The following is a 144,179-nucleotide window of genomic DNA, read 5'->3' as shown; positions in this document are numbered from 1 at the left end:
CACTACCTCAGAAGAAGGACTCACTGACACAGAGGGAAGCTTTGGAGCATCTGTGGGACAAAATGTGTAAAGACACATTAAATGAAAAAATATATATTGCTTTATGGAAAATCATTTGCATCATGAACAATGTAGAGCAGACGAGTGAGTACATACAGACATTTGGTTGCTACTGTGTGTTATATTTAGATCACTAAAGGCAGATTACTGTTAACCATACAGAGAAGCAACACCTCACACCGTCTGTTAACTAACAGAATGATGTGGCAAAGTTTGGTTCCTATTTGTGAACTCTTAATAGACAGACAGATTAACTGTTACATGACTGAATCCTTCAGATGAATCGCTAACATCTCCAGTTATACAGGTAATAAAAACTGCACTACTACTGTACAATGATACACACCAATTGAATGTTCTGGTAAAAGGGTGTGTGAAAAACATTAAAATGATGACAAATCATAGAGTAATTACTAAAAACGACATTTTCCTCATCCACTGCTGTTCAGTGACCTACAGCTGTCAATGTGAAGCAGATTGAGCCGAAAAAAAGCAGGAATGATCAGCAAAGTACGCCTAAAAATTCAGTCACTAGCTGAATGTTGCTTTTTAAAATGGAGCTGTTTTACTCACATTTCACATCAATAGAGATGGATCTAGATGTCCTCCTCCCCAACTCGTTCTCAACTTCACAGTAATACTCTCCAGAGTCAGAGGACTGGATGGAGCTGAAGACAATCTGTGTATTTTTATTGAGAGGTTTACCATTCTTGTACCAGGTATAAGTAGCTGCTGGGTTAGCATCACTGCTACAGGTCAGAGTCACTCTACTGTTCTCTCTGATATCCCCAGTGGGAGTCAGAGACAGGGTAACAACCTTTGGAGCATCTGGAGAAGATAATATGAAAACAAATTAACTTTAATCATAAATTGTGGTGTAACAAATGAGAAAATGTATAAAAACACATTTCATTAAAAACAATAAAAAGTCACTATACAGAAAATCATTTATATCATGAATAATACAGTGGGTCATCTGGTGAGGAGAACATGTACACGTGGTCTTGAGTTTCTCACATTAAAATCTATAGTTTTCTAACTTTGCTCTTTTATTAGTGACACTGGAGTAAACTCACACACTGGAGGAGAGCGGTAATCTTCATATCCTGTAACAGCACAGGAATAGCTGTTGTTATCTTCAACAGAGACTCTGAGAGAAGAAGATGTTTCTCCATCCATTTTCTGTCCATTACTGAACCAGACATATGAAGGATTATTACAGCTGCTGTGACACCTCAGCTCTCCCTGGGTCGATGATCTTGTCACCTGCACCTGGAGGTCTGGAAAGGTCAACAGAGAGCAGAAATGTCATTTCAAACTAAACCATTAAAGTACATGCATGCAAACAGACACACAAAAGATTCACAGGAAAACAATTGGAAACAAATATTCCAATAAAATATTACCAGTAACAGACAAAGTGACTCCAGGTGAACCAGTGAAACCTCCAAGTGTATGGTTAGTTGTGAACCTGAACTTATACTCAGCAGAGTCGCTCTCTCTCAGGTCTGTGATTCTCAGGGTGCAGTTCTTCTTATCACAGAGATACTGCACACGACCTGTGTAGTCTGAATCTGTTTTCAGATCCACAGGTTCCTTATTACTCCATTTAGTAAACCATATTCGTTCTCGAACTTCCGTAGTTTGATGACTTTCTGTGGATGGGTATCTGTAGGTGCACGGTATGTCCACGGTTGATCTCTTTAAGGCACAGATCGGAGTGGAAGGGTAAGTTACTCCCCAGTCACTCTGGCCCTGTATCACTGCAACACAGAGCACAGCGGGAAGCACAATCAGACTCAGAACATAAAAGTAAGGATGGAATTTTATTGAGGTTCTCCGATGTGGAAACTTGCTAGATGACAAACACTTGGACCAAAGCTACTTGGCTCTAGAATGTCTAACTGCATGTTCATAAGACAAATATGTCTTACATCAGCATTTTGGGGAAATATTTCTTTCATATGGAATCTTATGTTATTAATACTATGAGTTTAAAAGTCCATAAAAAAATGTCTGACTTTCATTATGTCATATCTGCATTAAGCCACAGTGAACACAGATGTGGGCAAGTCCAAAGGCAAAGTGTTGCTTAGTGATCAGCAAAACATTGAAGGTGTGAATCTTAATGCAGTTTTAAAGGAAATGAGAGGAAGAGATTATCTGACATGCTGTGGCATAAACCTCACACCTTCTGCGAGAAACAAAATGATGGGGAAGTTTGGTTTGTATTTTTGAACTCTTAATAGATGTTATCTTGTTCTCTTAAAAAAGGACATACATTTATAGCTTACCTTAAATGACTGAATCCTTCAGATGAACTGCTAACAGCTCCATTTATTCAGTTAATTAAAAAGCAGCACTACCATTACTGTGCAAAGATCCACAACCCTTAAATGTTCAGGTAAAAGGATACAGGGGGTTGTTGCATGCATATAAACATTTATGTAATCTGATGACAGTTGTTGTCACCACAAAAAAAGCCACTGAGTGCTAAAAGTGATGATACAGAAGAGTCTGAAACACATCATTACCTCCAACAAGATGCAACAAACAGAAGTGAATGTGCTTTACTGGTTTGCATCACATCACAAATGAAATCTAGAAAGGCAATGATTTAGGAATTGAATAAAAAAAAATTATAACTTTTTTAAAACTCTGAATAAGTGTACTAAATGCCCTACAGTGTAAATGTATGATGTGTAAATGAATGATGAACAAAATGAACAGTACCTGGCACAGAGAGAAGGAAGAAAACAAATCCCCTCGCTGCTGCAGTTAAACTCATAGCTGCTCCTCTCTTCTGCAGGACTTCAGAGAAAATAACAACACAAGTTATGAATTAAAGCTACAATAGTGTCTGTTTACAGCATGTAAAAGTGCTTAGCACACAGTTACTTTATGGAAAGAAAAAAAGTCAAAAATGCTGTATAAAATAAAAGATCTGACAATAAAAGATCCTCCTAATATTAAACTGACACCAAAAAAAACAAAACATAAAAAAGGTGATTAAAATAAAAAAAAGTCTGCAGTTTACACAATTACAACAAAACTACTATTTCTAGCTTTTCTGGGAAGTTTGCCTTTCACACAACTCCAATCCACTCATTTCCACATGTAACTTTAAGTCCCACATTTTCCCAGAATCCCTCTTTTAATGAATGAATGTAACTGTGACACAATAAAACACGTCAGCAGATAAAACAATGTACACAGGAGGTATGCAGTATCAATAAACTAATCAATACACTGTTTCTACTTACAATGAAGACGGACGTCGTCTTTAAAGATGCCTCTCCTCTGTTGTCAGTGAGCAGAAGACTGATATCAGGCTGTTGAAGACTACATTTCCTTCCTCTTTTTTTTTTAGATCAACTTTTTATTCTTTTTTTTTTTTGAACATACAGAACAAAAACCCTCACCCACCCCCCACCTTCTGCGGTCTCGAGGAAAAAAAAAATCACACCTTGCCTAGTCACTCTCCTCTACTACTTCTTGTGGCGCTGATGTCATTAGGTCTGATACTTGTGCTGCTGTGCTTTTCCATAGGTCTATAGTCGATGATTTGGCTTTGTTAATCCTTTGTTAATGTCTAGAAAATACGCCAACCACTGTTTTATACAAAGCGAGTGGGGGGGGGGAGGAGCCAGCGTTGAGCTATCATTCTCTTGGTTGCGGTTGAGCCTGCTAGCCAAACTTTCTTCTGTCTCTCAAGCAGATGTAATTTAGATTCGTCATTAAGTAACAAAATAATCGGTAAGTAGGAATTCAACATCCTATCACATCAGATATTATTGATGTTGTTTCATTCCAGAACTCATGCACCTGTTCACACTCTCAGACCATGTGCAGGAAAGTTCCAGTTTGTTCAGGTTGACAGAATGTAAAATAGGGAGTGGGAATGACTTTAGAAACGTCTCTCTTCTGAGGAGTCCAATATGTCCTATGACATATGTTGAAGTGGATCTGCTGGTGATTTGGGTTCTTGGAACAATGGAAAATGTTGTCCCAAACTGTCTCTCAATTAATTGCGCTCCCCTCAGGGCTCAGTTCTCGTTCCCATTTCCTTGCTATTGGGAGTTCTCCTATGGGTACTTGCATCAGTTTAGCATAGATCTTGGATGCTAATCCTCTCACAGGAAAATCAACAAACCATTTAATGACTAGGTGCGGCTCAAGACTGTTTCCCCATGGCACTCCATAACATTTTAGGGCTGATCTTAAGCGCATATACAAGAAGAAGTCCTGGGAAGCTCAAAACTAGCTCTTAGATCTTCAAAACTCAACATACCTTTCTCATTGAATAGCTGGTTTACAGTATAAATACCTCTGTCACTCCACTGCTTACAAGCAAAGGGTTTGTTACCAGACATTAAGTGTGTATTGTGCCAAATTGGGGTGTTCAAATGCCACTTGTTGTTGTAGCATAGTTGCTCCTCCATCTGTTTAAAGTTAGTCAATGTGTTGGTGACAATAGGGCCATAGGCTAGCATACACTTTTTGGACACACACCTGCAAAGGCAAGGTCTTGCAGTCTTAGACTTCCAGTGAGGTTTTGCTCTATTTCTCTCCATGGGACTGTAGATGAGGGGTCTATCCACACTCTGAGGGCCCGTAGCTGAAAGGCTCTGTAGTACACTTTAAGGTTGGGGAGGGCCAGGCCTCCCGTGTTTGAGGTATGTTGCAGGGTAGAGTATTTTAGCCTAGGTTGTTTATTATTCCAAATATATTGCCGAATTAAGATATCAAGTTTCTTCCACAAATTTATCGGTGGGGGTAAGGGGATCATTAAGAAATTCACACAAGGAACTATGTTCATTTTAACAACAGCAATCCTGGAGCGTAGTGATGCCGGTGGCGCAGACCAATTGGCCAGATCCCTTTGAACATTACTTAATATAGTTTCATAGTTGTCCTGGACAACTCGCTGTAGGGATGCGTGTATGGTGATTCCCAAATATGTAATTTTGCTTTGGGTTGGTATTGTAACACTAATGGCTGATGCCACATGCCTGTTGATATATTACAGATTTTATGTTGCCTTATGGCTTGGGCTAACGGTTCAAGAGAGACTGCAAATAGCATGGGGGAGAGCGGACATCCCTGTCGTGAGCCCCGCTAAATGGCTGAGAGTGCAATCCAATGGTTGAGACTAAAGCCGTGGGATTCGCATACCGGTATAAAGTACACACCATGTCAATGAATTTGGCCCCCAAACCAAGCCTCTCCATTACTTGCCACAAGTAGTTCCACTCTAGGGGGTCAAAAGCCTTTCCCGTGGCCACTGATAAAACTGCTGCCGTTGTTGGAAGGTTTTTGGCTTCTTCTATTACATGGAATAGTCTGCGTACATTGTCTGTAGCATGACGCTTGGGTATAAAACCTGATTGGTCGGGGTGGACTAGCTTCTCGATAAAGCGCTCTAAGCGGAGAGCCAGGATTTTGGAATAAAGCTTAATATCAGTCCCGATGAGGCTGATGGGACTGTAATTTGAGCAATCCATAGGATCTTTACCCTTCTTTGGCATAACAGAAATCAGCGCTGTGTTGGTTTGTTGGTGGAAAGTACCCTTCTCTATGGCTGAAGTTAAAGCTTGTAAAATGGTAGGTCCTAATATGTCAAAATACTGTAGAAGAAGTTCTGATGGAATTCCATCCAACCCTGGCGTTTTCCCTTTTTTTTTTTACTGTTTTTAATGCTGATTTAAGTTCCCTCAACGTTATAGGTTGACCCAGTTCTTCTGCCTCCTCTGGGTCAAGAAGAGGTAGGTTTAGTTCTTTAAGGAACTTCTGGCACTGTGTCAGATCTGGGTTGTAGGAGGACTCATACAACTTTGAGTAGAAGGATTGAAAAGTGGTGCCGATATCCTTAGGATTTGTTGAGATAGCTCTGTCTGTGCGGATGCTGTTGATAGTTGCTCTGGATTCGCTTTGTTTTAATTTCAGAACAAGCAATTTGCTTGGTTTACAGCCGTTAAAATAGTAATTTTGCCTCACTGTGTGCATTATGAACTTAGCTCTTCTTCTTAGCAGATCATTCAGCTCTGTTCGGCTTGTGACTAGAAGAGTATGTGTAGATTTAGAAAAACAAGTCTTAAGAGATTGCTCTAAGGATTTACAGTTACTGGTTAAGCGTGGGAGAAACCTTTCATTATATGTAGACGGTGCATATACCAAAACAAAGGCTATTTTCGTACTTCTTATTGTGGTACACATATAAGATATCCTGCCTGATAAGTCTTTACTGCTTTGTCTACGGTGAGTGCGCATTTCTGCGACGGCAACACAATGGAGCCCTTGGTTTTGGTATCGTCACTAGATGAGGCAGCAACCTTGAAGTATTTATTTTGTAGAAGATTTACATCTCTTTTACGTAAATGTGACTCCTGTATAAGCGCCACGTCTATGTTTTCCCTTCTTAAATAGTCCAGGAATTTAGCTTGTTTGATCGGCCCGTTTAGCCCCCTGATGTTGACTGAAAGGATTGAAAGCTCAGCCATCTTCAAAATTTACACGCATACATGTCTCGAGTACCCTACCGGATTTTGCTGACAACTCTGTGGCAAAGGGTGAACTGTTAGCTCTGAGCAAGGGGTGACAAAAACATAAAAAGTCAAATAAAGCCCCTAACCCTCAGAGACCGCAGACCCCCTCCCCTATCTGTAAGCTGCGTGACCACATCAAACGCTGTTCGCGCAAAACTCGAAACTGCACCTCCTGTCTTAAGTCACAGGTTAATTGAAACAGGTCTAGTGAATTCTTATGTTAAACATGAACAATGTTATAAACACCTTAGAACTAGGTCTCAACCAGCTATTAAGTACTGAAGTAGGCTATCTGAAAAACAATTTCTGGAATAAGCTGTGTGGAAAACACACCAATCTAGTCGGAGCAACAAGCAGACTATGAGCTGAACAGACCGCATCCCTCATGTTCTTTCAGTCTAGCTAAATGTTAACAAACATAGATTGTAAACTGACCAGCCAGTATTTATCATGTATTTTCAGTCTGGTTAAGTGTCCCTTTAAAGCTTGGCTCCAAAACTTACATACTGTGTCCTCAGGATTTATCATGGGTTTTTTTTTCAGCCCGGTTAAATGTCCACAAAAACATAGATAAGACCATAGACTGACATATAATACTGTAGACTGAGTAGTCAGCATTCATCATTTCTTACAGTCTGGTTAAATGTTCCTTCAAAGGTTGGTTCCAAAACCTACACACAGCGTCCTCCAATCAAACTCGGTTCAGAAGCCCAGATACCGTTAGTCCACCGGTGCTGAGTCCTCCAGTCGTGGCCCTGGCACCAAACGCAAAGTGCCACCGCCGCCCTCCGGTTCCTCTGTCGGCAACAGTCTGCGGGGCGGGCCATACGTGTGGCGCGCCTTCCTCCACTTCCAATTCCAGCCAGAAAATACCCGGCTCCGCGGCTGCAGCAAAGGCGAACTCTCTCCATCCGTGGATCGCTCCCAGGGCGGCCAGGGGAATAAACGAGTCTGAGTTGCGTTCAGTGTGTAGCTTGTGTTGTGTCCCTTCAGGTACCTGAAGCCGCTGGATCGTGAATGTGACGCAGTCAGATTGCTCCGGCTCACATACCATAATTTCCTGCATCTCAGATTCTGCCCCGATGTGTTGCTTAGAGGCATTCATTTCCACCAACGCTCCCTTCACTGCGTTGTAGATCACTGATTCAAGCACACTTAGCTGCTTCTCCAAGACCCGAGCGATTAAGTCCTCCATGTTAGAAAACGCGTTCACATCGGTTGCTCTGTTAGCTACCTCTCCATTAGCCGCCGCCATGCTAGCAACTTTCTCTGAACGAGTGGATAGTTTAGGCGACAACGAGACCTGCTTTTTCGTGCCTGCAGGCGTTTCACTGAGTCGCTGTGATAACAGACAAAATGGTTTGGCGTCGAAGAAAAAGTAACAGACCTGGTTATTTAATGAAATACGGAGGCGAGTGCAGGAGCTCTAGTCTCTTGCAACCATAGCGGGTGCTCCCATTTGCTTCCTCTTTTGATCATTAATATGCATGCTGGGCCGCATGTCAGTACATACCCACACACAACAAACTTATGTTGTTTTACAAACTATTAACTTAAAAAGGGAATAAGTCACGCAGTCTGCAGGTGTAGTGAACCAACAGAAATGTATTTGACCTGTGAACCAGGAGGCAGTTTCACTGAACAGGATGAAGCGCAGAGTATTAAGGGACCGTTCGGTATTTATGGAATGGACCACCGGAGAAAAATAGGGGAGGGTCATGTCTTTTTATTTTTTGCTGAGGGGAGGGTCATCCAACATTTTATATTCTGGGCGGGGGGGGGGTCACCCAACTTTTTTATTCATGAAAAGAGCAAAATTTCAAAGTGGCTTGTTTGATGGATATTTATCCATGTAGCTCTCAGTCTCAGCCCCCTAGCAGATGGGTCTGACCGCATACGTGGAGTTTGCTGTGGGGGCAGGAGGAGCACTGCCCCCCTGGTGGCTCAAACAGGTAATTGCATTGTTTAAAAAATGATTGGAATAATTACATCTGGCATGACCAGATATTTTATAAATATATTAAATAACACAAAACAACTAAATGGTGATAGGTAATACATCAGAGTTCATATACTGCTTTAGTAAAAAAAAATTATTACCTGGCTGACGATGGGAGCAGCAGGACGCAAAAAACGAAACTTACTGTTGCAGTAGTCTGGACATCTTGCCGTGCCAACCTTGCAATAAAGGTTTCCTAAATGCCATGTATATAAATGTGATGTCAGCTTACTAATTAATTGCGGGTTTTGTGTAGATTTGGACTTTTATACATTTATTCCACTTTGTTTAAACGGCGAAGTGGAGAGGCCTCGTTCACCTGTTTGGAGCTGGCTGGTGAATGTAACGCTCATATCGGCCTTGCTGGATACACCGTGTCATTTACCTTTTTGTGGATCTACTGATCGCTGTGGATTACTTTTTTTTCGTGTCATTGGATTACGGCAAAATACGGATCTTTTTTCTCAACGTGTCTTAACGTTTCATGGTGAGTTTGGAGAGGCATCTCAACAGACTGTAGGTCCAACACTGATTGTTCACTGTTACATTTTAGTTGAATTTAAGCGTCTGTCTATTGCGTTCCAAAACAGCCATGCTGCGATTGGATTTCATAAGGGCGAATTGTTAAATTGTTACAATGTAACTTAAAATCTGCTTTAAAAATAAACATATGTGTTTTGGAATATAATGTTCAGCTTCGGCAGCTTTACCTATGTGCTAAAATATACAATGACAAAGCCTAGTGACAAGTCCATATGGAGGAAATATTTATTCATAATTCAAATTGAAAGTCCAAAGAGAAAACGAAGCAAGATCAAATTAAAAATATTATTATTTTTTTAAATTTTCCATTGATCAAATTAAAAATATTATTTTTTTTCATTTGGCTTTTCCATTTGGATTTATATTTGGCTTTTGAATTTAAATTTAACATGGCTTTTATTTGATTTAATTTTAGCTTTTCGTTTCATTTAACATGGATTTTCATTTGGATTTAATATTTGGCTTTTGAATTTACATTTAACATTGGCTTTTCATTTGGACTTGACACATGTCAATGTAAATGAGGAGGCGTGGCCCAAAGGCTGGTGGGAGGGTCTGAAACGACAGGGGTGCAGAGGCACCTTATGAACAGCAGGGGGCGCTGACTGCTGGGGAGCACACTGTTGAGGAGCATCTGTCTGCAGCTTGGCCACCAGGCTGCCTTATCCTCTTATTTCACATGATAGAAACTGATGATGTAGGCTAAACACAAACCACATTTCATGCAACAACAGTGAAGTTTTCATGTACTTACTATAATTGGGCCCGTGTTAGTGAGGACTAGATTAGGACTGGATTTAAAGCTGATTCTGGTTTCCAACTTCGCCCCAGGTGTGTCTGTTTAAAACACGGACGGAGACAACTTCTCTCTTTTGATGTTTTATTTAATTAAGCAACAGTACAAACATGGGTATGGGTAGCTCTGCTACGTGTGTTTGTGCGTGGTCAGATCTCGAGGACACACACACACACACACACACACACACACACACACACACAATCTCAACCGGGTAGTCATCGTCCTAACTGCGACCTCTCCTTTTTCTTTCTCTCACTTTTTTCTCCGGGTGGTGCGCGCAGTGTGAGGTGCGTGTCCGCGCTATTCTCCGACACGTACTCACAACGATCACTCCTGATTGACGGCCTTTTGTACAGCCTGTGTACTTTTTCGTTCATTTGATTTCCGATTTTGAAACGATATCCAAATTTGAAAAATGGGTCATTTTAAACCTTGTTAATATTGATGACAATGTGTTCAAATGGAAAATGAGCCATATTTCAGGAAATAAACTTGTCCATGATTCTATTGAGAGACTTCCAGCTGACAGCGGTGTCTGTGAGCATCACTGGCCGGCCAGCAGGGAGGCGATCCCGGCCGCCACCAGCTGGCTGTCCCGTCAGACTGAAGCTTCTGACAACATCGGAGAAAATGTGCAGTTGGCCATCAATGTTTGTAAAACTGCCCATATTCAAACTCTACACAGTTAATTGCTCGCATAAAAAAGTCTCAATAGTGAATTTAGTGGTGAAATAGCAGACAAAAATTGTAAGAAGTTTCCAGTTGTTTGCTGCTGCTGCTACGGCAAACTCCCGATCTAGATTATAGAATCGATTGCTTTTTTATAATTTCCATCTGCTATTTCACACACGTTTTCCATATCTGCTCTGAGGTCGACTAGTGACAGTAGCACCTTGAGCAGCGCAGGTAGTGATGCTTGCTCTGTCGGTGGATATTAATGAAGGAGAGCTCGTAACATATACAGTTCCCTGCCCATCAACGGGCAGATTGACAACAGCAGGCTGGGTGTTAACAGGTGGAGTAGCAATAGCAAGAGTTACTGGTTGGGTAAAGGTGATGTTATCTGCAGCTGTAAGGCTCTCGCTAGCTGTTGTGACATGCCCACCGACTGCGTCATCGCCTCCCACATCTTCATCCTCTTCCTCCTCACCTCCGCCACCGTTGCCATTGTCATTTAGTTCTGTACTGTTCCTCCTCATAACCTCATTATCACTTCAGCATGTCCACTCATCCATCAGTTGCTCCTTGTCCTCTCTCAATGATAAAATAAGCATCCATTTGTCCTTTCCATGAGGCCGATAGTCTCTCCAAGTGTACACAGCCTCTCTGAGTTCATGGAGTTTCCTATCCAATTTACCACTTTCGACCCCTTGCTGCATCCATGGCACTACTTTACTTTTCCCAAGCACCTCAGCCCGATCAAAAGCAGACTCGAACTGTGTTACAAGAGCGTCTATGTCCGGCGCTGCATACTTGAACCACAGCATTTCCATGATCTTGCTCTCAGTTTCAAGGAACCTTTGCTCACTGGCGTCTCTCCTCGCCAGGGCGTCCCGCGACTCACTGTCATCACCTGTAGGGTCTATCTGGCTCTGTGCGTCGATATATTCATTACTGACATCGAGGAGTTTGTCATAATCATCCTTCAATCTCGCTAACTCTTCTGACAACTCAACTTCACGTAAACGGCCAGCACTGACATCAAGGCGGTTTATCCGAGTTGGACATTTGACCGTCTCCGCTTTAAGCTCTCTAGATCTGGCTTGTCATCTGCCATTTTGTCTTTTCTAGGTGAACAGAATCACTAGAATCACCTTTTAGCAAAATGACTCGTTCAAAAGATTCGTTCAAAATGAACGGCTCGTCCAAAACATTCGTTCGAGAGATTCGTACGAAACAAACGACTCGTCCGCGAACAACACAGACGTCTTTTTTCCGGCTGTTGTTTACAAAGTCACTTTATTAGCTCCGCAGCTGTTATATTATCCACACAGCCTTACTCACGGTTGTGGAAGTTATTCAGCCATTTAACGGCCCCGTTAGCTCTTGGCTTCAGCTCCTCCGTTGTAGTGGCGTTGTTGACGACCGCTTCCTTCCCAGACACCGGGCCTCCGGTCCATCAACGATGGCTATCCTCCGCTGGGGGTCCGTGTACTCTCTGGCACGGCTCCTACGGAGGTTTACAACTGTCCAGTTTTTACTAAGTTACCTGCTATAGCTCAATAAACTCCACACTGGAAGGGTTTCAGGACAAGTACAGCGGATACAACTCAAATCACTTTATGAACTTTTATTGCGCACACATACACAGTAAGCAGTGTTCGAATTATGATTTCATCTTTGTGGGGGTCTCTTTAAAAAAAAAAAGAATTTTGTGCATTAAACATTTCATTTCCTGCATTCAGGTGAATTTTTATGCACCTATTTACCTTTTTCTGAATCAATGTATGCTGGAAATATCTTTATGTAAAGGGAAACAGATTACAATCCAAATATAAAAACATAATGGAATATATTACAAAAGGCTGTCAGGCATTCTGTATTGCCTCGTCTTTTGTTGGGGAAGTAACCTCCTTAAATGTGCACATGACAATTATTCACCTCAATGATACATGAATTCATTTTAATTAATTAACAAACCCCCGGACTGTAATATTTCAGATATTTGAGCAAGATTTCTGCTCATGTTCAAAACTTTGTGCACATTTAAAATATAACTCATCTGTGCTCTCTGAGATTTGGAGGAGTCGTGATATTTTGAGAAAAATAAAGTTATAATAGGCTATTACAAGAATAAAGTCACTATATTTCTGAAAATAATCGACCTGCACCATAGTCTGCTGTGCAGTACGTGATTGCTCTGCTGATACGGTAGATCTCAGACCTCCTGACAGACTCAGAGCCCCGTTTGGGTCTCTGGTCTCTGAATGAGAGAAAGTTTAGGGAAGTGTTGGTACGCTGCTCTACATCGGGGGTGGGAAACCGAAACTACTGCAGAAATTCACGGAGCACAAATGCGACACATCTGCCGCAGCATGTCGACAGCAGAGCGCGTCCTTTATAAACCTGAAGCTGTACAGACCACGGACGGCGAGCTGCAGCAGCTCCGTGGTCTGAGCCGCTGCTCGTCTGTTTTTACAGCGAGAGTGGACACTAAGAGACGCACAGGTCTGCTTCAGAGCTCCGTGTGTTTGGGAAAAGTGCTTTATTTGTGATTTAAATAATGATGATTTTTATAGACCCCCACAGGTGTATGATTTTACTGCTTTCATGGGATCTCATCCTCTCTCTATGGGAGCTCATCCTCTCTCTATGGGAGCTCATCCTCTCTCTATAGGAGCTCATCCTCTCTCTATAGGAGCTCATCCTCTCTCTATAGGAGCTCATCCTCTCTCTATAGGAGCTCATCCTCTCTCTATGGGAGCTCAGCTCCCACTGGCTCCCACGTAATTTCGAACCCTGACAGTAAGCATCCACGCACTAGGTAGCCTGACTGCTACCGCTATGCTAGCCTGTCAGCTTGATAATTAGTGACGTTAGTAAGTTAGTTAGGTTGTAAACCTGCAACGAAAACACAAACACAAAACCCAGAATTAACCAATGAAATTACACAATCATGTGATATTAATTCTTGATTTGAATTAGGTTACTAGCAAACTGCTAGTTTATAGTCACTCACCGGCAAGGCGTACCAGTCCTGACCATCACCACTGAATGAAAATGAAACCTAAAGGCGAGCCGCTGCGCACTGTGACTAATTAAGTGGAATCACAGTCTGGTGACCAGGAATGATAATAAAACAAACCTGTAACCTGGTATGATTATAACATATATGAAATATAACATAAAATATGCCTGCATTTGGAATAAGGTGGTATATGTAGGCTACACACTAATACCCCAGAACATAATCATAACATCCATTAGGCTACTTAGAATTCCTCATGGGAGCAGTAATCCTCATATCCTCTGAAAGCACAGGAGATGCTGTCTCCTAGATGAAAGAATATTTTTCTCCATTGACAAACTCTCTGTTCTTGAACCAGACGTAGTAGAGATGGTCAGCTGACCTGGACTGCAGCTGCTGTGACACTTGTGCTCTCAGCATAGGCGGCGCTAGGCTGCTGAAGCACCCCTAAAAATCATCTCAGCACCCCTGAAAAATAAAGTCCTTATCATAGTGATTTTGTGAAATCGTTTAGTGCTCAAACGTTATTACTTCTGCAAACCTGATTTTAGCGATGGAGTAGGATAAATGACGACAGGCTCAGCTCAGTTGTAGCCTAAAGTCAACAGCCTATCTGCGATTCCCTGAACGAGCCGAGGGCGCCTCAGCATACTCTTCAGTCTACGCAGATAACTTTGGGGAATTTGGTCGTAAATCTAATCGAATGAACACGTTAAGTAGGCTACAGGTGTAGTATATGTGGAACCAATCTGTGATTCCCTGATCACAATGATGGCAATTATATCTGAATTAGCCTAGCGTATTCACCACAAAGTCCAATTTTGTTGTGCAACGTTAGACAAAATTGACCAGGAGTAGCCTATAACGACTTTTTAAAGTGTGCTATTAATAGCCTGCCGTAACGGCTTGAGCACCGCTACCTCCCTACCAGACACTTTATTTTTAACTGTCAATGCAAATGAAAAATAAATAATTCGATCTGACGGATCATCAGACTCATTCATGTCAGAACTGAAACACTGGAACAACAAACCCTGACTCACAGTCTGTTTCCCCATAGATGGATATACCTTTCTTTTTTTAAAGAAAACAGCCAGGTTCAGGTGATAAAGTATAAGATAAGCCTTAACATTATCCCACTGCACTGAACAGCAACCCCATATTCACATATGTTATAAATAGGTGAATGTATAACCTTTGGTAGCCTACACGATACATTCTCTGTTGATTAGTCGATTACATTTGCCTTCTGGTTGACAGCACAAAGGAGTGAGGAGAATAGAGAGGGAGAAGGGCAGAGAGAGCAAGTTGTTTTCTCTTTTATTTGATTATTTCCTAGTTGATTACAAAATATTTTGTATGTGATTGTCAGTGATATGACGGAGGGAGGAGGATAGAGGGAGAGAGCAGGATGGAGAGAGAGTGGACAAAGAGATGGACCTGGAAGAACCAGGTGAGAAAGTGGACATATATTGTATGGGCAAAAACATTTTTTTTTTTTTTTTTTAATTTAAATTCTTTATTTTCAATCAGCAAAGTAGAAATACAGTATACAAGTAGTAGTAGTATCTGTCCATTTGCTGTTTTTTTTTTTTTAACAGAACATATACATACTTTGAACAGTTAGGGAGAAAGAAAAAAAAACAAAAAAAAAAACTTGTGCATTACAAAATGTACAAATACCTACATTGTTTGGGACATAAAAGAGACGAGAAAAAAATAATAATAAATAAAAAGCACAGGATCCTTAATTCAGCACCTCTACAAAGTCTAATCTTAAGGGCTTTACATATTTGACCCATTTGGACCAAAGACTAACAAATTTACTTTTCTTTAGACGAATGGAAAAGGTAATTGCTTCCATTACATATATCCCGTTTACAATATCTATCCATTCTGAGACTGTGGGAGGGTCGGGAAGCAGCCAACGTCTTGTAAATGCTTTTTTGCAGGCAGATGTAAGAATGGCATATAAATACTTATCAGCAGTTCTAGCCAAGAACTCACAATTCCCCAAAAAAAGAGAGGAAAACTCTAAAGGTACTTTATTGTTGAGTATAGTATTTAAGATCTTGTGAAATTCTGTCCAAAATGGTTTAATCTTTGGGCATTCCCAAAACACATGCCAGTGATCAGCCTCCCAAGCGCCACACAGCCTCCAGCATTTAGCACCACCTGGGTCAAAATGTGCTTCTTGCTTCGGTGTTAAAAAAAAACGAATGAGACATTTCCAATTAAACTCGCGCCATGTATGAGAGTTTGTACATTTCCATTGAAACTCACATATATTTAACCAGTCATCTGTAGGTATCAGCACGTTGCTTTCCTTTTCCCATTTTTCTTTTATGTAGTCTGTGGAGTGTGTATTTTTCACCAGGATACCTTTGTAAAACTTAGAAATAATCCCCTTAACAGAAGCATTTTTGTATGCAACCAAAATTGTTTTTAATATTGGGTCATTAAGGTCTGTTTTAGGTTTAATACTATGTTCAAAATAATTGCGTACTTGCAGGTATCGGAAAAAATCTGAGTTTTCAAGATGGTATTCCTTTTTCAGACCCTCAAAATCCCTTAATTTTCCATTTTCTGTGAGTGAATAGAAAGTCGTTATACCTTTGGAAATCCATGATTTAAAACGATTATCCGTCAAATTTGGCCTGAAACCAGGGTCAAAAGCACACCATTGGATTATCTGTATTTTATCATTTAACTGATACTCTCCTTTTACTTTATATAATTGGGTTTTGATCCACGGATTTTGAGTATCCTTTATAAGCTTGTCTAGGTTCGTACAGGCCAGAAATGCGTGAATCGGAGGGTCTTTCATGATTGAGAGTTCAATATCCTTCCACCTGGCTTGAAAATTTGGAGAACATAGGTTAATAAAGGGTCTAATTTGGGCCGCGTAGTAATATCCTTTAAAATAAGGTAACCCCATTCCCCCCTCCCCCTTCAAGAGCTGCAATGTTTTAAATTTAACCCTAGGTTTCTTCCCTTGCCAAATAAACCGAGAAATGATTTTATCTATTTCTGAGAATTCTTTTAAGGAGATTTCTATAGGAAGGGTTTGAAATAAAAAAAGATATCGTGGAAGGATATTCATTTTCACACAATCAATTCTATGACTCAGACTAAGAAAGGAAACAGAGTTCCATCTCTTGATATCTTCTCTAATATTTATCAAGAGGGGGCCATAGTTCATCTCTGCAAGCCGTGAGACATTATTTGGTAGGGGTATACCTAAATATTTCAATGAACAGTTATCCCATCTTAGCTGAAATTTGTCAGTAAGACATTAATAAGTAATTAAAAGCCAACAATTGAGTCTTTTGTACATTCAATTTATAACCAGAATAACTACCAAATTTTTGTAAGAGGTTCATTAAATCAGGAAATGTATTAGAAGGGTCACTTAAATATATCAAGATATCATCTGCGTACAGAGCTACCTTATGATCCTCCCTTCTTATATTAACTCCCCTGATATTTCCTGTCTGTGTCAGCCATTGTGCGAGGGGTTCGATATAGAGAGCGAAGAGTAAAGGGGAGATGGGGCACCCTTGTCGCGAGCCTCGGTGTAATGTAATAGTGTTTGAAAGATTGCCATTAATTTTTATTTGAGCTGAAGATTTGTCATAGAGTGTCCGTATGACATTAGAAAAATTTGAATGAAAGCCAAATCGTTCAAGAACTTTGTGTAAGAAAGCCCAACTGACTGAGTCAAAGGCTTTTTCTGCGTCGAGGCTTACCAAAAGGGCTGTTAATTTATTCTGTTCTATATGATCCATAATATGCAAAGAGCGTTTACTATTATCATGCGTCTGTCTTGGTAAGATAAAACCGGCTTGATCAGTATGTATGAGCTGGGTTAGTATTTTTTTCTAATCTTTTAGCCAAAATAGCCGTAAATAACTTATAATCAACATTTAGCACTGAAATAGGTCTGTATGATCCACAGTCTGAAAGATCCTTTCCCTCTTTAGGAATAATAGAGATGACTGCTTCCCTCCAGGTGGGCGGCATCTTTGAATCTTTAAGAACCGTATTACAGGCCCCTAGAAGGCTGGGCAACAGCTCAGTTCGAAATGCTTTATACCAATCTGAAGGGAAGCCATCTGGCCCAGGTGATTTGTTTGCCTTCAACCTGCAGATAGCACCATTTAATTCGATTTCAGTTATTGCAGCAGTCAAAATTGTATTATGTTCTTCCGAGACAGTTGGTAAATTAAGAGATTTAAGAAAGGCTTCAATTTGTTGTTCATTCTCTAACGGCGGTTGTGAGTACAGAATTTTGTAGTATTTCTCAAATGAATTTTGTATCTCTTCTTGTTTATACTGTAAAATATTGGAAGCTGGATGCTTTATCTTGTATATGGTATTATCTGCTCTTTGTTTTTGTAACCTCCTTGCAAGAATTTTACCCGATCTAGGTCCGGATTCATAGTATTTTTGTTTAGCAAAAATCATCTTTTTTTCTATTTCTTGGGTATATAATAAGTCAATTTAATTTCTGATTTTCTTAATTTTGGTCAGCAAATTGGAGGTTGGTGCCCTTTTGTGTTGCACTTCAAGGCTTTTTAATTCTGTGTTAAGATCATTAAGTCTTAATTGTTTATTTTTCCTATTGTAAGCACACCAAGATATAATTTTCCCGCGAATAACTGCTTTCCAGTCATCCCACACTATTACCGCATCAACCTCTCCCTTATCGTTTTCCTCCAGAAATTGCTTTATTTCCTTTCTCATCTGAGCCACAAATGATGGATTGTTTAAAGCACTTGTGTTCAATCTCCACAATGTTTTACGTGGATTATCACTGATATGGACCCCACAAGAAACAGAGGCATGATCGGACAGGTCCGTAGAGCCAATATCACAAAAACTTATTTTAGAGCGATCTCTCTTAAACACAAAAAAAAAATCTATTCTAGAATATGTGTTATGAGGGAATGAATAAAAAGTGTAGTCACGTCTTAGTGGATAGAAGTCTCGCCAAAGGTCTAGTATGCCCAATTCCATCATGAGATTGTTAACTTTCTTATGTAGTGATGTAGTAGGTACCTTTTTGGATGCATCTAATTCAGGGTTAAGGCGAAGGTTCCAGTCACCCCCGCAGATTACAAGTCCTTTTGCTTTCACCATTAAATCGAACATGTTCCTATACAGACCAAAACTGCTTCCAGGAGGAACATAAACATTACATATTGTGATTATTGCATTATTTATCTTTCCAGTAACCATTATATATCTCCCTTCCTTATCGGATATCTCTGATATGTACTCAAAAGGTATTTTTTGTGAGATTAATATTATTACCCCTCTTCTTCGACCAGATTTATAGGAAGAATAATAAGCCCTTGTGTATCCCAATCTTCTCATTTTTTCATGTTCTGTTACAGAGAGATGTGTCTCCTGTAAGAGGACAATCTGAGCATTTTCCCGTTTCATTTTTGATAAAATTTTACTTCTCTTAACTGGGTTTGAAATGCCCTTCACATTAAGTGATACTATCTTAACGTCCTGTATATTCATACTTTTCTTATCTGGTGACCCTGTATAATGCCTACCCAAGTGCCATGTCCAGTTTTATAAAGCTTATGCACCAACAAAATCTCTCCCATAGAACATGTATTAGACGATAACAAACAATGTAAACAATGACAGCATTAACATGATGAAACCAAAATAAAACACGTGTTTCCAAGGTTGAGACTCGTATCAAGAGAGCCCTGCAAGGCCCTGAATAGTCTGGGTCCCAATAGGGAGATTTCCCACCTCGTTGCGGAGATGGGGCCCTATATATTGTCCACACACTAGCAAGATCTTGTGCTGAACAAAACATAAGCATACTCAAAATGTGGTTGTCCCGACCCTTCATTATATTAACTTAAGAAAAAAAAAGGGAAGTAGGAACCCTTTAATTGAATTAGCCTACCTCTAGTTAAAGTGATCCGACTTTATGAGGTGACCTTGAAGCATCAGTCCTCAGTATTAGGTGGTCTTCTGAATCCCTGGAGCTTTTCCTTGAATCGTGCGTGATGGCTTTTCTGTGTATTGTCCCCTGTTGCACCGAGCTCTTGGACGCCGCTCCGCACATGTCGTCGTTTTCTCGCCGTCTGCCACGAAGACAAGAGTTGAATCTCCTCATGATCCGGGACCGCTGCGGACGGTACGACGGCGACAGGGAATCCGCGAGCTGCCATATCTCTTGTTGCTTCTGTTGCGTCTTGGTAGAGACGAGTGCCATCCTCATAAAACACCCGCATCTTCGCTGGATATGGGGTCTGAAACCTGATACGTTCATCTTTCAGTATTTTTTTGGCACCCGCGTACTCGTTGCGTTTTTTAAGCACTTCAACTGGAAAGTCATGGTCAACAAAGAAACGCATTTCGTCACAGAATACTTCTTATTTCATCCATGCTTTCCGGAGAATCGCCTCTTTTGTGCGGTAGCTCCCAAACTTTACCACGATAGAGCGGGGCTTGCCCTGCGCACTGTCTGGCTTTTGAGTCAGTGCTCGATGTGCTCGTTCAATTCCCAAATCTCGGTCTTCAGAAAGGTCTAGCGCTTTTTTAAACAAATTATCCAGAAAATGAACCATGTCGGCCCCTTCCTTATTTTCAGGTATACCATAAATCCGCAGATTCTCCCTACGTGCATGACCCTCCTGGTTTATCAGCCTATCTTCCAACTTAGCTTGGCGTTGGGTTAGCCTCTTAATTTGCATTGATGCCGCTTGTAGCACCGTCTCTGTTTCCTCTATTCTACCCTCCGCTTCATCCAGTCTGTCGTTCACACCTTGTATTTCTTGTTTAATGTCCGCCAGCTGTACGTTATTATCTTTTCTGAATTCACGTAGTTCGTCCAGGATACGTTGCAGACTGGGCTCAGGTGTGTTGCCGCCCAGAGGGCTTATCTCTGGGGAGTTGCCTCGGTTACCATGGCTCGAAGTGGTCTCGTCCTCAACCAAATTTGCGGTTTTCCTACTTCTGGTAGAAACCCCCTTTTCCATCTTGACAAAAATTCCCAGGTATTAGCAAAAAGAGTAATTTAGGGGTATATTTTTAAGATACCGTCGGGAGCTAACTAATTAAGCAGCCATCCTCTCGCTAGCGGAACCGGAAACCGGGCAAAAACATTTAAAACACTTAAAATATTCCATTCACATTATATTTACATATGCATTTCATGGAGGACTAGGCTCTTAAGAAAAAGAGATGTTGGATTTCCCCCATCTGGTTCAGAGGCATTGTTAGATTAGATTATTCATCATTTAGCTGTATAACCATATCAGTTTCTATCAATGATGTAAATGAAAAAGTTGAAAATTAACAGCAGAAAAAAACATGAATAATCCTGTCTAAAAATATGTTAAGGCTTATTTTACCAGTTCAAGGTACTGTATGTGCAGGGGCGTAGCTCTAAATTCTGGGCCCTGTAGAAAGGCATTTTCTATGGGCCCCTCCCTGCATCCACAGCTATTCATTCTAGCATCTTATTGGGCCCTCCTCACATGAGGGCCCTGGGTACTCAGTCCCCTTTTTCCCCCCAGTCCGACGCCCCTGGGTATGTGCTGCAATAATCATGCTTTGTAGTTGCCATCTTTTTTCACAGCAGATGCCTTGAATCTGTTGATAGTTTGTCATAATTGCATGTCTCAATCTGTCTATTTATTTCCCCAAAACTCACAAGAAGTCATGATTTAAGGGTTTAAAAAAAAAATAGTCTTACGGGGGCACTCCCCTGTGGTGGAAGTTTTCTTTGCAGCAGGTGTAGAGGTTTTGGAAAGAAAATAGAATTGTGAAACAAAAATAAAGAAACAGTCGAAGACTAAACCAAGTTAGGTTTTTTGTATTTTATTAAGTATATTTACAAATATAGGAGGAACACATTTCACAGAAGGCACGCAGCACAGGTGTGGAAAGGCTCTTCGAAATAAGTGAACAGAAACACAGAGCTTATATACACAAGGTTAAGGGGAGTGATGGTCTGGCACATGGTCTTAGTTTAAGATCTAAGTCTGAACATTGCCTAGACAGCATATCTATAAGTCAGCACAACTAAATCACAAAATGACATTCTGGTGCCTCGGTGTCCCTGTCTTAGCCTTTACTATCACCTCTTGGGTCACATTCCCCGTACATCAGTGGACTGGTGAAAGCTAGACAGAGGAAGATGTTTCAGTTGACCTTGTACCCTTATCAGTTCACACAGAGGCCATCTATATTTCAGTAGACTCCCCGGTGTCAGCTCATTATAAAGAGAAGATTTAAAAGTCTACATGTGAGATCAGTCAGTGAAATAAACTCCCTTTACATCTGTGTCGGAAACATAAAAGAAATAAATCAGAAAAATATATAGAGAATCATGTTAAAAGAAATTTTTGCCACTACACCCCCGGACCCCCCTAGCTTAACTGCTATCAACTTTTCATTAGGGGCTGAGCCCCCCCCAAAGGTCAGATCCTAGAATCACCCCTCTACCTCAATAAAAGACTTCTGGACTAATACTTTGGTCCACTTTGGTCATAGATAAAATAGGTAAATAAATACTCTATTTGACAAAAAGTCTAAAAATATTGTCAACATTAACTACTGTAGAGGATGAATGACTAAACTGTGCATAATTCTTTTTAAGGCAAGACATTCTGCAAGCATGCATTTTTTTCATGCACTGGTCAAAGTTTGAATTTGACCAATCGGATTTGAGCACCCTCAATCAATTTTTTTTTTTTTTTTTTTTGTTATTCTGAAACGTGAATTTTTGGATTTGAATTTGTGACCTTTGGAGAAAAAAAAATTAGAATTTCATAATTTAATTTCAAAGAGGTGAATTCAGAACAAATACATTCAGATACATGGTTTTCAAAGTAAAATATTTCTAGTGGCTGATCAAAGTAAGCATGGACCTTTCCTGCCTCATCTCCACACATTACAGGGCAGGCCAATAGAACTAGTTCCCTCGTACAAATACCTGGGATTTACATTGGAGAAAGACATGTCTTTTAAATTGCATATTGAGCAGTTAGTCATTAAATCGAAATTAAAGTTGGGCTTTTACTTCAGAAACAGTTCCTGCTTCACACAGAAAGTCAAGAAAAAATTGGTTGAATCTACCTTCTTGCCAATGTTAGATTATGGAAATGTGTTTTATAGACACTCCACAATGTCCCTCTTAAAATCTTTGGATTCTGTGTATCACTCAGCATTGAGATTTATAACCCATGCCAAGTACTCTACCCATCATTGTGTATTGTATGAAATGGTAGGTTGGCCCTCACTCAACACAAGAAGGCTCAAACATTGGTTGACCTTTGTGTATACATCAATAACAGGACATACTCCTTCATATTTAACTACACTCTTAACATCTAGTAGATCAGAACATAATCTAAGATCAAGTAGATACATACTGTATGATGTTCCACAAACTAAAACAGAGTTTGGAAAAACTGCTTTTTGTTACAGTGCTCCAACTTCATGGAATGAGTTACAAAATCAGCTAAAATTGCAGGTTTTAATTTCACATACTGAATTCAAGTCCCGCCTACATCAACTATATCAACATGTTTGCGCTTGTTTTTAAAATGTGATTTTCTGTTTTTATTTTCTCATTTATTGTTGCTGTCCATCCCTGTCTGTCTGTTATTTATTGTATATTAAAGTGTATTTGTATGTGCTGCCTTCTTGGCCAGGGCTCACGTGTGAAAGAGATTTTAATCTCAATGTGATTTTTTTCCCTGGTAAAATAAAGGTTAAATAAAAAAAAATAAAAAAATTCAAATGCTTAGGCCTACTGTATGTTAGGATCAATTTTGAGACTTTGGGCTAATTTAACATGTTTTCTTACAGACTAGAAAAACATGCTTATTTTTCTTTACTTTGTCTATTTGCGTCTTTGGATTTCTCCTACATTCACCAAAAGTTAGCCTAAGTATGCCTAATTTGCATATTTAAACATAGAATTTCTGAAAACTTGTAATACAAAAATAATTGTCTTAAGTTTTAAGTTCAGTAATCAACTGGGGACGTTTCATGGTGATATCTATTAGCTAAAAAATGTTTACCTATTCACCTGTAGTGTCCCTAAGTTGGGAAAAAACATGAATTATCAGGTTAACAATAAAACAATTCTACATCTTATATGGACAAGTATTGTGAATGTGTTTGCATTAAATGTAATACAGTTTGGGTTGACTAGTACCTGGGACAGTCACCATTTAAAGGGTTGCGCTTTAATTTTGAAATGATACTCGGCCGAGTCGTTCTCTCTCAGGTCAATGATGCTCAGAGTGGCAAGTCCTCTCTCTGTAGCAACTGCCCCCGATACTCAAAAACTGAACATGACCTGCATACTGGGAGTCTTTAGTAATGTCCTCGGGCTGTGAGGGATGACTACATCCAGGCCTGAACCAGAATTTGTATGCAATATATAAGCCTGCCTCATTAGCAAAGTAAGAGCAAGAAATGTCCACGGAGTCGGACAAGCCCTTGAGGGAACAGATGCTTCTCTTTTTTTTAACATTATTTTCTGGGGCTTTTCCCTTTATTTTTTTGAAAGTGGATAGACATGAAAGGGGGAGAGAGATGGGGGATGACACTCAGCAAAGGGCAGCAGGTCGGATTCCAACCCTGCGCCGCTGCAGGACTCAGCCAACATGGGGCAAACACTCTTACTGGGTGAGCTAGAGGCTGCCCCACAGATGCTTCTCTTGGTGTAGGACATTTTGTTGCAGTATGTTGTATGGGCACCTGAAAAAAACGTTTTTAAACACAATTGCTGTAATTGCAAAGCAGTTATGGAAGTGAGATGAACAAATAGAGAAAGTAATCTTTTTAGATCAGAATCAGATTTCAGAATCAGAATCAGATTTATTGGCCAAGTATACTTACATACACAAGGAATTTGACTTTGGTAGGTGTTAACTCTGTATACATTCATCAAATAGACATGTAGTAGTAAACAGACAAATAGTAATATAGACACATACTGTACAATAGAGACAACAATATAGATATAAATATAGATACAGTAAAACAGATGTTGACAAGAGATTGAGATTGGGAAACATTTGAAGTTGGAAAAAAAGATAATAAATTGCAATATATTGCAGAATATTGCAATATGTTTAAAATCGCAATAATATTGTATCGTGACATAAGTATCCTGATGATATTGTATTGTGAGGCCTCTGATTCCCACCCCTATCTTCTGGTAACACTTGGGCCCGGTGTTTCCAGCCTATAACATCGAGGCTCTGTTGCTGATCTCTCTTCCTCCGTCCCTGCAGGCATCCAGCTGTTATGTGGCAGCATTAGTTCCACCTTTTTTCCACCTGTTTCCTTTATTTTATGCATTTTTCAACATTCAAACACCATCATGCCTTTTGATGTTTAGTTATATGGCCTATACAATTCAGTTACTTTTGTTAAATTATTGACTTTATCTATTCTTTGAAACAGTGTGTCTCCCACTTATTCATGGCCTTAAGAGCCAGGTTGTGACAAAAGGTTAAGACGTGTATGCAACTGAATTTTGTTCTGCAAAACATCCAGTCAAACTAAATCTTTCATATGGTTACTGACTCTCAAAACTGAGAGACAACTGTGTAACAAATGTAAAGATGATTTTTTTTTTTTTTTTTTTAAGAGAACTGATCATAGGACTGAGCCCGTCACTTCTAACTATTAGTAACAGACCAAGTTTTCTTAATGAAGCTCATGATGAAAAATGGTAAAAGTGTAAATGTGTGAGAAAGAGAGCCATTTAAGAGGGTTGCATTTATCATTGACAGAATGTATCATACTATTTTGTTCTCTGCTTGAAACCCATCCATTTAATAAACTTAAAATTGCTACATCTTGTCTTTAAATTAAGTCAGTTTTGTACTTTCTTTTATTCTGTTTTTTCTTTGTAGCTCTGCAACTTTGTAGTTTAACTTTGTAGTAACTTTCTCTACATTGGAATTGTACCACTGCTATATTTTGTCTACTCCATTTTCCTAGTCAAAGAGAGAGACATAATAAAGAACATGTAGCCAAGATATGTGTGAAATAAAAATTCAATTGAAATGCTGTGATGAAATGTGATTTTGCATTTTGTGCTGTTGAGTGTAATACACAGTATAATAGTGGTGAATTTATACTTCTTCCACCACTGTGTTATTGTTGTATACTTGCACAGAGCGCTTGATGTTGCTTACAGATGTTGTTTTCCTCTTGACAAAAGCTACTGAATTCAAACCGACCAATCACAGTAAGAGACATTGGCAAATCAGACACTTCATGTCACGCCCACGTTCGACAAACGACCAATGGTTGACATCGTGGGCGGGGCCTGAGGGATAACAGCGGAGGATTCAAACTGAACATGGCTGCGGGTAAAGATGTCGATGAAAACAAACAAAATAGAAGGTAAGAACGAATGGAGACTAACAATGATACATTTTAATCTTATTTACATTGACGCAGAGTTAGCGTTACTCTGTCTTAAGCTGAACTTGAGACATTTTAGACTGGTGAACATGCGTTTCGTCAGTGAGACTGATTGACAAGGGCTGTCACTTTAACGTTAGCCGTCAGCTCAAGCGAAGTAATGTTAATGCTGCTTTCAAAGATGAAAATTACGTTAGTGGGCTACAGATTGGTGGCCAGGCATTGCTGTTAACAATTGTAATGTATATTCGAAAATGAGTTAAGTTACGTTGGAATTCACAGCTTGCATTAGCTAACGTTAGCTAAGGGATCATGGGTTGACATAGCTAGCTAATGTTAGCTAAGTTTGGGCAAACTAACGTTAACGTTACACGAGCTAAATTCAATTTTGGTTAGCTAACGTTAGGTTATTTTAGCTGACGTTAGCTAGCTAGGTTAGTGGTGCAGTACTGTGATTATAACCCACTGTTCCTACGTTTCTTTACACGCATAACGTTAACGTTTGTAAAGGAAGGAACATAACATCAATAGCGCCTTTGTTTAGTTTTTAGGTTTGCTGAAATGGTCAGAAGTGTAGCTAGCTAGTTTCAAGTTTGTGGTCATTTGTGAGGTTTGTAGATTTTAATGGTTTTGTCAGAATTGGCTACACAGAAGGGGGTGAAGATGAGGTTTAAAGAGGCACTAAAACGATTTTACACATTAAGTTACATTTACTTGTTATTAGTACTGCAGCCTGTGAAAACAGTTGTTGACAAATGTCAGCTGTGGCTCTGGAGGGAGAAAATAAGCCTAACTATGTCATCAGGTAATATTAACTTAGGCTATTGAACATAGTCTGTATATCCTATGTATACACATTTTAATTTGTAATGCTGTTGCTTTTCAGCAGAGGCATACAACAAAGATCCCTAATTAATATTAATAAAGTCTACTACTTGTTAAAGCGTAAACAAATCCATCATGCAGCAGACTTAGGTGCCTGTGTTTTTTTACCTAATAATTAAGTGTGTATGATGTCCTCTCCCATGCTACTAGAAAAATATGTTTAAAATATTGGTGTCTCTCCCTAGCAGAGGTGCAGTGTGCAATATGGTGATGAATCATGAGGAATCACCGGGGGGGGCCCGTGCTGGCCGACCACAAGTCCTCTTCAGCCCGGACTTTTTTGTGGAGAAACTCCGCCATGAGAGCCCTGATGTTTTCCTGGAGCTGGTGCTTAGTAACATTACTCGCCTTATTGATTTACCCGGGACAGAGTTTGCACAGCTCCTTGGTGAGGAGGGCCCTAAGACCCCAACAGGTGGAAATGGAGGCTTCTTTCGCTCTTTCAACTTCCTCAAACGCAAAGGTCAGAGGTCAACCAGTTGACATCTACAAATTACCAAGAGCCAATTAACCACAGTGAATCTCCTTCTCTGTTTTTGTATACAGTTTGATATCAGGCAACATAGACATTAAGCCTGCATTCACACTGACTGCGTCATCACTGACTTTATCGCTGCCACAAAAAAAGTTTAGGGTTACGCTATGAGGGTAAAAAACAAAACACAAGCACTTATCTGCTTAGGAACATTCCCTCCGTCTGTTTTCTTTCCATCACTGTGAAATGCAGTTGCCTTCAAGTGTGGTCGGAAATGTCAAGATCCATAAATGATCTGACGGAAAACAATAATTGTGAAATATAAAGTCTACTTGTGCTACATTAGGGGGGGGTTAAATAACACAACAGCACGTCACACAAATGGGCCATTTAGGTGACACTCCCACTGCCGCACAAACCTGCGGCGACTCTCCGGATCACGTTTTCTAGTGTGAATGGGCCCTAAGGCAGCAATCAGATTGTTCCAGTGGATAACTGACTGTATGTGTAAGAAGTGCCAGCAAGTTTACTATAAGATGTATGAAAACATATGAGATAGAATCTCACCTAAAAACCCTCCCAACAGATATCCAGTTGTACATTTGTCATTGTAGGCTTTGTTGTTTTTGTTGCACACATTTTGTAGTCCAACAGCTGTTGTGGCAAACAAGTAAAATTATCGTCACTTCTTTGCGTGAGCTTTCAAGCCCTTTTTTATATAGTCTACGGCACAGATCTCAATAGAGGTGTAAGTCCCTCCCCAGTTTTTCTGACCCTGTATCACTGTAACACAGAGCACACCAGAGACCACAGTCTGATTCATACCTTAATCAACGGGGGACAGAGTTTGAGTTTGATTCTGCATGTTAACCCACTCTCTTGGCCTCCACATCAGATGCAAGGATACATGAATGAGCAACTTAAATGTTACATTACAACAGAAATAGTGCTTTAAGAAGTGCTAATTAAATCATATCTATTGCATGAATAATCACACAACTCTGTGACAGTACAAAACAATATAGTGGAAAAGTTTCCACCAAAATATGTATTTTACCACCGTTTCTGATATAGCTTAATCGCACAACATAAATTAGTAAGGTATAACTGAAGTAATCATAGTGAACCAAGACATAAGGCTACAGATGTTTGCAGTATGACTAACTATCTAATCCTGGGCTGAGCATACATGATGATGATGATGATGATCTGCACGGATCACTTCAGTGTTGAGGAAGTGAGGGATGTGTCGTGCTCTCAGTCTCTCACCGAAAAGACAGGATGCGTGCAAATGTAATTCGGAACAGTTCTGCAAGATCAGTGCTGATAGAGAGGGGGCTCTCCCTTCAGGTCCATTTCCTATTTTTAACAGTGGAATTTAACAGCTGACACTAAATAGACACAGGCCAACCTGCTTTTTTTTCCTAGCCTGTTTGATCTTATGTATAGGTTTTTCAGTGTGGCGTATGAGATGCCATCAGACTTGTTCTTTAGTGTTAGTGTCAGCTTTAAACCTGTAATGGGGCTGCCTGGTTTTAAGTCGCATGTTGTCGAAATTGAAGAGCTCTTTCAGTAACTTTTGATTATATCCATCACTCTCATTTCTAATACTTTCACAGATAAAGGCATTGTGTTTGGAACCACACTGACAGAGAGCTGCATTGCCCAGATCTACCAGCTCATTGAGTACCTCAGCAAAAGTGAGTCCTCTAAATAATAAAAGTTGTTTTTACTTCTGCATTCCAGAAACTTTGTAAAGCAACATCATTAACTGTTTGCTGGGAAAGAACAACATTATCTTTAACATAAAACCAATGATTTTGTTTTTATAACAATGAACAACCCTTTGCCTGCAATCAGTCCTACTGATGAATGTGGATAGTATTTTTCCTATTTGTTTTGGAGTAGTGTGCATGTCATGTTTTCTTCTTCAGCTAGAATAAAAAAGACAAATTCCAAGAATGAGTGAGCACACAAATAAATAGCCCATACTGGTTTAGAATTATCAGATGTCAGAAGTTTTTACTTGCTGGTTCCTACCTGCTCTTGTTCAGGACCCCCAGGAAGACTAGAGGCAAATACGTGTGCTTCTAATAAGGATACTTGAATAAACTAAACTCTACGCACTCAGATCTACACGTAGAGGGTCTGTTTCGGGTGCCGGGCAACAGTGTTCGCCAGCAGACCCTGAAAGAGCTCCTCAATAGCGGGGCCGAAGTCGACCTGGAGTCTGGGGACTTTCACCCCAATGACGTGGCCACGCTGCTCAAGACTTTCCTGGGAGAGCTGCCCGAGCCCCTTCTCACACACAGACACTTCCACGCACACCTCAAGATAGCTGGTAGGAATACACACACACACACACACACACACACACACACACACACACACATAGTAGAGCTTAGATCGGCCCAAAAAATCAAGCCCGAACCTGCCCGAGCACGTTGTGTCCAAGCCCGGTCCGGTAATGGATAAAAAAAAATAAAAAATAAAAATTGCTTGATCAAGGGTCTGGCCCAGGCGCGGTCCGGCCCGGCCCGAGGATGTGGCGGAAAATAACGGCCCGAGCCCGACCGGACCTCGGGTCGGGCTTGGGCCGAGAATCTAAACTCTAACACACAGTCACACATTTTGTTAAACTTTTAAAGATGCAGCAAATGATTGCTCCACATTAAACATAAAATGCTGCATATTTTAAAAAGCAGGACATCTGAAATGCATCTGTCAAGATGTCACAAATGCAGATGATCTGTTTTGAATTGTACTTCCTCCACCCGTGTTCCTCTCCCAGACATGACTCTGTTTGACGAACACGGCAACAAGACTGCGTTACCCAACAAGGAGCGTCAGATAGAGGCCCTGCAGCTCCTCTTCCTGCTGTTACCCCAGGCCAACCGCTCACTGTTGAAACTCCTGCTGGACCTGCTCTACCACACTGCCAAGCAGCAGGACAAGAACAAGATGTCCGCCTTTAACCTGGCCCTCATGTTTGCCCCGCATGTCCTTTGGCCCAGACATGTAAGATTTGTTTATAACTTTATATTATTTTTTATATATAATATATAAATATATAGTATATATATAATTAATATTATAACTACGGTTCAAGGAAGATCTAGACTATTTTGCTCAATTTGGGAGCACTATTGTTCACCACAATTATTCATTCACCCTAAAGAAAATTGCCTAAAAACTGCCATATATTTACACACTATCCTTAAAGCCACTCTGTGTAGAATTTGAAAATGTTCAATTTCGTCACCCCCACATGCTGTGCCAGACAGCAAGCATGCTGCTATCTTTTGTGAATATGGCAATAAAATGCCTTATAAAGCACAGAAAAGAAAACGAAAAACAGATACAACATATTTTTTGCTAGCTTTTGATGAAACTCACTTTAGTTGAGATTGTCTTTCTGCCCCATAGTGGTCAAAAATCTCTGAATGCAGCTTTAAGTGACAGAGTGTTGTCTGACTTCTGTTCCCTCTTGTTCCAGATGACAGCCAGTGACCTGAAAGACAATCTGAAGAAACTGAACAACAGCATGGCCTTCCTCATCAAACACTCACAGAAACTCTTCAGGGTGATTACTGTTGCTGTTATTATTAAATACTCTGAGAATGATGCACAATAACAAATTGTGCTCTAGGTACATAACATGTGACTGGTGTCTGCTGCGTGTTGTTCAGGCTCCAGTCTACCTGCGGGAATATGCCAAAGTGCACTTCACTGGCTCCAAGGCTCTGCAGACCAAGGTTAGTGGAGGGAGGTCACATCACGGCACCACCTTTCCAACATCAACACACCAGGCCATGTTAAGCACTTTGTCCTCACTTCCCCTGCTGTTAAAATAGCATTTAATTCATCGATTCTCTTCCCTGCTTTTAGAGAAGATGAACTTTGTGAAAACATTCTAAATGTCAAATCTAAAAAATTGAAAGTAGATCAGGGGTATTCATCTTAAAGTGCAAGAGGTCCAGTGAGTCAACCCTCCGCCCCCGCATAGGTCCGAAGAATTTGATACCTACAAATGTATACTATATACTAATAATACTAATCATAATACTAAAGGAATCAGTTTAGTCAACATTTTTAAACTCGAAGATGCAAAAATGCGCTGCCTATTTTGAACAAACGTATGATGAAATAAAAAGTGCCATAAATCCGTCATATCTAAATTTGCTTTGTAAATATTCCCTTTCAGTCCATAACAATAAGACCTCCTCAAAAGGAAAACTAAATAGTGTTTTTTATGGCTGATCTGCGCTTAATAATCACTTAAAGATAGAAGTTCAAGCTTCCTAGCTTAAAAAAGGCAAAAATACAGTGCCTATATTAAACAAGCATATGATGAATGGAAAAACAAACACGCATATGCCCGCTGCTGCGCTGTGAGAGAGTGAGACAGGACTCATATAGATCGCTCTTATTGGGCTTTGGGCACATTGCTTTTCAGTGTCCTGACCTCAGACTGCTGTGGCTAAGTTTTCTCCAAGTGTCTGTGTCTAGTTTCATATTTGCTTTTAATAATTCCACTTTTGACAATCGCAACAGACTCCGTGCAAATGAGGCACACCGGCCTCGTAGAACTCCTAGCAGGAAGATTAAACGCATACTTTTCTGTCCACTCACTCACCTCACTTTTCTATATTTTGATAATGCCATGTTCTTCTATCGTATTGTGTACCTCGGTCAGCTCGCATGTTTTTGCAACCTAGCAACAGTCGCAGGCGTTGGCATGACCCATACAGCTCTACAGAGCTGGCCTCGTTCTGCCTGTTAAAAATTCCTTTTTTGACAAGATAAATACCCATATATGGAAGCCTCCTGCGGTCTGGTTTTGGACCAGAGTCCGCCAGTTGGTGACCCCTGAAGTAGATAAATACCTCAAGTGTTGGTAAAGAGAGAAACAGCTTTTATTGTAAAAGGAGCGTGAAAAATATTTAGCAACAGTGATAGTATTCCATATATTTTGGGACAGTGAAGGAGAACGACCATTTCAAGTTTGGGTCGCTATGCTGCAAACAATGTGGTGATCAAAGCCAAATGCTGCGTTTTACTGTTTTTATCATAAACCGTCATTTTGCCTGCTCACACACGTGTAATAGATTCCATCTGAAGTTGACAGCCTTCTCCTCTCTCAGGATGAGCTGGAGCTGCTGGCAGCGAGCAGCTCTTCTGCTCAGCGGACAGTGTTGCCCCTGAAGAGGACGGCCGTTCAGGGCCCCAGCTCTCAGGAGCAGTTCCAGTCACCAGCTCAACAATACACAGAGGAGGCTCTGAAGGAGCTCTTCAGACACGTCAACCACAACATGCCAGACTCCGCCAAGAAGAAGAAACTCGTCCGACAGGTTCCCCTCAGGGTCTTTTTTTACAGTCCTAGATTTCAACTGGCTGATACATGTAGAAACTGAGCTTCTTCTGCTGTTGATCCTCCCGAATGCAATTCACTTTGTGTGTTAAAAGTCTTTTTAATATAAAATGGAAGTGTTTTTTTTCCCCCATGTGCAGTTAGTCAAGCAGACATCCAATCCATCAGAGACGCCTACTAAAGAGCAGCACCTGCTCCTCCCAGCTCCCAGCAAGAAACATCCGCGTTCCCGCTCCTTCGGTGGCCTCATCAAGGTACTAAACCATATGTGAAAGTCACAATGAGGAGCACCAGAGGAGGATGAGGAGTTTGCACAAAATCTATTTTTTTTTTTTTTTTTTTTTTTTTTAAAGCTGAAAGGCTGTTGGGGCCATATTTGTAATAGCAACCACTTTTTTTGTTTTTGGCTCGCAATTTAAATTAGTGCTCAAATAATTAGTCGGTATGCTTTAGTCACCAAATCAATGATGCCAGCTCAAACTTTATAATGAGTAGTTTACATTTCTTATCAAATATGTAGTAAACATTTGCTAGTTCTAGCCTCACAAATGCAACCATTTGCTTGCTCTTGTCATGTCAACACTTCTTCTGACAGCTGGTCAGACACTGTGAAGATCTGGTTGTTCTTTACAATGTGAAGAACAGCTAATTTGTCAGAATTATACTGCGTAGCTCTTCATGTTGAATATTTTCGCGGCTGGAAAGCGGATTGAGAAATCTTTTGCTATATAGAAATCCTGTGACGTCTTAGCGGTAAACCGCTCTACCACATGCACATTTTTGCCAACCTGCTCAAACTTACCATGACATATTTTCTGATTTAAACTTACCTTTTACAACTTGTTTTTCCCACCTGATGCTCCGATAAAAGCGCAAAGCTCGTGGTGAGCAGCTGACAGCAGAAAGGCGGCTCAAACACATCTCCCCTGATATTGTCACCAGGACAGAAAGAAAACCTGGTAAAGAGAACGCCATGTGGCAAGGGGTAAGCCTTTCTTTCATAGTTGTTTTTTTTTTATAAAGACAATATCCAATGTAAATATCTAATGCACTTTATTTTTGTTGTACTCTTTCTTCATGGTGATTACTCACTTTGTGTTATCGCCTTTTTTGGCTCTGACGTTGTGTTTGAATGATAGTTCTCTCTTTCTATTTTCGTCCATCTACAAAATTAGCAGATGACCCAACATTTTAATTATCTGTTGCTGTCATATCATAATGTTATGTTTTAGGTGAACAGCCCATTGAACGGTCCTGTGTTGGGGAAGGCGGGGCTGGTAGTGAAAAACCCAGACTTAACGTTCAAGAAGGACAAAGCGCTAAAGGTTCCCAAGGTATGGCACAGTTTTCCAACCAAAGGAAATCAAACTAATGCCTTTTCCCTTGCAGCATTCTTAGTTTTGTAAATTCACTCTTTCCAATAGAGCTAGGACATAAAAACAAAAATCACAGTGACTCACAAGTAGCTTCAAAATAAAATAAATTTGAGAATACATGAAGAAACAGCTGAACAGAGACACCACTCAAGACTTTTGTTTTTGTACAAGTTTTTATTTCTCAGATTTCTTTTTTGCACAGGACATAGACTCACATTGTCCTCCATAGTTCATTACTTAATACAAAAATACATTGAATGGTAGAATCTGTTGTGCTGACTTGATGACACTTTTTTTCTTATTTGATTAGATTTATTTTTTTGCCAGCGTTTAACTATAATTGTATGACTCCCCACCCATCCATCCATCCTTCCACCTCTCTTTCCTCCCTCCATTCGTCTCTCAGCAGGACTCTCCGCCTGTGACCAGGATCTGTTTCTCTCCTGCTCAGGAGATCTCACTGTAAAACCCCACACCTCTTCCTCATCGCGGACAGGACTTGGGCAGTATTAATTATTATTCCTCTTTTTTATCATCATGTTTTTTTTTTTATTATAGTACGTCTCTCTTTTAACTGTGACTAACATACAGAAGCGTTAGCCTTGGCCAGAAAAACCAGGAACTTACCGCTGGACATTCATCAAGACGGGAGTGAGTGTTACAAACCGGTACCAACAGTTGAATGAAATCCTCCACTGCTAGCTTTGCTCTTAGATGTAAAGTTGCGTAATGTGGATAACATGAATCTACTTTAAAATCATACAAAACCGTTCTGACTTTGATATGCGATGTCTGATAACATATGCTAAATGTTTTTGTTTTTTTTGTTTACTTCCAGAAATACTTGTAATTATTTTAGCATTCAGATGATAGAATTCATCCAGATCAACTATTTTTTGCATGATTCAGTTAAACACTATATATAAAAACATTGGATTATTGATCAGCCACAGTTTTGATTGAACTTAATTGGAGAATCTCTGGCGCTGGATAAAGTCTTTAAGTTTTTTAAAAACTCTTAACTTTTTTTGTTATTTTTTTTTGGTTTTATACCACACAATAGTCTGGTTTCAATAGTATTTTGGGATCTTACAAACATAAGAGTTTTGAAATTAAGCGATAAGTCAGCATTATATGATTTGCTAAAAGATCATGTTTTAAAAGGTGCTAAATTATTCACATAGAAACATTAACACTCATCATATTGCATAGAGATGGTCCGATACCATTTTTTGCTTCCCAATACCGATTCTGATACCTGATCTTGGGTATCGGCCGATACCGAGTACCGATCCGATACCAGCGTGTCCTACATTTTATTATGTTTTAACAACTGTGTACTACTATCCCTGAATGGATGTGATATGATTTCTATCTTTGTTGTCGGTCTGGCTCAGGTTAAACTCTTTGTGAAACATGAACAAACACAAACAATGAACGCCCCAGAACTTTCTTTTATTCTCCAGTTTGACAGTCAGTTATAACGGAAAAAGAACATTTACATTTACTTTAACGTAGATTTTCTTTAGGGCTTTATTACGTGGTATCGGATCACTGCATAAACTCCAGTACTGCCCGATACAGATACCAGCGTTTTAGGCAGTATCGGAGCCGATACCGGTATCGGAACATCTCTAATATTGCATGTTGCTCTGTTTTTGATTAAACGTTGTCTGAACTTTGGGGCTATTGCTTAGCTCTACCTTAATGTGAATAACTTAAATTAAACAGCGAGCATGGTCTTTGCTTTGGTTTGGCTTCGCTGGCTCACGCCTGCTTGTGCCAGTCATCACTTGAAACTGGTTTTGTTCGCTACCATCAGAATCTATGACCACTAGCAAGCCGAGTTTACAGTCTGCTGTAGAGTGTAGACTATGTATACATGTTGTACAGTCTGTGTGTGTGTGTTGTCTGTGTGTGTGCTTTTTAAGGTTTTAAACTTTGCTTTTCTTTGGGAACTGTGATGTTGGGTTTTTTTGTACGATGTGTTGTAACTCTTTGGTTACTTGATGATAATTGCTCGGTGTTGTGCTACTGAAAATTGAATCAGTGAGTTGGTCACTTTTATTTTTCAAATGTTTCATCCGGATATGGAAAACAGGATTTAATTGATAATCACCTTTTTACTACTCTCACAGACTTGTTTAATATGAAACCATTGAATGGGATCCCTGTTTGTGAGTCTGTGAAATGTTACATTCCCAGAATGTCTCATGCGACTTCAAATATTCATTTTTTTCCTTTTTTTTTTTTTTTTTTCTTCCCTTTTAGCTGGATGATGGAAGGGTCAAGTGGTTGAGAGATTTGTTATGTTGATTGTTTAAATGAAAGCATAAGGAGTGATTTTTGTATGAATTTACTCCGGTTGAAATGAGCAGTAATCTGTTACAGTCTGGTCCTCTCTTCTCAACATGGTGTGTATGTGAGGCGAACTGTGTTAAGAAGAGGCCACACACTTGTCAAGACATGAGTCTGAGTAAAGTAAGAAAGGAACTTCAAGTCACAGGTTGGATATTTTGAAGTGGGGTTGTATGAGCTACTTATCCATAGCCTGTGTATAACCTACAGTAGATGGCCGTCGGCACGCCCCCCAGTTTGGAGAAGCAGGCCGGAGTACCGACACGGGAGCCAAGCAATGTACTGCTGTGATCGGGGACAGCAGCTAAACATATTTTAGACACCTACAAAAACAATCTAAATCAGTTTAAGTGTATGCTATATTTTCACAGCCTTAACTTGCCTCCAGACAGCCCTGTTGAAGTTTACACGGAGGGAACTGAAGCCGTTCTATGCTCTCATCAAAGCCACCAGACTCAATTGCCAAAAACATGAATTTAACCTTGCAGAACACAGGAGTTGCTGGTCTACCGCTGCCTCGATCAGTTAGTTTGTTTTGTGACTATGATGTTTTTGAAAGGGTTACTTAACACTGTTGTTAGGGAACTAACAAACTAACCAATCAAGGCAGCAGTAGACCACCAACTCCTGTGTTGACTTTGACGAGAGAATAGATGACGACTATAGCCCCCCCCCATGTAAACTTAAACAGGGCTGTTTGAACTTGTACTTGATAGTTTACTGCAATTGCCAGTACGAAAAAAGTTTGGTCAGTTGAAAAAAAAATCAGGGACTAAAAAAATAAAAAAAAACACAGATGCATTGTTGTTTTTCAGTTGTGTTTGTAGAGTGTGGAAATATTACTTAATGCCCCCCTTTTAAATATTTGGCAGTGTGTAATTTTTTAATGCACAGTTCTCAGTTCCTTCAGCTTTACTCTTCATGGCTTGACTCAACTGACATCTGCCCATTTTGTCGTATAGCGAGTACGGATGCACCAGTACCAGTTTAAAAATTTCAGCACTAAGAATTGAATTTGTTTTCCCCCTCAACATAGCTGTTTTTCATGGGCTGTCCAACTCCTCCACAGGGAGGTCAGAGGTCAGCTTCCCTGATCAGCAACATTGGCTTTGATTTCATTGGTTTATGTAGAATCCAAAAATTATGCAGGAGAATTCTTAAAAGTTGTTAGTATTCTTTCCTCACTCTTGTGTTAGGAGTCTGTTATTGGTGCATCCTGTTTTGAAAGTGTTGTGGATGTTGTAACGATGGGATTGTAGAACGTGATTGAAGTGTATAACCTGACTGACATGTCATAATACTTTGCCTCCTTTTTTGTATCACAATATGTCATATTCTGATTGTCATTTTGTACAAAAGTACACACGCAAGCTTTTTTATTTTTGAAGGACGCTCACTGAATTCATCTCGGCAGCCTTTTGAAACTGAATTGGGATCTCTGCACGTCATCTTTTCCTCGTCTCATGACGTCTCCTTGTCCTTTTCAGTTCTCTGTAGACTGCAGGTTTACAATCCTGAGCACTAATTGGATTCTGTTGTATTTATTGCTGTTTGGGAAACAAATGTATTGCATGGATGAAATTCATTAACTAGATTTAAGGTACATTCATTTTTAAATTTTTTTATATATAAACTCTTTCCTTTTCTCTCTCGTTCTTTTAGTGGAAATGCTGTTTTATATTTGAAGCAATTTAAGTCTGTCTGTTTGCCCGTCGTTTTTTTTTTTTTTGTTTTTCTCTTTTTCTCTTTACCTAAATGTGAAACATTATAGTTACTGATCTCTACTTATTTTCTGTACATGCTCACTGGTGAGTTTTTCTATACACTGAGGACAACAGAATTACAGAAAGTTAAATATGACAAAAGTGGGTGGGATTTAAGTACTTGAACTTAAACTTTACCTGAATGGTTATTTGCACTTTATTTCCTTTTTTTAATTAGACGTGAAGAAACATCACTTTTACAAGGAGTTATTGGGTTATCGGCCTCCTCATTTGTCCAAGCACAATTCTTCCAGTGTCACAATGAACTCATCTGTGAGTGTTGTACCGCTTGGTTCAAACTGTGGTAACTTTTTTGTTTGTTTTCTGTATTTTAGTGTAAAATAAGTTAACCTTGTACAGTACATTGGATTCCTTGGCGAAACGAACGCTTCGGATTAAAACTTTTTGTTTCCTAAAAGTCTGTTGTAATGTTTCAATTGATTTTATAGTATTTTTTTAATTTCCCAGTGTTTACTCTACAGTATGTTGTCGGTATGAGAAAAAAATTGCCCATCAGAACCTTATACTGTAACAAAGAGTACCTAATGATAAGGATTTACATCAATGCGGTACTTCGGTTTCCCCACTAGAGGGTGATATCAGATAACTTAGAGGTGGAAGTCTGATTTTAAAAATATCACTAAGACATAATAGTTTCTTGTGTCCTAAAAGCCCTCACAAGCCAGACATACAGTATATTCCATCATTTATCATGTATTAAATCTTTGATTCATTTTGTTCTTGTAATAAGACCAAGCCATGTTCAGAGTTGCAGCTATGCTTTTGTTTTTATATTGGGAGTTTTAATTATCATTTACTCGTTTGCCCATCTTGACAGCTCCTATTTATCAATATTTAAACCTAATTATAATAATTGCAATATCATATTTTACATATTACCCATTGAGAAACACTCTTTCTCCCCCCTTAGGAAGGTCAGAGGTCAGACTCAACCAGTGAAGGGTCCCAGGAGCTGGTAGGAATTCAGCAGTGCAGTCAGGGTGATTCCTCTGGTTTACAGATAGTAGCCTCCTAAACCTCCGAACCTACTTCTACTTGTAATGTAGTAAATAAATACACATCTCTAGAAAACAAAGAACAATGCCAAAAAGCTAAAGCTTTTGTCATAACTTTTTTTTATATTAATGAACGTCAAATGAGTTGCTACAAAGCAAATTAAGACTATCGGCTCCACAAAACTCTCTATTTCTCAGTATGGCTATGTTTAGAAATTGGCGTCGTCCGGTGACTTTTGCGCGCAGAAGCTAAAGATTATTAAGGGACAATTCCGGCACAAAATTAACCTAGGGGTTAATAACGTTCGAACGTTCTCTGGGATATGTTTTCATGCTAATCGAATGTGTCTAGCTTTAAACAAGCTACCGCAAACGGGTGTTTAGCTGCTAACGCTACCTTTTCGGGGCAGATGGTAAATCGCTATTTTCTACCACTAACAAGGCTCAAAATAGCACCTCACTTCAACAGTAGCATAATGAGCGTCCCTACATGTAAACTGAAGCATTGAGAACTTTAAGTGTACAGACAGTTTATTAAAAAGAGAGATTATAAAGACAGTAGCGTTCATGTTTACATGCGGGCGCCATCTTGGAAAACAGTCATGAGCAGTCGAACGACGAACGCCGTGCAACCAGTAACATAGCTCAAACACAGCGTTCGTGATTTGACTGCACACGACTGTTTTATGTTATGGTATTATCCCCTAGGTTCACTTTGCGCCGGAATTGTCCTTTAATTACCTCTTCTGAAGAGTCCATGTTTTTTAATCCTCCGTGTCCTCCTTGGCTACTAGCAACTGCTTGGAGGAGGGGTGGGGGTGGTGCGCGATCACGGAAGGCTTGTGTCATGTGGATGCACCGACAGGATTGTTGTCATTACTTAGAATTCCTCATGGGGGTGACAGAAACTACGCACTATAGCTTTAAGTACAGTTATAGTATGAACTAAATATCTATATTAGGGTTGTCAGCATTAACGCGTTAATCGCGATGCGATTAAGGGCCGAGCATAATGCGTTAATTTTTTTTAATCGTATTAATCGCATGCTGCCATTTATAAATTTATTTTCACTTCACTCGGCTTTGCGTCGTGCCTAACAGGCTACTATTTTGCCGTACTTCCTCGTAACACATCCTGCTGCTGCAGGAATAGCAACACGGATTTCAGTGCCTCATTCTGGTGCCACTGATAAGTCTGCACTTCTCTCTGATGCTCTGAAACAGACGTTACAGGCAACAGAAACATTGCTGCACGTGACGCTAGTTAACACTATACTCGACAGCAGCTAACGTTAGCCTACCGCTAGCTAGTAGCTGGATTAAACACGGTTACAATGCTGACAGCTAACGCTAAACGGTGTAAAGTGTGACTGTATTTCACTGTAGAGGATTCCGACACCGGGATGTAACAATCTGCAGCTGCTGTTGTCGGAAAAACACAGACGGTGCGTTCAATGAAACTGGTAATTTACAGCCTCGTGGTGCATTCAAAATTGTTAAATGCTCTTTTCCCATCTGGTGGTTGTTTTTGTCATTCAACACCTATTTACTAGTGAAATAAGTTATTGTTATAGTGATTACATTATTATTAAACATTTAATTTTGACGATATGACCTTAGCAATAAACAAGCCATTCTTTAATGTCGCCAACTGTTTAGTACCCTTCTTTTTTTTTAACTTTCTTAAAAAGTATCGGTTCAGGCACCTTTAAGGCACCGGTACTGTTTTAAAAGTACCGCTTTAGCACCGGTATCCAAACCAAACAATACCCAACCCTAATATTGACTCTAGATTAAAATGTATAATAAACAAATACAAATCTTAAAATCAAGTTTATAAAGTTATTTTCTTTGCATTCATTTGATTCCCAATCAAGATACACTGGTAATAATTGCTTTCCATTGTTAATATGTACTTAAAAACAGTTCTGAAATGCAAAATAATAGAATTTTGATCATGTGATAAAACATGCGATTAATCGCGATTAACTATAGAAATTCAACGATTAATCGCGATTAAGAAAATGTAATCGTTTGACAGCCCTAATTTATATATATTTTTCTCACTATGTCTATATGCTTTGAAAGGTATTCTGGTTTGACATGTTCCTTTATTAGGACTGGGCACAGTAAAATCAATTCTGTTTCTTAATAAAACCTCTTCATGATTGAAGCAACAGTACTACAAAATTACCAGTGTAGTATACATTGTGGTGTAATGCTCAGCGCTGCATGAAAATATATTGTAGAGTAAGATTTTTTTATTTTTATTTTTTTTTTAAGATTATTTTCTGGGCTTTCTAGGCCTTCATTAATAGGACCGCTGAAGACATGAATGCGGAGAGAGAGGGAACGACGTGCAGCAAAGGGCCGCAGGTCGGAGCCGAACCCACGGCCGCTGCGTCGAGGAGTGAACCGCTACATACGGGCGCGTGCTCCACCAGGTTAGCAACACAGGCGCCCGAAAAGTAAGATTTTGATGTAGTTACACAGTAAAAGAACATTTCACTGAGATGTACATTGATGTGACATTACCAGCACACAACATTCTCCTTTTAGCTATTTAGGTTTTGTTGTCAGAACTAAACCCAACACCACAATATGATTGTTTTTTGTAGACTCGTAATTTCTGTGCTGAAGCTCATCTTGTTTTAGGCACTTTAGTGCAACTTAAAAATCAAATGCACACAAGTAGAACTCACCAGATCTTAATTTTTATGTCACCCATAAATTGATAATGAACACAAAACTTTAATCAGAATTTTGATTAGTACATTTCTTGTTTTGTCCGACCAACAGTCCAAAAACCAGTTGTGGAATGTAACTAATTACTGCACTTAAGTATAAATTTGAAGTTCTTGTGCTTTACTTGAGTCTTTTCTTTTCCTGCCACTTTCTACTTCTACTCCGCTACATTTCAGAGAGAAATATTGTACTTTTTACTCCACTACATTCATCTGACAGCTTCAGTTACTAGTTACTTTACAATTTAAAGCAGCCATATTATGCTCATTTCCAGGTTCATAATTGTATTTTAAGGTTGTACCAGAATAGGTTTACATGGTTTAATTTTCAAAAAACACCATATTTGTGTTGTACTGCACCGCTCTCTCTCACTGCTGCAGATCCTCTTTTCAGCTGGTCTCTGTTTTAGCTACAGAGTGAGACCTCTTTTCTTCTTCTTCTTCTGTACTATCTTTGATTGCACTCGCACATGCCCAGTAGCTCAGATGTAGATCATGTCAGCTAGCTAGCTCCATAGACAGTAAAAGAAAGGCTGTTTCTACAACTTTGGTCAGTTACAAGGCAGGATTAGCTGGGAGACTTCTAAATGAGGGCGCACATGGAAGTAGTTCTTTTGTAGATTATGGTGAACTTGTGTGTGTTGTAGCAGTGCTTTGCTATTGAGAACGAGGTAGCATGCTAACGCTATGAGCTAATGGTTGCGGTTAGCCTGCTTGTTTCGGCTTGTGACGTCACAAGCCGTGCCGATTTTGAACAGCTCACCCAGAGACTGAAGGCAGGACACATTCAGAAACCGTATCTCACTCTAAACAGCATGGATGGATTTTTTTCAAAGTTTGTATGTGTGTGGAAGCACCAGAGACACAACATAACACCCCAAATCCCAGAAAAAGTGATTTTTTCATAATATGGGCACTTTAAGATTTTTTTGCACACAAAATACATGTAGTTTATTCTATACAATGTTGTATTATAAATTAAACTACCCAACAATATATAGACCTACAAGGACAGCTGAAATGATCAGCCAATCATTTTTGTTGTTTGACAGAATTGTTTGGATCGTTTCCAGATTCTAAAATGAGAGGATTTTTTTGCTTTGAGTACTCTTAGTACTTTCCTGATGATACCTACATACTTTTACTTAAGTAACATTTTCAATGCAGTACTTTTACTTGTAACACAGTATTTTAAAGTGTTGCATTTGCTATTAATGGTACTTTTACTTAAGTAAAGGATCTAATTACTTGTTCCACCATATATTCAGTTTACTGTCACGTAAGACAGAATAAAGCAGGAAATCCTTAAAATTTGAGAATCTGAAACTAGTCAATGGTTGATATTTTTGCTGAAAAATTACTTTATCGCCATCAAAATAGTCAATACATTTCTCAATTAATCCACTGATTGTTTCCGCTCTAGAAATGTCTGCCAGCTGAATGAATTAAGGTGCCATGCCAGAACATTAAAGTGTTCATATTATGCTTTTTTCCACCCCAAAGGGACTTACCATCTCCAACAGAAAACACTGTTCACAAACTGCTCCAAACAGCTCTATTGTAGTCCAGCCTTTACTTCAGAGACAAACGTGGTCACTTTGTAACACATGTTATAATGCTCGCCTAGCTGCTAGTGTGGCACTCCCTTATACTCTGCTTCTGACCGGCTAGCAGTACTTACTGCGCATGTGCGACTCCCAACAAAGATGTTCCAGCAGTGAGAGGTCTCACTCTGTAGCTAAAACTGAGAGCTCAACACACAGGGTGAAAAGAGGAGCTGCAGCAATGTGCAGTACAACAAAAATATATTGTTTTTTGAAAATTAAACCATGTAAACCCATTCTGATATAACCTCTAAATACAATTATGAACCTGAAAATGAGCATAATATGAGCACTTTAAACAATATCTTAACATTATATTTTTCATTGCACCTGCACTCGACAACAGTGGGATGTGTGAATATTATCCTAAAAATTACCAGGAGGACATTTGGCATCTATTTTATCTGGTGTCTTAAGTGATCATATTAACCAAAATTATTTATTTATTATTATCGGCATTGCTAATTTGTCAATTGTTTTGGGCCAAATGATATTAAATGCAGGAAAATGATCTGAAGGTTTTGTGAATTGACGCGTTTGAGACCAAAGCATCTGGTCTGCCGTTCCAGAAATCAATTCAGACGCGTCTGGAGTAAAAGACCCCCCCGCCCCCTCCCCACCTCATCACCCACCCCTGCCTCAGAAGCTATTATGTCCCTAGAAATAAGGGGGTCCACCCCCACGGTGATGTCAACATCTCGTCCCTTCCTTTGTTGCTGATTATCGCCCGAATGAGTCATTCAATTCAGCTGCAGCAGGGGCCAATTTGTTTTCCATCACTTCTAAAAAGCGCCTGGTTAAATTAACCCGTCAGACTGAGTCTGCAGGGAGAAGACAAAGTGAGGCCACAAGCAATAATCACTCATGTATGGTGGTGAATAAAAAGCTTCGCAAACTGTGCCCTCCAGTTGTTGATAATCATCCTGCAAACAAACGCTGCATCAAATCTGTTTAGCGAAAAAATGTAATTACAGTGCACTGCACATATCCTCATTTTAAAGGTGTTTGGTGTTAAAGCCCCCAACAATCGTCTACCAGGCAGCGTTGCCTTGAAGGCACTAGGATTAGGCAATGGTTATGGTTAGGTGCCTTGAAGTCGACGTTGGGGGCTTAAAACACCATCGAGCCATTATAAATTGTACAAATCACTGATGATGTGACAAATCTGACAAGTGCTACAAACAAAAACATCAAAAAATAAAAGTTGGGCGGCTCACGCTGCTATCCTTCCAAACTATCATACAGTCTTTTTTGCGATGTAAGGTCAGTCGATTACTTGATCGATTGGCAGAGAGTCACAAGTCCAACGAGTTGCAGAGTTAAGCTTCGCAAATGTGATTATTTTCTGCTTTTCTACTGTTGTATATCGATGTAAATTCACTCAATGTCTTTTGAATTTTGGTTGGACAAAATAAGCAATTTGAAGGTATCACTTTGAGCTCTAGAAAATTGCGTACATTTTTACTACTCTGGCAATTTACGGCCCAAAAAGGTAGTAAACTCTTTTAGTGGTAGGCTCAGCTTTCAGTGGCTTTACCCTCCACCGCGCTCCTGGTGATTCCCATTTTTTTTCTTCTCCTCTCTTTTTCTTGGTAATATGGCTATCACAAAAGCTGAAGCCAGCGTTTCTGTGAAGATAAAAAAAAAAAAACTCAGCTACACTCCATTTGAATTTCAGAGCCTTGCCAGTGAATTCATAAAAGACTTCTGAGTAAGCTCTGTTGCAGCTTATGGCATTCCAGTTATGCCAGTCTCACAAGAAACCCCCCTCCCTTCCCAACCAACCCAAGTTCCTGCAGCCCCAGGGGGGGCTCTCTTGGCACTGAGCTGTGGCAAAAATAATGTTATCTCATTTAGCAGAAAAACTCCCTCCCTTGCTTCTTTAATTTCACATTTACATTTTTTTTTTTTTTCCCACAAATTGTTTCTCGATTTCTGTCCTCACATTTTCGCTGGGGCTTCCCGGTCGAATGCTTCAGTGTGATCACGATTTCCTCTCTCCCTTCCTCTCTCTCTCCTTCTCTCTTCTCATCATGTCCCTGCAGCCTTGGGCTCTTTTCTTTTCCAAGGGAAGAGAGCGCATGTGGGCGAGAGCGATAGACAAACACAGGGAGAGGGGAAGAGAGAGAGAGAGAAAAAAAAGGCTGCCGTCACTGGAGGTGGTGGCTCCCGCTAGTGCTGTCACTGAATAGATGTGAGTTCACTCTGGGTGCTGCTGCTGTGTGTGTGTGTGTGTGTGTGTGTGTGTGTGTGTGTGTGTGTACATGTGTGACTGGGGGGGGTGGTGGTGGCGTGGGAGGAGTCTCGGTGCTGTTATTTGTAAAAGCTTTTGATGGATGATTGCTCTGTGTGTGTGTGTGTGTGTGTGTGTGTGTGTGTGTGTGTGTGTGTGAGATAGAGGGAGTGAGGGAGTCCCCCCCTTTCCTTTTTTTTCTAGTGGCTCACTGTTCCGTGCACAATGACTCAATGAAAAGTGGAGGGGAGAGGCAAACACACTGTACTGCTGCACGAGAGAGAGAGAGCAGAGAACACAGGAGAGTAGAAGAAGAGACGCCAATTGGAAGGAGCTCTGAAGCCGGGGACAAGAAGAAGGAGAAGACGATATACTTGTCTTCCCCCCCCCCCCCCGTCTGTCTTTCTCTCTATGAAAGGCCACTTTGGCATCAAGTGGCAGCCGTGCAGTCCGAGCTAAACTTCACCTGACTGTGCTGCTGTTTGTCTCAGCCTCTTCAAACATTTTACTCATTGTACTTTAAGCATTTTCGTCCACTTTAGGAGGGGGTTGTACTCCTGGTGGTGCTGGTGGTCAGTCATCCCTGGGAGAAGGATGGTAAAGGAGGGGATAGGATCTGTCAGCTGGTTTCTGCAGTGTGCTGGAGTGCCGCAGGAGAGCAGGATGCCTCCCGGGAGAAGCGTGGATGGAGCTGGGTCAGGAGGCTGCGGGACGGCAGCGTTGGCAGCGGCCCCAGGTCGGGCTCTTCGGTCTGGGCTGCGGACGATGCTGGCGTGGGGCGTCCTGGCGCTGGTGGCAGGATGGGGAGGTGTGGAGGCTTGCCCAACTCCCTGCAGCTGCCTGGGGAATACGGTGGACTGCCATGGCCTGGGGATCCACTCCGTACCCAGAAACATCCCCAGAGGGACTGAGAGGCTGTGAGTACTCATACACTAACCACGTGTGTGTGTGTGTGTGTTCATATTTGTCTATACTGCTGGGGACCATATGATCACAGAGGGGAATCATTCAAAGTGACGGCATGTCAAAATCTGGGTCCACGGTCAAGATCCAGTTCAAGGTTTGATTTAGGGTGTGAAGGTCCTCACAAGTATCATAAAACATGCATATATCTGATGGCTGTGTCTGTAAAAAAACAGAGGAAGAGAAAGGAGGGGTTTCATGTTTGTTTGTGTAGGTGGAAATGAGTCTGTAGCTGTCAATTTAATTATCAGTGCGAGTCACCCTGTTTGCAGTAATTTCATACTATCCCTTGTGTGTATTTGTCTGTGTGTGCTTTATGTGTCATTCCTTGTTTGTTGCAGTGCCTCTTCTCTTCATGCTCCTTCCAGCTCTCTTTACCGGTAGTCTGTTTAACTATACTATATATCACATTCACACACACACACACACACACACACACACACACACACACACACTCTTTGACTCTCCACTTGACTCCCAGGATTTAGAGTGTGACATTATTTTGCAACATCATTGCGCTTTGCTGCAATTTTCTCTGAATCTCCATTTTTTTCATACTTCACATATCTCATGCACCTTGCAAATTCCTCATCACCTATTACTGAAAAATTCCAAGTATATTTTATTTTTCTCTCCCTCTGCTCTTTTCTTTTTCTTATTCCACTCTACAGTACGTAATAAAATTTCATTTTTATTTGTATATGTTGTTCCTCTTAAGTTGCTTTTCTTCCTTTTCAAGACAAGTCTAGTTTTCAAAGTAAAAGTGTGCTCCTTATAACTTAAAATTTCTTTAATTTTGTTAAGACTGTCAAATCACTGAAGGGCGAACCAAGCCCTCATTGGCAAAATTCAAGAGGGTTTCACTTACTGTAGTCTCGCTTTGCCAGACCTTCCTCCACAGCGCTGCGGATCGTGATATGACATAAGTGTTGTCTTTTCCTGGTTTTAAAGGCTGTCTGGATTTACCCTGCAGACATCTGAGGAGCAGTTAACCATAGTGCTCAGAAATCCACCGGAGTTTAAAATTCCAGCACAAAGAAAGCGGCAGGAAACGGACATCGGCAGAATTTCCTGCGGCACCTGAGCAATCCCAGAAGTGAAATGTTGTGGATATAGACTACACTTATTGTAGAAGTCAAAATATTGAGCTAGCTAACTACTGTATTCTCAGACATTGCGGATCCAATTTTCTCTCCACTTTGAGACATGACATTTCGCTTTAATCAAAAGTTACTATTTATGACTTAGAAAGATTGTTATTAGTGCCCTACTGATCTAATTTAGATGAAACCTTCAGGAATCATACACACCGAAACTAGCACTTGGAACATATTAGCACATATACCAGCTGCTCTGGCTCAGTAGGTGGTGTTCTAGGATTCCAATATAGCTGCCAGAAAAGCAGTGAGAATTTTTTTTTTCCAGTAAAAAAACAAAACGTGATGGTCATACCTCTTCTCTCTAACGTAACGTTGCTGTGCTGCATTCTTGTGTGCTGCTGCTGCTGTTGGTTTCTTAATTGGTCTCTCCAGTGCCTGTTCTGCAGAGGATGCGAAAGCTGGGTGCAAATCCAAATGACCCCCTGCTATTTGATTATGATGCACTGCCACTACTGTTAGCTGACTGAGATATTTTGATGTGACATCAGTTCTGGTATCTACCTTTTTTGACAATAATGTACAAAAAAAGGGAAAATGCACCCAATAAATGGCACAAATTACAAGGCATGTCACTGATATCTTATAATCTTGCATTGGAGATTTACCTTTAGAAACTCTTATCTTCTGACCTAAAAAAAAAAAACCTAATGAACATGGCCGCATTGACTGTGTGTACTGTACATAAAAAAGGAAACACTTTATCTGTTTCCGTCCCTCTCTTAAGTGTATGTGCTGTATGTTTAGGGTGAACATGTATGTGTTTATACGTTTTATGTGTGTGTGTTTATTTCAGGTTCCAGAGTGCCTGTGTGTGAATAATTGATGATTGTCAGGGGTGCCGGCAGAGACACATTATCCGTCCTCCTCTCTGGTTTACTGTAGCGTGGAGAATGTTTTTCCTTCTGAGGCTGATAGCTTTATGATCAGGGATGAGGGTCAAAGAGAAATGGCCCGGAAAAAACTCTGAGCCTGCAGACCCGCTTTCTCTATTGTCTTTTTTAATAATGCTGAGATGGTAACTGTTCCTATGCTAAAGGTTTTCTTGCCGTACAAAGTAATAGTAACTGACAGAGTGGAAAAACACCTGCTCTATATGATCCATATCAGCCTGATACTGGCCCGACCCAACAGGTGTGGGATCAGACCAGCATCAGGCAAAAAATGAACATCTGGCACAGCAATTTGTCACCTTATCCGCAAAACAACTGATTCTGCGTCAGGACGTATTTCGACTCCCACATGGAAAGAACTGTGTTGCCTTGTCTTGCCTGGTTTGACAACTGTAACTGCTCAGGCGCCGTGGTTGACCCCGGACGTCGGTCACTGGCCCCTGCTGGTTCACCTGTGCATATTAAATAGGGGTGCACGATTCAGAAAATGTTACGATTCGATTCAATATCGATTTTTAGGCTCAAGATTCGATTCAAAAACGATTCTCGATTTTAAAAAAACGATTCACAGTATGTAAATGTGGTTACTTTTTCCATGTGATTGCAGTACATATACAATAAAAAAAAATCCATTTTGAATCGGTAGAGCTTGAATCGCGATAAAAATGTGAATCGATTTTTTTTTTTTTTGCACACCCCTAATATTAAACATATCGTTAAAACATCCCGAGCTATACTGTAATTGGCCTTTTGTTCAGCGTGTAGTCTTTCATGTCTCTATCCCTGGCAGTAATCTAAGGCACTGTGATCAGATCAACTGACACAGTGTCCACAGTCAAGTACATACAGTATATGACAAATCCACCAAGGCATTATTAAGGGATCACGTGTGTAATTGGCCATTTTGGTCCATTTTGAGAGTGTTTTACTCAGTAAATTTTATAAAACATAAAATAGGATATTGTGAGGTTTTGTCCATATTTGAGTAACCTTACCAATGCCTTACCAGTGCCAGGATGCACCCTAAAACCCCAATGTGTTTTTTACATTTGTATTTCTGCACATTTTTAACCAAATGGCACAGCTTTCGGTGACACATTTTTTCCATTTTTAATCGAGCTAGGTTAGCAGTCCCCCCCCCACCTCCTCCGCTCCTGGTCCGCTCTAAGCTGACCTAACTCGTCCTATATCTTAACTTGATAAACAGCAGTGTAATTGATAATGTTCTGAATGGATGTATGGATGAATAATCTCAAGAAAAAAAAAATTCCAAACATCTTAGACTGTTTCTGTAAAGAAGTCTTCTTTGTTACAAATGCGATTTACACAAATGACAAAAAAGACGAGAAAAAAAATTCACATTATCTGTGGTATCTAGCCATTCAGGTATTTTTGGCTTTAGTTATCAAGGTTTTAACATTTCTGTCTCCGACAGTTCTGCCTCCACCCCAGTACAGTGGAGCTGAATTAAATTTTGTTTACTCGAAATATTGAAAACCCACTTAAATAAACACTGACCAGCAGCGTGTCTTTACAGACACAATATCTCTGATCCTCTGTAAAATCTACACAACATGCTGTTCAGCAGTTTTTCGAAGGGACTTATGTCTTCGGCAGAAAGTACTTCCAACGTAAACTCATAGTTCGATCTGTGAACTATCCAAAGTAACAGAGACATTGCTTCTAGAAAGTTTTTCAATGCTACCACAATTAAAATTCGATTCAACTCCATCGCGTCGACAGAAATTTCAGAGACCGTTATCTCTAAACCTTCATGTGCATTTTTGTGATTTGTGTGAACTTTAAAAAAGAACAAGACCTACACTAGAGAATGACCAATGACTCATGGTTACTCAGTGCATGTAAACAGCCAGTGTGACCTCCCAGAGCTCTAGCAGTCTACCACCCTGTAGACTCAGACGGGCTCTGCGCTGCGGTGGAGAGGAGCAACTCATTAAATAGCTATTTGTTAAAGGGCTTGTCGCCCCAATTAGCATGTAAAGTGATCTGAGTGTGTGTGTCAGCTGGACAGCTAGCCACAGGGGGAGAGAGAGTGAGGTGTGTGTGAGAGAGAGAGAATGACAGAGTGTGTGTACAGTATTCCCTGGGAGACAGGCAGCAATAAGAGGGTCATTTATCAAGGTGACTGCACCAGTCAAACTAAACACCCCCTCCTCTTTGGATTGTCATGGCAACGCTGAAAAATGGATGCCCCTTTGGGCCCTGATGAGCAGGGTTATTTGAGCCGAGAATGAAACGTGGAAAGTGTGTGAAAAAGAGAGAGAGAGCATCTCTGTGAAGCATGCTCATGAGTGTACTGGATTAAAAAGTCAAACCTGAAACAAAATGAGATAGATGTTATGTTTGCACATAACAGGAGAGAGTGTGAGAAAGTGCAGGTTGAGTTCTGTGTCGGACTCTTATGTTTAATCTTTCTGTATCTGAGAGAGAGGTGCGTGTGTGTGTGTGTGTGTGTGTGTGTGTGGTGTGTGCAACACACAGCAGTGTGTCACACGTTGCAATTTGGAAAAAACTGACTCAGACTGTTTTTGCTTATTTCTGTTTCTGGATTCCTCATTATATAAATTGGGCGTGATTCATTGAGAAAAATATTAGTCAAGCTACACGTGTGTGTGTTCCTAAGTATTTGTGTGTGTGTGTGTGTGTGTGTGTGTGTGTGTGTGTGTGTGTGTGCCATTATGTGTAGCTGCCAGTGAGGCAACTAATCGAGTGTGAGGAATATTAGCACAAAAACACACACAGAGACACAAAGCTAACTTGTTCACTTATGAGGACATTGCATTGACTTTACGTTATTTCCCTGGAGAGTTAACGTGACCTTAACCCTAAAATGTAACGGTCCCCATTATGTGGTTATTACAGTGCCAGTTTTTTGGAGAACGTGTTTAACTTGAATGTGTAGTTATTAGTGGTGTAACGGTACGCAAAAATCACGGTTCGGTACGTACCTCGGTTTTAAAGTCACGGTTCGGTTCATTTTCGCTACAGTAAGGGAAAGAAATGCAAACATTAAACTGCAGGTTGTTTATTACTATAAACTTTTTTTTTAACAATTTGTTTACACTTTTTAAAACACTTTTTTTAATAAAATATAATAAATAAAATATATATAAAATAAAAAAAGAATAAGAAAAATACTGCTGCAAAGTTCTCCACTAAATAAAATACTCTCAGTCTCAAACCAATATCACATAATAAAATATACTGAAAAATATAAATAAATAACTATGGATTACAGTGCAGCATTACCAATCCCAGCTTGTCAACAACCGAGTATGGTCGTAGATCAGCTGCTATAAAAACACCAGTTGCTTTCGTTATTGCGTTGGCCCGATCGGAATTACCAGCAAAGGTCTGTTTAAATGCCAACGGGAACTGCGTTTCAATTACGGTCGTTTTTTTCCTTGTAGTAGTGATGTTCACACTCGTGTGATGCCTTTTCAAGTGCGTTAACAAGTTTGAAGTGTTGCCAGAAACATACCCGATCATTACTGAGCAACGTCGGCACACTGCTTTCGTCTTATCGACTAGTCTTTGTCCGTTGGCGTATTTCACTGGGAAACTGAAGTGTTCCCAAACAGGAGACCTTAATGATATGGGTGGCTCTTCATGCTCTGGCTTGTCCGTACTGTCTATGGGCTTGTCTGCATTGGCCATGACGCTAGCTAGCGAGAGGCTGGGCTAAAGCGTGCCGTGTATGTTGTTGTACAGCGCGTGGTGTGTGATTTTTATTTTTTTCCCCAAACCACTTCAGCGGAAATCCCGCCATGCAGTCGATTTCATTGGTTTAGGTTACAGTGACGGCGGGTAGGTTTAGAGATCAGTGTTTGGTGTAGGCAATCTGTACAGTGATTGACATATTGACATGACCAATGAAAACTTTAGAATCAGCTGCAGGGCGGGATTTGCGCTGAACGCGGAGACTTCCGCCACTTAAAATGTTCGTGTGGAAACACGAAAATTGACCTATGTTCCGCACACAAAAGATTGCGTTCGGCCGTTCGGTGCACACGTGCACCGTACCGAACGCCCTGTACCGAAACGGTCCAGTACGAATACACGTACCGTTACACCCCTAGTAGTTATGTTCCTCTTTCTCTTTTAAATTCAAAGTTGAGAGTGAGAATAGGGCTGTGCAATTAATCGAAATGTAATCGTGATTATGATTTCGGCCCCCAATGATCACAAAAACAGAATAATCGAGAAAAACAATTATTTAGCTCATTACGTTTTGCAAGTAAACTCTTATTTTCCCTTGTGTTCTGAATGAAAAAATAAAGTTTAAATAGGCAAATTTCACAGTTGTATGTGTTTTTTTACTGTTGATTTGTTTAACTTTTTCCACAGTTTTTTTACGTTCAATAATTACAACATCTTTCCAGAAGTCCAGGAGTAATTGTGTTAAATTATCGTGATTTCAATATTGACGAAATAATCGTGATTATATTTTTTTCCATAATCGAGCAGCCCTAAGTGAGAACTTACAAATCAAACTCTACTCCAGTTATTACGTACTGTATCATTTTTATTTTGCGAAAGTGCAGAAGTGCAACTGAGCTCCTCAAATCTTTATTTTAGAGCTGCAAAGATTAATCGATTAATCGATTAGACAAAAGTAAAAATTCTTTGATTCCAGCTTGTTAAATGTGAATATTGTTCTAGTTTCTTCTCTCCTCTGTGACAGTAAACTGAATATATTTGAGTTGTGGACAAAACAAGACATTTGAGGATGTCATCTTGGGCTTTTGGGAAACACTGATCCACATTTTTAACCATTTTCTGACATTTTATAGACCAAACAACTAATCAACAGATTAATCGACTATGAAAATAATCGTTAGTTGCAGCCCTACTTCATTTAATTCAGAATGACTGTCAAGGACTGTGAATGGAGATTCATTTTTTAGTCTCACCGGTGATGACAGCAATGTACAAGCGGCAAAGACCTCACCTAGTTTTTAAATGCACACAGCATTTTTAAAGCCCAGTTTGAAAAACTCAGGAACATGACTTAACTCATGATGATCCACAGACCTCACTGTGAACATTTTTGATCAGAAACTTGGAAACTGTCCACAGTGAGCCCTGTGGTTTGTCCTGAGTAACCTGGACATTGTCTCTGGAAAGACATGCTGATGTTACATTTTCAAATAGTGCTGGTAGGAAGACAAACACCTCCATGTTTTGAGATAGTTTTAGTACCCTAAAAACTCAGTAATTTTAACCAAAACTTGCAGTGGTCCTAGATATCACTCATGTGTAACACTTGCATTAATAAATTAGAATCATTTCTCAAATTGTTTGTTGTTGTAAAGTAGCTGAATTAATTATTTTCTTTAAGTAGCTGCATTATTTTCTTCCGTTTCTTACCTATCCCTGTCTCTCACACACACACACACACACACACACACACACACACACGTGCACCTCGTTTCTCAGCTTCTCCCTCTGTCTCTTTCTCTGTCCGTCTCTTATAATCATCTTACCATTTCCCCCGCAGCCCCTCAGTGGGAAAGGTGCTGCTAATGAAGTGTTATTAGATGTGTGTGTGTGTGTGTGTGTGTGTGTGTGTGTGTGTTGTGTGTGGTCGCTAATATTAGTCACATCCACTGTGCTGCAACTGCGATGAGGAGAGTGAACAGCAGAAGGCAAAGAAAGGAGCAGGAGGAGGAACAGGGAGGAAGAGTTGTTTAAGGCTGTCAGGGGAAGAGGAAGAAGAGGGGAGGTGAACATGAAAGAGGAGAACTGGGGAGGTGAAAGTAGGAAGGATGATGACGTGAACGAAGTGTGATAGAGGGGAGGGGGAACAGTAAGGTGATGGTAAAAATTACGGCTGCTTTTACATCTGCAGTGCAGTCTTGTGTTGACTTGGTAATAATTCACGCAGCAGATTTCTGTAGTTTTCTTTCCTGGTCAGGAAATGACTGTTCAAAGCAGCAGAATATTTGCTGCCAGTCTTTGGCTCATTTACCAAGTGTCTGGGAGGGATATTGGTCATGGTCAGATCTTGGTCCAAATGGAGCACTCCAGGGCTGGTTGGAACGGTCCAGAGAAACCTCCCGCTCACTAACTTCTTATACTGATTGCTGTTCTCATGTGACCAAACAAAAGAAGAAACCACCCCAGGGTTGCACAGAATTGCTCTGAATAGGTATTACAAAGGGTTAGTGGGAAGTGTTTGGAGCAGTTACCATGGTCTTAATAGATTTCTGTCCTTTGGTTTGTCTGAGAATACTGCCGTTTTGATGCTGGTTTTCAGTAACCATGATCCTGACAATGTGATTAGGATCACGGATCTGTCCACTTTCACTAAAATGCAGTGTGGTTTGTCAGATCTGAATCCAAAACAACTACATAAACTTTTTTTCAGATCTGATACTCACAAAGTCACTCATTCACTGTCAGCAGCCCTCTCATTCATTTGAATGGAGACAGTCCGTCTGCGCAGTGGGGGTGCCAACGCAGGGGCTTGCGATTGTTGTGATGAAAGTGGGAACTAGACTTCCTGCATTGTATTTCATGTCTAACATGCTGTTTTTGGTCAGAATTCCTGCTTACAGCCACCCTTTCTTTCCTTTTTTTATTTGCTTTCAATTCAATTCAAGCAACTTTATTTATCCCAAAAGGGCAATTAAATTTTGCAGTCAACCATTCACATAAAAAGCAGACGACAATAAACACCATCGCAATCATTCAGTCGACCAACATGTCAGTAGCAGCAGGTCAACAAATGGGTAACCCAGGCAACAGCCTTCTTTCTTTCTTTCTTTCTTTCTTTCTTTCTTTTGTCTGTGCCGTTTTGAAGTAAAACTCATTACATTTTTAATTTCCAGTCCCACTGTACTGTCGTTAGGCAGATCACGGACATCTGATTGACTTTACTGCACCATAGTTAGCTAAGTGAAAGTAGGTCAAGTTGTAAAAAAACTGCCCCTACCAGCCCCCCCCGACAATGATATCATCGTCCATCGCCGTGTTTTACTGTGAGCATCGTCAACTGCCAATTTAGGGGACATCGCCCAACCCTAAGGCAGACAGGTAACCTCTGTGAGGCTGATTCAAGACCCCTCCGCTTTGTGTCGGGGTCCGGCATCACCCTGTCAGAGTTCTAATTCGCAATTCTGGCTCACTCTACATTGCTGAAAAAGTAGGTGTGAAATTGCCGGTGCTGCACCTCTGCATTCAAATGATAATCGCTGAGCTGCTTTGATGGTTTTTGACATCTGGTACCCAGTGGTTTAAACACATTAGCCCTTGGGCTACAATCTGGCACTTTTACGTGTACTTCTGTAGATGTTCATCAAATGTGCATTGTCCTGAAATAATAAATAAATAAAAAATAAACATGTGGACCAGAAATTATAAAACAAGCTAACACAAAATGGAAAAAGTCCTAAACTACACTTTCAATCTCTAAAGTGTGTTTATCAGTTCTTGGCCCATCTGCTGTAACCAGGCAGAGTGGACCTCGACAAAACCAATGCACACTGAATGAAGGTTTCTGTTTGAATTGGCTCGCTGGTGTAAATAGGTGATGGGGCAGAAACGTGTCGGGTTTGTATTTTGTGCAGACCAGTTGAGACTGCTCTGTAAACTATTGCTCTGTACTGTATTTGTGGTTTTGTGGGGGGGATGATTTTGTGTATGTGTGTGTATCTTGATATCCAGATGCTCAGATGATTAGCAGGATCACATTAGCTCAATGCACCCTTGTGCACTGTGTGTTTATGTTTGAGGAGCTTTAGAAGCGGTAGATGCATAAACTTTGTGCTGTTATTTGGTATCTTTATGTTTGACCACTTTCAAGACACGTATCATGTTTCCTCTTTTGTGTCTTTGATGTTGAATGGCTATACAGTCTTGGATATTGTTTACATTTGAATTTACCTACCGATTGATTTCTTTTTAAATTATTATTATTATGCGGAACCCATTGTACCCAACCTATTCTCCCATTGCTCCACAGCGCTGTGGAGATAGGTCTGGCTACATGAATCGACGTGTGTACTACGTCCACAGCAATCCCGCCAATCTGTCCCAAAACCTCCCAGTTAGATAGTAAATGCTGTAAACATATTATTTTTTAAACATTTACAATCATTCTCCGAATGAACCAAGCAGGCCTGCCTTATTGCACGATTCAAATTTTCTTCACAAGTCGCCATTTGCAGCGTGTAGCTTGCTGGCTCAAAGTGTGTTGTTGTTTCCCGAAGCGAAGGGATTTTGACAACGGCAACACACAGAGAGCCGAAGTGGCTCAGACGCCGGATGGCTTTATCCTGGAAATCTTCTTCCATCGATCCAGACTATACCCCAACCAGAATACAGGGATGTGGAAACACTGGGTTATACTGTATGTTCCATGTATACAAGGAAAAGATGGGATGAGGCTCATACCTGGTACACTACTGTGCATGTGCTAGGAGGATAGTGGTATTTAACTTTTTTGATGTACTGCTGTACTGAAGGGTCCAGGGTAGAGATTGATATTCAATTCAATTTCAATTCAGTTGTATTTTATTTATAGTATCAAATCATACCAAGAGTTATCTCGAGACACTTTACAGATAGAGTAGGTCTCGACCACACTAACAATTCTAGTAATTCCCCCAAGAGTAAGCGTTTAGTGCGACAGTGGCGAGGAAAAAATTCCTTTTAGGGAGAAACCTCGGCAGAGCCAGGCTCTTGGTAGGCGGTGTCTGACGGTGCCGGTTGGGGGTGTGATGAACAGTGGCAATAATAGTCACAATAGCAGTTGTAGTAGTTCATGGTGTAGCAGGGCACTGCAGGGCGTTACAGGGTGTAGCAGGACGTAGCAGGGCACTGCAGAGTGTAGCAGGGTGTAGCAGGGCATAGCAGGGCGCGGAGCAGTACCACGGCGACAGCTGCAACCATGATTTAGGTGACACCCTAATCCAAGGAAAAAAAACAAAAAAACATAAGGACTCCGGGGAATAAGCTCGCCAGAGCTAGGTTAGTAACAAGCATTTCTAGGACATGCATGCACACAGATGGAAAGAGAGAGGAGAGAGGAGCTCAGTGTGTCAAAGGAAGGAAGTCCCCCGGCAGTCTAAAACTATAACAGCATAACTAAGAGCTGGTACAAGGCAAACCTGAGCCACTTCTATAAAGGTTGGTAGATGAATTTGACGACTATGAAGAGAAGCAGAGAAGAGAAGGGGTGCCGTGTCTGCAGTTATTGTTCGAAACCAGTACTAGTGGCAATATGATGCCTGAGTTTTGTTACTGATACTTAAGTAATGTTGTTTTATACCTTAGGATTGGGATCAGTGCTTCTACTCACTGTATGTCTTTCATCTTTAATTCTTTCTCTTTAACCACACCACGTATCTCATTATCTCTCTCTCTCTCCCCCCCCCCACCCCCACCCCCACCTGCTCTCCCTCCGTGTCATATCTAACAGTGGAGAGCAGAGCTGAACAGATCAACTGCCTCACTGCCCACTGAGGCTGTGAGTGTGTGTGTGTGTGTGTGTGTGTGTGTGTGTGTGTGTGTGTGTGGGACGCGTTCTGCTATAATGAGCTATTGTTTGGCAGAGTCGCCACTCGAGGGGAGTCTGTCGCTCAGCTGACCCCTGACCCCGTCATGCTGCACAAAACTCGATTAACCACGCTGCATCAGGGCTGCATTTGTGTTCATCTCGTCCCCTCGTGTCTCTTTCCTTCTCTTCATTTCTCTTCATACAACAAACAGACTAATCTTATGAGATTTTAACAATTAGCGGGTTGATACTTCCGGACTTGGTGTTTTTCTGAGCATCTATAACATGCTCTTACAGCGTGTGGCGATATGGTCATCGCTCGCTGTACATCTCTCCTCCACCTCATGCTTGTTTTGCCTGTGCGGTCTAACTGTCAGGGTAATTTCACACACATCCAGGGAGTGATTCTGGACCCCCCGCCACGACCCGTCTACATCCATCCGTCCCTCCCTCTGTCCCAGCCAATCCCCTGCTACCTCCTCCTCCATTTTCAGACTGCAAAAATATTCTTTTTATTCCAGTGGGATCATATTCATTGTTTCACCTTAGCAACATTATCTCTACTCTCAAATGACATTATCTAGACTCTACTGCAGCATTCTGCTGTACAGGCTTCTGTGACATTGCACAGAAAAAGGCAATTGCCTTTAAAGAGTGAGGCTGTGCGTTCTTGCTGCTAGAGCCAAGGCAACACAAACTTCCATGATTTTCTACCATTATTTTTGGCCAAAAATTCAACTATATTGTAAGTTTATTAGATATGCTGGCCTCAATTACGTGCATCCAATGCTGATCCATTTTTGACAGGAGGCAGAAGTTTTACTGTAGAGAAGAGAGGAGAACTTATTTTTGTGCATCTCTGACTTCCTGTTGTTAAAGAAAGAAGGAAAACAAGGTGGAGAAGCCATGTTAAACAAAATGATATTGTGATTGTTTTCATTAGGGACATTTTTTTTTTTTTTATTGAAGTTAGTGTGCTGATTTCCCTGACATACTTAGTTTTAACGACATGTTCCCCTGCATATGCTGTGTATCATGCATTCATTCGGTGCACTGGTTGTTCTCATTCTCATAGAGAATTTAGCACTACTCATCTTCAAAATGCAGAGAAGTCCACTGAACAAACCACAACAACAGTGGCGGAAAGCTTTGAATAAAAACTAGTTGAACCTGTCGCTCTTGGGCTCCTGGAAATTACAATGAGATATTTCAGTGTTTTCCAACAATTTGTGAAAATAATTACAAATGAATTGATTGTGAAAATATTTTTTACTTGCAGCCCTAGCAAGGAGGACTTTCTGGTATCGGCACAGAGGATTTGGCCCAATTTTGCTGCTTCATAGACACACAGTGTGTGCAGATTCACCTGTCACACGCAAACCAAGTGGGGATTTGTCTTTTTAGCACAAAATTCCCTCTTGTGTTACTATCGCTTCACAGCATCTGTTCAAACCAGGAAAACTTTGTTCTAAAAAGCATATCACTGTAAGATAACCACTTGATTTATCTAACGCCGACTGCTAGAGCCTCAAGTTATCTTCAGCTGAATGTGTTTTTGCTCAGAAAGAAGACTGGATTTTGTCCCCCATCAGTAAAATCGCAGTTTAAATGCACTTAGTTTCAATGTACATATGTGTACATGATTATTGTATTAGGATGGACTTAAAAATGTGAAACTAGCCTTTAACTACAATTTATAGAAAACTCCTGAAAGAAGGGAAACTGCACTGGGGGAACGAAAAAAAAATGGAAAAATTAGGAAAAATAACTAAATTTGTTTTGTTTTTTTTGTGTGCAGTGCATGGCTCATTTTACTGTTATGGACATGTATTTTTTCTTTTTTTCTTCTTTGCCAGGTGTTTTCGTTGCATTTCCATTAGTCCAAGTATAGATCCGGTTCACACACCCAAACCTCAACATCAGCTATCTCCCCCCTTTTTTCTCTCCTTCTTTCTCTATTATACAGGACAAGGTCACACTCTGCTCCACCCTTTACAGTAGTACAGCAACATGACACTCCACACACACATACACATACACATACACACACATACAGGTACACGCACAGGGTTCAGTTTACCTCTCTGTCCACAAAGCCTCGTGGGAAGAGTGACATCATCCCCTCTCTTCTTCGCAGCTGTCGATCAAAGTAGACAATGAGGTCATAGGGTTAAACCCCTCCCGCTAGGAGCAGCCTCCACGGTTGTGTTGAAAAGAGTGCCTGCATAAGTACAATATCACATAACAAACACTGACAACAGTTTATACCTAAAGTGTGTGTACAAAATGGCTGGAAACTGTCTGAAGCTGCTGCCTTGAGTGACTTGGAATGAGTGCAACAGTAGTAAACCTTCACAGAGAGCAGTTGAAACGATGATTGGAGAGCACGTCAGTGTGGAGTGAAGGAGGTACATGATACTCTCGTCAAACAGTAGCAGTGTCATCCAGGAAGAAATGTCATACTGAACTTTTTTTGTCCTCAAAGTGAACTCCCAATGCAAAGACTTTCTTCTCTGCAAACTGAGGGAAAATAACTTCAAAGAGCAGAAACAATGCACTGTACAGTACAGAGGTATTTTGAAATGTAAATTCATAGAAAGGAAGGATCTTTTTTGGAGTAAAAAGTTGAAGATTTTGAAGAGTTTTTTTTTCTGTTAAAAGCGAATTCCAGTGGAGCTTAAAGGTGCACTATGAGTTCCTGCATGGTTTCAGTGCGATTTCATTTTTGTCTCAAATCGTAGGCATCTCTCATTGATCCACTCGCTGCCTGCCCCCTGAACACAGTGTGGAAAAGCCCGGTCTCAGGAGACAATACAGGGGTTGTAAACGTCACACAAACACTAGAGGCACAGGCTGTGCACCAAAATACAACAAACCACGTTCCAGCCAATCACAGACAAGATGGTTGGGGGAGGGGGTGGGGGTTAGTGCGCATGCCCATAATGGGGGACGGACGGACAGTGAGCAGAGTTGATTGAGTAGCGTGAGTTGTATCTGAGAGAAGCTGCTGGAACGTGGTTTGTTGTATTTTGGTGCCTATCCTGTGCCTCTAGTGTTTGTGTGTGCTTTTTCACGGTGTGTTCAGGGGACAGGCAGCTGATCAAGGAGAGATGCCTACGATTTGAGACAAAAATGAAATTGCGCTGGGACCATGCAGGAACTCATAGTGCACCTTTTAATCTGCTGCCTTTGTAACACTTATCAGGGCAGATGTTCACTTTTTGGCTACAGACCACAGCAACTGTTGATTAATCAATGCTTTAACATCATATTGAATTTTTCAGAATGAATTAGAGGTTAAGGATGATATCTGATCACCTGGCAAAATAGCTGCTAGAATCCCACTCACCAAATGAATACAAATCATACGCACGTTAAGTAGGAGGATACTGTGAAGTAGAACACACTGGATGGACAGTAGCTGGGATGTCCCACTCGCAGAAGCAAAGTGATAAGATTGCTGTTTGTTAAAGAGTTGGGTTTGGAAGTTCTGAGACTGGCGTGTTCTGATGATATGCTGTTGTGTTTGTCACCCTTAAGAACTTAACTCCTTAAGCAGCTCTAAAAGCTTCACAAAAAGGTTTAGACAAAGCTAAACTTGTGTGACTGTGTCTTGCAGTTTTGCATTTTTGTGTAATAGTGACAATTTTCTTCAAAGTTAACAGATTTGTTCAACTGTTTAGGATTTCAGTCCTCACACAGTTTAACCAATGTAGCATACTGGCTAACTATGTTTCTTCTTAAGATAGCAACTTTTCGGTCTTCTATTCTTATAAAAAAATATTAAAATCAATATTTTTCTCAACATATAAACATGTATGTAGTTGTGTGTCTGTGTTATTTATACGTCTTGTACTTTTTTAAGTAACCCCTGGCTGTATATGTTTATATTGATATGCACATGTCAGTATTGTATATATTTTGGATTTGCACATTATTTGTAATTTGTTATCTTAGACTTTTTATATTTGCACTCTTTCCACTTTGTATTGCAACCGCTACAAAGCACTTTTCCTTGGGATAAATCAAGTTAAATCTTATCTTTTTAACACTTCGCCGCTCCATCTTCCACAACTCTCAGATGTTATTGAGTACGTTAACATGCACACCAATATTGCACTATTATTCCGAATATGATAATATTCAGAATTTGATACAGGTCCTGTAAACAGCATATTCCGGTTGGATATTCTGAATAAGGCCTTTTTTTCCTCTTGAATGTAGCATTTTCTGATTAAGACATGTGGGGTATGCTGTTTTATTCGGGTTTTAGAGGCATTCTTTGGACATTTAGTATACAGCACATTCGGAATATGAGTCTCAATCGGGGGTTTTACCGCAGTTTACAGCCTCAAACATTATCAAAGACTTCAACAGGTTTTTAGCTATGCACAAACATCGCTTCGCCGACATTTTCAAGAAGCTGGTTAAAGGAATGAAAGAGGGACTCTGCGTTCGCACGGTCCAAGAAGTCCGCCACCGCTGGAAAACTTTGAAAAAATCGTGTTTTGCACGGCTACATGTAAACGGGAATATTGGTGGAATATTCACTTTCATTAGCCATGTAAAGTGCTTAGTCGGAATATCGTCTTTTTTCGGAATAAGGGCAAAAACCGGAATATTATGTGCATGTAAACGTAGTCATTGATTATTTTAATGTACTGCTCTAATGTCTTGCTTCATCAGTTTAGTTCCTGTTCTCTAATCTGCTGTTGTCCTGTTTGCTTTTTTTCAGTGATCTGAATGGAAACAACCTGACCATCGTCACCAAGACAGACTTCTCTGGTCTCAAACACCTCCGAGTCCTGTAAGTCACAGCCACATTTACTCCTTCACCTACTTGTACGTTTAAGGAAGCTACACACCGGGCCGCTAATCTGGCGAGGTCAGTGACTCGAGTCTGTTTGGTGTGTTCCGTGCCGTCGTCCATTGGAGGAGCTGTCGGCCTTCATTTTGGCCGACCTGACATGTTCAGTCGGAGACAGGGCAGTCGGGACTCAACTGGAAATGACAAGTGGGATGAGCGTGACTAAGCCTCTCAAAATCTGACGAAAATCTTTTAAACTGACCTTTGTCGATCTGAAATGAAGACAGATTCAGCAACTGCACGGCCTATTTCTTACTTAAAATGTTTTCAGAAACACGTTTCAGTGAACTATTTTAGTAAAATATGAGATCGTATTCTGAATGAGTCGCCATTAATGGCCGGTTGAAAAATCCAAATTCCGAAAGCAGCAGCCAGACCCACGTGACGCGTTTGTCCAATCAGCTGCCGGTTTTAATTTTTTGGGCGACAATACAGATTAGCGCCGCCTGCTGTTATGGAGACATATTACGTCTCGTCGCTTTGGTGTGTTCCGAGGTATTTTTTTGACCAACTCGGGGAGACTGATCAGTCCAACTGCCTTTTCTGCCAACGGTCGGCCGTCTGGTTGGTGTGTAACGGCCTTTATGTGTTAGTTTAGTGTCATTCAGCCGAACTCTCGTTCAGTGACATTCACACTAGTTTTGGCACCATTTCATTTTAGATATCCCTATGATCCAGAACATCTTTAAATTAGTGCGACAGTTTTCATTTAGAAATTACTTTTTTTTGCTGATGTTTTTTTTTTTTTCAGTTCATAAAACAAATGGATACATTTCTGGAAAATAAAGAGGCCTAACCTTCGCTCCCAGCTGTCAGACTCTTTGTTGATGGGGCAACAGCTTTTGTGTATTCAGCAGAGGCTCTTTCCCACATTTCTCTGCTCGGTTTAGGTCTCGTAGGAATGTGGGAACCACGGCTGTGGTGCCACCAAAAGCCAGAGGGAACAGAGCGATGCTTTAGCTCTGCACTGACACATGAGCTACGCAGAGGTGGCTTGTTTGGTGTCAGTGTCAGTCAAATTTACGACAGGGAGGGGTTTATCTGCGACCTTTTGACCTGGAAACCCAGTGCCCTCCGGGAGAGGCTGCACTGATGGTGGGTTCCTGTGTTTACCTGAGGACTGTGCTGCGTGCCAGTGATGGACGTGCGGTGTTAAAAAGATGGCATGCCAGAAACTAATGACATCTCCGGAGGCCTGCTCAGAACAGATTAGCAGCCTGCCGGGAGCCCGGGGCTCGTTGCTGTCAGGAGGGGATTGAGTGTTACACTAGGGGTTCATGATGTGAAAGTCTGTGGAATGTATTCATCAAGGGTACAGATCCCAGAGGCAGTTGTGTGGAGCAATAATGCGTGTTGAGGCTTTTCAATTTGATCGATGACAGTGTAAAAGATGTTAAATGTTGTCCTGGTTTCGGTTCTTTCAGAGACTCTGTTTATTATTGTGTGCACAGTGTTAAAATTCATGCAATTTGCTTATAATATCTCCACAAAATAATGAAGTGCTCTCGCTTGTGTTTTTTATTTATTTACTAAGTGGCAAATTGATGCCATAATTAGTATAATTTACTCGATGCACTGATCTTTGCTGCTATGAATACATCCTGATATTTTACTAAGGATGAACAGTACCTGCTTGAATAACGTTTCTGATGTGGTCTAATTGGAAAATAATACATTTTAAAAAATATATATATTTAAATATCACATTTTAATTTACGAACATAAAGCTATGAGGTAGAGCTGGGCGATATATTGATATTATATCGATATCGTGATGTGAGATTAGATATCGTCTTAGATTTTGGATATCGTAATATGGCATAAGTGTTGTCTCTTCCTGGTTTTAAAGGCTGCATTACAGTAAAGTGATGTCCTTTTCTGAACTTACCAGACTGTTGTAACTGTGCTATTATTTGCCTTTACCCACTTAGCCATTATATCCACATTACTGATGATTATTTATCAAAAATATCATTGTGTAAATATTTTGTGAAATCACCACTAGTCAACACTACAATATCGTTGCGGTATCGATATCGAGGTATTTGGTAAAACATATTGTGATATTTGATTTTCTCCATATCGGCGGCCAGCCCTACTATGAGGACATTTTGTTGCAACTGTACAGTATTTTTGATCAGCTGACAAACTGCTTTTTCCGTTTGCATGCTTGAAGACCATAATATTAAGACATTCCATATTGATCCCGCGAGGGGAAATTACATTAGTGATATGAATATGTCTCTGAATCAATAGTGATATATTTCAAATTGCATTCATGCTTATACATGTGTGTTGCAGTGTTTTCATTGATTTATCTTTTTTAATGGCAGTCACCTGATGGAGAACCAGATCAGTATCGTTGAGAGAGGAGCTTTTGATGAACTGAAGGAACTGGAGAGACTGTGAGAGCACACAAATATTCACTCAAATAAACATGCAAATAGAAAGAAGGTGACATTTCCACTCAATTGACTGTAACATTTACGCGGCAAGTTTTTTTAATCCAGCGTGTGTTTTTGTCCATCCAGTCGCCTCAACAAGAACCATCTCAGCCAACTTCCAGAGCTGCTGTTTCAGAAGAATGAAGGCCTGTCTCGACTGTGAGTCTCCAAAATATCTGCATGCTTTCTATCCTTTACTCTCCCCTCTCAATATCTAACTTTTGAACCTCTTTTGCCGCCCAAAACGATTGTGATTGGTTTAAAGAAATGCCAATAAACCAGAGCACGTTTTTCTCCCATCCCAGAATGCTGTGTGGACTAGCAAGACCCTCCTCCGCAGCGCTGTGGAGGAAGGTCTGGCAATGCGAAACTACTCTTTAACTGGTTCCCTCTGTCGTACCCTTTACAGTATTTTTGCACACACGCACGTCACTATTGGAATGATTATATATTTGAGTTGGCAGTCTGGGCCAGTTGTAAAATCATAGTGTGTGGTGATAAGGGATTCTCATCATTTCCCTTCTGATGAAGTTGCTGCATGTTATAATTTAAAATGTGTTTTGATTGTTACAACTCAAACCAGGACAAGAAACTGATTTAGAAAAAGACAATGAAATAGTGCAGCTTGCCATGACAGAGAGAGTATTTTATTATAATCCATATTTCAGTGTACAACCACAGTTTAGCTGAGGTTCACGTAGAGTTTACAGTCCTTACTTGTTTCTCCATACGCTATTTCATCTGTTTGTGTGCTTCTTTTGTGCAAACTGCAGCCTAAAATTTACAGTATTGGATTAAGGAGTTGTATATTTTGCTCCTTAAAGCCAAAACTGTGATGGTTCTGCCTTTGTGATGAATCGTATGTGTATGTTTGTTGTGTGAGTGGATTGGAGGAGACTAGTTTTTATTAAGGGACAATGGTTAATGGACACAGCTCCCTGAGATGAAAGTATAGTTTGCAAATTTGCATATAGTAGATAAAGACGTATTGAACTACTGATATTCGTTTGGTTTGAAGTAATAAACCGTCACATATACTGAAAAGTAACAGACATTTTTTGCTGCTTCAGACTGTGTGCTCGCCAGTTTTCAAATCAAAAATTGACCTATTTTTCTCACCTAGAAAACACTGCAAATAGTCTCCCTTCAGACAGCAGAAGCACCGCAAATCACTTCCCACAGTCCCACAGGAGTAGTATGCACAGTCGAGCTTTAATTTGACACACACACACACACACACACACACACACACAGAGGTTTTTTTTCTTGTTTAATAACCGAAAGCTTGGATGAAGTTGGTTACTATGCGGCTAAATGTGTCACACACACACACACACACAGACACACTGCTCTGAAGTCTTTGTTAAAATTGTGTTTGTAGTGTAGGATGGGGAATGTATCTCCTACTGCCTGGAGACGCCTGGATACGCACATACAAACACTGCTGCTGAGAGAGAAAGAAAAGCAAACACAACAGACCTCAATAATTAACTCTTCTCAATGATTGATCTGACAGTGGTGTGTTTTTGTACCTGTGTGAGTGTTTCTGTGTTTGATGAATTTAGCGGTTGACAAATAAAATGTGATCAGATATAAAGAGACACTCTTACTTTTCCTCTGAGCACAGAGGGGGAGGAGGTAAAGTGAAAAACAGCATTGAAAAATGCAAGTAATTACAGAGGGAATGTGGGACTGAACAAGTGGATGGGTGTGTGTGTGTGTGTGTGTGTGTGTATGTGTGTAAGAGAGAGTGAGAAAAAGAGAAAGTATGAGAGTGATAAATGGTAAAAAGACAGTTTGTGTATGTCAGTCTGTTTGTTGATGTGTGTGTCTGACCTGGTTATTTGCCGTTTGCCTTTTTGGCAATTTCACACTCTGGCTCCCATCAGGGAATGCCGAAATGGACTTGGCATGTTCGATCAATCAGCAGACACACACACACACACACACACACTTTGACATTCACACAAAGCAGCACACACTGCAGAGCCATTAGCACTTCCTCCAGCAGGAGTGATTTCTTTTCCTCCTGCTGTGTTGATGGACTCTATAAAGCCTGATGTCCCTTGGAAACACACACACACACACACACACACACACACACACACAGAGTTGCTTTTTGCTTGTGTGCATTATTCTCTCTCTGGGCAAATTACCTACCGTACTTCAGTTACTCTCATTCTACATTTTTCTCTCCACATCTCTCACCTCCCCTAAATCTTTTCTTTTGTTTGTCTTTGTTAGTCAAGGTTTGTGGTTTTATAGATTTTTTTTCAAAAGAGGAGACTTTCACCCAGATTTCATGTTCCCACACATCTAACGTGCAGTTCACGGTTGCTGCATCCTGGTGGCCGCAAGGGTCCGTGTAATTTAAATTTTGCCCATATCCACGAAAGGTCCGTGCGGATCCCTACATACGCATGTCTATGGCCGCTGTAATTGAATACCTGATTACATGTTCAATTTCATCATACATTCACAAGTCAGGTTTTCACTGTTGGTGCAGGTTGTCATATCAACACCTTTTTTCGAAGCGTCCTGCGGTTGTTTTAAGTCAGATTAATCACCATAATTACAGCTTTCTCCTCTGCGTGAGTCTTTTCTCTACACCTCTTTCTTGTTGTTTCAACTCCTTCCTTTTCTTGATTTTGTAGACTCATTTCTCTCTCTCTCTCTCTCTCTCTCTCTCTCTCTCTCCCTCTCCAGTCTTTTGCTTGGCTCTTATTGTGTGAAGGGTTCACTCCACACCCAGTAATAGCCCTTTGTGTATTTTGATGGCAGAGGCTGCGTGTGTGTGTGTGTGTGTGTATGTGTGCCAGGGTGCCCCCCTCTCAGCACCTCCCTTTAGCCCAGGGGAACCCAAGAATTATGGGAGTGTAGCTCGATGTCTCACACACGCATACTCACCTTGACCTGCAGGTGAACTGTGTGGTTAGCCAGACGAAACAGAGCTTCAGCAGGTGTGCTTTTCACCGTGGATTGATGGGATTTACTCCTTCAAACAAACAAGTGCTACATCCTGTCAACTCTGGGCTTTATAAGGAGTAGGCATAGCGTTAATCTAGAAATATATATATATATAGCAAAAGTAAAAAACAAAATAAAGATGGACCAAGCCAAGCCCTGATCCAACATGTCAATGTTTATGACAAAAGTCTGCACGAATCTAAGTGTGATCCTGTTTAAGTTGGCGCATGTGTCAAACTCAAGGCCCGCGGGCCAAATCTGGCCCCACGCAGACTTTGATCCGGCCCGCATATCAATTTAGGATCCCAATACATTTTGGCCCACCTAGTTTTTGTTGCATTTTCAACTTTTTGCTGCTTTTTAAAAAGTTTTTGTCACTTTTGCCCACGTTTTTTTTTTTCGACGTGTTTGCCACATTTTTTCTGATGCTTTTGGCGCTTCTTTCGATGTTTTTGTGGCTTTGTTCGACCTTTTTTGGCGTTTTTTTTAATGACGGCTTCTTTGCTGACTTTTTTAGGAATTTATGTCGACCAAACTGTAATTGAGAAGACTTTATAAGACAGGCAATAATACAGTCAAAGATATTTGATTTTTTCTCTTAAATAAAAGCATGTCTAAAAGCATGTCAATAATAAACATGTCTGGCCCTTGACGTGATTCTTATTTTCCAGTGTGGCCCTTAGTGAAATTGAGTTTGATGCCCCTGCTCTAAGGTGTTGGGTTAAGTTTTGGGCGACTTCTAGCGCTATTGAGCAATGCTTTTATACTCCGTCAGAAGTGCTTGTCGGATGATCGAATAGCTTCGGAAACCCCCTCCCCCTAGCCTGACAAGCCAGACCCACATCCAGATGTTGGGTCTGGGAACTCACCATTGGCAGGGCTCAATCCGAGGGGCGGGATAAACGGTTGTCTTTCAAATTCCCTCTTCACGCAATAGGATAGCGCTACAACCAACCAGAGCAACGCTAGTTGATAGATTAAACTTTTGCCGTATCCGGTCGGCAAAACTCCGAACACATCTTCCTTTTTTAAGAATGACTTCAGTGCCGTTCTTTGTTCTTTTCTCAAAGAAAAGCTGAACTCCAAGTCTTCCAGAGTCGCGGCCAAAGCCGATTCCAAAGACCGCTATTCTCCAGCAGCAGCAGCCATCTTCTTTTTTTCAAGTAGCAATTCACGCGGAACCGTCGCAACTCTGCCGTCATTATGTTAAGCCCGCCCACCGACTCTATACACAATGTGTTTGGCCTGACTACAGTTTGTTTTTTCCAGCTTGCAAGCCAACAGAGAGTTGCTAGACGACCCTGGCTGCAAATTACATTTGCTGCTGCTAGGGTGCGTCTAGATTTCTATTCTAACCTCCCCCCACACCTCTTGAACATCGGATTGGGGGGTGTGTCTGTGTCCGACCATTTTTGTAACTTTCAGAAACTGACAATCCGACATTCACACCCACTGTACGCTGTGATTGGTCAGCTATGCAGGAGGTGAGAGCGGAGCCACAGTTTGAACTTCTCTCTCTAGCTCTCTTTTTTCATTCTTTACACTTAACTATTAATGTGAACTACCGAATGTAACACAATGAATTTCTTCCTGTAACGTACTGTCTGAAAATGTGCACCCTTATCCACATTTTCTCTCCAACATTTCCAATGTTGTCAGACAACGTTGGAAATGTTCGATCTGGTTCTGATAGAGTTTACCTCGGCGTTTACAGTGCCTTTTTGACAATCATGGTAATGATTGAAAATGTAAGGTGAATAAAGTCAAAAGCAGAAAGAGGGATGCACTAAATTAAAATATAGTAGGAAATTAAGTGTGTGTGCATGATTTAATGTGCGTCCTTTCGAGTGTGTCCTTGCGGTTACAGTAACTTTCCCCTCAGACATTCGGAGAGTTTCTCTCATTAGGCAGAAAGGCAGAGCTGTCCTCATTAGCGCAGCTGATTGGCATCTGAGTGTGGCTAATTAACAGCGTGAAGCTAACAGAGGTAGTGATAGCAGCTGCCAGGTTTCGCCTATTTAGAGGCTAACCGGAACGTGACTTTACTGTTTACCCGACTAACTTACTGAGAAGAGAACGCTGGAGTAGCGTGTGTGTGTGTGTGTGTGTGTGTGTGTGTTTGTGTGTGTGTGTGTGTGTGTGTGTGTAATAATTGCTTTCATTTGCATTTGTACAGTATAATTGACTTTCATGTGTGGGTGTCTGTGCGCTTGCATTTACACAAGTGCTAATTACACCGATTTGCATCTATAGCAGTCATGCGTGTTGTGTTATACTGTAGTGTGTGATTGGGTGACATAATTATGTATAGGTGTGTCTGCAGTGTGGGAGAGATTGAGAGAGAGAGAGAGAGAGAGAGAGAGAGAGAGAGAGAGAGAGAGAGAGAGAGAGCGAGTGGGAGAGAGAGAGAGTTTGTGTCTGCACATGCATTCATTAATTTTGTGTTTGCCTTTGGGATCATTTTGCATTCATGCAGTTTTTAATAATTGTCTGCTGTCTCACTGCATTGTGAGATAATTGGAAGTATGTGGATCTTTAGAAATGTGTGTCTGTGTGTGTCTGCATTTTCTTTACCGTGTTTGTGTGCACCCTCTGGTAATACCTGCAAAAAACTTTAGAAAATACTTTTGAAGCATAGGCACAAACTTCAATGTTTAAATTAGTTAATTTAATAGAAAAATAACTACCACAGACACTATTTTAGTGTTAAAGTGAGTCTATATAACTTTTAAATAAGGAACTAAATTTTCATATGCCCATTTTAAAACCCCTTGAGGCAAAACGTGATATGTAATGTAATCCTTCTAGTGCAATAAACATGATTATTTTGCACAAAAGGTAATTGTTAGGGTTATTGTCTAACCCTAACCCACTCCAATTTTCACTCACATAAGGCAGAGCCCTTCTAGATGCTTGACTTTCATTCCCTAGATGCTGGGTGTACAGTGGACTAATCAGAGTTTGTTTGTTAAAAAACAGTTACCTGGTGCAGCTGGAAACGATGTTGATGAAATTGCACAAACAGTAAATGTGCCATGAAACCAAATCAAAGAGCTAAAAGAGGCTAAAAAGCTCAGTGGAGCTGCAGAGTTGGAGATCATTTTCTGAGTAATCAGTGTGGTATAGTGTGGTATTATTAAAGTGTATTTACTTTATTCCTAATAGTGCTTTCCATGCTAAAACTTGACATACAAAACACACTCGTGCAAGTCGCTTTGGATAAAAAGTGTCCAGCCGACAGCAGATATGCCTGCGTGTGTTCAGTCCATCTGCACATGCATGCATTTCTATATTTATATTATCTACAGGGCTCAGATCCTTCATCGCAGAACACACAGGAGCAGGATTTTCCCAGAATTTTTGTTTTCTTAAAGCTGGGACCGCGGGACGCTCCCCGCTGTGTGTGGAAACAGCTTCACGCTGGATAACAGGATCTGTGGCGAGGACAGACACCATCACTCCCTTTACAAAAACCTGCTCAGCTGTTATTCTTTTGCCCAGAGTGTGTGTCTGCATGTGTGCGCGTGTGTGTGCGCGCGTGTGTGTGTGTGTCTGTGTGTGTGTGTGTGTGTGTGTGTGTGTGTGTGTGTGTGTGTGTGTGTTTGTGCGCGTGCGTGCATGAGCGTGTTTGTAGGAGGTCAGGCCAGGAACAGTGATTTCTCCTGTCATGTCTGTCCAAAGTAAAGCTGACTCAGGGCAGAGCATGATGGGAAAATAACACACACTAATCTCAGATTGACACTATTACAAATATTAGTGAGAGACAGAGGACAAACGCAGTCAACTCTCACATCTCTGTCTCCATTCTTTCATTTTCATTATCTACCGCTTTGGGTTTTTTTTTTTTTTGTGCTTCTTTCCTTTCTCGTTCATTTTATTTTCCCCCAATCACCTTTCCCTTATCTGCCTGTGGGGGTTTTCAATTAAGTGCTGTGCTCCCCTGTGGATGGATGGATGGATCGAGGGAGGGAGGGAGGGAAGAGAAATTAAGCTGGAAAGAAAAGAGGCAAGGGCAGAGGAAGGGAAGTAGAAAAAGATGGAGCCATGGACGAAGTTGAGATGGATTTGGCAGAGGCGAAAGAGAAGAAGGGAGGAAAGCAAAGAGAGAGTGAAGAATGGGTGTAATGAAGGAAAGAGCAATGGGAAGAAGAGACGGAGGTGACAAGAAGAACAAGAAACAAGGTTCATGAAAGAAGAGAGAGGCATAAAGGGATTCACTCGTTACTAGAAAAAAAGTAATACGTGAGAACATGTTACCCTCTATACCAGTGCTGCAACTAACGATTATTTTCATAGTCGATTAATCAGTTGAATATTTTCTTGATTAATCGATTAGTTGCTGGGTCTATAAAATGTCAGAAAATAATGAAAAATGTGGATCAGTGTTTCCCAAAGTCCAAGATGACGTCCTCAAATGTCTTGTTTTGTCCCCAACTCAAAGATATTCAGTTTACTGTCACAGAGGAGAGAAGAAACTAGAACATATTCACATTTCAGAAGCTAGAATCAGAGAATTTTTAACAAAATAGTTGGCTATTAATTTAATAGTGGATTAATCGTCGCAGCTCTAATCAGGACCCTCTGTTTTTGTTTCTTTAGAGCACTTTGTAACCTTGTTAAAAGGTGCTGTATAGATAAAGTTTGTCATTATTATCTCACTGATAATAATCATTATCTCACTTATTGCACGCTTGACCTAAAGCAAGAATGAAACTGAAGCAAGAGAGAGAGAGAAAACAAGAGAGGTAGAGAAGACATTTACAGTATTTGCTTCCAGAGTTTGGTCTGTTGCCGTGGTTACAGCCTCCTTCGTGCCATCAGGTCATGAACCTTCTCAGGGTGTGGGTCATGTAACCCGTGGATTCGTGTTTTTGTCTACTAATAACATGTTTGTCACGCATATGCTACAGTGTGTGTGTGTGTGTGTGTGTGTGTGTGTGTGTGGTTGCGTGTTGATGGTGTAATGTGCTCGCATTGTGTTGAATTAAGAGTCAGCCCTGTTTTCCCTGGATGTTGTGTGAGGCTAATATTTTGCATGTGTGTGTGGTGTGTTTGCGTGTTCATGCTTAGTGTGTGTGTGTGTGTGTGTGTGTGTGTGTGTGTGTGTGTTTGCCTTCCTTCATGCTGTGTTTTGTCTGTGTGAGCTCTCTGCCTGCAGCTCTGTGGTGCACACAAAGGCAGAAGGGAAATGAGAAAAATGAATGTTTGTGGGCTTCAGAAGAAAAACAAGAAGACTTTCCCTCACCCTATCCTTCTATATTTTCCTTTTTTAATGGCCTCTGCCATTCTTTTAAACTTTTATCCATAAAGTCACAATTTAGTAGCTGTAAAATTTGCAAAAAACATGTTTTTATAGCTGCACCGCTCCATCTGGATGTTTTGTGTATTGATATTTGGTATCTTTGGAAACTTTGGGACTCCCATTATAATTTAGAATGAACCTCAGTGGGTATGAACAATACTTGGCCACACAAAATGAGTTTGTTATGATCACATTTTCATATGAATATAAGCATGTGCATCTGTTTTGCTACTCTGTCGAAACATACACTGGGTAGTTTTGTGCTTCCCTCACAAAATACATTGTTCTGATAAAACACAATATTGTAGTAGCATACAATTAGAACTCAGAGAAGACGAAGTTGTTTAATCATCTGTTGTTCAAAGCTGTACCAAACTGGCTCTATGACGTTTGTGTTACATCATTTTACACAGAACAGGATAAGAGATGCTAAACACCCCATTAGAAATCTATCTCTTAAAGTAGAGATGTTCCGATACCGGGTATCGGCTCCGATACTGCCTAAAACGCTGGTATCTGTATCGGGCAGTACTGGAGTTTATGCACCGATCCGATACCACGTAATAAAGCCCTAAAGAAAATCTACGTTAAAAATAGTTTATTTATGTTCTTTTTCCGTTATAACTGACTGTCAAACTGGAGAATAAAAGAAAGTTCTACGGCATTCATTGTTTGTGTTTGTTCATGTTTCACAAAGAGATTAACCTGAGCCAGACCGACAACAAAGATAGAAATCATATCACATCCATACAGGGATAGTAGTACACAGTTGTTAAAACATAATAAAATATATGACACGCTGGTATCGGATCAGTACTCTGTATCGGCCAATTCTCAAGTTCAGGTATCAGAATCGGCATCGGGAAGCAAAAAAATGGTATCGGGCCATCTCTATCTTAAAGGTGCAGTAGGTAAGACTTATAAAACTAACTTTCTGTCATATTTGCTGAAACTGACCCTATGTTCCAGTAGAACTACATGAAGCAGGTAATTAAAAAAAAACAATCCAGCTCCTCTGGCACCACCTACAGCCTGTAGTGCGATCTGCACAAATCCAATCACCAATCAGGGCCAGTGGGGGTGTCTAACTGCGTGTCAATCACTGCTCATGCACACGCATTCATTCTCCCTTGTGGGGGGAGGGGCTTAAGAGACCATTTTTGGCTTTAGCGGAAAGGGGGGGAGGAGCTGAGAAGTTGTCGTTGTTCAAATTGTTTGGCTAAGTCTTGGATCTTCACAATCCTACCTACAGCACCTTTAAGTATCAGGTTGGATTTGAATCATGACCCAGAGTCAGTGCACACTGTATCAAAACCTGCTTAAAGCCCTCCTGCAGCATAATCCACTTCTCTGCAGTTGATCTGCATGTCAGAAGGTTATAACCACTCACCATTTTTCCACGACATGCACATCATGGCCAAAAGTAAGATACATCCAAATATTAAACACATATGTGATAGTTGAACATGTCATATTTCAGACTTTCCGCCAGATTTCGGAACCTGGCTGCATGGATTTGATCCGTCATGAGGTCCAACCACACCACAACAAACTTGGAAAACTATATATATATATATATATATATATATTTTTTTTTTTTCATGAATCTGGCTTTGTTTACTAGGAAAGAGCGTTTTGTAATCCACAAAGTTAGAAGCACAATACAGTATTGTCTAAGAAAATCTGTAACGTGTTGCAAAAAAGATTCCCTTCGTTCCCTTCACATTATATATTCATTTACAGATCAACAGTAGAAAGTGTATTATGCTGCAGATGTTTCTTTTTTCTTTTTAGTGTGATCTTACAAGTGTTTGATACTCAAAGAAATATTTTTTTAGCGGACTAGTCCTTTTATACAAAACCTTTGCTTAACCTTTGTTATTTTACTGGTTGCAAAGGTCTGTAAATGTCTTACATTTGGCTTTTGGAAACATGTACCTACTTGATTTCCTCTCTTCTCTCTCTCGCTCTAATTTAGCTTCCCTTCCGCTCTCTCTTCATTTTTCTGTGCACATCCCTCGGGATGTCTCGTACAATCAAGAGGGTGTGTTCCTGAGTGTCAGAATGAGGGAGACGTGTTTGTAGATGTGTGATCCTGTGGATCAAGTGTGATCAGCTCCCTCTTGTCTGATCCATTTCGACATCCTGGTTAATCGCTCATTATTTGTGCGTGTGTGTGTGTGTGTGTGTGTATGTGTGTGTGTGTGGTACTGTCAGGACTTTTTAGGGTCATCCTCTCTAACTGTGGTTTTCTGGTCGACCACAGTTGTCTGCATTCTGATGCAGCATCAGTTAAAGGTGCTCTAAGCGATGTCACACGTTTAATTTTTTTGTCACATACAGCATTCATCTCCTCACTATCCGCTAGCTGCTTGTCCCCTGAACACACTGTTAAAAAAAAAAAAAAAAAAAACGCGGTCTCTGTAGACCGTCCCAGGCTCTACAAACGCCAACAAAAACAAATTGCGCCAACCTGCACCACCAAACATAACAAACAGTCTTCCAGCGTTCCAGCTAATAACCGACAAGAAGGATTTGGGGGGTGGGAGTTTGGGGGGTTAGTGCACGGAAGGGAGGGGGAGGGAGGGGCGAGCTAGCCTCCGTTTAGTTTGAAAATACTTCGAACGTCAACAAGAAGTGCCGTCACCCAGCATCGCTTAGAGCACCTTTAACTTCAGATATTTATTGTTTTTTTTTGTGCTCCACATCTGGTTGTAACATGTGTTTCTCTCTTCAGTCTGTTGGGTCTCCTCTTTGTTTTATTTTGTCTTTGCTCTTCGTTCTTCGTTCTATCCGATACCTTCTCCTCTGTCTGTTTCTCAGTATCTTTCAGTTGCTTAGACGATAACTTATTTAAGTTGTTTATACTGTGTGTGTTTTTGTGTGTCAGGTTGAGGAGGAAACCAGACTATGAAAATAAAATATTAACTATGTTGTTGCTCTGACTCTGTCTGATGACCTGCCTGGATGGGGGTCACACAAGACAGTTTGTGTGTGTGTGTGTGTGTGTGTGTGTGTGTGTGTGTGTGTGTGTGCGTGCGTGCGTGCGTGTGAAGAAAGTGGTAGCTCATTGGAACCAGTAAAATGTGTTCTCAGTGCTATGTCATCTTTGAGATTCCTCAGCTGAGTTCAGATTTTGTTCTTGGTGCATCTTGGCTAAATGGATGCATTTACACTTTAAAAAAATTCTTGCTAGAATGCCCTTTGAACTTTTAAAGGTGATTTAAACAATTAGATTGCAACGCGTCTCTCGTGCTTTTTTGTTGAATTCACATCAGACTTGGCTTTTTTCTTATATCGGATAGTTTTCAAATCAGCCCAAAAAGCATCAAGTGCAAAGACAGTTGTAAATGGGCCGTAACTTAGACCACACTTTGAGTTGTGATGGGACATTTCTCTCTTTGTCCAACTTTTTGATAATCAGAGGATTTACCTAAAAGTTGTTAATATCGATAGCAAAGGAATATAAAAAAAACAACCCAAAAAAACGGGGAAGAACAGCACATGGCTAGACTGAAACTGACCCGTGTTTGACCCGTAGTCGGGGGAGACGGATGGACGGAGAGGTGACGAGTAGAAGACGCGCAGGGGATCGAGTGGGAAAGTTTACCTTTCTCACCCTCCGCTGTGAGCAGGGAGGGAGGGATGGGGGGATGAGGAGGATATTGAAACGACAGGAGAGACGGGCAGAACAATGAGAGGATGAAGAGGAGCGAGGAAGGGCAGAGGTGACGGAGGACACGGACACAACGGATGACGGAACGGATCAGAAAATGATTAGAGGAGGTAGCAGGAGAGAGATCAAATATTATGAGACTACCTACTGTCAACACACACACACACACACACACACACACACACACACACACACACGTCCAGCTGGGACCAGTCGCTGTTTCCCTCCAGTAAACATCATATCCAGCCTTCTGGTGTCCTGGCAACAGACATCCTGACAACCTGATGGGAAAGCATCTTTTGTGTGTGTGTGTGTGTGTGTGTGTGTGTGTGTGTGTGTGTGTGTGTGTGTGGACATGAGAGAGAGAGAGAGATGTCTTATGATACACTATACATGTGTGCTGTGGATGTAAAGTATTTATATGAGAATAAATCAAAGGTCTTCGTATACATACATACGTACATACATACATACATACGTACATACATACGTACGTACATACATACGTACATACATACGTACATACATACGTACATACATACATACGTACATACATACATACATACGTACATACATACGTACATACATACGTACATACATACATACGTACATACATACATACATACGTACATACATACATACGTACATACATACATACATACATACATACATACATACGTACGTACGTACATACGTGAACATTAGGGCTTCACAACAAATCGTTTTTTTAATCATCATCATGATATCAACCGTACTAAATAATAAACACATGGCGAAAGAGAGTATCAGCAGAAAAACAAATAAAACATTGTTCTGTTCAATGTTCAATTTGTTCATTAAAATAACGTTGGAAATAATTTCCTTTCAGTTTTTGTTATTCAAAAAGCAATGTGTTGTATTTAAACATTAAAAGCAGCAGAAAGGCAGGACTGAGTACATTTTTATATCTGTTTATTTATCACAAGTATTATCATTATCGCGATGATCAACAACCTTATCGCATATACTATATTTTCCTCATATCGTGCAGTCCTAATGTACTATTAGATTTTTTCATTTGACCTCTTACTGTTATCGATTATTCATTAATAATTTGTTTGGTAAAGACAGCCTAGATGTAGAGAGTAGAGTGTGCAGCTTCACCTTATTTATCTTGCATTTGGCACTTGGTTGATATAGTATTTAGTTCCCAACCATCTTACTTTGTTGTATTTGAATTTTACTTTGCAATAAGAGTTATTGTACATTTACTCAGCCTATACTTCTAAAATTCTGGCGATTTTGAACATTTTAGCTACTGTAATACCCTTCCTGTAAAATACCTTTATACTTATGCATTTCCCATAGTCGTTTATTATGCCTTACCCCATGGCACTTTTCTTTCATAGGCTCCTAATTTCTCATATAATAGGGTATATTAACATCTAGTTGTCAATGGATGGGATGTGTTATACTGGTTATATTTACTGTATCTCTATTCTTGTCATTGTGGGCTTGTTAGAGCCAATTAGGTCAGATGGCAGCAGGTCACAAGGTGATGCAACATGACATGCTTTATATTACTGTATGAAGCCTAAAGGGGTCTGTCTGGACACCATGAAAAAAAAGAAGCAAAAGGAATGGACACAAGTTTAGCTCAATGTTTAGCCTCTGCTCAGCCTATTCTCTGCTGTGCCTCATTATCCTGATATTGTCAGCTGACAGTATGATTCCCCCCGTGGGTGCTCACAATCAACCATGGGTGCCTGAGCCCTGGAGCACCCACAGAATTGGCACCCCTGAGTGTCTGTAGAAACATCTGCGGAAATACAGAATACAAAAATAAATACAAATTATGAAATAAAATCTGAGAGGAAAGGAAAGAAGGAAAAACACATTATAGATGTTGCTTTTATTTCGACTTTCCACTGAAACAGTTACACCACCGACTGGAAGCCGAATAGACTGCTTTCATTTGTCAAGCCATCTTATTTTTTGTGTGTGAACATTTGTCATGTTGTGCACTGGTCTTTGAGTATGTGTAGATGAATTTTAACACACAGATTTATTCTCCCTACTACTTTCAAAGGGAACTACTCTTATATTTGGGATATCCTACAATTCTGTTTTTAAAAGATGAAATTATTTAGCCTCGTGAGACCGTCCTGATCTCGCGAGCTCCAGTTTTCCACTCGCAGATCAGTCTGGCATCTTGAGACAGAGAAAATTTGGAGCCGTTCACCGAACGACCGACCAATCAGCGTTGGTTATGAGGCGGGTTTAGGTGTGACGCAACGAGAAGTGACTGTTCAGTCTAAACAACATGGCGGCTTCCACGGATGAGATGAGTGTAGCTATCGCGCAAGTTTGATCCGAATTAGAAAGTATTCCTTCATTGAAAGAAGAGCAAAAAACGGCACTGGAGGCTTTTCTCGGAGGAAAAGATGTTTTTGCAAGAGTTTGATATATATCGTTGATCTGATTGGTTGATTTGGCCCATCTATCACCAACATAGGTGGTGATAGCTAACCAGTATTTTCACCCCTTCCCAAAAGTTCTCCAACGGAAAGTTCCCAGATGGATATGCCGAGCAAATCCATCTGGCGGAGTCAGGTTAGAAATTACTTCCCAAGGGGAAAAAAAGCCTGTAATCATTTTCTGAGACTTGAAACTTGCTTGAGATGAGTAATCCATCACAGTTAACATAACATCTTATTTTACTTTTTCGCGCCCAAGTAGAACCTCTGTGTGGGAAACACTGCTCTTTCTATCAAGCCTCCTTCCCTCTCTTCTGCTCCAACTCTCCTCGTACTCTTGTCTCTCAGACTCTTAAACTGTCTCTTACTTTCTCTCCTTCCAACTCATTTTCATATCCCTGTTTTTTGCAAGTTTCCCTTTACATCTCTCGTTCCATCCACTTTCACTGCTCGTCTGGGTTTGGGGTGACAGAAAGCAAACTACCATCTACCTCAGGTATCCCAGGGTGCTTCCAGGCCACTTGTCAACTTGCTCCTGTCTCACATTTTTACTCTTTTAATTGATGCCCGTGTTTATCCCTGTATCACCATCCTTGTCCCGTAACACCTCGCACATGTTCACTGTGTCTATCCATTCATCTTGTGCTCCTTTTGACTCACTCCTCTTTCACTCTGTATATCCTTCATCACCTCCTTCACTGGTTGTTTCATGTCTCAGACACTGCTGAGCTTTAAGCTTCAACAGCACAGTGATACCTCTGCTTTCATCGCGGACCTCAGACGGTGTCAAGTTTAGTTTAATTTAGTTTATTTTGCTTCAAGATGTCTTGCTGCTTTTAGCCGCTGACCTCTCCATGCTTCTTCCTCTGGTTTACCACTGAACCTTTGACAGAGACTGAGCTCAGCTGTAACTGAGTGTGCAGATTGATTGGACACAGATTGGCTATAGAGGACGATGGACCTGCATACCGTTTACAGCCATGGTCGTAGCGTTAGGCTGTGTTCACATACAGTCAGGCGGTTGTCAGACAGTCGGGCAAAAATGCAAGGCTTCTCATTCATTTTGAATGTAGGTAGTACGTCTAGGCTGCGGTGGTGGGGGACGCACGGGGCAGCCGAAAACAAAAATCAGCAGCCTACGGCGAAAAGTTGAGAAGGATTAAACTTTTGGAGAAAAGCAACCCGACGTCACGTTGTCGTGGCCAATCACAACAGCGATCAGACTTGTCAGTGTGTGTTTTGAAGCGGTGTGAGAGTCCCGTAAAGGAAACAGGAAACATCACTGCCTCTATCGCTGCCGCGAGAAAGTTTTAAAACACTATGGGCCCTATCTTGCACCCGGCGCAGCGCAAAGCCCAACGCAAGTGTCTTTGCTAATCTAAGACCGACCCAGTTGTCAGTTTCCCGTCCAGCGCCCGCGTCGTTTAAATGGCAAATGCACCTGCGCCCGTCTGTGCGCCCATGGGCGTGCTGGTCTTACAGGGAGGTGTGTTCAGGTGCATTCTTGGCGTATTGCTATCTTAACGCATCAGAAAGTGATCGCGCCATTGACCGACAAAAACCTGGTCTAAAGTCAATGACGCAGCATTTCATTGTTATTTTAACAGCAAATTAGTAAAATGCGCCTAGCTTCGTGCACAGCGCGCGCACACTATGCTTGTTACACACACACAGGGACGCGCAGCAGCACACAAACATGCTAAAGATTAAAAATAAGAATAATACAATGTGAAATAGTATTATGATATGATCTGCTCGCACACTTTCACATCACACACGAGCAGATCAGTTTCTTTTCTCCTGAAAATCTCTCCTTCCTGCTCAGCAGATCCTCCATCATAATAGCAATGCGCCAAGGTACAAACGCGCCTGGCTTTTAAAGGGAATGGGAGATGACAGTCTGATTATGTATTAATTAAGCTACTAAGTACAACCTTTTTGAACCAATGCGCCCGGCGCACGGACCCTTTTTTCCTCCATTAAACTAGCAAAAGTGGATTCGTACACGCCCTAAAAGCACCTGCGCCAGACGCTTCACGCCGTGCGCTTAGATCGTTAAAATAGAGCCCTATAAGGGTAAAAAAAGAAACACCGTGAACTGTCCAGGAGTTTGTGTAACAGCTGACTGTTTCCTGCAAGCACTTGCTATGTCTCTTTTCTTCCTCTTGTTCTCTGTGAAATGGCGCTGCCTTCACCTGCGGTCGGAAATGTCAAGATCTTTAAAAAAAAAAAGTTTTTGAAAGTACACATGTTCCACCAAAACAAGTTCCTTCCCTAGGCTATTTTGCAGTGGCTCCATGCGGAGCTTAGCGCCGCCCAAGACGATTGTGATTGGTTTAAAGAAATGCCAAAACAACCAGAGCACGTTTTTCTTCCATCCCGGAATGCTGTGTGGACTAGCCAGATCCTCCTAGGCTGTGCTGTGGAGGAAGGTCTGGCAAAGCGAGACTAATATCATCACATAATATCATCACACTACTCTCAACAGACATCACGCTATCTGCCTCTGAAGACATTACAAACTAAGCCATTCTTTTTTTGGGCATTTTCAGCCTTTATTTTTACAGCACAGCGGAAGACATTATTAAAAGGGAACGGGGAAGAATGGGGAATGACATGCAGCAAAGGGACGCAGGTTAGAGTCAAACCCGGGCCCACTGCGTCGAGGAGTAAACCTCTATATATGGGCGCCTGCTCTACCAACTGAGCTAACCGGGCACCCACAAACTAAGCCATTTAACTGTTGCAATTAAATAAAGGCAGATGTTACGTTACTGGTTTGCTAGTTTCTTGACCGTCCTGTTCTGCAGAGAAAACAGTAATTCTTAGTTTCAGTGTTACATTGTGTTGTGTTAATTGAATCTGCTTCCACAGAGAGAGTGTTCTGTGGCAGGATGTCAAACAGTGTATGGTATCAGCAGTGTAGGTCTCAGTAAGTGGGTGTTTCCTCCTCTGTCAGGCTCTGTGGTTTGACCCTGACGTTAATGGAGTGTGTCTGAGATCCTACAGGGCAGCCAGTACATTCTCCTCTGCTGGCTATCTCTCTCTCACACACACACACACACACACACACACACACACACACACACACACACACACACAGGTTTGTGGCACTATCTTTGTGGGGACCCGCCATTGACATAATGCATTACCTAGCCCCTTACACTAACCTTAACCATCACAACTAAATGCCTAACCTTAACCCTTACCCTCACCCTAACCATAACCTAATTCTAACCCTAATCCTAAAACCAAGTCTTGACCTGAGCAATCTTTGTTGCTGCATGCCCCCCACCCCCAGATCCCCCTAGACTGGAGCAAAACAACATTAAGCTAAAGAGGAAGCAGTGTTTAGATTGGCATGAAACTAGCTGGTAATGGTGTGGGTCAGCCCTACTGATAGTGGGTGGCTGCAGGATGACCCAATGTTCACCGGAAACACTACTGGATATTAAGATCTAAAGCATTAGAATTGTGTCAATGCTGTAAATTCATATACATTATAAATGGGGTTTTTTTTCAGGCTGTTGTAATGTTTATTTTTTCTTCTTCTAGAAATGTATTTGCTTCCCACTAAGTCATCTGGCTTTCACAAATGGAGAAGAAGATATGAAGGCTTTAATGGCATCAGCAATACAACAACACAATATTGCCAAAGCGTCATTGAATAATCATATTACATAAATAAAATAAAATGAGTAAAAAGAAAACCGTAAGAAAAAAAGAAATCATGTATTTAGTCCTTCCCAAAGCTTGGGTTTTGGGGTGTGAGCTGTATGTCTCTCTCTCTCTCTCTCTCTCTCTCTCTCTCTCTCTCTCTCTCTTCTCAGATTTTCATTTCAAATATGACAGACTGGTAGGACCAAACATGTGCTACTGTACCAATGCATTTGCAAGGATTGCTTTTAGTGTGTTTATAAAAACTGTTGAATGTGCAACAATTAAAATCAGTCAACTAAGATGAACTAAAATTTGTATCTTTCAATTGCAAGTTTCTCTCTCTGTTCCTTGTTTTTTTCAGGGACCTGAGTGAAAATAGCATCCAGGCCATCCCAAGGAGGGCCTTCAGAGGGGCCACGGGTCTCAAAAACCTGTATGTGAAAGTACACACACACACACACACACACACACACACACAACTTTCAGTGTTATACACTAATTCAGAGCGCTTTCACCCTGTTATCTCTCCTGTTTCCTCTCCTCTTGCTTCCTCTCCTTTTTCCTCTCCTCTCTCTGCTTGTTTCCTCCTCTCTCACTTCCTCTCCTGTTTCCTCTCTCCTCTCCTGTTTCCTCTCCTTTTGCTTCCTCTCTGCTTCCCTCCTTTCTCCTGGTTTACTCTCCTCTTATTGATCATCCTCCCGTCTCTTCTTACACTTACATTTCATTTTCCTCACCTCTCCCTACCCACTTCTCACTCACGCACACCATACTAATACCACACACATAAAGCACAAATCAGAGAAAACAATTGACAACATCAAATACACAATCAAAATATGTCATATCCTGTTTGTACAGATAGATTTATGTAAGATGTACCAAAAGGATTGATCACTTGATTGATTGATTTGTTAGTTGGCTCAACTGATTGACTAAATACGTTATGTTACTAATACGTTCCTTTCATTACCAGTCAGCTGGATAAAAACCACATCAGCTGTATCGAGGAGGGGGCGTTTAGAGCTCTGCGATCTCTGGAAGTACTGTGAGTATTTTGAAAAGATTAAACCTGAAGGAGTTCAGATTTTTCGGCATCTCTCTGGGATAAGCGCAGTCAATGAACGTTTGTCTTTCTTTTCACAACAAAATGATGCTTTCGTGATTTCTAAATCCCGTTTCTGTAATTATTCTTTCCCTCATTTTCTCTCACTTTCACCTACTGTCAACGTTTTAAAATGTCTCTCCTTTTTGTCACACCCACCTTTTCTTATTTCTGTCTTGTCTTTTTGTCCTCACTCTCCTACGCTCTCTCCCTTCGTCTCTCTCACCCTTCTCGTCCATATGTCTCCTCATCTTCTCCTCCCTCACTCTTTCTTTCTCCTGTCCTCTCTCCTATCTTTTCTCACACCACTTTTTGCTGTTCTTTTTTATTCCTCTATGCCTCCTCTTCTCTCTCCCTTTCATTGTTTCTCTATTTCTGTATGTCTCTCTCTCCACAGCACTCTGAACAACAACAACATCAGCAGTATTCCAGTCTCCAGTTTCAACCACATGCCGAAGCTCCGCACGTTGTGAGTCCTTCACGTCAATGCACTATGTTACCCACAATGCCACATTTTGAAAACAGAACCACAATGATGGCAGATACTTACCAATACTTGTTTCTTATTTATCAATTACTTGTCTCCTTCCTTCCCCCTTTCATTCCGTTATTTCTCCCTCCTTATCATATCCTGGTTCATTTCCTCTCTTCTACACTACTTCCTTTCCTACTCCGTTATGTCCTCCCACCTATCCACTCCTCCTTTTACAATTTCCCTCTCTCCTTTGGCTTGTTTTTCCACACTCCTTCCTCATTTGCTCCTTCCTTTTTTCTTTTTTTTTTACCTTTCCCTTTAATTCCTACCTTCACCCCTTCCTCTTTTTCCATTCTCTTTCGCCCCACTCTTCCTTCCTTCCCTGTACACTTCCATTTTCTGCCCTCCTTCTTTTACATCATTCCCTCCTTACCACCTCCACTTTTTCCTCTCTCTTTTACTCCCATCTGTCCTTTTTCCCTCCCTTCCACTTCCTCCCCTGATCTTCTCTCTCTGTCCCTTCTTCTATATCCTCCCCCCTTCCCTCCCAGTCGTCTCCACTCCAACTCTCTGCGTTGTGACTGTCACCTGGCCTGGTTGTCTCCATGGCTGCGGCAGCGGGGGGCTTTAGGCCTCTACACTCAGTGCAGCTCTCCTCCCACGCTGAGGGGCCTCAACCTCGCCGAGCTGCGCAAGAGCGACTTCGCCTGCTCAGGTACGGCAACCAGACCATCCAGAAAAACGTGATTATGCGATCGCATAATTCAATGCATAATCAGCCAAAGTCCGCATATTTATGCGGGGATACATTTTTTCAAATACGCCACACTTTCGCCGCATAAATTGCCGATTTCTGCGCAAAATCTGCGGAGCTTGCATGATTTCATTTTTCATTGCAAAAAAGTCACATATATCTTAGCAGAAAGTTGAAAAATGTTGCGTTTACTTCACACAAGAGCAGCCATTTTCCCCTGTTGCCATGGAAACGTTCACATTGACACGTGAACATCATGGAAAAGCTGCAAACCCTGCGATGAAGCAGGATTTTTGCAAGTTCCCGCAATTTCATCGCATAAAATTGCATAAATATCCCGCATATTGCATCACATTTTTTTAAGAAAACGTGCCGCATAATCAAGGGTTTTTGCCCGCAACAATCACAAAAAAACTCAGCATTTTTCTGGAAGGACTGGGAAACCCAGACAGGGACACAGCACACTCAGGTCCGAGTGTGGCTGATGGAGGGGGAGTTGGATCAGTTTGTTTCTTGTTTGTTTGCAGGCCAGGGGGGCAGTGCCTTTGTTCAGCCGTGCAGCCTGGCGTCCGGCTCCTGTCCTCCGATGTGTTCCTGCAGCAACAACATCGTAGACTGTCGAGGGAGGGGCCTCACTGCCATCCCTGCCCACCTGCCTGAGGCCATGACTGAGATGTAAGTTTCCCAGGAGTAGGGCTGGCTGAAATGGCAAAAAAATCTTCTTTTCCGATATATAGGTCATTTTATATCTCGATAACGATATATATCACGATCAGTGTTGGGCAAGTTACTTCCAAAATGTAATACATTATTGATTACTAGTTACTTTCATTTGAGTGTAATTAGTTATATTACAATATTACTGTCTCTGAATTGTAATGCTTTACACTACTTTTGCGATACTTTTGTGTTACTTTCACCAAAATAAAAGCGGAAGAATGACTTGGCAGGTAGCTTGTGAATTTCACCACTGGATCAAAAAAGTCTCAACTTTATCCACTATATACATCATAATGTATTCATATTATTTAGTATTATTAATCTGAATCTGCAAAGTAACTAAAAGCTATAAAATAAACAGTTAAGTAAAACGTACAATAGCCTACTTGACTCTGAATTGTGGTGGACTAGAAGTAGCCTAATAAGTAGTAGAAAATAAAAATACTCAATTAAAAGCACCTTACAATTGAACCGAAGTAACCTACGGATTGCGTTATTTTGTAACGCGTTACTCCCAACACTGGTCACGATATAGCACGTTTTCTGGTAATTCAGTAAATTAATAGTCTATGAGAAATAACCACATGGTAAAGCTTTTTTGTATACTGCTGTTAAATAAATACTCGACAAATGAAAAGTACTAAGTATTTTCTCATTTTATTATGAACTTTGGTGCAAAATAGACATAACGTGCAAGAATCAGAAACGTAAAGAGTCGTCCAAATGATATAAAATCGCCCAGCAAAAATGGAAAAGGGACTTTATCTCAATATATCACGGTATCTGCTCACATATGTGAAATCATGGGTTATGTAATGCAGTTGATGTTGATCACATTAGACTGTGTGGTAATGTACAAATGTAAAGTTTAATTATAAAACCAAAACTACAATTTTCAAATATTCCCTCAGGTATGCCAGGGAAGATTTTCAGAGAAGTTTGAGTTTTTGTGCTCGTTATTTTTCAATTCAAACAACCTAATTGTGTATCTCGAAATCTCCATATGATTTTTTTTCATGATATCGATTTCATTGAAAGACGATAAATCATCATATTGAATTTTTGCCCAGCCCTACCCAGAAGTTTACATTTTAACTTTTGATCCAAACATTTTTGATCCCATGTTTTTTTTTTTTTTCCAATATGAGTAGTAGTACAATTGAACACACACTGGTTTTGAGATACTTAACTGCACTCTCTACATAAATCCTGCTGCACTTGAGCCCGGTGGCTGACGTTCAGTAGCCAGACGGGGCAGTTTATCACGGCGGGTGGTAAGAAAGTATCTAATAATAAATAGACCATACAGGCAGTAACATGTACTTTATGTATCAGCCAACGTGTAAAACGTTCTGATGTGTAATCCAGCATTAAAGGTTTGACGTGCTTGTCTCCACTGCAGCTTAGAGAAATAAAGTCATGTCTGCTGGCAGAGAGGGAAACCATTGTGAGGGCTGAGTGGTACCAGCAGACATGCACAAGACAAACCAGAACACACAGTACTGTAGATGGGATGTTGCCTCTCTGATTAAAGCTTCATGAATAGAAATCTCTGCCAACCACAGTTAGACTAATGTGCCTGTTGGCTGATATACAGGGCCATAAAAAGATACAATTGAAGAATAATTTTTCCACCAAAGGTTTAACAAATTTAAAGATTTCTTTTTAATATTTGTGAAATTTTTTTCGTAAGAAACCAGAACACAGACGCTTTTTGTCCTTTATTTTATTTAACTGGCCCAAAAATCTGCAGCACCTTGGTAAAAATATGAATGTTGATTTAAAATCGATGCGTAGGTGAAGCGCCATCTCATCTCAGAAGCTGCTGAAAACGTGATGACTCTAAATATTTAGGATGTAATGTCACAAAGGAAAACACCACCCACATTGTTCTAAATTCAAACTTTTATTTCTCACATTTCTTATAAGATATAAAGTATTTTTAGTTTCGCTTTGAATGAAAATCAAGCTGTAATAGTCAGAGCTGGAAGAAGTATTCAGATCCTTTACTTAAGTAAAAGTACCACACTGTAAGAAAACTCTGTTACAAGTAAAAGTCCTGCATTGAAAATGTTACTGAAGTAAAAGTATGTAAGTATCGTCAGGAAAAAAGTATTGAAAGTATTCAATGCAGAAAAACCCTCACATTTTAAAAACTGGATATGAAACAAGGGTCGATAGCAGCACAAAAAGCTTCAAAAGCATCAAAATAGCGTTAACTGGACTTGTAGGCCGTTATATTGTTAGGTAGTTGCATTTATTTAAGACATTGTATTTTATAAACGAATTCCACCTCTGGTAATAGTTAAAGGGGAGCAGCTTTGAATTAATATGCATGTGGAGTTTGAATGGAAACTGCAGACAGTCCATTTGATGGAAGTAACATCCAGCTGCCAGCTGTGCTGTGGTGTGCAACGACCTACAGGAGGCAAATTATTATATACTTATATGTCTCTCTCTCTCTCTCTCTCTCTCTCTCTCTCTCTCTCTCTCTCTCTCTCTCTCTCTCTCTCTCTCTCTCTCCAGACGTTTAGAGCAGAATGGCATCAAGTCAGTTCCTCCGGGTGCCTTCACCTCCTACAAGAAGCTTCGTCGAATGTGAGTTCTCTAAAGACATAGTCAGTCAGAAATGTTGAGGTTCGAAAAAACAACCCATTTTGGATTAATGTCACTGATTCTTCCACTTTTTGGACTTTTAAAGTGCTCATATTATGCTTTTTGGCTTTTTCCCTTTCCTTTATTGTGTTATATATCTTTTTTGTGCACGTTATAGGTTTACAAAGTGAAAAAGCCCAAAGTCCACCCCAAAGGGACTTACCATCTCCAACAGAAAACACTGTTCACAAACTGCTCCAAACAGCTCTATTGTAGTCCAGCCTTTACTTCAGAGACAAACGTGGTCACTTTGGAACACACGTTATAATGCTCGCCTAGCTGCTAGCATGGCACGCCCTCATACTCTGCTTCTGACTGGCTAGTAGTCCTTACCTAGGTACTGTCAGGGCACGCCCTCATACTCTGCTTCTGACTGGCTAGTAGTCCTTACCTAGCTACTGTCAGGGCACGCCGTGTAATTATGACTGTTATGACACCAATTGGTTAAATATACACTACCGGTCAAAAGTTTGGGATCACTTAGAAATTTCCATTCCACTCCATTACAGACAGAATACCAGCTGAGATCAGTTGCATTGTTTTTCTAACCAGGGCAGCAGTTTTCAGATTACATTATGTGTTTACATAATTGCAAAAGGGTTCTCCAGTGTTTTCTCAGTTAGACTTTTAAAATGATATCAGATTAGTAAACACAATGTGCCTTTGGAACATTGGATGAATGGTTGCTGATAATGGGGAATGTAGATATTGCATTAAAGATCAGCCACCCACTCAGATCAGCTGGTATTCTGTCTGTAATGGAGTGAAATGGAACTTTCTAAGTGACCCCAAACCTTTGACCAGTAGTGTATATGTTTCTTAACAGGAGGTAGTTTGAAAGTCAGCTAGACTAACACCATCTAGCCAGAGAAGCTGCTGTTTTATGGCTCCACCCCGTGAGTTGTATCCCTCTCAGCCAATGAGATTACAGTATATCTGCCCCCCAGAGGGCCGATGCCTCTGGGGAAATTGTCAGTGTTTTAAACTCTGATCTGCCAACTCGATCGCTCTCTGCTTCTTCTGTCTCCACTGTTCACCGAGCTGTGGTTTTCCTGCTCGACATAACGAACTGCCCCGGTGGATTTTCAGCATGGAGGAGCGCTTGATTTATGTCAGCCTGCAAAGCGATGCAGTCCCCATCAGAGGCCTTTTAAGGCTCTTGCATGATAAATCAAGCACATATCACTGTGATCCAGTGAATATGTTTAAAATGCACATTTGACCACAATAATAAATATATATATAGTATCGCTTTGTACCCTATTTTATTTTTCTTCTCTTTCTTTGTGGCTTTTGTTCTGTTCACTCTCACTGCTTCTTTCTTTCTCTTTTCCTTTGCCCATTTCCATCCTCAGACACTCTCTCTCCATCTTTGTCTCTCTGTGGTTTTCCTTTTCCTCTCAATCTTGTCCTTCTCTCCCCCCTCGTCCTCTTACGTCATCACTGTGAGATGAGATGAGACGGGGGTTGATTACATTACCAGGCTGGTTGAGGTGGTTTGTCTTAAAATGTATTATGACAGTTGAGCGACAGACAGGTGGCAGCAGAACAAGGATTTTATAATCTGACATGTTGTGTGGTTTGGCCCGGGCCAGACCAAATCAGAGATGTAAAAAAAAAAAACTTGAAGTTGGCCAGCAGAACGCTCACTCTCTAAGAGCCTGCCTTTCACATAAAGTGGCTTTCTCATTTTTATAAGTGATTTGATTTGAGGATCAGAAAAATGAACAATAAAACTAGGTCAGGTTTTTTTGCCCTCGAGTCCGAGTCAGAGTCATTTGATTTTAAGTATCTACCGATACCGAGTCCCGATCCGATACTTCTATAATATATAAAAAAAGAATAAAGAAGAGCGAAAAAACGGATCCAGGATGTTCCTTATTTTTTATTTAATTCAACTTATTTTAACATTCAACAACTCTGTTAACAAACAGAGCACTTCTGTTACATATCTCACAGTTTGCTATGGCAATGTTGTTGTCATCAGCTTTATAATACCTCCAGATCGCAGACATACTCGCGCTTTCCGCTTCAAGCTGCTTCCGTGTTCTACTTTGCCGGTGTGGTCATTGTTTACAGTCGTGTGTGTGTGTGTGTGTGTGTGTGTGTGTGTGTGTGTGTGTGTGTGTGTGTTATCTGTTTCCCAGAGACCTGAGTAACAACCAGATATCTGAGATCGCTCCTGATGCTTTCCACGGCCTGCGCGCTCTCAACTCCCTGTGAGTAACACAGAGTGTCTCAGTGTGTGTGTGTGTGTGTGTGTGTGTGTGTGTGAATAAACTGTTGGAGTGTTATGAGAGTGCCTTTACCAATATGTGTTTACATATGTCTGTATTATGCCTGTCTATACCTCCATATGTTTGCACCGCATGTGTGTGTTTGTGCGTCTGTTGGTATGAATAATTCAAAAGTGGCGCCTGCTCTCTATAAACAGAGATTCTCTATGAACTATCAGGGCTTACACAGAATCACAGCGGATGGCCTGCGGGTCTGCGTGTATATATGTGAGTGTGTCTGTGTGTGTACATATACCTATACATTATTTGCGTGTACTCTGGCATTAATCTGTTCCGTTTGTGGATTGTGTGTGAATGTGTTTTTTTGTGTGGAATATGTGCCGGGTTATGGTGGAGTATGAAGCCACCTAAATGTTTTTACCAATGCAATAAAAGTCTTACTGTTGTTTATGATGATGTAAATTGATAAAACATCATCGTAACTTGTTACACACTGAATGAATATATTTGAATATAAGTTTTAATAAAGGAAAAAAACATTTTTGTGTGCAGGGTTCTGTATGGAAATAAGATCACTGAGCTACCCAGCGGAGTGTTTGATGGCCTGGCCTCTCTGGAGCTGCTGTAAGCCCAAACCACAACATGCATATATATTAGTCTGAGCTGACATTTACACTGACTGCGTGTTACGCAAATTCATTTCAGGTGTCAAAAAGGCTCCAAAGAGTCCATCATTTGTTAGATTGTTGGATGGAAATGAATGTGTCTCGGTACAGTTTTTGCCAAAACAAGCTGATGTAAATCTGTTTCTCATAACTCTTTTTTTCGATAACACTGCCAAACAGTATCCTCTTTTGTACCACACAATGCATTTCACATGCGGAAGCTTCAGTTGTAGTAGTTGTGTCAGCAAGAATGAGGACCTTTTCCACAAATAGAGACAAGACGCAGCTGCAGAAATGTAGAAACAGAACCTTGATTTAAAACCGCTATGTAGAATAAAAAAACAAACAAACTGGGAGACAGCCGTGTAGGTAGCTCTTTTACAAGATTTAAGAGTTTTGTGAGAAAGCGAGTCAGCAACTAAACCGTTTGTTTATTAATCCAAATCTGGTCATGTTCAAACAATTTTCAGAAGAGGCTTTTTTTCCCCACCCTAGATATAAATCTTGTAATAAAAACCGCTTTTGTGAGATGTCATCAAGTTCATTATGCTAATGTTCTCTTGTGTTTATCAGGTTGCTGAATGCCAATAAGATCCACTGCATCAGAGCCTCGGTGTTCAAAGATCTGGAGAACTTGGCTCTGCTGTCGCTGTACGACAACAAAATCCAGAGTCTGGCAAAAGGCACCTTCAGCTCGCTGCACAGCATCCAGACACTGTGAGAAAAAAACGCACACACATGCTATTTTAAGTTCTGTTATGTTCTGTTCCACTCCATTCAGTCTGTTCTGACTGATGTCCTGCCCCCTGTGATTTCCCATCAGCCACCTGGCCCAGAACCCCTTCGTGTGTGACTGTAATGTGAAGTGGCTGGCCGACTTCCTGCGTTCAAACCCCATAGAGACCAGCGGAGCACGCTGCGCCAGCCCTCGCCGCCTCGCCAACAAACGCATCGCACAGATCAAGAGCAGCAAGTTCCGCTGCTCCGGTCAGTGCCTCTTTCTGTGTGTGTGTGTGTGTGTGTGTGTGTGTGTGTGTGTGTGTGTGTGTGTGTGTGTGTGTGAGTGAGAAAGACTGGAGTGTGAATTGAGACGGGTAGTGACAGTCTGGTTTTATAGCTGTAAGATGAACTGCAGCAAAGCTTCCCTCGAGAGATATATACAGTGTGTGTAAGAAATGCAAATCATTATCCTCCCAAAAGCCCTTTTGTCATATACATGTGCTATTAGCATATATATTAGTTAGTGACGTTCTGTCAGACACATTCCCTTCTCTGTTCACAGTCTAACATCCAGAGTGTTGCACAATGCTTCATCCAGAAAAAGCTGAACCAACAAGAACTTTCCGTCTCTTGTCTGTTTTCTTTGATACAAAACATCATCACAGGTCAGATAAGGTGTACTAGGTGATTATTCCAGTTCTAAAGATCTGTGATTGGGTACTGTTTATCCCCCTGTCTCAGACTCGTATCTATGGTGCTCCAACTACAAATGCTTGTCAAACATGTTTGAAGACTGCCGGAGCGTTTCGGCTAGCTTAGGCCGCCTGCACACTGCCTGCGTGGCGTGAGCGTGTCAGCTGCGTGACGTGTCCGTTTTTATTTCGGCTCCCGTGTTAACAGGTTGGAGCTTAAACACTGCCTGCATGACACGCACGTCTCTGGCGCTGAAAATGCGTGCATGCTAGAAATAGGACTGCCGCCTATTTTTCACGCAACACGCAAGCGTGTTGGAAGCGTTTCCAGGCAGAATAGAATAGGAAAAGATGTTTATATGTCATTTTGACATAAATACATTAAATAAATGACATGTTGATGTTTGAAAGTCTCTAGGTTTTGACATAAATGCAGATATAAATGTCATTTTAAAAAATAATAATGAATAATTATCGATTTTCAAATATTGCACCTGTCAATACAGAACGCAATATTCTGTAGCCTATTTTGCCGTCAATACTGCCGACGTCTTTGCTGTAATCAAATCAGTATATACTGTATTTATGTTTAACATGAAGTATACTACTGAGAAACATACATGTGTACAGACAAGGCTAGCAGCAGCGCCGCGTCACGCAACAGAAACGCCACGCAGGCAGCCTTACCAGTGTCAGACGCACCTGAGGTAGACAACTCAAGAGTATTTTTCTCAAATCTCAGAAATTTGAGAGTGCAAATTTATTTTTTAAATACTTTTTATTGATCCCCAGTGGGGAAGTTAGAAATCACTACACACACACATGCTCAGGACCTATTCATGCACAAATGGAGAGATGTCAGAGTTGAGTGGGCTGCCAGTGCTGGACAAGGGTACAGTGCCTTGCTCAAGAGCACCTTGGCAGTGCCCAGGAGGTGAACTGGCACCTCTCCAGCTATTAATCCACACTCCGTACTTTGGTCCGTACTGGGATTTGAACAAGCGACTCAATAATAGTGTCGCTGTCGGGCAGAAACCTTTTTTTTCTTTCATAAATTGATGCTGTTGGTCACCCTTTATGTCTGCCTGGGGGTTTTACAAATATTTAAACAGTGACAATGTGATTTTGTTTGACTTTGTCTGAGAAAAGTAGCTCAACAAAATGTTTTCAAATTAGCCTTTTTTCATTTCCTGAAAAGCAGCCGTTTTGGACATACAAGGTTTTCGCTCAACAGCGACGATATGTACTGTATGTTTTCTAAGAATAACAACATTATTTGAAAGCTGTTCATTTTGCATCATACTTCTGTGCTGTGGGGTGTAGTAACCACTGTAGCCTCTAGGGGTCCCTGGTAGGCTTAGACCAGGGGTCACCAACACGGTGCCCGTGGGCACCAGGTAGCCCCCAAGGACCACATGAGGAGCCCTCAGGCCTGTTCTAAAAATGAAAATTGAATATTGATATTATCTGTTTCCCACCTTGTTAAGTCATTGTTGATAATTATTGATAATAGGAAATGATTAACGTGATCAGTGTCTTCACATAGATGACTATCATTAATCATTAATAATCATATATAACTAAAGGCAAACTGAGCAAATTAGTTATTTCAGAAGAGTGTATCAAACTGGTAGCCCTTCGTATGACTCAGTACCCATGAAGTAGCTCTCAGTTTCTAAAAGGTTGGTGACCCCTGGCTTAGACTTTAATTCTTGTGAAATTAAGTGCAGGAAATGTTCAGGTTCCAACCGCAAAACAAACAGTACAACAAAAACAAGTTTAATGTTTTCATTATAGAGTTATATAATATAAATAATATCTTATTTTTGTTGTTTTAGACCTTAGAACCGTTATTATATACAGATCTCAAGTTCACCTCAAAAATGACAAAACAAATGCAGTTAACAGCTAGTTTAGTAACACAGTGAGAACCAGCTGATGAAAGGGAAAAGCGTGTGAAGTGTGGGATACAAAGAGACTGAAAGAAATAATGTGTGAAAGGATACAGTATTTGTTAGAAAGTGCCACAGAGTGCGTGACAACAAGATAAGACTGAAGCGAGTTAATCACATCGATTGTAACTGGATGCCTGTGACTAAAAGCTCCTGGTCATTTCCTCCACCAACACCATGCCAGGGTGTGAAGCCAGCCCCTGGCCGGTGAAACCATGGCAGGCTCTTTGATCATCACATAAACTGCTCCACGCTGCTTTAGTCCACTGCCAGGCCTGGAAAGCTGCACGCAGGCCGACGCATCGCTTCCAGAAAATGGCAAAACATGGATCTGGAGACAGATTGTTTTACGCCTTCTTTCATGTTTAAAAATGTTAACGTTTGCTGCTGCCAGTTTTACACAAGACATCCTCCAGGAGTCTGTGTGTGTGTGTGTGTGTGTGTGTGTGTGTGTGTGTGTGTGTGTGTGTGTGTGTGTGTGTGTGTGTGTGTGTGTGTGTGTGTGTCAAACCTTTTGACTGACATGGTTTTGTTTCTTTTTCTTTCACATAACAGCCAAGGAGCAGTACCACATCCCAGGTGATTATTTGTGTGTGCATCTTCTAGTATATACTTGACTGCCAAGCCTAAATGGTTCATGCCTGATCAATTAATGTAACCCAAACAGCTTGACAGGATTTAATAACACTAGTATGCCCCACTGCATAGTATTATATTGCCTATTATTACCAGAACAAGATGCAGCTTTTAAATCTGTAGTCTTGCTGTTTGTGAAACTTGTCAGTTCATTCTCTTCTGGATGGACAGGGACATTAAATGTCTTCAGAGGCAAGACCTGAACTTCTTTAACATCTACTATTCACACAACAGTGATTTGTAATCCTAGTCATCTACTTTGGCCTGTGATATCAAGTTGGACCTGGGTTAAATACAGGATTTGTTTTAGTTTGTGATAGCTCAAGTGAGCAGAATTACGACTATTTTTATTCCTGTTGTGTTTAAGTGAAAGGAACAATCTGTGATCCTAACTAAAGATCGCCCACTGCGAGAATTCAAAACAAGCTGTTAAGCATTGATTGAACTGATTGACTAATAACATACGTATTGTACGTAAATGTTTTTGTAGATATAAAATCAAAAATAGTTTGGCACCTCCATGTCTTGTTTTTAATCTCAAATGTATCTAGGAACTAATGTGGCCAGATTCAGTATCTTCTGCTTCCTGGAAACCTTTCAATCTTTCTAATCAAAAAAAAAAAATTGAAGCAAAGAGAGAGAGATTTGTGTGTTGGTGTGTACATCCAGTCAGGTTCATATTGATATCTGAATAAAGGAAAGAACTGTCAATCATTTAGAGACTACCACTACAAATGTATCCATGGCTCTGCCAGACCACTAAGAGAGAAATGAGATTGTTGACCCAGTTTGACCCACATGAGTCCTTTTTGTCTGTCCCCCTGTGTGTGTGTGTGTGTGTGTGTGTGTGTGTGTGTGTGTGTGTGTGTCTGTGTGTGTCTGTGTGTCCAGGTACTGAGGACAGACGTCTGAGCTATGAGTGTAACAGTAAGCCGGTGTGTCCTGCCAAGTGTCGCTGTGAGGCAAACGTGGTCGACTGCTCCAACCTCCGCCTCACCAAGTTCCCTGAACACCTGCCCTCCTCCACTGAAGAGCTGTGAGACACTTAAACACCCACACAGAGCACACATACAGCCTAATTAGAGTCTACGGTTAGCAGAAGGCTAAACTATTAGCAACATTTTCTCTCCATCTCTGAAACCTTTCGACAAAATCAACACACGTTTTATTGCGCTTATTGTCAGACTCTCATCTAGACTCTTTGAGAAGTCTGTCTTCCTTTTTTTGGGGTTGCTTTTTAATGTAGTGTGGAATCTTTGACCAATGAAGGAAAAAAAATAATTCTGCCTACCCCAGCTTTAATGCAATATACTGCACTGCAATTTCTTTTTGCTTATCTGATTCAGTTCAATTCAATTGTATTTATAGTATCAAATCATAACAAGAGTTATCTCAAGACACTTTACAAATAGAGTAGATCTAGACCACACTATATAATTTAAAAAGACCCAACAATTCTAGTAATTCCCCCAAGAGCAAGCGTTTAGTGTGACAGTGGCGAGGAACACTGATAACATACAGTGTATGGTGATACTGGTTAGGGCTGGCTCTAATGATTATTTCCATCATAAATCAATTAGTGTTGGGTGTTTGTTTGTTTGTTTAGTCTATAAAATGTCAGAAAATATTAATCTTGAGTTTAAGAAGACCTTAAATTGCTTGTTTGGTCAAATCAATGACCCAAAATGTTCAATTAAATGATTTCAAACAAAGAAAAACAGCAAGTGCTCTCTTTTGAGAAGCTGGAATCAGTAAATGTTTGAAGGTTGACTTAAATGTATGATTGAATTGAATTTTCCATCCAATTTTCTTTCTATCAATTGGTTAAGTGTTTCAGCACTAATGCCAATATATTTGTGATTAGGCTATATCAGCCTTATTTATATATCAGGCTGGCTGCAGTATACACAGTTATTAATATTCTATTGGGGGATACTTTTATTCAAAGAGCCAGTCCCAGCAGGGTCGACAGTGTTAAAGCCATACTCTGCAAGACACACACACACACACACACACACACACATACACATGATTACACTCCTATACATACCTCCTGTACATACACACACAGACTGTGTATTAATACACACACAGACACTTTATGGATATCCATGTTGACATGTTGTGTATGGACTCATACTGCATGGATGCACGCTCAGTGGACAAACACACACATTCCAAACCGACTCTTCTGCTAATGATGTTTTTGCTCCGTCCTCCTCATGTCTGCTCTCCGGGACCGTCCCAGGCGCCTCAACAACAACGACCTCTCCGTGCTGGAGGCCACCGGTGCCTTCAAGGGCCTGTCGCAGTTAAAGAAAATGTAGGTCACTCAGAAAACTTCCAACAATGACAAATACCCTTTCAATCATCAAAGGAAAGGCCCAGAAGATCTCATTGTCTAGCCCTCTGGTTCCCAAACTTTTTCACATCAAGGACCCTAAGCGTGACACAGATTAGATCACAGACCCCCATGTGACAAGATTTTGTCCCAGGGTCCCCCATCTGATAGGGTTAGAGTTAGCTTTGTTTGCTCTTAGATGTTTTATCACAGAAAGTGTATGAAACCCATGATCAAAACAGTCATACATTCTGTCATTGTATTACTTATGGTTGGAATTATAGTAATAGAATAGCCGGCTTTTTGCTGGGGAATCCCTGAAACCCCCTCAAGAACCCCACTTTGGGAATCACTGGTCTAGCCTTCACCATGACCATGAAAGTCAGAGTACAGTACTTCATTTCTAATGTTTTACTTGGACAAATTATATGGAGAAAGTACTACAGTAACAATTTATTTCACCACTGGCAAACGTATCTCCCAAAGTGCTGACAATTGGGCTGGCTGACTTCCACCACATGAGTAGACAGCTTGCTTCAGCAGAGTAGATTATCTTTTTGCTAAATGATCATATTCCATTGGATTCAGTGCATTGCCTTGAATCTTTACATTCCATACAGCCTCTTTTTTTCTAAATGTTGTTATATGTACTGTACATATTTGTTTCTGTATTTATTGTTTGTTTATTTCATTTTGAAGTTTAATATGTTGATACAGTATGCACTAGGGGTGTGAATCTTCACTGGTGTCACGATTCAAATCGATTCGATATCCCGATGCGTCACCTCCTCAACATTATTATATATTGCTACACATGGTTTTCATCGACAAATTCAAGCAGTCAGATATGTATGAGCTCCCCTTTTCATTGTATCTGCTCTTAAAAAAGAGGAGTCTGAACTAGAGCTGTAATTGGGCCTTAAAAGTTAAGCCTAACAAGTACATTTTGATTGACAGCTTTTTAAAAGCCTGAACCCGTTTACAGTCCGACATTATTCAAATGTGCGCGTGCACACAGCTCTTTTGCCTTTTGCCAAGAATCATTTTTTAACATCATTTATTCATGACTAACGTAGGCTCAGACTTTGCTTTCTTTGCCGGTGCAACCAAAACGTAATCGCCAGAGGCCAGCCTCCGTTTCACCTCCTCACCATCCATTTTCGCGCTAATCGAAATGCATCACCTGACCGCTCATTTACCACGCAACCCAGAGCGCGAGCGCAAGTCCGAGCCCATGTAAAATTATAGAAATTCTTCAGCTCTAGTCTGAACACCGCAGACAACAGACAAAAAGACAGAACCAAAAAAAGCAGCGACCGGAAAATCACCAAGTAACATCACTAGGCAATAGCCGATTATCATCCAGGTCCGCATCGTGATGCATCGATGCAACGATTAATTTCAACGCCCAACAACCAAGGCAAATTCCTTGTAAGTGTTACTTACTTGGCAATAATTCCTTAAGATTAAGAATGGAGCTTTGCGATACAGGGTGCAGACTGCAGAAAACGTTTACTTTTTTTTCTCCCTTCCTTTCAGTAACTTGAGCAACAACAAGATCTCAGAGATTGAGGACGGGGCGTTTGAAGGCGCGTCCTCGGTGGTGGAGCTTCACCTGACAGCCAATCATCTGGAATCTGTGAGAGGAAGCATGTTTAAAGGCATGGAGGGACTACGCATGCTGTGAGTTCACTTCATACTTCATACATATTCATCATCGGAGAGAGTAACGTATCAATGAGACCCCTGAAGACCTCTAACAGATGTAAGCGCAGAAGCAGGTTAAGAGTGATAGACAGTTCTAAAAAAGTTTAAAATTGGGGTTTAATGAGATGTAGGACTCCTAGGTTCAACTTTATTGCCATTCTTTCATATACAAGTATACATTTAATTGGGACCACAGTGCATAAAAAGTCATAACACGGACAACACAACAAGAGAGGAAAAACAATCAAACAATAGACTGGACATAGTGTAATAAATATTCGTTTAAGGCTTCATGTACTCAAATCTAAATCTGTGTGTGTGTGTGTGTGTGTGTGTGTGTGTGTGTGTGTGTGTGTGTGTGTGTGTGTGTGTGTAGGATGCTGAGGAACAACAAGATCAGCTGTATCCATAACGGCAGCTTCACAGGGCTGAGTAACGTCAGGCTGCTCTCCCTCTACGACAACCAGCTGAGCACCATCCTGCCTGGAGCCTTTGACACCCTGCCCAACCTGTCCACACTGTTAGTCACAGACACACACAGACACACACGGTCTCTGTTGTTCTTTGTTATCCTCTTTGTCTCCTACACTACATATCCTCTGTCCATCAGGAATCTTCTGGCCAATCCTTTTAACTGTGACTGCCGTCTGTCCTGGTTCGGGGCGTGGCTTCGGAGCCGTCGAATCGTGACTGGGAATCCTCGCTGCCAAAGTCCCGCCTTCCTCCGAGAGATCCCCCTGCAGGACGTAGCCGTGCCTGACTTCCGCTGCGAGGATGGTACGATACACACACTCCAACATAGGGGCGGCTGAGGCTCAGGAGGTAGAGCGGTCGCTTACTAATCGGTGGTTGGTCGACATGTCAAAGTGTCCTTGGGCATGATACTGAACCCAAATTGCTCCTGATGCTGCGCCATCGGTGTGTGAATGTACGTACATTTATATCTGATTAGCAGGTGTCACCTTATATGGCAGCCTCGGCCACCAGTGTATATGAATGTGTGTGTGAATGCGGTGCTTGTGTGTAAAGCACTTTGAGTAGTCGTTAAGACTAGAAAAGCGCTATATAAATGCAGTCCGTTTACCATATGAACATGAATATACTGGGACAGACAGGAATGTGATCAAAGGGCAGAACAGTTCAAAAGCCTTATCCCTGTAACATGAATCTATGTAGACAGAGATGAAAGAGAAAATGCAAGATGTTAGAGGTGGAGTTCTGTAGTTTTTACATGACTGCAGCAATATGATACCTTACAATGATTTTTTAATACCACATCATGTAGAATATCACCTCTTGACGTTAATGAACTGAGGCTTCCATGTTTTATAACGCTGTGTGTGCAATGTAACTGAAGTAAGCCGAGCCTTCACCCTCCTGGCCGTGCTGTCTGTTCAGGCTTGATTCCGGTGGACAGCAGCTGTGCCCCGGGGCCACAGTGTCCCAGCCAGTGTACCTGTATGGACACAGTGGTCCGCTGCAGCAACAAACACCTGCAGGCTCTGCCCAGAGGACTCCCCCGCAACGTCACCGAACTGTGAGTCTGACAGAACAACCACAGCAACGTTTTGACTCATTTCTTTTCACATCATGTTCAATAGAACAGCAAAAAATTATCGATTGATCGATTAGTTGTCAACTATAAACTTAATCGCCAACTGTTTACGTAATTGATTAATCGGTTTGAGTCATTTTTTATGAAAAGTCAATACAAATTCTCTGATTCCAGCCTCCTAAATGTCCCATAATGTCCTCCTAAATACCATCATTATAAAGGTAAAAGATAATTTGCATTAAGGCGTTTGCTGTTGCAGAGTAAGCCCTGAAATGTCAGGACATCAAGGTGTACATAGGAGATGTTGTATGACAACTTCATTAGGTAGAGTAAAAGATGTAACTAATAATCTTATCAGCGATGTTTATCTTCTGTGATATAAAGGTTGTAATTATGGGTTGCTGAGGTAGTTGGTACACATTGTAAGACTGACGGACGCATTTAAATTATATTTGAAACACATATCTATCAATGCTCAGATTATTTTTCTGCAGTAACTTTTATTAAGGTTTTCTTGTCACATAGTTCCACATGTTAATTTGATTTCATTTATTCAGCTGAACGTACATCAGGAACCTCTTGACTTTGTGCAGACATGATTGTGTGTGAAATGATTTCAAAAAATCTCCTGAATGGAGGAGGTGAATTGTTAATGCAAAGATGCACAACAAATGTCTCTCTCTCTCTTGTCCTCTCAGGTATCTGGATGGTAACCAGTTCACCAGCGTTCCTAAAGAGTTGGCGTCTTTCAAATACCTGCAGCTTGTGTAAGAGTCGACTAAACCCTACTAATCCTCTCACTCCCCTAACCCTCAGCCCCATCTGCAATCACTCTACTGACATTCTGTTACAACCTCTGACACTGTGAATAACAAGTCTTATTACACTTTTTTTGCTCTACTGCCTCTATGACCACATCTATATCCAGTAGAGTTCTTTAATTCACATGCAGTGCAGTTCTGCTGACACATTTTGTATTGTTTTGTCTTTACTCTTGCACATTGGAAATGAAGTAAAGCAAAGACCACAACGTTTAAGTACTGACTTTAAGCTTTAACAGTGAACAGTGTAGGACTTGTAGCTGATTTTATAGTTGTCCTACAGTAGTTTTAGGACAATGCAGCAAGGCAATCATACCACGCATGCTGATCATATGTTTCAAACAGATTGTCACAGGGAAGATATCACGAGTCTGCTGATGTCTGTGGGTCAGAGAGTCAGTACACCAAAATATTAAATACAATGTCTTTATTGAACTCTGTTCCCCTAAAACTGTGTGACCTTACAGTATATAAAAAGGGCTACAATTCCCACACAGCACATCTGACATGGAATTGAACACCCTCAATTTAAAGCTCAGAATCAGCACTTTAACCTCATAGTTACTCTTTCATTTTATAATCCTACATTTTGGCATGTTGGAAGAAAAGTGGATGCAAAAGAGCTGCATGTGCAGACGCATCCCATGGTAACTGTATTAATGAAGACATCCAGCAGGGGGGGCTGTGGACTGCGTAGTTAAATCTGATGGGAGAAGTCGAGATCACTCTAGATAGCTTCATGTATTTATATATTTGTCAGAAACACATGAACCACTTCATGTGATCAATTCAATTCAATAATCAGCAGCATTTGAAGATGTTCTAATAGGAAAATCTGTGTTTATCTTATGGGGAGAGATCGCAGTATGGGTTATTAGTTTTTGTGTGTGTGTGTGTGTGTGTGTGTGTGTGTGTGTGTGTGTGTGTGTGTGTGTGTGTGTGTGTGTGTGTGTGTGTGTGTGTGTGTGTGTGCGTGTGTGTGTGTGTGTGTGTGTGTGTGTGTGCGCGTATGCTTGTGCGTGCCTGTCTAATGGGACCCCTGCAGTGCATTTGTGTGTGTGAGTGAGTATTGATTGGAATTGACCTTTGTCTTTGCAGAGATCTGAGCAACAATAAAATCAGCTCCCTATCGGATGACTCCTTCTCCAACATGAGCCAGCTCACCACTCTGTGAGTCCACACTCACACGCGTGCGCACACACACACACACACACACACACACACACACACACACACGTTTTAAAGGAGAATTGAAATGCTGTGACAAATCTCTGACAAAAAACTACATTTATCTGCTTTAGATAAGATGTGATCAGTGTCTGTTAATTGAAATCAACATTTAAAGAAAGCGAAAATATTTGCCTTTGACAGGAGGCATCAGTTCTTTTGACACACAAAGTTCAGTGTGTCAGATACAGAAGGATTCAGCCTCAATGGTGAAGAATCTTTTTTCATTACAGATATTTATTCACCATAGCAAAGCGTAATTTAGCTTAAATTTAGTTTTCAGTCATGAGAGGACTGACAATTAAGTTCATAACTTTCCATCTTCAACTCACTGTACAATAACCTCTTAATTCATGTTAAAATGATTACAACATTATTCTTTGGACTATTACTTTTCTCCACAAACCTTGGAAATAGGTGAAGTATGTTAAGAGTCACACTTTATTCTTCTAATTCAAGATATAAATCACCATTGAGCAGGCATAGATTAATAGTTCAAGTCTCTATTTGTCATATGCACAGCAATTACAGGGAAGCAGTTGTTGGCAATGAAATTCTTGTTTTTAGGCTCCCTCCAACAATGCTTCTACAAAATGTAAAAAACAACAACATCCAAGACATAAAACAAAAAATAGAATACATATAAAGTAGAAAACTGTGGTAGACTGGTGTGCAGTAGTAGATACAATTAATCAACTGTAATAACGACAGGATTATATAAATGTGTATGTGTACTGTGATGTGTGCAGATATAAACAGGTAGTAATATATATATATATATATATATATATATATATATATATATATATATATATATATATATATATATATATATATTGCTGCAGTGCGGTACGACTAGGGAATGTAATTTATCTTTTTCAAAGATTGTTGTTACTTCAAAAACTGACAACCACCAAAGTCACAGTACTGTTATCTGTTTGTCTGTCTCATCCTGATCTCAGTCAACCTGTCCTCTTTTATACTTTTGTGGCATCAAAGGAAGTGATGCATCTTACTCCTTTGCTTTGCCAGCTAGCTTGCAGACCTGGGATCCCCTGGCCTGACATCGCCAGACCAAATCACAAATGCGAGTTAGTCTGGAACCTCAGTTCATTTTGGATTTCCATGGTGCATTAACAACGGCCATAGATCACGATGCATCTGCACGCAATTTAATCAAAAAGATAAATCTACAACCAATCAGAGCAACAGAACGTGACGTAGCACTGAGCGACAATCGTAAACACACTACAGCCTGCAGAGTTGAGCTGTGATGGTGTAGCATCAATATGTCTGTGAATGAGTGTCGCTGATATAGCCGTTAGAATTTGAAAATAGTAGGGCTGTCCTCGACTGAAGAAATTCGACTAACACTCATGATTTCATCGACTCATCGATTAGTTGATTGAAACTGAGTTTCTCCACAAAGAATCATGCAATAGCACCACTTTATCTTGTGTTTACCAGATATATGCTCATAAATTTAATGGAAATAAGTCAGCATGAAAAAGAATAGAAAATGACTAATCGACTAAAGAAATCTTAGTCGGCCAGGACCAAAACAACCGAATAGTCGACTACTCGACTAAAGGGAGGCTGCTCTAGGAAATAGTACTTCAACAGAAAGTTTCACATCAGCTGCGAAATGTTGCCATGTTGTTTCATTGCCAATTTTTAGACATTTTAACATAGATTATTTTGATATTTGTGGTATACATGGAAGTCTGGCCAATAATTGTTGATATAGTTACTAACATCCTTACAACCAACTGCTATCTGAGCATAAGCTGTAACAAATGTAAGGAGAAGGCCAGTGAAGTGTGTGAATACTAATTGTATCTTAGAGTTAAAGCTGCCATTGTGTTGTTTCCCCTCCTGCAGGATCCTCAGTTACAACTCTCTGCGCTGTATCCCTCCTCTGGCACTGGGTGGCCTGCGCTCTCTGAGACTGCTGTGAGCTCACACACACACGCACACACACACACACACACACACACACACACACACACACACTCCAAACCGTATCACTGTTGACCTCTTGCCTTATAACAACAACCCATTATCTGTTTTTCCTTTGTTGTTGAGCTTGATGAGACTCGCTGCCTGTCAGAGGGATTGTATACTGTGAGTTTTCAGTATGACCGTTTTTGACCCTCAGCTGTGTCCGTCTTTCAGCTCTCTCCATGGCAACGACATCTCCGAGCTGCAGCAGGGCATCTTCAGCGACGTGGCTTCCCTGTCTCACCTGTAAGCACTGAAATATACATGTAGTTCACACACACATGCACATGTGAAATGACAGCAGCAGCTGAGTGTAATCGACAGCAGGGTATGTCCTCTCTGACAGAATGAGGTCTGTGTGTGTGTGTGTGTGTGTGTGTGTGTGTGTGTGTGTGTGTGTGTGTGTGTGTGTGTGTGTGTGTGTGTGTGTGTGTGTGTGTTCTTGTTTAACTGCATTCGTGGGGTCCAAAAACCGGGAGTCCAGTATACTTGTGGGGTCCCGACAGCTTTGTGGGGCCAAAATGCTGGACCCCACAAGGTTAAAGGGCTGTTTGAGGGTTAAGACTTGGTTGTAGGATTAGGGTTAGAATTAGGTTATGGTTAGGGTGAGGGTAAGGGTTAAGGTTAGGCATTTAGTTGTGATGGTTAAGGTTAGGGTAAGGGGCTAGGGAATGCATTATGTCAATGACGGGTCCCCGCAAAGATAGTGCCACAAACCTGTGTGTGTGTGTGTGTGTGTGTGTGTGTGTGTGTGTGTGTGTGTGTGTGTGTGTGTGCGCGTGCGCGTGCGCGCGCCCTCTGCCTTTATGGTCAAGTTAGATAGAGTCCAGTTATCAGAGAGTGAGTGGTTTGAAGTGGCTGCTTGGTGGATTGAATTAGCTGGAGAGATCCTTAGTTTCCCATGGGTCTATTGATCTGAGGTGCGTGTGTGTGTGTGTGTGTGTGTGTGTGTGTGTGTGTGTGTGTGTGTGTGTGTGTGTATATACAGTATAACCATCATCAGTCAAGCATGACCCATGTGAGTCAATCAGAGGATCCACAATAAGTGCGGAGGGAGGAGACGAGAGATGGATGATGGAGGGGAGGTTGAAGATGAAAAGGAATAAGGAAGGGAAGAGAAGAAGAGGTGATGGAAGGCAGGAGGAGGAGGGAATAGGATGTCAGAAGGGAGGGAGTATTTTTATTTTTGTCGTCAGATGCGTAAAATCAATTCTGAATTAAAATACTGCCAGTAAGGATAATAAAATTGGACTGTAAGGTGATCTTTTGTGACTAAATCTAGCGTTAAGATTGTCTTTTTATTTTTGCTTAGAGGTCCCTGTCTTTTTATTTGTCCAGGGGACGTCTGATGGTGTATCGCCATGGAAATACATTTCATTTGTATTTGGTACCAATGGTAAAACCCGAATGTTTTTCCGTGTGCAAAATATAAATCTTACATACAGATTTCCCCTGCTCTGAAAGATCTTGTTTCTTTGATGATTAGATTTTACGATCGGAATTACAAGGAGGATACAGAAATTATTTTTCACATTCCTTAACATTGTGAGATTGAGCTGCATTTGTGCTGCATTCATGTGATGTCGAAATAGTCTGAAGAATGAGTTCCAGACTGGGGAAATTCACACAGCATTAACATTGTGAGATATGCCTTTGGCGAAGGTCTGCACTCTCCAAGTGCCCTTCTATTTTCCGATTATATATTTGCCAAATTAATTGGTAAAAACTGAACAGACTACACATGTTTTTCAACAAACACTCAGATTATCTAAAGTAAAACACTTATTTTGAGGTTTTACTGAAAGTATCTTCACCTGAAATGTTTGATATAATTCTAATCATTGAAAACAGAACAAACTGTGTGCACAAAGCTACGATAAGTACAGCAGAATAGGTCGAGATTTAACTCGGAAGTCAGTACACAAAATCTAATGGATGTTTATGATAGACAATGAAGAAAGTTAATAGTAATTTTGATATCGACCTCAATGTTCTCCTCCAAATATGTTTAGCGAAACAACCGCTGCGATCATGACTGTTCTAGTTTTAATCTCCATGCCCCCAGATCTCAGCAACACTCGTTTTGCCCATAAAATGTTATCAGAACCAATAGAAATGATGACTACTAGGACAATAAGCACTCATTTCCCTTTAAACCATGCCTTTGTTGATAAAGGCATGGTTTAATTTCATTTACAGCAGTCTAGTCTGACCCGAAGTGATCCACGTGTGGTCATGTGATATTCTGTGTGGGTCAGTGAAAGAATGGAAGTGTTTTCCTCCACATATCTTGTTCTTTGTGGAGTTTAATCGACTGTAAAGAATTGAATATCCTCTCATGTGACCTTGTTCTCTGTGTGTGTGTGTGTGTGTGTGTGTGTGTGTGTGTGTGTGTGTGTGTGTGTGTGTGTGTGTGTGTGCGCGTGTGTGTGCGCGCGTGTGCGCGTGCCTGAGCAGAGCAGTGAAGACTAAGTGCTCCACCATGTGGCTTAAAAAAAATTGTGCAAAAATGTGGATACATTAACTTCTCTTTCATTCTTTCTTTCCATCGGTCTTTTTTCTTTACTTTTTCCTACCATGTTTTTTTCCTCCTGTCTCTATTTTTTTTCTTTTTGTCTGTCTCTTTCTTTTTCTGTCTGCCTGTCTTTATTTTTTCCTATGTTGTTTCTTCACTGTTGTCTGCCGCTTCCGTTCTTTCTGTTTTCTTTGTCTGTCTTTCTTTCTTTCCATCCAGTTTCCAAACCTTCCTTCTGTCCTCCTTTTTCTTTCATTTTCTTTCCTTCCCCTTTTTCCCATCCTCTTTACATTTCTAATTTCATCTATTATCCTCCCCCCCATCTTTCCCATTACTTTCTCTTTCCCACTCCTCATCGTTCCTCACACACCATGTCTACTTTTTTAAACCTCCCACCTTTCTCTTCTTTTCTTTTACTTTTTATCCTTTCCCTTCTTCCTCTATTTTCCCTCTCCACCCCTTACTTCTTATCATTCTTTCCCCTTTCCTTTCTTTTCTTCCTTCATTTTACTATCTTCCTTTCCCTCTGCTTTCTTGTTCCCAACCTCTTTCCATCTCTCCCTTTCTTTCTATACCAGAAATCCTCCCCTCTGTCAGTGAGCTGACTCTTTGTCTGTTTATTTCTTTCTTTCTTTTTTGTCAGAGCGATTGGAGCCAACCCCCTGTACTGTGACTGCCGTCTGCTCTGGCTGTCAGATTGGGTGAAGAGTAGCTATAAGGAGCCCGGTATCGCCCGCTGTGCCGGTCCCCGTGGTATGGAGGGCAAGCTGCTGCTCACCACTCCCGCCGACAAGTTCCAGTGTCTGGGTAAGCTGGCAGGAAGCCGTCCCTGACTTAAAAAGACACGCGCTCACAAATGTACAAACTGCACATAAAAGAGAAGCTCTGCAGTAGTTTCATGTCAGGCACTTGTTTTGACACATACAAATATTTTATTTGGTCATTGAAAGTGATCTGACATGTAAAAGCTATTCACATGATGCTGATATCACCTGTGGTCTTTCAGTGATTTGGGATGAATACAAAGTTAATTGGCTATTTTGTTCCCGTGTGATTCTGTCATTTAATCAGTAAACTGATCTAAGAGAGCAAACACCCACATACTGTCGCTTCCCCATAGATGATAGTTAATGAAAAAAAAATATTTTTAGTCTGTGTGGCCTTCATTAGAAGTCGTCTGCTTTCACTCCTACACACCTGTCACAGCTGAAGATGCTGCACGCTATCTTTAACTCAGAGGTAAAAGTCTACAAGAAAAGACCGAAGACACATTTTCTGCCGTGTGAGTTGAATTCTAATTTTCCTGTATTTTGTTTAACATCCACTGGCCTCTCTTTTAAGAGTGCAATCATAAAGAACATGCAGTATGCACAATGCTGGTAATGTATGCAAGGCAAGAGAGAGGGGCGACGTCAACGTGATGTTTTCATTCATATGGATGCAATTGAACTATGGCTTCACTGAAATTAGTACAATACAAGTAAAGATAAAATAACTGGATTTGGCTGGTTGATGTAGTTTTTTTTTTAAATAAATTATTTGTTACGTTGCTTTCAGTTCAGATTTGGTCATTTAGATTTGCTATCCAGAGCGGCCTTTTTCTCTTCAACAGATTACTTATTATCTCCGCCAAGTACGTTATGTTTTGGGTTAGTTTGTTTGTTTTTTGGCAGGATGACAGAAAACCTACAGGCCCAATTTTCATGAAACTATGTTTAAGGGTGTAGCACAGGCCAAGGAAGCACCCATTACATTTTGGAGTGGATCCGAATCACGGAGCGGATACACAAAGTATTTTTCACTTTCATTAACATTGTGAGATAGGGTGTTTGTGCTGCATTCATGTGAGGGCCGGAAAAAAATGAGTTCCCGATCATATTTCGTGGATATTTGCTTTTCGGTGCCAGGCAAATAATGGAAACAGCTATCAACATGTTTAAATGCTCTGAGCAATAAAATATGACATGTTTTCTTTGTAGCTTCCCTGTTGTTTCCACATCAAGACTTAAAACTAAAGTCGGAAGGGCTTTGCTGAGGTCTGTACTCTCCAAGTGCCATTCTAATGCAATAATTCTCTTATTGCGTAACAGTCAATCTCCATGGTGCCTAAACGTTTCCTCGGGACCTCCCTTTGTCCTGTCATGTGAAGTGAACGATCTAGGTGCAGGCACATTCACATCTTTAAGCCCAAACAGATGTCATGTCAAAACTAAACTATAGACAAAAAAAATAACTCAGAAGGTTTTACTGTAGTGCAACATAAAGAAAAAAAGAGCGAAATATTGTGAAAACACGAATCATTGTTATATCTTTATGTTTTCAAGCTAAAATATTGTTATCTTTTTCATTCTGAAAACACAACTGTGTTTGGAGCTCTGTCTGTTGCCTTCCATACAGTATATTGAGCCCATTACTTCTTCTGCCGACCCCAGAAACTCTGCGAACAGCTTCTTTCTCCAGTTTAGTATTTTGTGACGGACAAGGTGAAAAGGCACTTCGAGGCCTGTGTGATCTGGCTTGTTGACAGTGATCAAAATAATGTCTTGATAATGGTCTTCATAACAATTAAACCTCTGTGTGTGTGTGTGTGTGTGTGTGTGTGTGTGTGTGTGTGTGTGTGTGTGTGTGTGTGTGTGTGTGTGTGTGTGTTTGTGTTTGTTGTCAGGTCCGGTAGAGGCGTCTGTTCAGGCCAAATGCAGCCCATGTGTCACGTCTCCCTGCCAGAACCAGGGTGTCTGTCAAGTCCACCACACAGAACTGTACACCTGTACCTGCAAGTCTGGCTTCACGGTATGACACTGTGTGTGTGTGTGTGTGTGTGTGTGTGTGTGAGGCTCGCGTGATATATATATATATATATATATATATATATAGCAAGTTTGCCTGTTTCATGAAACACCTTCATAACTATTAACTATAAAATGTTTCCCCCCCGTCGACACACAGCAATCCATTTACAAACCCAGTGCCCACATTTCTCTCTGATCATAATCCCATCAAATGACTCACTTGACCTGATCTGATGTTGTACTTAAAAAAAACAAAAAAAAACATGCTCTATAATTAATGTTTGTACGTGTGTGTTATTTCAGGGTAAACACTGTGAGACTCCACTCGATGCTTGTGTCAGTAATCCCTGCGCCAACGTTGGAATCTGTATCAGCGACGAACAGACGGGAGGCTTCAGGTAACAAGTCTAAAAACGTTTGTAGATGGGGATGGAAAGAAAGCAGAGAAACACCTACAAAACCCGCCTGCACGAAATCTGAGAATCCTTAAACCAAACAACAAAAGGAAACAAATTTAGGACATTGCATGGATATCCAGTGGTGTAGTCTACGTGATACGCAGGTATACGCAGTATACCCACTAAGAAATCTCCAGGATTTCCGTATACCCACCTAAAAATGTGCTATGATACGCAACAACATAGTTTTGTGACAGAACTTTCACTTCAGATATTTGTATTCACAAATACGGGGTCGGGTAATGTGACAGCAAACTAAACTAACACTGCTGACCATGCAGAGAGACTTAGGTCCCTGATGTGAAAGCCCCCTTACTGCTTTATATTACATTATATATTTGATATAATTTGAATGTCATCTGTGTTTTCCTTCTCATAGGCTAAATACAGGTATTCCCACCATAAATTGGCGCATTAAAGTGTATCAGAATGCAGGAAATGGAAGTCTGTGCTCCCTGGGGGAGGACACCCAGACCCCAGCTGTAGAAATAACATTTCAAGATATTGTCATACGCACAATTACAGAGCAGCAGTCGCAGGCAATGCATTTCTTAGATCACATGCTCCCTCCGACAATGCTCATTTAATATGTAGAATAAAAAATAAAAAATAGTGCAGAAGTTGAAATAAAGGGCTAAAATATGACATATATTAAAATAAAATAATATATATTTGTGGTAGACAGGTGTACAGTAATCGCAAACAGAAAAAAACTGCAATATAAACAAGAATGTAGTAAATGTATATACATGGATAGAACCGGAATCAGTAATAAATAAATATATACAGAGATGTAAACAGGTAGTAAAACAGTGAGTGAAAGTATATAAAGGTAAATGTCCCCTTCAGTTGGAAAATGAGATAAAAGCTAACATAGCATGCTAACATACAGAATACCAGCTATTTTAGTTAGAGGCTATTTTTTTTGTATTTCACCTTTATTTTTTCCAGGCAAATCATTAAGAAGGGGTTCCTATTTACAATGGCGGCCTGATCACAATGGCGGCTAGAGGATCTAAAGTCTGAAAACCGAGCCTAGAGGAGCTAGTTTTCTCTCAGACCACTTAAATTATAACATGCCGACGGACTATAATGGAATGTTTGCCCAACGACGCAAAAAATAAAGTCCCTGCCACAACAACGGCCGTCGTTTCACAGCGTTGAACACAAGGTCCCATTTCGTAAGCTATCATGCGAACCCGTCGATTAAAATACGTTGATTAATGTTGGTATGCTGATATATAAAATTAGCATACATAAATATAACGCAAACATACATATACATATAATTTATATATTATATGTATCTGTATGAATCTAACTACATATCAGAATCACAAAAGGATTTATTGTCAAGTACAGTAAGTAACACTTACAAGGAATTTGCCTTTGGTGGTTGGTGCGTACATAAACAAACATATTAAACATTAATATAAAAATAAACAATAAATACAGAAACAAATATGTACAAAATGAAAAAAGAGGATGAATGGTTTAGTGCAGAATGTGCAATGGGCAGGTGTATAGTCCAGAATGAAGGTTAATGCAAAGTGTATTGACTAGGGATTGGAGGAGGGGGGGTGGTACGAGTCAATGTCAGTGGGGGTGTGGGGCCTTGTTAATAAGACTGCAGAGGGGAAGAAACTGTTTTTGTGGACCCCAGCCTCCTGCCAGAGGGGAGGGGTTCAAAGAGTGTGTGTCTGGGGGTGAGTATATGAGTATTTCTGCTCAATTCTGAACCACTGTGAGCAGGGTCCAACATTAGCACCATCTACTAGCCAAATGCTGCTGAAATATGCAAGAGGCTGGTAGATTTGTGTCACTCACCAGCCCAAAAAACAATGGTAAGCGATGGCTGGTGGCTGGTAAAGTTTTAACATTCACTAGCCATTTGGCTGGTGGGGAAAAAAAAGTAAATTTTGGACCTGACTGTGAGGCATGTCAGGGACGTTCTGCTACACTGAGAATAAAAATAGGCAAGGTGAGTTAAAATAGTCTGGGAGAGAAGTGATAAATTCATGAGTTTTTACTGTCTCCAGCTTTCTAACACATTTTAATTAAAATAATATTTTGGGATTTTGCCTTTTGTGAGTTGGTAGAAGCGTGAGGGTTAGACTGCTGTCAGACACAACACCTAGGTCTGTGCTGCGTTTGACAACGTGAAGTGCTAAAAAGTTGGTTAACAGCTAATGAATTTGCATTTTGTACTGCAATGAATGACATTTGTACATGTTTATCCCCTAAGTTTAGTGAGTTAGTATTTCATATGCCTTTTAGCCGTGAATATAACAGTTTCTTTCTTTCTTTGTTTTTGTTCAGCTGTGCATGTGCATTTGGTTTCCATGGTACTTTCTGCGAGGTGAACGTGGACGACTGTCAGGACAACGGGTGTGAGAATGAAGCCACCTGTGTGGACGGAGTAGGCAACTACACCTGCTTGTGTCCTCCAAACTACACAGGTGTGACACCGACTTCTGCCTGGGATTGTCTCACTTCACCTCCTCCTTCCACTTAGCTATATTCATAAGAAACAATAAATATTAGGGCTGTCAGCGTTAACGCGTTAACGCGTTAATCGTGATGCGATTAAAGGCCGACGCGATGCGATACATTTTTTTTAATCGCATGCCGGCATTTATTAATTTATTTTACACTTCACTCTGCTTTGCGTCATGCCTAACAGGCTACTATTTTGACCCTTTGCAGCACCGTTACTTATCATCAAGCTGCCACTTCCTCGTATCACGTCCTGCTGCTGCAGGCTGCAGGCATGATGGAGAAAGACAGCAGCAATGAAATCCTGAATGGAGCTTTTTATTTTCCAAAACTCCCGGACGGCTCGTAGACAAGTCGAAAGCCATATGCACATTGTGTAAAGCCAAATTAAAATATCACCGAAGCACGTCAAGCTTGAGCTACCACCTACGGAGCTAAGCATAGTAGTACAGTTATTAACGTGATGCTACCCGCTAGCATGCTACCCACTCAGGCAAAGCAGTATTTTGGAGAGTGCTACTTGTTGACCTGTGGATGAAACCAAATCCCAAAAAATTACTACAGCTCTTGCGAAACGGGTGGCAATTAACTGCAGACCTGTCAGCATCGTAGAGGACTCGGGTCTTAAAGACGTACTACGGTTGGCATGTTCTGACCTGTCTGTTGCCGTCGAGAGGGACAGTAGTTTCACCATACACAGCCTGTATGATACGGAGAAAGCAGCCCAACTGGAACTGCTGCAAGGTGCTGCAAACTCTGTCTCATTAACCGGTGATCACTGGACGTCAGTGAGTAATCAACATTATTTAGGAGTTACTAAACACTAGATTGACTCTGGTAAGGATAGGGATTTTTTGTTTTTTAGTTAGGTACTTGGAGGAATTGTGCAATAATGACAGATTCACACATTTTTCTTTTGTTTACAGTAAATAAATAATTACAAATCTTAAAATCAAGTTCATAAAGTAACTTTCTTTGCATTCATTTGATTCCCAATCAAGATGCACTGGTAAAAATTGCTTTCAGTTGTTAATATGTATTTAAAAACTGTTCTGAAATGATAAAATATAAAATAAAATATGCGATTAATCGCGATTAACTATAGAAATTCAGCGATTAATCGCGATTAAAAAATTTTTTATCGTTTGACAGCCCTAATAAATATATAATTAGAAAAAAACAGAGTTGATCCATTCTAGGGCTGCACGATATGAAGAAAATATGCGATATGCAATAATGTTGTTGAATATTACTTGCCATAAATAAACAGATATTAAAGTGTACTCAGTTCTGCATTTCTGCTGTTTTCAGTATATATATATATATATAGCTACAATGCAACAAATTGCTTGTTGAATTTCAAACAAATGAAAGGAAATCATTTCCAACATTCTTTTATTGAACAAATTGAACATTGAATTAAATATAAAAGGCACCACTAAAAGAAGAATGACAGTTACATTTTAAAGTGCAGTCTTCTACTGATGTTTTCTTTCAACTAACACAAAAACTCTCTGTCTATCACGATATGTTGCAGCCTTTCTCAATGTGTTTATTGCACAAGTTGATATTGCAATGGCGATAAAATAAAACCGTATGTTGTGCGGCCCTAATCCATTCTGTTTAGAGGATAAATGATTTGGTCTAGTACAAACGTTTACGTGAATCCTCTCTTTCTCTGCTCTTGTTCTCAGGTCTTTTTTGTGAGGAAGAGGAGTATGCGTGTTCTCAAGGTAGAAACCCCTGTCAGCATCAGTCCACCTGCATCAGCACTCCTACTGGCCCCAGGTGACCACACACACACACACACACACACACACACACACACACAGAGACACACTTTTTCACTGCCAGACTCAGCAAAGTTTCAGATCCCTGATGAGATTAAATATATATACGTGCACAGACAAACCCATATGTGAATTATGCTGAGGTCTGTGTTGACGCCCCAAAATCCTACACCATGTGTCATGTATTGTGTGTGTGTGTGTGTGTGTGTGTGTGTGTGTGTGTGTGTGTGTGTGTGTGTGTGTGTGTGTGTGCGCGTGTGCGCGCACGCTGCAGGTGCGTGTGTATTCCAGGCTGGGTGGGGCCAGACTGCAGTATAGATTACAATGAATGTGTGGACCATCGCTGTCTGAACGGAGCTCAGTGTGTCGACCATCTGGACGGCTACAGCTGCGTCTGTTTACAGGGATACAGGTACCAGGAACACTAGGAAAACTGGGAATACTGGTGACACAGGCGGCACTGTAGATGCATCACCCCGGAAACTGAAGAACTCTGGAAATACTGCAAAATAGTTGCCATGTGTTAAGTGTACATTAAACTTGATTTCAAATCACATTTTTCCCAAATCACGCGTTTACATGCAATTTACTGAGCAAATCATTTAAAGTTACACAAAACTATAAGAAATCATCAGTTTGTTTTGACTTTTGTCATCTAAGTCCAACACCTGATCCACATTCATGACTGATTCTTATTTTTATATATATATTAACAAAGTTTGCACACACCTGAAAAGGATGTTGGCATATGCATGTTTCCACCACTAGTTAAAAGTAATTTGTAGTTACAGCCTCATGTTACCTTCCACATAAAAGAATGACCCAATCAGATTGACCGAGTGATGCATGGTACAGATTTTAAACAATAAAGAAAGATAAGGAAACATGTGAAGTACTTTCTGATATCCTCTCGGACTTCTTCTTTCCCTCCCCCCCCCCAGTGGTGAGTTTTGTGAGGTGGCCCTTCCTCCCGCGTCACTCTGCCAGCCGACTCCGTGTCAGAACGGCGCCCCCTGTGTGGAGAAGACGGGGACTGCGGCCTGTCAGTGTCTGCCCGGCTTTGAAGGTCCGAGCTGTGAGAAGCTGGTCAGTGTCAACTTTGTCAACAGGGATTCTTACGTTCAGCTCCAAGACGTCAAGAACTGGCCTCAAGCCAACATCACACTGCAGGTGAGTGAGGACACCCCTCCAGAGACGTCACACTGAGCGTGACTGACATTCAATATCAGCACTAGCAGACTCTCACACACACACATAATATGTGTGTCTTTGTGTGTGTGTGTGTGTGTGTGTGTGTGTGTGTGTGTGTTTCAGGTGTCAACAGCAGAGGAAAACGGTATCTTGCTCTATAACGGAGACGACGAGCCAATCGCTGTGGAGCTCCATCAGGGTCATGTCAGGGTTACATATGATCCTGGGAACCAGCCTGCCACCACTATCTACAGGTAGATACACACACACACACGCTCATACACACACACACACACACACACACACGCACAACAAGTACAGCTCAGAATATGCTTCCAAAAACAAAGTTAGGACAATCAACCAAAACTACCATGTAAAACTTTCAATCTTTTTAGCGTTATTGACATATTAATCTGCCGTGTTAATGCTCAGAATAAAATCATATAGATATTCTACTGCAGGGGTCTTCTTTTGTTAGGCCAGGGACCTCTAAGCTGAAAGAGAGACCGCCTACTGCAGTAGTGACCCCCTACTGCAGATATTGTATACAATTGAGTTGCATATAAAAATGGGCCGGATGGATGAAAATAAATGTATATTATTCATACATCATGTTTTAACGTTAAACATACATTTGGAAGGCTCGGTGACTCCTTTTTTTTAAGATCATTTTTTGGGGCATTTCCCTTTATTTGATAGTGACAGTGGATAGACAGGAAAGGTGGGAGAGAGATGGGGGATGACACGCAGCAAAGGGCCGTAGGTCGGATTCGAACCCGGGCCACTGCAAAGGACTCAGCCTACATGGGGCGCACGCTCTTACTGGGTGAGCTAGAGGTCGCCCCAGCTCGGTGACTCCTTAAGCTTAACTGTACAGCTATCACAATGGCTACCTTACCTATAGTAAGCTTATCTTTAAATCTTTTTTTTTTTTTTTCACAAATAGGCCAATTTATCTTTGCTATTAAAATGTTCGATTCATATTAATGTATATTTTAAAACTTTAAAAAAAAAGAAACTTAAAAACAATAAATCTATTTTTAACATAATTTGGCAGCCCCCCCTACACTAACTCTGAAGACCCCCCAGGGGGTCCTGGACCCCCTGTTGATCTCTGTTTTATTGTATACAGGCAGGTAGTTAACACACACCAGACGAGAAGGCGTGGTTCGTAACAAAATCGGTTTCAAACTAAGTAGGAGATAAGTAGTCAGAGCTGAGTTATACAGCGTTTTATCTGCTGATCCTGACCAGCTCAACATGTTTAACATCACACTTAACCCTGTGACTCCAGCCAGCAGCTGCAGGTTGATTAGTGTGTTCTCATCATCGGATTTCTGAAAGCTGAGTGTTGGCTGAGCCGAGCGATCTACTGGACTCCAGTCAGGCCCTCAGTGGCCTCTCAGCTCACTGTAGCCCAGCAACGCCTCTCAGAGCGTGTTAAGTGCGTTAGTGTTGCTCGGAGAGAGTCCTGCAGTGTTTAGGAATGTGGACAGACGGCACGGGCAGTGTGGGTATTCTTGTTCAATCACAGATGCAGCCAGAGGACACTTGAACCGGAGTGTCCACTTGATCATGTGTCGAGTGCTTAAATGTTTGGATGGTTCACTGTGAAGGAGGAGAAGGCTCGGCCAACTGGCAGCCTAACACACACACACACACACACACACACGCATGCATGCACACACGCAGAGTCAAAGGCTATTTGTGTGATAAGCACCTGCAGAGAAGAGGAGATTGAGAGCATGGCAAGTCATCTGAGAAGAGAAAAGATGAAGAGAACAGAGAAGTGGTGTGAAAACAGTAGAAAGACTGACACAGCAGTACAAGTTGTTTTAAGTTTAAGTTTAAGTTTTAAGCAACTTTTTTGATTACCGATTAATTGGTTTCAGTAATTTGTTAAGAAAAAAAGTAAAAATTCTCTAGTTTCTTCTCTCTTTTTCGACACTACACTGAATATTTGTGAGTTGTGGACAAAACAAGACATTTAAGGACTCCATCATAACTGGAAAAATAATCCACAGATTAATCAACAATGAAAATAATGCTTAGTTGCAGCCCTAGTTGTGTTTACGTGGCGGTACATACTTTCGACTGTATGGTTACATTTCACAGCTCTCACCAACCACACAGTCATAATACGTATCTGCTCCCTCTTTGTCATTCTTTGTTCCTACGTTGTAAATTTATTACGAAATACAGCATGCGTGTGTTACGCTCTCTACGCACAGCACTGAGACGGTGAACGACGGGCAATTTCACACGGTCGAGCTGGTGACCTTTAATCGGATGGTGAACCTGTCTGTGGACGGAGGAGAGCCGACGACTCTGGACAGTCAGGGCCGGAGCCAGCCGCAGACGGGGGACGCGCCTCTGTACGTAGGAGGTAAGAGTGGAGAGGAAACACACCTTAACGTTACCAGTTCATTTTAGAATTCATTTTAAAATCCTGGTCCTTACTTTTAGAGCCTTGCACGGACAAGCTCCTTCTTATATATCTGACCCGATAACAGCGTCATCAGGTCAGATGTTGTTAGCGATTCCCCGGCGCTCATTTTAAAACCAGCGGGGTTCAATCATTCCAGGCAGTGGCACCCAGGCTGTGGAATGTACTGCCCCTCTCTTTACGTAGTTCAAATTTTGTTGATTCTTTTAAAAAGTAGTTGAAGACTTTGCTATTCAAGCTGGCTTTTAGTTAGACAATGGCTTTTATGGCTGGCTGATATGTGTCACTAACCGTCCGTCTCTCCAGGTATGCCTGAGGCGGTGATGGACGCCTCTCTGGGTCTCTCCTCTCAGACTCTCAACACATCCAGTTTCCACGGCTGCATCAGGAACCTCTACATCAACCACGAGCTGCAGGACTTCACCCGCAGCCACATGAAGCCTGGGGTGGTGCCCGGCTGTCAGCCCTGCCGCAAACTCTACTGTCTGCACGGCATCTGCCAGCCCAACGCCGCTCAGGTAGGAGACAGACGGCCAACATACAACAGCCCATATGTGAACAGTGAGAAGCAATACACACACACAGCAACAACTTAAGAGTTTGTGACAAATGCAATATCCCCCATAGTTGTGTCCTCTAGTTACAGTATTCATTGCACTCTTTTGAACAGTATCTAGGTTTTTTTTTGTCTTATTCTATTTTAATTTATTTACCTTGTATAATCTTTTTTTCTATTTTAGTCGGTGTGCTTTTCTTTGCCCTTAACTCTTTTTACTTTTTTACTTTACTCGAAGAGCTTGTACAATTCCTATGTGCCTGGACTGTACCTGCACAAATGACAAATAAAAAATCTTGAATCTTGAAAAGTTTAATCAAAGACTAATCGTGCATAAATTAGAAGAAATTTTAGAAGAAAAAACACTGTGATAGAATTTTGTTCTTTCCCTCAACACCAACATGCACTTTTATTAATGTCCTGTTTATGTTTACTTGAATTTTTCACTAGTCAAGCTCTCTTTCATGATTTATAACGTCTCAGGCATTTCCCTGAGGTGAAGAACACTTGAATGTTACTTTACTTCATACAGCATGTTGCAGCAAACAAGTATGGCATTTACATTTTTCAAGGAGTGCTCCATTCTCTTGATATGTTAAACCGAACAACACCAGGTTAATTATGTTATTGATGTTTAAAGTGCTCATATTATGCTTTTTGGCGTTTCCCCTTTCCTTTATTGTGTTATATATCTTTTTTGTGCACGTTATAGGTTTACAAAGTGAAAAAGCCCAAAGTCCACCCCAAAGGGACTTACCATCTCCAACAGAAAACACTGTTCACAAACTGCTCCAAACAGCTCTATTGTAGTCCAGCCTTTACTTCAGAGACAAACGTGGTCACTTTGGAACACACGTTATAATGCTCGCCTAGCTGCTAGCGTGGCACTCCTTCATACTCTGCGAACTGACTAGCTAGTAGTCCTTACCTAGCTACTGAGCATGTGCGACTTCCAACAAAGATGGAACAGAAGTGAGATGTCTCACTCTGTAGCTAAAACAGAGAGCTCAACACACAGGGTGAAAAGAGGAGCTGCAGCAATGTGCAGTACAACAAAAATATGTTTTTTGAAAATTTAAACCATGTAACCCTATTCTGGTACAATCTCGAAATACAATTATGAACCTGAAAATGAGCATAATATGAGCACTTTAATGTAATTTCTGCCCACATGTTATTTAGGTACAAATATTTATTATGATTTTTTCTTTTCACAGATGATGGATGAAGTAGATAAAGTAGTAAACATGTTGTTTTTTCACAGGGTCCCCAGTGTCACTGCCAGCCAGGTTGGACGGGACAACACTGTGACCAGCCAGTAACAGGAAGCCTCATTGGAGCAGATGTTGTCACCACAGCAACCAGTGTCAACCCGTGTGAAGGCAGCAAGTGAGTAAAGTTCGTTCTGGCATTTTCCAAACGTCATTTCTCATTACATTCATTTGAAATGGAGCCCGACCGATGAAGGATTTTTAAGGCCCTTATCGATACAAATATTTGGTGATTTAAAATCCGATATTCCGATATATCGGTCGATATATATATATTTTTTTTTAAATCCAGAAACGAGTAACAAAACATAAACAGATTTCCCTAACATTAGTTATTGGTAGTTATTTATGAGTCCTCACTAAAATAATATGATAATGCAGTTTTATTGTCACAACAGAACAGAGGAACATCAACATATATTAAAGTTCTGATAAATAAAATGTATGAAACTACAAACTTAAGATATGAAACTTAAAGTCCTTTGAACAAAAACATAATAAAAAAAAAATAATCAATGAGTATTGCCAACAGAGAGGGTGTAGAGCACCCTCTGGTCGACAAACCATGCAACGCCAACACTCATAATATGGTTGAAGGGTGTTTCGTCCGTTTTTATTTTATCTTTTTAAATATTCATTTATCGGCCATTATAAATGCCAATACCGATAGTTTGGAAAATGCCTAATATCAGCCCGCCGATATATCAGTCGGGCTCTAATTTGAAAGTGTTAATAAGACAAATATGTGTTCTCTTAAATGTTGGGTTTCTGTGGATTCGTCCTTCATGTTGAGGCTCTTTCCCTCTTCCTCACTGCGTCCGTTAATCCAGGTGTGTGAAGGGTGAGTGTGTGGCGTTGGACGCACGGACGTACCGCTGCGACTGTGCGGAGGGATACCGCGGTGCGTTGTGTAACCTGCAGGAGGAGCCGGCGGGTTTGTGCCAGGGTCTGCAGTGTTTGCATGGCCAGTGTCAGGAGACGGAGGACGGGGAGCACTGCGTCTGTGAGCAGGGATACACCGGAGAGAGCTGTGATATAGGTGAGGAAGGACCAAGGTTCAGGGTGGGAACAACTTGAAATCTCAAACGCGGACTAACAGCTATTAGACATAAATGGTTTTTTTTTCGAAATGGTCACTATGTCATTTTAAGGTAATCATGGAGCTTTAAACACGTTACACTACAAGTTAAACCCCATCCAATCATAGCTTACAGTCTTTTACAAACTGCATGAAGCACAAAGGAAATCAGAAAGACATGCCCGTCTTCCACTAATACACGCAACACAGATTAAAACATGTATTGTACTTACCTCTCATTTTTATTCCCTAAACTAAATGCTTGTCAGATCAGGCCATTATCGGGCCATCATATAGTCTGATCCCAGCATTAGTTCCATCCAGACGATCACTAAACATATTCACATTCATGCATTAGATGTGTATTTTACATCACATTCACACCAAACATGTTTGAAACAATCTCTTAAACGATTTTCTAGGTCTCTGCCATCTTTAACAATAATCTAATCTGATACTCGATAGACTAAAACAAGTAAGAAGTTGTCAAAATTATAAATGGTAAAAGGCTCCATTTTATAAAGCACTTTTATCCAAAATGCTTTACAATGTGTATATATTATAACTGCTTAATTTTCTGCTGACCAACCAACTAAGTGTTTTAAGCCCTCTTAAATTCATCTATAGATCTTTTAAGATACTTTGTTCTTCTAAAAGTCAGTTAAAAAAACGTGTGGAAAAAAATGTTTTCCCTAGCCTGGGAACTTCCAGAAAATTTAAGATTTGCTCTGCAAGTCAGTCTGGCCAAGAGCCCATTCAAGCCCATTTCCAATTTTTCCAAATCGAGGCACCAATCACAACCGTTGAGGCAAGCTTTACACGATGACGATAGCGCAGCGATGGCGAGCAGCTTTTTGTTTGCATTCAACATGACGGCCACCAAAGCGCAGCAAGCCGTTGATGCTAATCACCCGGATCGTTGGTCTGATTGGTTGAAGGACTATCCAATTACGCCCAGAGGCATTTGAGCGGCGTCCGTTGGTGACCTTTGGAAATGAGCTGCGAATGAAGCTTGCCCAGACCCACTCTGTTACAACTGAGAAGGGTCTGGTTTCAACCAGGCTGTTTTCCCACTTAGTCTTTATCATTCTCAATAAGCACTGTCAACATCATTTTTTAAAGGTGCTGTAGGTAGGACTGTGAAGATCCAGGACTTAGCCCAAAAATGTGAACATCAACAACTTCTCAGCCCCTCCCCCCTTTCTGCGAAAGCCCAAAACAGTCTCCTAAGCCCCTCCCCCCACAAGGGAGAATGAATGCGTGTGCATGAGCAGTGATTGACACGCAGTTAGACACCCCCTCCCCGGCCCTGATCGGTGCATCTGAACAGGGAGCTGTGGATTTTTGCAAATCACACTACAGGCTGTAGGTGGTGCCAGAGGAGCTGGATTGTTTTTTAAATGACCTGCTTCATGTAGTTCTACTGGAACTACATGAACTACTATATGACAGAAAGTTAGTTTTATAACGCTTACCTACTGCACCTTTTTAAGAAAGTTTTTTTTGTTGGTAAAACGTAGTTCCAATTAAGTTTAGTTTTTTTAAATCCTGGATATTGTCTTGGGAACCAGACTAACCAGACGGGTTGCTATTCTGTTTTCTTCAGCAAATTAATCAGAAGTTGTTTGTGTGATTCGAAAGCCTTCGTGGTCAGTAGGAAAATGCTCTCACTTCATCCTCCCTGTGTGTCCCCGTCCACAGAGTCCCCGTGTCGAGGTGAGCCGGTGAGAGATTTCCACCGCCTGCAGCATGGGACCGTCCTCTGCCAGACGTCCAAGCCTTTCTCCTGGGTTGAATGTCGCGGTCGGTGCCAGGCGGGAACCGAGCCGGGCGCCACCGCCGCTTCCTGCTGCGCTCCTCTGAGGGTCCGGCGCCGACGGCTCGCCTTCGAATGCGACGACGGGACCTCGTTTACGCAGGACGTGGAGAAGCCCGTGGAATGTGGCTGCAAAGAGTGTGTGTAGTACTGTTAATGTAACGGTGCACACATACACACACACACACACACACACACACACACACACACACACATACACACACACACACACACCAAACTAAAGAGGTACACACACTGTAGGGATTCTATCACTGATAAACGGACATTTTGGTGTTTGTTTTGTGTGTTTTTTCGCGCACAGACGCAGTTTTGTAACATAAGACAGTTCTTCCGTCTCGAAACATGAAATCAACAAGTCAACCTCATCGTCATCTTCCTCCACCTTACCTGCTGCAGGAGAACCTGCGCGCTAACTACCTAACTCCAGCTCATTTTTAATCCTTGTGTGTCGAACAGCCTCTGTATGCCTTCTCGATGTGTTTCTGATGTTAAGTGCTGCTCGTCGTTCCCTCACAGCTGCGACGCCGAGCTTATAGAAAGAAATAAAGGTACTAATTTAACCCGGCTCTAGTTAATGGAATAAAAAGGTTTCTCAGTCAAAAATGACATGTTTAAATATTACTTAGTTTTTCTGAGACCTGTAAAGATTTCACCTGTCAGACGTCATGTGCAGGTATTTCTATAGCAGTCAGTTTGATGAAGAAAGGAACTGTTTGTGAAATAAAACAACATTTTAAAGGTCCAATGGCATGAAAATGTCACTTTATGAGGTTTTTTAACATTAATATGAGTTCCCCCAGCCTGCCTATGGTCCCCCAGTGGCTAGAAATGGTGATAGGTGTAAACCGAGCCCTGGGTATCCTGCTCTGCCTTTGAGAAAATGAAATCTTCCCTTTATGTCGTCATAAGGGGAAAGGTTACCTCCCCTTTCTCTGCTTTGCCCGCCGCCCACAGCTGCCCAGAGAATTTGGCCCGCCCATGAGGAAATAGAGCTATTGCCACAAGCTAGTCAAGGCCACACCCCCACCCTCCACCTTTCCCCCCCCTCTCTCCTCTTCAATAGTATTTAAAGCTACCGACACAGAAATGGCACATCCTGAGGAAAGCTCATTGTGGGACTGGCTCTAGTGGCTGTAATTCTGCACCAAGGCTGAATTTCGGGAAAGAGACTTCAGATACAGTATTAGGAGACACAAAGGCCTATATAAAAACATCCAAAAAGCAGCATGTCATAGGACCTTTGAAGTAAATTGTTTCCTGCAGATATGACTGTTGTTTCTCAATGAGGTTCTCCATATTTCTACTTCACTGCTGAGGGTTTAAGCACCAAGTGTTTGAAACAGTTCAGCAGTGACAGTCGAAGGTATACAGATTCAAAAGGACATTATGTGCTGATCTTACAATAACCAGGAAGGTGAAACCTTGAACCTGTCAAGAAAATATGTAAGAAACAAAACAAAACAAAAATCAGTGTTTTCAAACATCCAGCTTCAACAGTCTTCTGTCTAAACCTTCCTCTTACGACACATTCACACAGAAAAGCAACTGGAAGTTATAGATAATAGCAGTGTGGTGCAAAAGTGCAGAAATATGACCTTTCTTTTGTCCACTAAAAGTGCTGTTTTTGCCACTGACAGGCTCATATTAATATTATATATACAATATATAATATTATAGTGTCTGACATTATGGAAAGGATTCCTACAGAGATAGACCTTTTTGTTAAAGAGTAAGATCCTTTCTGTTTAACCAGAAACAGCTCCAACATTGCCATCACCAAACTCACCAGACTCCATTTAAATAAACACTACTTTTAGCGTGTAAAGAGCCAGCACATTTCCACATGTAAATGAGTTAATTCATGGTTAATATCAGCCAAACCAGAGTGGTGATTGTTGGAACAGGGAAAAGACAAACCAAGATGGCTTTTAAAATGTTTTTATTTTGTTTCTGTCGACTTTGAATGAAGTGTGTTTTACGTTGATAAAATGTTTATTTACATGGAGGTGCGTGTTGGCGATAGCAATTCCGGGGCTGTTTCATGTCAAAGAAAAATAATTTTACTCTTAAACGAAAAGGTCTATCTCTGTAGGGATCTTTTCCATAATGACACACATAATGACACTTTGAATAATAAGCTGAGACTGTCAGTGGCAGCACTCTTAGTGGATGAAAATTGAAAGTGCACAATAGCCCATTGACGTTACATTGCAGCTTGTCTTGCTTAATACTGGAACAATTAAAAAAAAGTTGTTCCCATCAGTCACTTAGACACTAAAACATAAAAAATAGGGTCCAGATTGAAAAATTAAAAAAACTTTTTATAAATTTAGGCAATAATTTGATGAAGGTCGTGGCTTTACCGTCAATTTTCTATTACGATACACAATGAACCCTTTTCTCACAGTAGAAATCTACTTAATAAACCCAGGGTTCATTGAGTTCAAATCATAATCCCAATTAAAAAAGCTCAGCCCACCAACAACAACACAGCCTGGACGTCACAGGGTTCACAGGGGACAGCAGAGGGGTCATGACACGTTCCCATCGCTGCTCACAACATGCCCTTTCTCCCAGTTTAGACTGGCAGGGGGGGCTGGGAGTGTGTGTGTGTGTGTGTGTGTGTGTGTGTGTGGGGGGGGGGGTGTATATGTTTTGTACTTCTATCCTTGTGAGGACCAGTTTTCTTCTAGACCTTGAGAATGAGAATCTAGCAAATCTAATCGAGCTCTGTTTTAGGGTTTCAACCAGGGCTGCAACTAACGATTATTTTCGTAGTCGATTAATCTTTTGACTTTTTGTCGATTAATAGATTAGTTGTTTGGTCTATAAAATGGTGAAAAATGTGGATCAGTGTTTCCCAAAAGTCCAAGATGACGTCCTCAAATGTCTTGTTTTGTCCACAACTCAAATATATTCAGTTTACTGTCACAGAGGAGAGAAGAAACTAGAAAACATTCACATTTATGAAGCTAGAATAGGGGACTTTTGAATTTCTTTCTTGAAAATGACTCAAACCAGATTAATAGTTAAAAAAAGGTATTTGGCAATTCATTTAATAGCTGACCACTAATCGATTCATCTTTGCAGCTCTAGTTAAACATTTTCAGAGTTGAGCTCATGAGTAAGTTTGAGTTATTGCATATTTTGAAACCTAAATACTGTTATGGTACCGACCAAAATGGGTCAAGCACCATGTTTTTGAAGGCTGTAAAATAGCAAGAGTTGGCATTGAATGACTCGCCAGATTCATAATGTCGTTTATTTTAGTTTTATTTACTGATTTCTCATTTTTATATTTCTCAATGTAAGGCATCGACACGGGTATCAACATAAAAAACACAACTATTGTATTAAAACAATATATTTCAAATAATACAGCCCCACGAAAAGGTTTGGGATTAGCCATGTAGCTGTGATGGTTAGGGGTTAAACATTCTGTGAATTAGGGTCCTCACAAGTATAGAAGTACAGCGTTGTGTGTGTGTGTGTGTTTGTCACTGTAAGACGTTGTCCCTGATAATTAGCTTCATTATGCGACAATGCTGTGTTTGCTCGGATTAAACGCTTCCTTTCCGATTTGTCAGAAGAGCCAGTGAACGCATCGTAGAAATGCCACACAGAGAATGAAGCTTTTATATATGATGACATGTTATTTATATGTGAAACTAAAATAAATGTGCGTTATATTACGTTTTAACATGTTTTTATTTGTTCTTTTTTAGCCTTTGAGTTAAAATGTTCCATAAAAAGACGTTGAGTTGTGGCATAAATCAGATTCAAACTAATGTAGCTTTTATTAATATTAATATTATTATTATTATAACTGCAATACATCTACACAGTAACAGCCTAACAGATTGTAATATATATTATAAGCTTATAATGCATTTGATTTTGTCATAGTATTTTTATATGTTGAAGAGGATGTCGTCACTGTATCATCTGTAGACTGTAGAGAAATCTTTGTTTTCAGTTGCCAAAAAAAATGTTTCCAGACCAACCTTTTACAAAAAAAAAAGAAGAAAAAAAATCAGATAGTGTTTCGGTTCATGTTGTCTCACCTGAAAGCGGACAACGATTAGTGCTTCTTCTTTTCTCCTATTTATTTAAATAAAGAGCTGTTCCTCCTCCATTGTTATTCTCTCTTTTTTTTTCTTTCTTCAACCTTGACACTGGCTCTGGTTTTCATGTTGTCGTTGCTCTGACCTTTGACCTGGTTGTGTCGCGGCTGTCTAGCGTCCGGGCTGAAGTCGATGGGCGACGGCAGCTCACGGAGACGGACGGAGAAGAGAGAGGGAGGACGGTTGGCAGAGAGAAAGAGAGACAGCGGGGGTGGGAAAGGAGACGGGGATGGAGAGATGGAGGACGACTTGGAGGCCAGTTTTGAGATGGCAGTAGGAGATGGTGAGAGCAGAGAAAGATGGAGGAGTGAGGAAGGATGGAGGGAGAGAAAAGAGAAAGAGGGATGTCCCTTTTGGGGGGCGGGGGGGGCAGCGCCAGAGACTGAAGCTGTTTAATGAAACACTGATTTATGCGTCCCCTTGTAACCATAAACCATAATATATACCCCCTTCGGCTTTAACAGAGCCCCCCCCCCCACCCAACACACAGAAACACACACCCTTCCCTCTCCAGTGAAAGCTGCTGCATCTCTCCACCACCCCACCTCCACCTCTGCAGCCCATCCAGCCCCCCCCCCCAACCCTTTTACATTGCCATCTTTACCCCTTCCCCCTCTCCTCTGTCTTTAAAGGGAAATAAAATCATAGCAGCAGCACCTTCCCAACCCCCCAATTCCAATAAAGCGTCCACATCTTCTCACACTGACAATCCGCTGCACACAAAGGACTAAAAACATACACGGCAGCGGCGGCGGGCTGATTGTCAGCTGCATGAACAGAGATGATTGATCATGCTCAGAATCACTGAGGTGTTTGTCTCCAAACTGGAGAAATATAAACAATACAGCCAATTTGGCAAAAATAAGAACATCATCTGCCAGGGTCTGCAAATATATTAATGATTAATTCAGCGACTGTTTTTCTATTGAAAAAGAAATGTATGTTGAAGAAAAGAGGAAATGTGTTTAATCTCAGGGGGGGGGATTGGTTCATTAAAGCAAAAGTAGAAAAACATATACAGTATCTCTCACACTAATAAAGTGGCTGTTCATTGTTTGCAGAGTTTGTACTGACAAACAGAAAGATTTACAGATGGTTACCAATACAAATGAGATTCTATTGCACATACACACACTTATACTTTTTTATTTTTTTTACATAGCTGCTGGTTTAGAGGGCAAAGTCAGTGGGTGATGGCAGCTACGTATAGATGTCTTCATACTGTATAAATATACACTATAAGTTCCTAAAATGAGCCGTATGATTGAAAATATCTCAGTCCGTCTATACTGAGAAAAAGCAATAAATGCATTTACATGCACTTTAGTATCCCAGGTATGTTTTGTACATGTAAACATTAGAGTGCGGATCGGGCCGCATTTTTCTGTCCGAGCCCAGCCCGCATCCGACAGAGCAGTAACCGAACCCGGCCCGAGCCCAACAGGCATTAAGATATTGATGTCCGAGCCCGACCCGAGCCCGACACAGTTAAAATCTCATTTCTTTCCTCATACTAATGACACATGTACGTTTGTTTGTGTGGAAAGCCTGCTTTTATTAAGCAACTGAAGGAAGGTATGTATATTTTTTCTCCTATATCTACTTAATGTGTACATGTGTTATTCTGATGTGTGTAATTTTCTTTTATTTTGAGCTGCTGTAGTACAGGAATTTCCCCAGTGTGGGGTTAATAAAGTCTATCTTATCTTATATTTTAGTTAGTAAAACAATTGTCTGCATGCTGAAATAAAAGTGAAAGTGTGACTCAGTCTGGCAATGCAGAGGATATCTATTTTATTGTCACTGTCAGGAAGCAGAACAGTCCTGGTGTTGGAAACAAACGTAACCCTCCTGTGGTCCTCAGGTCTAATTTGACCCATTTTCAAAAAGTTTCTATATCAGAAATTTGGGTTTCTTGCAAACAAATTGTCAAAAAAAAGAAAGAACGTGGATGGTTCCCTACAACGCTCTTCACAAGTCAAATAAACGATCAATTCACTACTGTCATTGAATGTGGGTGTTTTATTCAATTTTATAGCATTTTAATTTTTTTTTATATAAAAGAACGTTGAAAAAATAGACAAAAAATCTGAAAAAGTTACAAAAAAACTTGGAAAATGTTACAAAAACGTCAACAAAAAGCTTAAAAAAATGGCAAGGTAAGTGACATACGTTGAAAAATGTGTCAAAAATGTCCAAAAGAATGCGGCAAAAAAAATCAAAGTAACAACAAAAACTTGGAACATAAAGTGACAAAAGTGTCTAAAAAGATGATCAAAACGTAAAAATGTTTTGGGATTTTTTATTTTTATCCAGAAAAACAACAAGTTGTATGGTCGACAGGAAGACAACACAAGGGTTAACGTCCACATCTGGAAGACCTCCACTACTGAGGAAGACTGTAAGTCTATCTAGTAAAATTAAATTTTATTTATAGTATCAAATCATAACAAGAGTTATCTCGAGACACTTTACAGATAGAGTAGGTCTAGACCACACTCTGTAGTTTACGAAGCCCCAACTATTACAGTGGTTGCCTCAAGAGCAAGCATTAGCAGTAGCTATTGCGACAGTGGCGAGGAAAAACTCCCTTTTTTTTTGTTAGGAAGAAACCTCGGACAGACCCAGACTCTTGGTAGGCGGTGTCTGACGGCACCAGTTGGGGATGTGATGAGTGGTGGCAATAATAATCATAATAAAGATAGTGAAACAGAATAAAACTAAACTAATTGTCACCTCGTGTCACAGTATATTGTCTCATATATATATATATATATATATATACATCCAAGAAAATCCAAATGTCACTTAACCTTTGTGTTGTCTTCCCGTCGACCATTAACTTTCGTCAAAATTGAAAATGAACTTTTTTGGCTCTTTTTCCCAATGTTTTTGTCACTTTTTTCAAAGTTTTTTTTGATTCATGGTCAATAACCTAATTTTTATGACATTATACCTATTTTTAAATTTAAAAAAAATAGTAAAGATCAGAGGATGCTGAGTGGATATCACAGACTGCTTTATGTCAAAGTTTAGTCTCTGTTGTGAAAACCATTTAAACATTTTTGTCAAATGCTTTAAAATTTAATAAAACACCCAAAATTCAATTAAAGTAATCATATATTTCACCTGTTCTCCATGCAGGGCAACTTTGTTGAAAGAAACCCATCTTTCTGATATAAAAAAACTTTGAAAACGGGTCCAATTCGACCCGAGGACAACACAAGGGTTAAGAGTTTCCCAACATTTTGTGATCCGGTAATGTCCCAAACTGTTCCATGTTGAGGCTGGCCTCTCTTTTTATAACCTGTTTGAATTACAAAGGCAGTGTGGTAGGTTTGGCCCAACCTGTCTCCTACACACACACACACACGCCCAACTTTCAGTGTTATACACTAATTCAGAGAGATTTCACCCTGTTATCTCTCCTGTTTCCTCTCCTCTTGCCTCCTCTCCCTTTTCATCCCCATTTTTTTTCTCTCCTCCCTCACTCATTTTTCCTCTCATCTTGCTTCCTCTCCTTTTTCCTCTCCTCTCCTGTCTCTGCTTGTTTCCTCCTCTCTAACTTCCTCTCCTGTTTCCTCTCTCCTCTTCTGTTTCCTCTCTTGCTCCCTCTCCTGTTTCCTCTCATCTTGCTTCCTCTCCTTTTTCCTCTCCTCTCTCTGCTCGTTTCCTCCTCTCTCACTTCCTCTCCTGTTTCCTCTCCTTTTGCTTCCTCTCTGCTTCCCTCCTTTCTCCTGGTTTACTCTCCTCTTATTGATCATCCTCCCGTCTCTTCTTACACTTAACATTTCATTTCCCTCACCTCTCCCTACCCACTTCTCTCTTTGCTTGTTTTTGTTTTTCTCTCTCCTCCATTGTTTTTTCGTTCCCTTCTTCCTGCTCTCCTTTCCCTTTTGCTCCTCTCTCCTCTTTTTCCCTCTACTCGTCTTTCACATCAGTCCATCCTCTCTCCTCTTCTATCTCACCTCTAAAATTGAATGAGTTAATTTCTCTCTTACCTGCTTTCTTACCCTCCTGTACCACTGCAGCACACTTTCCTTTAGTCCACGGGAGAAAAATGCTATCTCGCTATTTGTTATCAAAGTGCAGCGTTGAAGGCCGAGCCCTAAGAGTAGTAGACAGATAGATGGACTTCATTGATCCTAAAATGGGACATAGCTGTGCTACAGTTACAGGAGGAGTGAAAAGAATGTACAAAGTATATACAAGTGGAGAATAACAATGTACAACCGTAAGTTTAGGGACATACATCCATCCTTAATAAATGGACAACCACAGATAAAGAAATGCGAGAAGAGACATTGGAGTTGATCTTGTGAGAAACTGGGCTGTTTATTGAAGTCTATATGGAGGATGAATGTATTTTCTTTGGTTTTTGCAATGTTCTTTAATTTCTCGCCTCCCTCTATTCTCTCACACCTTTCTTTTTTGTTTTTTCCCAAATTCTTCTGTTTTTCTTTTTCATTCCTTCTCTCATCTTCTCGTCTTCCTTGCTGTTACTTCCCTGTCATTTATCCTTTTCTTTTTGTTTTCTTTCCTTTGTCGATAGCTGTTCTAATGCAACCCCCCCTTTGTTTCTTCTCTTCCTGCCCATTTATTTATTCTCTCTATTCTTCCCTAAGCTTTGTTTTATACATCCCATTTTCTCTCCTTTTTTCTTCTCTCCCTTATCCTCCTCTCTGCACTTTTCTCTGTTCATCTCTCCTCCTCATCACCCTCTTCTTCTTTGTTCACACAGCTCCTCTCTTCTTCTTCTCCCTTTACTCCCTCTTTTTCCCTCTCTTCCTCCTCAGTTTTCTTCTCCTCCTTGATCATCCTCTCTCCTCTTTCTGTGCCCTTCTCCGTCTCTGTTCGCTCCCCCTTTTTCTCCTCTGGTCCATCCACACACTCACTTTTTCGTTCTTCTCTCCTTTGTTCATCTTTCTCCTCCTCTATCATCCCATCTCCTCTTTCTATGCCCTCTTCTTTTTCTTTGTTCACTCCCCTCTTCTCCTCTTTTTCCTCCCCCATCCATCCATCCACACACACACACACACTCTCTCTCTCTCTCTTTCCTCATCCTCTCCTCTCATGCTGGTCTTTCTTCTTGCCGTAGAGCAGATGGGCTTTTATGGATATGATCATGCGTTAGTGGTCTCCAGGTGCTCATTGGATCCATGTATAACCTCCTGCAGCCAGCAGCCCGAAACACACACACACACACACATACACACACACACACATATATACACACACACACACACACACACACAGCCTGCGGCTACAGTACAGCTACTAGAGATGAAACAAGGAAAAAGGGAAAAAGGAGAGGAGATTGGGATGATAGCAAACAAAAAAAAAAACGATGAAAAGTGGAGGGAATTAGGAGGAGAAAAGAAGTTTGGAAAGGAGGTTGGGGGATGAGTGACAGAGAGAGAAAAAGATGGGGGAAGGGGTTCGCCGGAGGCAAACTGAATATTTCATTTCATGCATTTTCCAAAAGGAGTCGAAACTACCAAGGTGACCTGGGAGGAGTTCCTGTTAGAGGAAAAAGAAAGAAATTGAAATAATACAAAAATGTCCCCCATCGAACAGCGTTTTAATCATTTCCAATTAGGTGTGACCTTGTTGAACATTCGCTCTCCTTTCAGTGTCAGATGAAGTTGGGATTGTGAGCTTTTCATTTAGTTCCCTCCCTGAAAATAACGCCTTTATTTTGTGTGTCATGGCCGCTTCACGCAGGAGCTGAAGACGTCCAATCAGACACGTGGAGGCTCGCCGGCTGCTGATAAAGGTTCACGAAGGCTGCAGAATGAAGCTGATTTTTCTTCAGTCAGACAGTCCCAACAACACAGTGAAGCACTTTGGATATAATCATCAATCTATGTAGCAAGGTAGCTTTTTTATTTCAGTATTATTTCATGTCTTGCTTTTGTCTTTTATTGTGAAGCACTTTGTGATGTATGATATGGAAAGGTAGCCTGGCTACATACTTCCGCTCAATTTTCATTTCCCTTCAGTACTCCGTCTGGGTTTACGGTATATTCTTAGGTTTTCTCCGGTCAAATATTTACCGGTCCAATCAGCGAACAGAGGGAGTGGCTGAGAACGATGACGTTGAGGACGTGCACTAGAAAGATGCGAGCGAAGCCATTCGGTCCGCTGTGGCAACACTGCCGAATATCCAGAAGTTAAAGCCCGAGCAAGAACAATCTTTGCTGAGTTTTGTTGGTGGCCATGATGTTGTGGCCCTCCTCCCCACGGGGTTCGGGAACAGTTTGATTTTCCAGCTCGCTCCATTAGTGGTGAAGTAGTTGGCTAAAGCTATCGCTAGCAGTGCTAATGCTAATAGCCTTGACGGTCTCCCCTCTTGTTGCACATGCGCATGGCATACGTCACGACCAAACGTTAGCGATTGGTTATGGCAGATCCAGAGTGGCTCTGGGCAGATCCAATAGTTTTAAACTTCAACAGAGTACCCGCCTTCAAGGAAGTTAACACTGGTCAATGGAGAGAGGCCAGACTCTCTGGACAAATGAAATGTACCTGAGTCTGGTAGAATCAGGCTAATGGAAAGGCGCTATATAAATTAACTATTTACTATTTTAACATGAAATAAGTCTGAACTTAAAATAAAAAAAAAAATATATATATATATATATATATATATTTTTTACAAAATGTTAAAGATGATATTAAATTGAGTTGTAACATGGGTGGCAGTGAAGGTCAGGGGCCTCGACGGACCAGACCCGGGCAGCAGACGCTGGCTCTGGGGACGTGGAACGTCACCTCTCTGTGGGGGAAGGAACCGGAACTTGTGCGGGAGGTGGAGCGCTACCAGTTGGATCTGGTGGGGCTTACCTCTACGCACAGTCTCGGTTCTGGAACCATACTCCTGGATAGCGGTTGGACTCTTTTCTTCTCCGGAGTTGCCCAGGGTGTGAGGCGCCGGGCGGGTGTGGGGATACTCACAAGTCCCCGGCTGAGCGCCGCTACGTTGGAGTTTACCCCGGTGGACGAGAGGGTCGCCTCCCTACGCCTGCGGGTTGTGGGGGGGAAAACTCTGACTGTTGTTTGTGCGTATGCACCAAACAAGAGCTCGGAGTATTCGGCCTTCTTGGAGACCCTGAATGGAGTCCTGTATGGGGCTCCAGTAGGGGACTCCATAGTTCTGCTGGGGGACTTCAACGCGCACGTGGGCAATGATGGAGACACATGGAGAGGCGTGATTGGGAGGAACGGCCTCCCTGATCTAAACCAGAGTGGTTGTTTGTTGTTGGACTTCTGTGCTAGTCATGGATTGTCTATAACGAACACCATGTTCGAACATAGGGATGCTCATAAGTGTACTTGGTACCAGAGCACCCTAGGCCAAAGGTCAATGATCGATTTTATAATCGTTTCATCTGATCTGAGGCCGTATGTTTTGGACACTCGGGTGAAGAGAGGGGCAGAGCTGTCAACTGATCACCATCTGGTGGTGAGTTGGGTCAGAGGGTGGGGGAAGACTCTGGACAGACCTGGTAAACCCAAACGGGTAGTGCGGGTGAACTGGGAACGTCTGGAGGAGGCCCCTGTCCGACAGACTTTCAACTCACACCTCCGGCGGAGCTTTTCGTGCATCCCTGTGGAGGCTGGGGGCATTGAACCCGAGTGGACAATGTTCAAAGTTTCCATTGCTGAAGCTGCGGCGGGGAGCTGTGGTCTTAGGGTCTTAGGTGCCTCAAGGGGCGGCAACCCACGAACACCGTGGTGGACACCGGTGGTCAGGGAAGCCGTCCGACTGAAGAAGGAGTCTTTCTGGGATATGTTATCCCAGGGGACTCCGGAGGCAGTTGCAAGGTACCGAAGGGCCCGAAGGGCTGCAGCCTCTGCCGTGAAAGAGGCAAAGCAGCGGGTGTGGGAGAGGTTCGGGGAAGACATGGAGAAGGACTTTCGGTCGGCACCAAGGTGCTTCTGGAAAACCGTTCGCCACCTCAGGAGGGGGAAGCGGGGAACCATCCAAGCTGTGTACAGTAAGGATGGGACGCTGCTGACCTCAACTGAGGAGGTAATAGGGCGGTGGAAGGAGCACTTTGAGGAACTCCTAAATCCGACTAATACGCCCTCTATGGTAGAGGCAGAGCTGGAGGATGATGGGGGATTGTCGTCAATTTCCCTGGTGGAAGTTGCTGAGGTAGTTAAACAACTCCACAGTGGCAAAGCCCCAGGGATTGATGAGATCCGTCCAGAAATGCTTAAAGCTCTGGGTGTGGAGGGGTTGTCTTGGTTGACACGCCTCTTCAACATTGCGTGGAAGTCGGGGACGGTGCCTAAGGAGTGGCAGACCGGGGTGGTGGTTCCCCTTTTCAAAAAGGGGGACCAGAGGGTGTGTGCCAATTACAGGGGTATCACACTTCTCAGCCTCCCCGGTAAAGTCTACTCCAAGGTGCTGGAAAGGAGGGTTCGGTGGATAGTCGAACCTCAGGTTGAAGAGGAACAATGCGGATTCCGTCCTGGTCGTGGAACAATGGACCAGATCTTTACTCTCGCAAGGATCCTGGAGGGAGCCTGGGAGTATGCCCAACCGGTCTACATGTGCTTTGTGGATCTGGAGAAGGCGTATGACCGGGTCCCCCGGGAGACACTGTGGGAGGTGCTGCGGAAGTACGGGGTGAGGGGGTCCCTTCTCAGGGCCATCCAATCTCTGTACGACCAAAGCGAGAGCTGTGTCCGGGTTCTCGCCAGTAAGTCGGACTCGTTTCAGGTGAGAGTTGGCCTCCGCCAGGGCTGCGCTTTGTCACCAATCCTGTTTGTAGTATTTATGGACAGGATATCGAGGCGTAGTCGGGGTGGAGAGGGGTTGCAGTTTGGTGAGCTGGGGATCTCATCGCTGCTTTTTGCAGATGATGTGGTCCTGATGGCATCGTCGGCCTGTGACCTTCAGCACTCACTGGATCGGTTCGCAGCCGAGTGTGAAGCGGCTGGGATGAGGATCAGCACCTCTAAATCTGAGGCCATGGTTCTCAGCAGGAAACCGATGGAGTGCCTTCTCCAGGTAGGGAATGAGTCTTTACCCCAAGTGAAGGAGTTCAAGTACCTTGGAGTCTTGTTCGCGAGTGAGGGAACAATGGAGCGGGAGATTGGTCGGAGAATCGGCGCAGCGGGTGCGGTATTACACTCAATTTATCGCACCGTTGTGACGAAAAGAGAGCTGAGCCAGAAGGCAAAGCTCTCAATCTACCGGTCAGTTTTCGTTCCTACCCTCACCTATGGTCATGAAGGCTGGGTCATGACCGAAAGAACGAGATCCAGGGTACAAGCGGCCGAAATGGGTTTCCTCAGGAGGGTGGCTGGCGTCTCCCTTAGAGATAGGGTGAGAAGCTCAGTCATCCGTGAGGAGCTCGGAGTAGAGCCGCTGCTCCTTCGCGTCGAAAGGAGCCAGTTGAGGTGGTTCGGGCATCTGGTAAGGATGCCCCCTGGGCGCCTCCCTAGGGAGGTTTTCCAGGCACGTCCAGCTGGGAGGAGGCCTCGGGGAAGACCCAGGACTAGGTGGAGGGATTATATCTCCAACCTGGCCTGGGAACGCCTCGGGATCCCCCAGTCGGAGCTGGTTAATGTGGCTCGGGAAAGGGAAGTTTGGGGTCCCCTGCTGGAGCTGCTACCCCCGCGACCCGTTACCGGATAAGCGGAAGAAGATGGATGGATGGATGTAAGAAATTGTGAGATTTTGTTGAGAACTTAAATATTAACCCTCCTAACCCCAAATCCCCACATGAAAAACCAAAGTCAATTCTAGAGCTAGAGGTAACATCTTGAAATTGCTCGTTTTATGTTGGGCCAGCAGTCCAAAACCCAAAGATATTCCATTTCAAGTAATGTGAAACATAGGAACCAGCAAATGTTTTCTTGATTATTATCATAAATGATTAGTTCAGTGCCGATCTGCTGCAGTAGCAGTAATCGGTACAATGATACTATTCTATGACTTTTAATGTTTTTTTTTTTCGACATACTATACTATGAATTTGTTATTACTTTTTTCAACATACTATATTATGACTTTTTTTAAATTGGCTTTTTTCGACATACTATTCTATGACTGTGTCAACATCATACCTTTGATGGCACAGTGGCTCAGTGGTTAGCACTGCATCAGCAGCCAATCAGCAAGTAGTCACTGCAGACTCTTAACCAGGTTCGATTCCCAATCCGGAATGGCCCTTTTCATGACATTTTTTTTCGACATACAATACTATGACTTTAATGGCTTTTTTCGACATACAATTCTATGACTGTTTTCAATAAAGTTCCTTTGCTGGCACAGTGGCTCAGTGGTTAGCACTGCTCCAACAGACAACCAGCAAGTAGTCACAGCAGACACTAACCCAGGTTTGTCTCCCAGACCGGGCTGACTGCATTCATGATGTTTCTTTGATATACAATACTATGACGCTTTTCGACAAACCTACTTTGATTTTTTTCAACATACTATACTTTGACTTTTTAATGGCTTTTTTCAACATACTGTACTATGACTTTTTTATCACATTTTTCGACATTTTATGCCAAGACTTTTTCATCACTTTTTTTGTTATACTATACTATGACTTTTTAATGGTTTTTTTCAACATACTGTACTATGACTTTGTTATCAATTTTTTCGACTTATTATACTATAACTTTTTTCGACATACATACTTTGACTTTTTCATCACTTTTTTTGTTATACTATACTATGACTTTTTTATTCATTTTGCTCGACATACTATACCATGACATTTTTTTAATCACTTTTTTGGGCAGACTATTCTATGACCCTTTTTGACATACTGTGACTCTTTCAATATACTATACTAGAATTTTTTTTTAACATACTATTCTATGACTGTACACCAACATCATATCTTTGATGGCACAGTGGCTAGCATTGCTCCAACAGGCAACCAGCAAGTAGTCACAGCAGACTCTGACCCAGGTTCCATTCCCAGCCTGGCCTAGCTTGACATACCGTACTATGATGTTTTTATGACTCATTTCGACAAACTATACTATGACTTTTTTCAACATGCATACAATTACTTTTTTATCACTTTTTTCCAACATACTGGCTTTTTTTCGACATACTATGCTATGACTGTTGTTGTTATGAATGTTCATCATATTTTTGATGGCACAATGGCTCAGTGGTTAGCACTGCTCCAACAGCCAACCAGCAAGTAGTCACAGCAGACTCTGACACAGGTTTGATTCCCAATCCAGACTGGCTGTTTTCTTTTCAACATACAATACGATGACTTTTTTCCACGGACATACTGTAACCAAGTGATATCAAACGCACAGACCCGGAATTAACGGGGACCAGACACTGCTATACAAAAAAATATATATAAATCCAACACAGCACACAAGCCACTTCAAACTGTTTTACACACTCAAATTGCCTATTCATAGCACATTAAGGTAGCCTAAGCCACACATAAAACCCTTATGCAGAATGCCTTCTCTACTCAGTCCCCCCTCTAACACAGCAGAAACCCCATAAACTAAGGAAAACAAAACGGCCGTCCAGTAGCTTCATTAAAAGTACACTAAAAATCTAAAACTGGGAAAGTGGTTGGCTCATTCAGCAGTCTTTGTTTAGAACTTAAAAAAAAACAACACAAAAATATGTTAATATGCTAAACAAAAGAAATCATCACCAAAACATTTGCAAAAGATAGGCAATACATTTAAAATAAATATACCTTTCAAAGCTAGAATGTCCCTTTTCCCTGTCCAGAGACATGCAGGTGACTGGTGATGGGAATTATTTCTAAAATAAGGCCCTAAGGCCTGTCAAATCTGACTCCAATTTATTAATTCCCGCGCCTTCTTACATCGGACTTAAGTTTACTGGAATCTACATTTATGAAAACAATGTTAATATCATAAAAGATAATATAAACCCACTTAAAACATCACATTCAGCATGAGCATACCTTATTTATTGTTATTTGACTTTTTTCAAAATACCATACTATGACTTTTTTGATTTACTATTTTATGATTTTTTTTTAACATTCTATACTTTTTTCGACATACTATACTATGACTTTTTATCACTTTTTTCGAGATACTATAGTTTGTCTTTTTTCAACATACCATAATACTACGACATTTTAATGGCTTTTTTCAACATACTATGCTATGACTGTTTTCAACATAAGTACTTTTAGTTGCACAGTGGCTCAGTTGTTAGCACTGCTCCAACTAGCATCAGCAAGTAGGCAATGCAGTCCGGGCTGGCCCTTTCCATGACTTTTTTTGACATCCCATACTATGACTTTTTAATGGCTTATTTCAACATACTATACTATGATTTTGTTATCACATTTTTCAACATACTATACTATTACAATTTTGGACATACTATACTGACTTTTTTTTATCACTTTTTTTCTACATGCTATACCATGATTGTTTTATCTCTTTTTGGTATGCTGTACTATGACTTTTTCTCAACATACTATACTTTGACCTTTTTATTACTTTTTTTTCGACATGGTATACTATGACTTTTTATCACTTCTTATGCAATTAGGCCAGCAATCCAGTTTAACTTTAGCAATTTAGCTTTTCAGCATTCACAAGCATTTTCTGCAGGAAATGCATTTTCTAGTTAATATAGTGTGCCGATGTGCTGCATTAGTACCAATCAGCTCAATGACTATTATTCTTCATACTTACTGTATTATTATTCAGTGTGCCAATGTGCTGCAACAGCAGCAATTGGTATTATTATTTGTCATACTGAATCATCCTATTCTTATTGTTTGTCTTCTTCCCCCACTTTTACAGTTACAGTTTATGTATCGTCCAATTTTCAGACCGTTTGAGATTTTATAATGTGTGTGTATGGGAGGGAATGTTGAGAGCTAGTGGGGAGGATAGAACACCTCAGAGTGGGGAGCTGCCGTAAGATTCTCTGCCATTTTTCTAAACAAATTGCTCTCTCCCCCACAATTTTCACTCTTCATATATCATTTTAGGTCAAAATGTAGGGACATTTGTGCCGGTCGCACACACGTACAGTAACTATCGAATCCACTGTACTTAAACTTTTGGCTCTGTGCAATAGAAACAAGAAAATAAATATTTGGAAGGACGCAGACAGTTCCCTTTTTATAACCTGCTCTGTGTTGCATATATTTGACACCACAAACATAAAAAACACATAAATGCGTTCAGAAGACTCTTATCTCTGGACTCACGGTTTATGAATAACAGAACGAACTTGAGTGGTATGATAATCATTAAATGGACATGTTTGCTTGTCAAATATACTGTCTCCCCCTCCCTCCTCTACTCCCTCACTGTGCAAATCACCATAGCAACAAGTTCTGCCACACACACACACACACACACACACACACTACTCCTCCTATCATGGAACCATCTTTACTGTAGGCCGTGTTGTCCTCTCTTTGCAGGACATGTCAAACAGTAGATTTAACGTAGCTCAGCACCTTCTAGCAATAGGAAGTCAGTCTTGTGGGACGAAGATTGTTTGATTAAGTCTAACTCTTGCGTGCATAGTCCGACAGTCATGGAAATACACTACCGCATCAACTGGAAACCGCCAGCACCCTCGACATGCGCGGAGTGCGAGGGGCCGTTCATCGCTGCTTGCAGCTTTAATTAATTTGTTGTTCTTGGCCTACCTATTGATTTATCATCTAGTCGTATCACCCCTAAACTCCTCTGAACACTGTGTATCTGCAGCAATATATTAATAATGCATGTCCTATATGTGGGTAAAAGGTAGAATGTATTTGTATAGCACCTTTCAAGCACAAAGGCAAGTCAAAGTGCTTCATATGAGGCATAAAACAACATTCCGCCACATATGTAAGGCTACATTCACACTACTACGTTTTGGTTGAAAAACAAATATCTTTTACGCCTCGTGTCCATACTACTGCAGTGTTTCTGAGCCCCTAAAATGGAGACTTTTGGAAACACTACAGAGCCTGATTTGGTTTGAAAATTCTGCGGTTGCATTGTAGTCTGGACAGGCACAAATGGAGACCTTTGGAAACGGCGACGCACGTCAGTCAGTCTTATTGGTTAGGTGGGCTTACATACCTTTCAGTAACAGTTCCACCTCGTCATCGCTCCAAGCCAATAAATCCCTGCTCTTACTTTTCGCCGTTGTTCTTTCTCCACAGTTTTTTTCTGTATTTCACCTTATACATCCATGATGTTCAACCATAGAGTAACGTCAGACAATCTGCTTCCTGTTTACACTGGCCCGCACATGCCCAGTGTGTGTGAATGGTCATGTGATATGCGTTGTCAAACGTGTTAGTATGGACGGAGATTAAAGGAAAATTCCGGTCAATTTCAACACGTAGCTCTGTTGTTTGCTGGCAGTAGCAAAAAAAAACGAAAACAATCGGTGCTGCATACACCGTGTTATCCCTCTGCTAGCGTTAGCACCCAACAGGCTTAAACAGGGCGAGTTTTAAACGTGTTTTAAGCCTCTAAACATGCTCGAAATGTCATTACACAGCCCGGTCTCACGGCAGTTCGTGTAAATGTCACATTATTTGAATCTATTGATTCGTGTTCACGGGGACGTTTTTCTCGTTTTTTTCATGGTGGCCAGCACGAAAATGTGAAGTAATGTATTTTAATGGGAAGCATATTTCGTGTCCACAGCACGAAAATGTTAGGGAGTAATGTAAAAAGCCGAAAATCCGTGTAGGCAGGTTGGTTCTTAATCCCTGGTCTTATTTTCGCCGCTGTTGTTCTTTCTCCAAAGTAGTTTCTGTATTTTCAACTTATACATCCATGATTTTCAACTGCAGAGTAACATCTGACAATCTGCTTCCTGTTTACACCGGCTTGCGGGTGTCAATGTGATATGTGTTGTCAGATGCGTTCATATGGACCGAGAACTCTTGTGTGGACAGAGATCGTTTTTATCTCAAAACAGAGATAGGCTTTAACTTCTGGATATTCGGCAGCGTTGCCACAATGAACCGAATGGCTTCGCTCACATCTTTCTCCACCATCATTACAGAACTACAACCTAAACTAGCGCACGACCTCAACGTCATCATTCTCAGCCACTCCCTCTGTTCGCTGATTGGACCGCCAAATCTTTGGCCGGAGAAAACCCAAGACTATACCGCAAACCCAGACAGTGTACTGAAGGAAAATGAAAATTGAGTGGAAGTACGTAGGAGGGCGGAGCCAGGCTACCCTTGTGGCTCAGCTGGTAGAGTGTGCACCCCATGGACCAAGGCTCAGTCCTTACTGCAGCGGCCACGAGTTTGATTCCCACCTGTGGCCTTTTGTGCATGTCATCAGAATCAGGAAAAGGTTTTATTGCCACAATAAGTACATTTATGTGGAATTTGCCTTGGTGAGAGGTGCATACATAAACAAACATGAATATGAAATAAACAATAAATACAGAAAAACAAACATATACATACAAAATAACTGTTGCATAAGAAAAAATAGGTTGAATGGAATCCCCTCTCTCTCCCACTTTCCCCTTCCCACTGTGACTTTGTCCTTCAAATAAAGGCAATAAAAACCCAAAAATAATC

The 144,179-nt window shown here is 41.0% G+C and overlaps 3 protein-coding genes and 2 long non-coding RNA genes across 7 annotated transcripts in view; 3 read left to right on the top strand and 2 right to left on the bottom strand.

Annotated features, from left to right (window-relative positions):
- LOC116049917 (B-cell receptor CD22-like) overlaps positions 1–1,319 on the bottom strand; it is a 12,556-nt gene extending 11,237 nt beyond the window's left edge. Inside the window, exons 1-3 of the mRNA XM_036000443.1 lie at positions 1,137–1,319; positions 634–888; positions 1–50 (exon numbers count right to left, since the gene is read on the bottom strand). The exon at positions 1–50 is cut by the window's left edge and continues 205 nt beyond it. Coding sequence (XP_035856336.1) covers positions 1–50; positions 634–888; positions 1,137–1,239 — 408 coding nt within the window. The 5' untranslated portion in view covers positions 1,240–1,319. The remainder of the gene's footprint in view (positions 51–633; positions 889–1,136) is intronic.
- Positions 1,320–25,960: 24,641 nt separating this feature from the next.
- On the top strand, positions 25,961–35,022 carry arhgap19 (Rho GTPase activating protein 19). 3 transcript variants are annotated; one of them, XM_031299930.2, is made up of 12 exons: positions 25,961–26,048; positions 27,143–27,417; positions 29,049–29,129; positions 29,561–29,770; positions 30,221–30,447; positions 30,926–31,012; positions 31,119–31,184; positions 32,574–32,780; positions 32,941–33,054; positions 33,672–33,785; positions 34,033–34,134; positions 34,583–35,022. In XM_031299930.2, the coding sequence occupies exons 1-12, from the start codon at positions 26,005–26,007 to the stop codon at positions 34,640–34,642; spliced, it is 1,587 nt and encodes a 528-aa protein (XP_031155790.1). In that variant the 5' UTR covers positions 25,961–26,004; the 3' UTR covers positions 34,643–35,022. The 3 variants fall into 3 exon arrangements, with proteins under 3 accessions (XP_031155790.1, XP_031155791.1, XP_031155788.1); XM_031299931.2 differs by having other exon boundaries at positions 25,971–26,048; positions 27,140–27,417; positions 34,586–35,022; XM_031299928.2 differs by having other exon boundaries at positions 25,971–26,048; positions 27,140–27,417.
- Positions 35,023–46,066: 11,044 nt separating this feature from the next.
- Positions 46,067–125,944, top strand: LOC116049886 (slit homolog 1 protein-like). The gene is made up of 39 exons (XM_031299932.2): positions 46,067–46,811; positions 63,166–63,237; positions 65,631–65,702; positions 65,829–65,900; positions 84,164–84,235; positions 84,776–84,847; positions 85,302–85,373; positions 85,931–86,094; positions 86,661–86,808; positions 89,380–89,451; positions 91,656–91,727; positions 92,298–92,369; positions 92,984–93,127; positions 93,234–93,397; positions 96,330–96,353; positions 97,302–97,446; positions 98,659–98,733; positions 100,291–100,434; positions 100,835–100,978; positions 101,069–101,235; positions 101,857–101,995; positions 102,712–102,780; positions 103,933–104,004; positions 105,943–106,014; positions 106,237–106,308; positions 109,221–109,384; positions 111,243–111,367; positions 111,670–111,764; positions 114,144–114,283; positions 116,015–116,108; positions 116,385–116,522; positions 117,052–117,280; positions 117,425–117,555; positions 119,533–119,687; positions 120,054–120,265; positions 121,568–121,692; positions 122,405–122,613; positions 124,354–125,228; positions 125,736–125,944. Exons 1-38 carry the CDS (start codon positions 46,489–46,491, stop codon positions 124,614–124,616), a joined length of 4,794 nt encoding a protein of 1,597 aa, XP_031155792.1. The 5' UTR covers positions 46,067–46,488; the 3' UTR covers positions 124,617–125,228; positions 125,736–125,944.
- LOC118494867 lies at positions 122,211–124,317 on the bottom strand. The gene is made up of 2 exons (XR_004897074.1): positions 124,230–124,317; positions 122,211–122,575 (listed from the first exon to the last, which is right to left on the bottom strand). It is a non-coding gene; the product is annotated as an uncharacterized LOC118494867 (long non-coding RNA).
- Positions 125,945–127,382: 1,438 nt separating the features above from the next.
- LOC116049887 lies at positions 127,383–128,624 on the top strand. The gene is made up of 2 exons (XR_004104927.2): positions 127,383–127,584; positions 127,625–128,624. It is a non-coding gene; the product is annotated as an uncharacterized LOC116049887 (long non-coding RNA).
- The last annotated feature ends 15,555 nt before the right edge of the window (positions 128,625–144,179 follow it).

This window comes from Sander lucioperca, chromosome 4 (assembly GCF_008315115.2).
Source record: "Sander lucioperca isolate FBNREF2018 chromosome 4, SLUC_FBN_1.2, whole genome shotgun sequence".
Classification (NCBI taxonomy): domain Eukaryota; kingdom Metazoa; phylum Chordata; class Actinopteri; order Perciformes; family Percidae; genus Sander; species Sander lucioperca.
Note: the sequence above shows the minus strand (reverse complement) of the source record. Positions and strands in the feature narration are given on the sequence as shown.

Bases quoted from the DNA above. Each gene is read 5' to 3' on its own strand.
- LOC116049886 (XM_031299932.2), top strand. From the start codon at position 46,489: ATGGTAAAGGAGGGGATAGGATCTGTCAGCTGGTTTCTGCAGTGTGCT. The intron at 100,435-100,834 runs GTGAGTTCACTT...GTGTGTGTGTAG, and splicing joins ATGGAGGGACTACGCATGCT to GATGCTGAGGAACAACAAGA. The intron at 111,368-111,669 runs GTATGACACTGT...GTGTTATTTCAG, and splicing joins CCTGCAAGTCTGGCTTCACG to GGTAAACACTGTGAGACTCC.
- arhgap19 (XM_031299928.2), top strand. From the start codon at position 26,005: ATGGCTGCGGGTAAAGATGTCGATGAAAACAAACAAAATAGAAG. The intron at 27,418-29,048 runs GTCAGAGGTCAA...ATACTTTCACAG, and splicing joins CAACTTCCTCAAACGCAAAG to ATAAAGGCATTGTGTTTGGA. The intron at 29,130-29,560 runs GTGAGTCCTCTA...CTACGCACTCAG, and splicing joins CATTGAGTACCTCAGCAAAA to ATCTACACGTAGAGGGTCTG.